Here is a 139,113-nt window from a genome sequence, read left to right as displayed (position 1 = left end):
CCATAAAGGAAGATTGGGTTTCTGAGGTAGGGCCTCAGTATAGTTTTTCTGGTCTAGAATTTGCTGTGTAGATGGTGTTAGCTCCATGATCTGCCTACCTAAGTTTCCCAAGTGCTGGCATTAAAGGTCTTTACTACTGTGCCTCAACTGACCTAATTCTTCTGTAGGCAAATTCACTATTTCTATGAAGGCCTTCTTGACCCAACCAAGCCCAACCCTATTTATGTCTCACTAACTGACCTATGGCTTCCTGCAAGCAGGCACCATGACATTAAGGTCTTGCTCATGGTCATATATGCAGAAGCAAAAGAGCTCTGGTTCATAATATGTGCTTAATAAATTATCATTGAATGAGTGAGCAAATAAACAGAGAATAAACTCAGCTTTATGTTGGACAACTAGCTGCTCCAGAATTGAATTGGTCCCATAGGGGACAGAAAGAATATATAGATATGTAGATATATAGATATGTAGATAAATAGATATATATAGATACAGATTGAAGTGTTTAGAAGCCAATTGTGATGATGGCACATGCCTATAATCTTAGCACTCAGGAGGATGAGGCAAGAGGATTGCAGCAAGTTTGAGGCCAAAACTGGGCCATACGGTGAGATCTTGTGAAATTAAAAAGAAAAGAACGGGAGGCAGAGCCAGGCGGATCTCTCTGAGTTCAAGGCCAGCCTGGGCTACAGAGTGAGTTCTAGGCACAAAGCTACACAAAGAAACCCTGTCTCAAAAAAAAAAAAGAAAGAAAAAACTGGAGAGATGGGTCAGTGGTTAAGGGCAACGTCTGCTCTCCCAGAGGACCTGGGTTTGTTTGATTTCCAGAACCACATAGAAGCTCACAATAGGATGTAACTCTAGTCTCAGGAAATCTAATATCTCTCTGGCTTCCATGGACACCAGGCACTCAGGTGGTGCACAGACACACATGGAGGCAGAACACCCATACACATAAAAAAGTTAAAAATGAAATGCAAAATGCTTCATAAGTCAACTAACATTTTTTGGCATTTTAAAGTACTTAACCTCATGTGTGTGTGTGTGTGTGTGTGTGTGTGTGTGTGTGTGTGTGTGTGTGTGTGTGTGTGTGTGTGTGTGTGTGTGTTACATTCTAAGCAAATAGATTACAACTGAGCTACATCCTGACACCTTTTTGCATTTATTTCAAAACAGTCTCATGAAGCTGCCCAGGGTGACCTGGAACTCGCTCTGTATTCATAGCAGGCCTTGAACTTGTAACCCTCCCGCCTTAGCCTCCTTGGTAGCTGTGATTACAGGACTATACCACAAGACCCAACTAAATTATGTAACATTAAAATTGAATCTCCTTTTCCTAATGGTAGCCCAGTAGTAGAAGGTGTGCTTAGCATATAGGCAGAACTGTGTTCAATCCTCAGCACCAAAAGTAAATAAATAAGTACAAATTTAAAGTAAAGTCTATTTCCACCAAGAGAAAATTGTTTTACTACTTCTAAGTGTCCTCTGTCCATCAGCTCAGTGGTAGAGCATTTGTGTAGCATGTGTAAGGCCCCAGGTTCTATCCTTGGCACCACAGAATTGAGAATGCAGTTATGAATATTTCCGTAAGTGGAAAATTGCTGCTTGCCTGATTTTTAAAAAACTAAAAATTAAAGGAAGTTTTCAATTGGTTTCCCTTCTGAATACCAGAATAGTCCATGTTTTGACTATAAGAATTGTGTGCATTAGGACAGATTCTTATTATGTGGAAACAGGTTTACTGAACCATGATCCCATGCATGACATACCCAACTTGTATGTAGAAACTTCTTTGGTATCCTCTGAAATAGGAATCATTATGCAGTAATAACTGCTGCTTACATAGATGGGGGGTAGGCCACTTCAAGTCATTTTAAAGCATCACATTTTCGCAGGACAGTGGTGGTACACGCCTTTAATCCCAGCACTTGGGAAGCAGAGCCAGACGGATTTCTGTGAGTTCAAGGCCAGCCTGGTCTACAGAGTGAGATCCAGGACAGGCACCAAAACTACACAGAGAACCCTGTCTCAAAAAACAACAAAAAAAAATCACATTTTCTCAGGAGGCAGAGGCAAGCAGATCTCAGTGGGTTAGAGGCCAGCTTGGTCTACATAGCAAGATGCATGACAGCCAGGGCTACGTAGTGAGACCTGTCTCAAAAAAAAAATCACATTTTGATTGGCTTTTCTATTTACAGTTCAGTTTAATTCTCTGGAAGCTGTTGTCTGCATCACTGTAGTGCAGAGAACCAAAAACTATGACCTATTCCATCTAATCAACGTCCATTGCCTTCTGTGAGCGAAGTAGAGGCCATAATGGGAAAATGCATTAACAAATGACTATGGCTGAGCACAGTGGCACATGGTTTTAATCCCAGTACTCCAAGGCAGTTTTGAGGCCAGTTTGATCTACATAGCAAATTCTACATCAGCCTGTCAAAAAATATACAGTAGGGCTAGGGTGATATTCAGTTATTCAAGTGCTTGACACACAAGCAGCAAGCCCGAGGACCGGGACCCCCAGAACCCATGTAAACATTAAGTAGCTATAGCAATAATTCCAGTGCTCTGGAGGTGGTGGCAGAATTTCTGGAGTGAATTAGCTAATTGATTAGCTGTGTCAGCGAGCTCTGAGTTCAACTGAGACCCTGCCCCAGTGAATATGATAGAGATAGATTGAGGAAGATTCCTGACTTTAGCCCTTAGCCTCCACATGCATGCTCATACACAGGCACACCCCCCCACTTGTGTATACTCACATATGCAGATATGAATACATGCAAATAGCAAATACACTTGAAAAAATAAAGGAGCTGTGCATAATGGTGCACACCTTTAATCCCAGCACTCAGGAGGCAGAAGCAGGCAGTTGAAAGCCAGCCTGGTCTAAGTACTGAAATCCAGGCCAGGGAAGGTGAGATGCTACACAGTGAGATTCTATCTCAAAATGAAAGAAAAAAACTGAAGTGCCTGTTTGTCATCAACACATCAGCTTCAAAGTATCCTAACAGTCCATGGTCTCAGCTCACCCTTCCAGTCTACATCCTATCGCATGACTTTTTTTTTTTGAGACAGACCCTAGCTGGCTAGGGACTCTTTGTAGACAAGGCTGAAGTCAAACTCTGAGATTTGCCTACCTCTGCCTCCCAAGTGCTGGGAGTTAAGTTACGTGCCACTATCCCTGGCCTTCTTCATAACTTTTAATATACACACACGTGCATACAAACACACATACACACATCTGATTTATTATATATTCTAAACTTGGCTTCACCCCTTTCACATAGGAATGCCATACCCCTTCCCTTTCACTCTCCAAAGCCTGTTCATCTTTCAACCCAAATTAAGCCCTGCTCGGACTACTTAGTGTCCATGTATGATTTCTCTTAGCTCTGAGTTCCAATTGTAATTATTACCTTAATCTTTATTGTTCCTTTACCTTTTCAATTTTTTTTGTGACAGGATTTCTCTGTGTAGCCCTGGCTGTCCTAGAACTAGCTCTGTAGACCAGGTTGGCCTCAAACTCACAGAGATCTACCTGCCTCTGCCTCCTAAGTGCTGGGATTAAAGGTGTGTGCACCACCCAGCTCAAAACTTCTTATTACACTTAGTTATTGTGCATATAACACGCCATGGCTTGTGTTTGAGGTCAGAAAACAACTTGCAGGACTCAGTTCTCCAGCACGTGAGCCCTCAAACTCAGATTGCCAGGTTGACAGCAAGTACCTTGACTTCTGAACTCTCAGCAGCTCTGTTCTTTGAATTTTTTTTTTTTTTTTTTTTTGGTTTTTCGAGACAGGGTTTCTCTGTGTAGCTTTGCGCCTTTCCTGGAACTCACTTGGTAGCTCAGGCTGGCCTCGAACTCACAGAGATCCGCCGGCCTCTGCCTCCCGAGTGCTGGGATTAAAGGCGTGCGCCACCACCGCCCGGCTGTTCTTTGAATTTTTATCAGTTCCTGGTTACCCTGTTTTATGCACGTTCAAATGGTTTAATGTGGCTTTTACATACATGCAATGGCATATACTGATCAAATCAAAACCCCTTTCTCCACTCCTACATTTCCCAGCTTTCAGTAATCATTATTCAACTTTCAGCCAGTTATTTCTAGCTTCCTTCCATCTATGATACAAAACATAGCCAGGCGGTGGTGGTGCACGCCTTTAATCCCAGCACTGGAGAGGCAGAGAGAAGCAGGCGGATCTCTATGAGTTCGAGGCCAGCCTGGTTTACAGAGTGAGTTCCAGGACAGTCAGGACTATGTAATAAGATTCTGTCTCAAACAACCAAAAGAGGAGCTCAGAGAAATGGCTGCTCTTCTACATCCAATGCCCAGCATCCACATGGCAGCTCACAACTGTCTGTAATTCCAGCTCCAGGGGATCTGAGAGCCTCACACAGACACACATATACAGGCAAAACACCAATGTACATGATTAAAAAAAACCTGAAAGGAAAAAAAAAGAGAAACAGAACAAAACTCTTAAATTTTCTTAAATTTAAATTAATTTTTATAGCTGATACATCATAAAAATTATGAGTTGTGATGTTTTGATTTTGGTTTATGTATATACATTGTAGTGGTATTTGCTCCACCCAGACCTTAGGCTATAAGGCCCAAAGAAGGCTGTGCTTCCTGCTATTATGACCTCTTTTTTTTTTGCTTTGTTTTGGTTTTTTTAATCTTATTATTTTTTTAATTTTATTATGTAATCAGTGTTCTTTCTGAAAGTTTTGCTGTACGCCAGAAGAGGGCATCAGATCTCATTATAGATGGTTGTGAGCCACCATATGGTTGCTGGGAATTGAACTCAGGACCTCTGGAAGAGCAGACAGGGCTCTTAACCTCTGAGCCATCTCTCCAGCCCAGCCGTTATGACCTCTTATAAGGAGTTGGAGAAGAGTCACATGTCCCTTCTCCCTGCTCCTGCCTGCGAGGTGGATTCGCTCCCGGTCACAGAGGATGACTTCTGCTGTCTACTCTGTTCTGTGTTCATGAGTGTATTTCCTCAATTTCTATCTTAATAAATTCTGTTACCCGTTTAATAGACTTACGTGGATTGATTGTAATAAGTGCCGCCCAACATACATATACAGGCAAAACACCAATGAACATATGATTTTTAAAAAAACCAAAAGGAAAAAAAAGAAACAGAACAAAACTCTTCTAAATTTTCTTAATTTTTACAGCTAATACATCATAAAAATTATGAGTTGTAATATTTTGATTTTGGTTTATCTATATACATTGAGTAATTTTCAAGTGAGGGTATAGATAGTCCTTTCCCCAGCCCCATGCTAGCTATGGAGCCAAGTCTTGGCTGCCATTGATCCATACCCTCAACCCATAGCTACTGGCCTATATGTTATTCTAAATGAATTGCAAGCTATCCCAGAGCACACACTGTCCCCCTCCACCAAAAGATGTTGACCACATGCCATAACCCTGAACACCCAGGCAGAGTGCTCAAGAGTCCTTCCTTGCCTGATTGAATGATATTAGGTAACAGGTTTGGCTGTAAAGTGAGTCTCTTACAGGCTCTGATCTCTGTAATTCAGATTGTTTATGAAAAGACGTTCAAACCCCCATCAATCACGTCACCCATGGCCATAAGTTGCCACTTACCCAGGATACATTTAATCAGCCTCGGCCTGGAAGATCAGAGTCGGATTTCTGACTTCACAGAAAAGCAGTGCCAGTTGAGGTTTAGCCTCAAGGAGCAGCTCTGTCATTAGCAGGGCCATACCACAGTGCAGGACAGGGCAAGACACGCCCTGGATGAACAGTCAGCTTTGCCAGAACACTGAGTAGCTGGAGCCCACCCTCTTGACTTCAACTCTGTTCCTTTTGCCATTTTCCAAATGCTGTCGGATGGTACCTTGGCACCTCTTAATGCTGATGCTGGCCTTTGCTTGGCTACTCCTAAGGCATGACACGAGATGTCCCAATATTTTAAGACTGGCAAGACGGAACTAAGAGGAGGTTCACTTGATTGGAAAGGGGTCAGATTAAGCCTCTGTGTGAAGGATGAGATCAACACATGGGGCTTATTTTTTTATTTTTTTGTTCTAATCAACAAGGCCTGTTTTGGAGACAGGAGACTTACAACAGAAAGGGTTGGGGGGTGGGAACACACAGTGACCTACTGCAGGCTGCTTCCTTGAAGGAAAACCAGCAGCTTCTCTAGAGACCCATTTATACAAAGGAACTCTCCCTTCTCTTCCACAGCTACCTCTTTCCTTTCCCGCTCCTCTCAAATTTGGCCGCTGCAATAGCCCTTCTCTCCCTTTTCATTGACTCCACCTAAAACGGAGGACCCTGCTGTCCCAGAGATTGCTGGGATTCCATCCCAGTACCTCCACTCTGGGCAGAAGCAAAGTCCTGCTGGAACCAGAGTAGAAGTAGGTCTACCTCTGGCTTCATTCCTATCAGGGAATTTCTGGTGGGCACAGACACATATACACAGTACCACACACAGATACACACAGCCCAAGCCAGAAATGACGTCTCCCTGCCTGGCTGGTTCTACATATGGGTGTGACTGGGTCATAGTACAGGGAGGGTCTAAATACTTAGATACTGGACTGCCAAACTCTGGTTGTAAACCAGAGATCATCTCAAAACAGACAGTTTAAGAAGGAAAAGTACCTCTGACACCCGGAAGCTGGCTTGGTACTGCAGGAAGGCCTTGTTATGGCTAGCAACTGACCTGGCATTCATAGATCCAAGTGTTCTTTTGAACATTAAGTCACAGGACATTGACATCACCCAAGGTTCTGTGTGACCATGATGAATCTAGACAAAGGAAAAAAAATGACCAAATAATTCGGGCAATGGTGGTACGCACCTTTAATCTTAGCACTCGGGAGGCAGACGCAGGCAGATCTCTGTGAGTTCTAGGCCAGCCTGGTCTACAGAGTGTTATTCTGAAGCTACACAGAGAAGCCCTGTCTTGTAAACAAAAGAGACAAAAAAATACCGACAAAATCCCCCCTAGCCTGGGTAATCCGAGAGATTGTTACTTTTGTTACCAATCTTAGCTTTAGCTCTCGTCTGTCCTATTGAATAATATTTGTTAAGCAAGCCAATCCAGGCTGGGCATGGTGTTGTACACCCTTAATCTCAGCACCTGGGAAGTAGAGGCACATGGATCTGAGTTTGAGGCCGGCCTGGTCTAGTGAGTTCCATGGCAAACCAGGGCTACTAATGAAGCTGTCTCAAAAAAAAAAAAAATCAGTCAATAAAACCAAACCTAATCATGGGATGACTCCTGACTCCTGACAGCAGCTAGTCCAGAGCAAAGCCCAGCTTCCTCAACCAACGTCCTTTCCGGCCCTTGGCACACCCTCTTAGGAGCCTCTCCATGGTGCCCATCATGTACCACCTTTCTTACTGCAATGAGTAGTAAACATAACCCATCCCACCATGAGGGTGTTCTCTTGGGCTTTGGCTAGAAAACACTGACAGTTTGGAGACAAAAAGCTAACTCCTCAGCAGGCCAGAGACCCAGGGGAGTTTTGCCTAGTCTTACCCCTTCTTAATCACCTGACATAGTCCCCCAGGAGCCTTCGAGGTCTGCATCTCAGCTAAGGAAAGCTCAGGAGTCACATCTCCAGGCAGATTCCCATCTAGAGTGTCTTGACACTGGCAGCACTACCCACAGAGAGTGCATGGGAGCAGTTAATATGCGTGTTGAATTTGGAAATAGCTGCCCGAGTGTATTCACTTGTGTAACATTTGTTCAACCTTTTCTGACAACTGCTGCATATCACGGTGCTATGTTAAGTCCTGGAGATAAGGACCTGAGTCATATATAGGCCCTGCCTTCAGTGGCTTTATAACCTGGTGGCAGACACAGACGAGGCAAAGGGACTATCAGTGCAGCCCAAGTGCTGGGAGGATGCTGTGTGAATGTCAAATGGAAGTTCATTGCCTCTCACATTGCTTTATTGTCCTGCTTCTACTTGACTGACTAAAGCACTTTTGTTTGCATCTGCTCTGTCATTCCTTATGACCCAAACATGGAGTAAGCTATGCTTAACAGAAGACAGAGGCTAAAGTCCTTTGGCTCAGTGTGCTTACACATCTCTCTTCCCTTTCCTCCAGACCTTCTATTCTCTTGCTTTCCTCTTGAAACTGGCCATTCTTCCTGCCACCCCCAACAGGTTTACCTTCTCACTGTGTCTCTTCCTCTGACTGCAGCAGCTACTCTCTGCCTGGATGTTTTCTGCTGAGGCAGGGAAGCACAGGGAAAACCGTGTGTGTGCATTCGAGTGTCTGGTCTATTAACCACCACTTGCACAGCCTTGGGTGACCACTCTCCTAGGCACTGGCCTTCCCATAAACAATGTGAACATAACAGGCTAGATCACCTCTCCCCTTTGCCGTGACATCCTACATAAAAAAAAAAAAGTCTCTTCACGTCTCATTTGTCCATGGTCTTCATCACTTGTCCTTCATGAAGCCTACAGCAGATGCTAAGAGAACCTGCCCTCCTCACCATGACTCTGCTTCCCCTTTGACTGAACTAGACTTACAGGTTTGTTGTTTTGTTTCAGAGACAGGGTCTCATTATGGCCTAGAACGTACTACTTAGATGAGGCTGGCCTGAAACTCATGGCGATCCTCCTGCCTCAGCATTCTGAGTAGCAAGTTACATCTGGACCTGGAAGCCCTGGAAATTGCATCCTGTCTGATTTTCCTTCCATGAAGATCCTGACAGCTTCAAACCTGGTCTCTGTGAAATATGACATCCTTTTAGCCCCTAAAGTAGTGTTTGCTTTCAAACCCAGAACCACCCCCCCCCCCAAGAAAGCTGAGTGTAGTTCTTCTCAGGCATGACATTGTGCATACATTCCCACCCAGCCATTTAAGAGCTCCAATCCCCAGCAAACACCTTACACAGATGGTCGGTAGAAAGCTCCCATAACCCAAGCTGGTTCTCAATTCAATGTGAATATACCATTTCAGAAAACCTCCCCCATGCCATATAAGCCCAAAGCCTTGCCCTTATACCACCCTCTTGCTGTTTGTCCATGGCCATTTCCACATTGACTATGGCCTTGGCAGTACCATGCCCTGAAGTACAACGTGATAAGTGAGCCAGGAAGCTTGTAAACTTCTGTACTGAGCTGTTAACCATACACATGCGCAGAAAGAAACTGGGTATAGGGGAGGGGGTGTGCAACCTAGTCCCATGATTTGCTAGTAAGCAATTATGTTTTAAGGATCATGCCCCTTGGGGGCTGGAGAGATGGCTCAGTGTTAAGAGCACTCGTTGCTCTTGTAGACCAGGATTCCATTCCCAGTACCCACATGGCTGTTATCAACCATGTGTAAAATAAATGAAATCTTTAAATTAAAAAAAAAAAAATCAGCCGGGTGGTGGTGGCGCACGGCTTTAATCCCAGCACTCGGGAGGCAGAGCCAGGCGGATCTCTGTGAGTTTGAGGCCAGCCTGGGATACACAGTGGAAACCCTGTCTCGAAAAACAAAACAAAAGAAGGAAAGGACAAGTTTTGTGTTTCAGCTATCAGAGGTCCAGCTTGAAGCCATTCCTCCTCCACGCACTCGCACCCTACCTGTGCCTGAGGCCTTCAACTACCTTGTTGAAAGATTATTCCAAAGCAACAGATGTGGGATTCTAGCTTCCACCCAGTCAGACAGGCCAGTTTCCTAGTCTTCCACTATCCTCGTATAGTGGTACAAAAGGATGTGGTGAAAACCACCTCCAAGTCTCCTCCACCACAACCTGAACCTGTCCAGTACCGGGTTCCAGAAGGAACAACCAAGGTGACACATCAGGCAATCATCTTGACTTGATTAGTGGGCCCAGGACAGTTCAAAGCTCAGAGCACTCCAAACTGGTTCCCTTGGTAACACAAGCCTTTTTGGGCCACCCCTACCCCAGCAAGCTACATTCAATGGTACAGGGGGTTCCAATAAGACCTCAGCTTTCAGGAGAATTTCCCAGGCAACCCTGAAACTCTTAAGAAGGAAGAGGTCTCTCCAGCAATCCTCTCAGCAGGCCCTTTCCGTAGGCGGTGGTTAACTGGAAAAGGATACCTAATGGGAGTGTTGCCCAACGTTGTAAACATGCTGCTGCTCTCGGGGCGGGGGGGGGGCACCCTGTGCGCCTCAGAAGAGTGCAGCTCGGTGGGGGTGGAACAGAGTGCGGGAGGTCTCCACGTGGACGTGCTAAACACTTTGCTCCCAGCCGCTCCACGGAATGAATCCTTTCCCAGGAGCTCAGCCGCCCCTGTTAGCCTGCGGGACGAAAGGAAGGAGATGGAGGGGCGGGAGCAAGAAAGAAAGAATCGAGGCGAAGTTTCAAGGGGTGTGCCCGGCAGGGCGGAGGATTCTAGTTCTCTTGAGTCAGCGGATCGGGGGCCCAGCGTGACTTCACTGCTTCCCAGGAAGAGGCGCCCCGGGGCAGGAGGCCGCTTAGAGTGCAGCAAGCAGCAGGAGTGGAAAGGTTAGAGCACCGGCTGCTTGAGCCGGGCAGGGCTCGATCTTGGGGCCAGGCTGGCCAGCACACTTGGGGTCAGGGGAGGCTAGGGAAGGCAATAAGCCGTCCACGAAAGCTGGAGAGTTTAGGGGCCAGAGGAGCGCTAGATCCAGCAGCTGCGGCGGCCAGAGTCAAGGCGCCATGCGCATTCTGCCTGTAGGCGGCGCTGCAGAGGCGTCTGCTCAAGAAGAGTGGGTGGGAGCGCTCAGCCCCCCAACGGGGTGATCTTGGGATGGGGAGGTCCTGACGCCTAGAAAAAGGATGGCGAGGGAAGGCGTGACGGGTGGCTAGAGCCCCACCGCTTCTTGTGACGTTCATTCCGACTCAAAAGAAGGCCTCCTTCTTCCCAAGTAGCAGGAGAGCTGCTCCTACTGTAGATGAAAAGTGAGAGTTTTTCGTAATCCCTCGGCCCACCTCTCAGGCCCCCGGCAGAGCTCGAGGCTCAGCTACCCTCTTCAGCCTAGGTACTGCAGTTTCAGAGCCTCTTTACAATCTGGGGATGGTGCTCTTGACCTGTGGGCAGTAGAATGGAAACTTTGAGTCATGTCTCGGGACGCTGGGGGTGGGTTTCCCTGAAAAGCCACTCTTTAGCCTGGCTCCAGTGAGACCACAGAGCTCCAGCACAGAGCTCCAGACTGTGGTCAGGACTGGGGTGCAGGCTGGGGACCAAGGCCTCAACCTCGATGAGGGTTCAGCCTGAGGACTGGATCTGGGGAGACACCTTTAGGGATTCCATGCTGATCGATTCAGGCTTCTGCAACTATATAGGAAGAAAAGGCTCATCCTGGGGCACAAACTCAGCAGCTTTTCTCTCTGCAGATAGTTGAATTTCTCAAAGATTTATTCTTACTTTTAATTAATGTCTACATGTGTGTCTGCTTGTGGCCTTGTGCGTGTGAGTGTAGCTGCCGGTACAGAGGAGGGTGTCAGATCCACTGGAGCTGGAGTTACAGTTGGTTGTGCGTGCCCACCCTCCACGTGGGGGCTGACACTTGAACTCTGATCCTCTGAAAGAACAGTAGGCGCACTTAACTGCTAAGCCCTTTCTCCAGCCCCATAGCTACAGCTTTATCCTAACTTCATGGGCCCTGAACTAGGAGCCATAATGCTGGTTAGACCTCCCATTGTAGTTTATGGCTATGTGGTGGCTGTTGAGACCATCAAGGCCTCAAAATTACCTGTAGCCAGACACCTTTGAGCTGGGGGGACTCCAACCTCATCCTTTCCAGAGGCTAGAGGGGTCAGTTTCCATGATAAAACTTGACAGATAAAATATATGAGCAGAGTAACTCCCTCTTTGCTGAACCACAAGTAAGTAAATAAATAAATAAATAGTAAAAGCAGATCCTGTCCGAGCATTCTGGGGGCCTCTTCTCCCCTGCCAGTCCTCCCAGCGCTGTGCTTTCAGGGTGTCCAGTCATCTGAGAAAGTTATCTACAGATTTTCCATAAAGAGGAGGAAAGAGGGAAAAAAACTGAAAAGGATCCTAAACGTTCCCAGGTTTCACTGTGTGCCAGGAGAAATACAGTCTGTCTCTTGCCCAGACCTCAGAACCCCGGCCTCTTTCCTAGGGCTGGTGCCCAGCTAAGCTATTCCTGTAAGTCCCTCCTTCCTACTAGCCCCCTCCCCAAGGTGTCTCTCCCAGAGCATGACTGAAAAGGGACACATGAGCAGAACTTGATGCTCCCTGCCTCCCTTTCTACCTCCAGAGCCTGCTCCAACCTGACTCCGAGCTGTCAGCCTAAGGCCCCCAATGTCACTATGTTGTCTTCTCTCTCCAACCTGGCCCCATGCCCTGCTAGGTGACTGGGAGACAATCTGATATACTAATTTGCGTGAATGTGCTAATGGATGCTTAATGGGGCCGTGTGCTAACCATGGACCAAACTCTAGCTCAGCTTCTTTGCCTCAATAGCAAGTCCAAGCGGCAGGGATGGGGAATCTGGGAATCTTGGGCTGACTAATCTCCACTCCCGGCTGGGGGAGTAGGGGAGTGGAGGAAGTCAAGGCCAGGGAAGATCCCTGGGTGCTAGTGCCTTAGCTGCCTTGGTTTCAGTTTCATCCTTGGCTGACACTTTCCTCTGTCCAGTGGAATTGCTTTGGTTTGCCTCCAGCCCCTCTCCCCTCCCCTGCTACCCCCCTTTTGGACTGCTTCCTTCCCTCCGTCAGCCCTTCACTCTGTAAAGAGAGAAATGGGAAGATAATTTGCCAGCAACGAGGGAAAAAATGTACACGTAGTCACCCTCAGATACACAGGCTCACATACCACATTGCCTTGCAGACACACACATGCACACGCCCTGCACAAACACACACACACACACACACACACACACACACACACACACACACACACACACACACTTATAGCCATGAGACCCATACAGAGGCACATTTAAGCAAGCAAGGCTCTAGCCGAGATCTATGCCACACGCGGACCCACAGGCACACTCCTTCTCTCACACACAAACCAGCAGCAGCCGAGTTGGATGGCTTCCTCAAAAGAGGGCTGGAAAGTTTGTTTTCTGCCAGCAAAGGGGCCTAGACATTCCATGAAATGACTCACAGTGCACCTTTATAGACATTAAATATTGCATTAAACAACAACAACACTCAAACTCTGCTGTGGTGTCAGGGTGGGGAAACTGAGGAGTGTCTGTCTTCTCAATGGGCTACGGCTTTGCCTCTGTGTAGCAAATGTCTCAGGCTTGTCCTTGATTTCCCGTGTGATGGGGATAGTCCAAAGAGAACAGAATCATTCACCTTGTGGTACTACCCCTAACCTGGACCCACCCCTCAGCTGGATATGCTGTGGGTGTGAATGGCTCCCCAGCCTCTTTCCCATCCTCATCCTCTCTGTCCTGGACCTCTGGGAACTGGGTCCACCCCTCAACCTGATATACTGTGGGTGTGAATGGCCCCCCAGCCTCTTTCTCATCCCCATCCCCGTCCTGGATCTCTGGGAACTGAGTCCACCCCTCAACTAGATATGCTGTGGGTGCTAATGGCCCCCCAGCCTCTTTCCCATCCCCATCCTCTGTCCTAGATCTCTGGGAACTGGGTCCACCCCTCAACTAGATATGCTGTGGGTGTGAATGGCCCCCCAGCCTCTTTCTCATCGCCATCCCCGTCCTGGATCTCTGGGAACTGGGCCCACTCCTCAGCAGGATATGCTGTGGGTGCTAGCCCCCCACACACACACCTCTTTCCCATCCCCATCCCCGTCCTGGATCTCTGGGAACTGGGTCCACCCCTCACTTTGCATCCAGGTAGTGCTCTTCATAATCACTGTTCCTATGCAGGCTCTCTCCCCAACTTCACTAGGTCTGTCTTTACTGTTGCACAACTGGGGGGGGGCATACATTCACCTCATAAAATATGTACAGTCTTATGTATGGCTGAAGCCCTTTTCTCTTCCTTGATACTCCTCTCCATCATGGGAGGGATACCAACTTCCTGGCTACTGTGTCTCTAAGCCCCAGAGCTCTCCTCTGGCAAGAACAACATAATAAAAACAACCTTTCCATGTTGTGATATTCTGGTCCACTCACACTGTGTTATGGGCAGGTGAGTCAGGCCCAAGTCTCTGCAGTTCCATTCTAAGGACACATCAGAAGTTAAAGGGATAACACAGTATGTACGCGCATACACGCGCGTGCGCATGCACGCGCGCGCGCGCGCGCGCACACACACACACACACACACACACACACACACACACACACACACCCATATACCATGCACACACACAAAAGAATTATAATTGTTATTAAAAGGATGACACGGACTAATGTTAGGCCAGACGCTGTTGAGGAGTGAAGAGTAAACTCTGGTTACATTCATCAGTGGCCCTGAACCCTTACTGCTCTATTACCTCTAGGAGATTCCCAGAGCAAGGACTGGAGACCTGCGGTATTTGAGACTCGAGGGGCTTTGCCCTAATTTGCTGAGCTCTGCCTGAGGCCACTTCTTTCTCTTTCAGGTGAATCATGGGCTTGTCTCTTCTCCCCCTTCCCACCTCCCAAACCTCCCTGCTCCCATCCCCGAGGTGCCATGGCAAACGAGTATGTTTCCTAAACACCAACCAGGATCCTGGATGTGGCTGGGACAGCACTTGCAATCAGCCACAACCTCTAGGCTTGACATGCTGGGTGCCAGCTCAAGGCTCATAGCATCAGCTATCAGGCTGCCAACTCCCTTCAGCAACCTCTGGAGCAGCTGTCCAGCCTACCAAGAAATGAGACACAGTGTTCCCCTCAAGTTTTTGTAGGGGCTTCAGTGTCCCGGGGACTGTCAGGAGAACACGCATGTACTCCTTTTTAAAAAGTTTTTAATCTTTTAAAATACATGTGTATGTGTGGCCATGATGCAGACGTGAAAATTAGAGGACAACGTTGGGGAGTCCGGTTCTGCCTTCTACCTGTTTTGAAGCAGGGTCTGTCCCGTTGTTCTGCTATTGCGAATCCAGGCAGCCCTGGAGCTTTTCCTGAGTCCGAGTTTCCCATCTCCACCTCCTGTATCAGCATGGGATTACAGATGTGCACCACCCATTTCTGACTTTTTGTGTGGGTTCTAGAGATTGAACCCCATTGGTCAGGCTTGTGTGGGAAGAGCCTTTTTTAAAAAACAAAGGTATCACTCGGTAGCCAAGGCTGTCTGTCCCTGTACCTATAGCAACTCTCCTGCCTCAGCCTCTTGAATGCTAGGATTACAGCAGTAAGCTACTGCAACTTGCTTGGAATCTCCATTTTAAGAATGGAAAACTGATTGTGTGTGTGTGTGTGTGTGTGTGTGAGAATGTATGTGTATGGGTGTGAACATGATCTATGGTATGTGAGTGGAATCAGGACATCTTTGGGGAATCAGTTCTCTCTCCCCTTCTTCCACCATGTGGATCCTGGGGATCAAGCACAGGTCTTCGGGGTTAACAGCAGGTGCCTTTACCCATTGAGCCGTCTTGCCAAGTCCTCAACAAGCTTTATAGAATGAACACTGCCTATGCTGATTAGCCATAATCTGAAGCATCAAGATTTCTGCCTGTCATTTGGATACCTAGGCCTTTCTGGAAACCCTATGACTACAAATGTGTGGTTACTAAATGCAACTGAAAAATGACGGCTTGCTTTACAGAGGGCTAATAGGGCTTCTCAGCTTCAGAGTGGGAGGAAGAGTCCTCTGAAACTAACTTCTCTTCCTGATTCGGAATATGCTTTTCCTTCCAAAAGTCTGATTGATACATAGCTTTTCTAGCATGTTTCTGTGGTAGAAAGCAAGGGCCACTTAAACTAGCTTTGCGGTATTTTGTCCTGGCTGCAGGTTTGAACAGAATTTGTTGAGGCCAGTGATTTAAGTGAGGAAGAGAAATAAGAAATCATTGTGCCTTTAAACAACCTGGTGTGGTTTGCAGCAGAAAACAGACTATGGGGCACTGCTTGAGAGAGGAGGCAATGGAGACCATCAAGGAAGAAGGGCAAAATGAGAGAACAAGGATAGAAGGGGTCCTGGAGGGGTGGGGTGGGGTGGAGTGGGGGTGAGGTCCTTCAGCTCCTGGAAAGAATCAGGTTCTGAGGCCTGAGAGCCAGTCAGGGAACAGGGAACAAAGAGGGACCGAGAGGGCGCTGCGGATGGCTCTTCCTGGGCATCGACAGGCAATACGAGAAGGGGAATTCCTGCCAAGTCAGGGAATGAGCCATTGCCAGAGACAGTGGCTGTCCCCTGGAGAATGCTGAAATCAGTCTGGCTGGCCCCACCTGGTGGGGGCTTACCCAATGGGACCGTGGAACACGGGGAGGCAAGCAGAGAAGGGCTGGCAGGCTGAGGAGCAACAGGGTTATGGGGAAAGGCAGCCAGAAATGTCATTCAGGTGGCTCATGGCTTCCCAAGGTGAGATCAGCCCAAGATTTTCATCAAGTTGGGGTGGGGTGGGGTTTGCTTTGACTTCAACTAGAAGGGTGTGGGGCTGTGGTTAGTTCTGAGTGGCTGGCGAAGGTGGTAACTTACGGGATTCCCACAAGCGTGGGCTACAGGTCACCAGCAGGCAATATAGCCAGACACTTTGAGTGGTCCACAGTGTTGACCTCTTTCTCTGACCAAGAGGAAGAGCTTGCCTCATATTCTGCTTTGAGGCTTCAACCTTGGTTGAAACTACATATATTTTCAGAAGGAATGCACCGTAAGTCCTCAGCAGCGTCTGCCTTGGTCCTGCTACATTTTCTTGCAAGAACTGGTTTGAGAAAGCAAATGGAGTTTGAAGATAGCTAACATTTATGGAGACTATGTTATCTTACTCGGTCCTCACCGCAGCTTTATTGGGGTTGTTCTTATCATTCTCAATTAAATTTCTTTTAAGATTTATTATTTTATTTTTATGGGTATGAATGTTTTGCCTGCATGTATTCTGTGTACCATGTGAGTGACTGCTGCCCTCAGAGGTCAGAAGAGGGCATAAGATCCCTTGGAAAGTGGAATTACAGATGGTTGTGAGCCACCCTGTGGGTGTTGGGAATCGAACCTGCATACTCTGGAAGAGCAAGTGCCAGCCATCTCTCCAGCCCCACCCTCCTAAAGACAGGCTCTCACTGTACAGCTCTGGATGGCCTGGAACTTGCTATATAGATCAGGCTATTCTTGAACTCAGAGATCTTTCTGTTTCTGCCTCCCAAATGTTAGAATTGAAAGCCTGCATCACGCCCAACTCATCCTCCTTTTTTTAAACTTTTATTATTTTATGTATTGAAATGTCTTGCCTGCGTGTACATCTATGTACCAAATGCGAGCCTGGTGCCGTCAGAGGTCATAAGAGAGAATCAGATCCACTGGGACTGTTGTGAGCCACCATTGTGGGTGCTAGGAACCCGACCTGGGTCCTCTACTAGAGTAGCAAGTGCTTTTAACTACTGAGCCATCTCTCCAGCCAGTTTGGTTAGCGGTTTTGTTTTGTTTTTGAGACAAAGTCTCACTATGTAGCCCTGACTGGCCTGGAATTTACTATGTAAGCTAGGCAGGTCTTACTCAGAGGCATCCACCTGCCTCTGCCTCCACGGTTCTAGGATTAAAGGCCTGCAGCATCTCGTGGGGCTCACTGTTTTAATTTTTGTACCCACTTTGGCCTTAGTGCATTTTGAAGCTGTCCAGAACCTACCCTAAACTAGAAAGGAGAGCCTCACAGGCAAAAGTCCAGCAGAAAGCTGTGTTTTTCCAGGATCTAGAATCCCCTAAAGAGAATGTGTTCACTTGTAAAAGAAAAAGAAGTGAAAAATTTGCTCTTGGTCCTTGTCTGTCTGGGTAACCAGGAGGTTTCAGGAGCCTGTACCTCAGCGCAACCGTTAGATTTTTTTCACTGTTAGCTTGTGATCCACAACCATCTTTGATGATGTCACCCACCACCACTCCTGTCCCCTAGCCCTGTGCCAGGGACCATCTTTCCCAAAGCTGATGAAGCAGGCTTTTGGAGGGGGTGAGTAGGTCCTGAACTGAAGAGCCTTTGGCCACCTCTCAGAGGGCCCTCCTCCCCTGGAGCCCCTTCAGCAGCTTTTCTGCCAAGGTCAAGTCTTGCCGCTCCCCCACCATTCCGTCCCTCTCCGCATGCGCCTCTCCCGCACCCTCACCCCACCCTCGATTCAGTCTGCATAGAGCTGTGAGAAGTGACAATTTCCACTAGACACCTTCCCAGGACTTCCTAGTTGTAGTACCAGATGGGGACTGAGGTGGATACGGAGGCAGAAAAGAGGCAAAAGGGTAACAAAACAGAAAACGGGTTGAAGTCGGCAGCTCAAGTACCGCTATTGCTTGGCTTTATATTGAAGACCTGTGGGGCGTGGGCTCTCTCCCTGAACCCCAATTCTGGCTGTCTGGACACCTGCTGTGTTGGCCTCCAAAGTGCCCTAGGTCGGACTTCCCTAGAAGTCCCTGCAACTGTCCAGTCACACCAATCCAGGAAATATCTCGCCTGAGACTCTATGGGGTGGGGGTGGGGGTGGGGGTGGGAGTTAACATTGTTTCCAAAATGTACCCTCTCTGTTTTTAAGTAGCACCTACTGCTAGGCCGCCTGATTGGCACACAGCAGATGCTTGATAATGTAGCGTGCTGGGGTGGGGGGGGGCGAGCAGCGGAGGTATCAAGTGATTGTACAGGGAGAGTGAGTGGCTGGATATGGCCTTTCCAGAATCCCCAGGATATCTCCACGGGATATTGTGTGGGACTTCCCGCCAAGAAGCGCCCAGTCAGAGCTGAGGGCCCCGGGGCCCGCCAATTATGAGCGGAGTGGGGGGTGCTAGCTAGAGAAGCCGTTCGTTCGTTCGTGCGACGTGAGCTCGGGAGGGGCTCCGTCTTCTCGGAGGTAGGGTGGGCAGCGAGCCTCGCGGGGAAGGAGAGCCCGCGCGGGCCCCTGGCACGGCTTCCCCTGCCGTGTTGGCGACCGTGGCGGGGTTAGGGTGGAGGGGCGCTGTTTCCACTGCGGTGCCTAGCCCCTCCCAACCCCCCTCCTCCACCCCGCCCGCTTGCCCCTGGTCCCTCCCGTCGGTCCCTCCCTCTGGCTCCGCAGTCCCTCCTCGCCCTGCCTCCTTCGCGCCGGGCCCAGCCTCCGCCCGCGGGGACGTGTGTCTCCAGTGCGATTTCCCCTTTCTCTTGCTCGCCTCGGCGCAGGTCTCCGCCGGCTCGCGCGGCCCCTCCGCGGGCGCCCCCCGCCGCCGCTCCCTCGGCGCGGCCCGGCCTCCCCGGCGCCCCCATACTCCCGTCGCACAGCTGGCACCCCGGCTCCCTTTCAGCCCCGGCGCCGCCGTCTCACCTGGTGTTTGCATCTCGCCCTCCAACTTTGCCATTGGCGGCGGCGCGACGTGTGGGAGAGCCCTGCGCCTCGCCCGCCCGGACCAGCCTGCCCCGGCGCCGAGGTGAGTCACGGGCGCGGGGCGGTGGGGGCAGGCGGGCCCCGAGGAGAGAAGGAGGGAGGGAGGGAGGGCGGGCGGGCGGGCGGGCGGCGGCGGCCCCCGGCGGCCGCGAGGACCGACCCGGCGCCGCGCTCAACTTCCACTTCTCCTTTCCGCGGCGCCGAGCTCCAGGCGCCACTTGCCGGAGCCCCGCTTTCGAGGGGGAGAAGTCGGCCTGGCGGGGGTGGGAACTCGGGTCTCTACCCCTGGAACGGGGAGGGGACCGCTCGGTGACCCACCCGAGGAGCCCTGTGACCGAATCCGACCGGCAAAGCGCCGGACCTCAGGTACGTCGATGACTCCTCTTCTTGGAACACGGGGAGAGAGACCTGGAAAAGTTTGCCCGAGTGGACTGAAGGGCGCCGGGGCCGAGGAGTAGGGTTGGGGGGGACCGAGAAGGGTGCGTCAGCCTCGGCTGGTGGTGGAGTGTGTACTGTGTAGAGCCCGGGCTCCTGATCCGACAAGAAATAGAACTGATTGGCAGAAGCCGGGCGGGAAAGGCACTTTTCTCCAGCCCGGGGCAGCTTAGGTTCCGTGGAAGGGCTGTTGGTGACTGCGGCGCTCACCAACCCCCCCAATCTCAGCGCCCGAGGGCAGGAGGGCAGGAGGTTGAGCAGACTGGAGCGACTGGGCTAGGCTGAACCGGTGGTGGCCCCTAGGGCTTTCACAGCCAGGCACTTTAGACACGCACACACACACATAATCGTGCGCGCGCGCGCGAACACACACACACACGCTCGCACACACGCTCGCACGTAAACCTATGACTTGGAGACCTGAACTGCCAAAATAGAGACCTCTTGGCAGGGGCTGGAGTTTCCGTGTAAGCCAGCCGCCAGGCTTCCCGCTCCCGCGTTCCCGCTCTCCAAGGTTCTCCCGCCTCTTGGCTTCCTCTCCTGATACATCCGAGGGGACTCAGCAACCGCACAGCGCAAAGGTCTCCCCAATGCCAGAGTCTGGCTTTGGCGGTTCAGAGACTGCTGAGCTGGCAACCACTTTATGAATTCCTGTCCCCTCCACGGTACCCCTAAACTTGCTGCCCCTTCGTCGGGATTGGGCCTGGGATTTAGACTTCCTGATGAGTTAGCTCCTGACTCTTTGGCATCTGGGCCCGGCAGGGTTCTCTTGGGTACCCCCAACCACCACCGCACCCCAGCTGAGGAGCCCAGGGATTTGATGACCCTTTGATTCCTTCCCCTCATCCCTCTGCCTGAGATAGAGGCCTGTCTGGTCCTGCAGCTTCTTCTAGTTAATGTTTGACAGTTCATTGTACCTAATCATTTTAATTAGCTCTTAAAGTGGGGAGTAACAGTTAACCTTGGACTTCTCGATTTTGGCCTGGTGGGGCCTCAAATGGGAGGAGTTCTGAGGAGGTAAGAGCGGAAGTGAGGTCACCACCCCTGGCCTGAGCCACCACAGCTGGCTCCAACAGCTGGTGGGCACACCCATTAGGGACTCAACTCCTGTGAGCTGACCCTTGCTTGGCCTGAATGCCAGGATGGAGGGAGGTGAAGGGAACCTATCTATCTGTCTTCTCTTTGGGGAGACAGGGTACTTTGGCATCGAAAATGCCCAGGAAATTTGTAAGCCAAGTAAGATTTCCCAGTTATAATGTGCTTCCTTGAGCCAGTGCAGAAAAAAGCTAGGCTCACAGGAGCTCTCTCTAGGTGTTCGAAGATTATCAGTGACAACCTGGAGCTGCCCTAAGAAGCTGCCTTGCATATGGATGTCTGTGGCGCTGGGTTCAAAGCCCATGATCTCTTGTGGTGTGTATGTGTGTGTGTGTGTGTAGGGGGTGTCTATGAAGCAGGCTCCACCATTACCACTCTCACCCAGCCTCTCTTTGTGAGCCGAAGGAGTGGCTTGTTTGCAACTATGCCTGGCATTCCTCCCTCCACTCTACTGTTTTGCTGGCTACTCAGAAACTAGTGCCCACCCCTGGCCAATCTGGGGGCCCCAAATCCAGTCTTCTTCACATAGTGCTAAGTGATGGCACAATAGCTTAAGCTTCCTCTGCTATATATTGGGACCTAAAAATGAGGGCCCTGTAACCTGTCCTGGGCCTAATAACATAGTGAAAATGACTCCAGTGCTTCAAAAACTTAGCGCTTTGGACCCAAAAAGGCCCAGTCAGCCACTGGCTGAGAGTATGGCTTTCCCAAGGAACCCTTTACTCCTGGGCTTCCCCAACTTTCTCATTCTGCCCCGAGTCACTAGAGCTAGCCTGTCTGGGTTAAAACTCCAGTTTTGTCATTTACTAGTTATGTGCCCCCCCCCAATCCCCGTCAGTTGTATGCCTTAATTTCCTAGAGAAACTTACCTTACAAAGTTGGAGAGGAACAAATACATTCATACATATAGGCTGCTCGTCAGAACACTGTGTGGTACACAACACACAGGAATTGGCACTCTGATACTGGCTAATACACTGCCCAAGATTCAACTCGGCAAACATTTGCTGGGAGCTGGTCCTAGTACTGAGCTGGCCCCAGCTGAAGTGTCAGTGGAGAAAATAGGACTATGAAGACGACACCACTTGCCTTCCAGGGTAGGATATAGGCTGAAATGGTGGTAGGATGTAGGAGGAGTCCGGAGAGATTGGATGAGTTGTCTGTATAAATAATGTAGTTTAAGGCCAGACTTTAGGGATTGGAGCAGTGTACTAGCACTGGCTGCTTTTGCAGAGGACTGGGGTTTGGTCCAACATGGTGGCTCACAACCATCTGTAACTCCAGTCCCAGGGATTCTGACCTCCTTGAGCACCAGGCACACATGTGATGCACAGATACACATGCAGTCAAAACACCCATACACAAAATAAATGTACAAAATAAAAAGAAAGTAAAGCCAAACTCAAATTCCTGGACCAGGATGGGGAGCCAGGCCTCTTCTTTCTTGGGGACCATGGTTCGCTTCTGGTCTGGATGTTGTCTGTCCCTCAAGCCTGCCCTAAGGTTTTGGTGAAGGAGAAGGAAGAGAAAGTGGGCTCATGTACAAGCTGCAAGTGGCCCGCACTTGGACTGTGATTTACTGGGTGTCAGGACAGGATGGCATTACTTAGGGCCCCTCCCAAACACCCCTAAAGCTCTGGCTCACACCTGGCATGCCTCTTTCCCATCCCATAGTCCCCTGATGAATTAGGAAGAGCCTTGGGCAACCCTGGCTCCTCTGTTCTGGGCCTGACCCCAGCCTGGCCTTGGTTATCACTCCTGGTTTTCTAAGCTGCAAAAGGGTTTCTGGCTTCACCGCCAATTTATTCCCTCTGTGGTTCTCAGACTGAAAACTAGTTCTGCAGGGGAGAAAAGAAACTCAGGAAAGGTACCCAGAATCCCACGGGCGCTTTCCTAGGGGTCAGGGGCTTTTCTCATCAACACCAACCTGCCTGCAAATCTCTGGCTGCTGAGCGTCGTGTGTCTTGTAATAGCGGCTGTGTTGCTAATGCCCTGTAGCGCGGGGGCCCCAGCGCTGGTTGCCAAGAAACTGCTGGTCGGGGTGCTTATGAGGGTTCTGACCTCATAGGGGCTGCTGAGTTTCAAATCAGCAGACATTTATTAACACCTACTGTGTGCCCAACCTGTGCTCTGAGCTGTGGGGGAGCTGAGGGAAGGAGGTGGTGGGGCAGAGATGACTAAGACATTGAAACAATCAGAGGCGAGGACAAGCAGCCAGGCCAGGGGCTGGTCAGGTGCTAATTGTACTTCTTGGAGCAGAGGCCAGCACGGCCAGGACTCTGAGGTCAGCAGCAGCTAGAAGAGGGAGGAAAGGCTTTGTGAGGGATTCGGGTGAGAGCTAGACCTTGAAAGGGGCGGGGGGCATCGAGGGGGAGATGTGGCTGGGCGGAAAAGGGAGAAAAGACGCCTTTCTCTCTCTTCCCTGGCCACGGACTGACCTTCGAAGCCTGGATGATTGTGTGGCAAATGCATGTCACATAAAAGAGCAGGGTCAGTGAGAGTGGGTGGCTTCGTGCAGACCTCGATCCCCACGTCAGGACATACAAAATGGTTGGCCTAGACAGTGAGCCGGCCTGTATTGATAATGCACAAAGGATGGCCAGGCTTCCCTGCCACCCAGGCTGAGAGGCTCTCATCATTAACTGCACCCTCCAACACAGGCAGGCTGGGAGACGAGGGAGGGAAGGAAGTACGGGAAGTGAGAGGTAGACAACATCAAAGCTGACATGCCACAGTTGTTCCCAGGAGAAATGGGCTGCCTAGGTCCCACCTCTCCCCAGGTTTTGAGACTTCTCTGGAACCCTGGAGGTAGAGAGCAAAGGTTTTCATCACCGTCCCCCATCCAGTCAGCTGGGAGTTGAAGTCTAGAGAGTCTCACATTTGTGCCTGGCCACCAAAAATTCACCATGTGTTTGTTCTACTTTTGTGTCTTCCGTGGCTGGATGGGAGGAGGGCTTTGGCTCTTGTTAGGTTTAATTGGATAAAAACACCTGGATTACCTCTACTCCGCATTGGTTTGTTCTCTTCTTGCTCCTTTCTGGCCTTCCTGTCCTCGGTACATTTAAACACATAAAGGGACCTACTAGAATGCCTTGACTTGGACTGGGAAACTGTCATATGGTGAATTTCTTGATAGAGAGACCCAGCCTGGCCGGGCTAATCCCAGCACTCTGACAGAGCCAGGCAGATCTCTGTGAGTTCAAGGCCAGCCTGGTCTACAGAGTGAGTTCCAGGACAGGCACCAAAACTACACAGAAAAACCCTGTCTCGAAAAACCGAGAGAGAGAGACACACACACACACCTACCCAGCCTGCTCCCAGAGGAAAGGGGAGGCTCAGCCAGCCGAGAAGGGTGTTTAATGCAGCAGGGTCTTCAAGGAAAGTTCTGGAACATTTCTCAAAGAGGCTAACAAGAAACAAGAGTGTGGTGGCACACACCTTTACTCTCAGCACCTGAGAGGCAGAGAGGCAGGTGGGTCTCTGAGTTTGAGGCCAGCCTGGTCTACATATCGAGTTCCAGGACAGCCAGGGCTACGATAGTAGAGAGACCCTGCCGCAACAAAACACAACAAAAAACTGAGAGGTTCAGTGGGTGATCCAAGTTGAACAAGCTTAAGTTCTTACCTCTAGATAGGCCATTTCTTGTCCAGTGCAGATACTTCCTGCCTCTTAGTCTACCTGCCCTTCTGGAAGCTTCCTGTCTTCTTCTAGTATGACACAATATCCTCCTCAAGGAGCATTTCTGTCTCGAGGAGGGGAGGGCAGTCTATATGCATTCTTATCCTAGACCTGCCAGGTTCTAGCTGTGTGACAGACAATGGGCTCGTTGACTTAACCTGTCTGGGTCTCACTGTCATGTCACAGGAAGGAGTGACAAAAGAGATAATGTATGTAAAACACTGAGCATATTGCCTTGTACATTGTACCCACCCAATAAGTATTCCCTGGTATTATTATCAGTCCTGGCCTGAGATTGTTGTTGCCAGTCACACAATCTTTTCCCTGCTCACAAAGTCACAAAGGGGGACTTTGCCAAGATCCCTAGATTAATTAACTACTTTGCCAGAAGCGCCGACAGAGCATGCCACCCCATTCTTGGAAACACCAGGATGATTTTACAGATTTTTCTGCTAACGTTTTGTTAACTCTGCCATCGTGAAGGATAAAGAGGGACTACGGAAGAAGCAGCGTGTGCAAACGTGTGTGCGCGTGCCTCTGTGTGTGTGTGTGTGTGTGTGTGTGTGTGTGTGTGTGTGTGTGTGTGATCTATGAAGCCATTTGGAGTGGTAGGCAGTTCTGCAGTTAATAGTGGCGCTTGAGCGGCTGGAGAGATGGCTCCATGGATAAGAGCCTGCTTGCCGAAGCTCCGGTCCCCAGAACTCATGTCAGGCAGCTCACACCTGCCTGGAACTTCAGCTTAAGGGGACCTGACACCTTCTGCTGGCTCGGCAGGCAGCCCTCCCTCCCACCACACACACGTTCACATAAGCACGCACACGGCACACGGCACACGTTAATGACTAAGAAATCTGATTTTCAGAGTGGCTTGAGCCATCGAGGTAGCACAGTGGGGGAAGGTGCTCCTGCCAAGCCTGAGGACCTCAGCTCAGTCCCTGGAGCCCACGTGGTGGAAGGAGAGACACCCCTGCAAGCTGCCCTCTGACCTCCACATATGAGCCATGGCACCCTCCTCCACACATGTGTGATCACGCGCACACAAATAAAAATGTAACAACATTTTAAAGAGTGGGACTTGTTTTGAATATTTGTATTGATATTGCCGTTCCCCCCCCCCCCCCCCCCCCCCCGTCTTCATTGTTTTCATCTTGAAGAAATCAGAAGTGAGCTAGGTGTGATGATGCACAGCTGTTGTCTCACCACTTTCGGGGCTGAGGCTGGAAGGTGGAGAGTTCAAGGCTTGCCTGGCCTACATGGCAAGTTCCAGGCCAGCCTCAGCTACAAAGTGAAACCTTGTCTTTAACCAAAGAAGAAGAAGAAATCAGAGGAAGTTTGTTCCTTCGAGAGAAGGCATAACAGTCAACCCCTGGGGACGATTTAGCAATCATCAGGTGGTTGTTTGCCTCCTGAGGGCAGAACCCTGGAAGCCAGTTGGCCAACTCTGTGCTCACCACTGCTTGACTTGTTTCCCCCCACCTTTCAGTTGACAGAGATGCTGGGTGCCTGCTGGGAAAATGCCCAAAGACCTTTGTTTGAGCCTGGGACACTGCCTTTGGCGTGGAGATCTCAGGGTCCAGGAACCTTTTCCAAAGGCAGAGGATTACTTGGAGGTCCCATCTGCTGTATCTGGATACAGTGGACTAGCCGTGGACCACCCCTAAGTGGGGCGGGCATGCTACTGGATCCCTTGGTCCCCACCCATCAAGTTAAGAAAGCTAGGCCTTGAGCAATGGGAGAGTCAACAATTAGTCTTAACCTCCTTAAATACCTGATAACCTGATAACACTGGTACTCAGGTGCAAACTGAGGTGATAATCTGTGGTTTTCCAATGTTTTCTAGGATAATAGTGATAGTCCAACTCTTCTGAGTTTGTGAAAGTCCGTGTGCAGAAAGCAGATGCCTTTACAAGCTCACAAGGTGACCAGTTCCTTAACACCACAGTGATCTAAAAAAAAGAAAAGAAAGAAAGAAAAAAGAAGGGGAAAAAGACCCAGATCCCTTTTTAGAGACTCCAAAGCCCATTCTAGAGTGTCAGGGACATGTGTGTACTTACTGTGAGCAGGTGGGAGCATTTCATAGTTCTAAATTGCATAATGTGGGACTAATGACTTGCCTCGAGGAAGATCATTTTTCTTCTTTAGCTTCCTTGGGGAAGGCTTCCTGCAGGTGAGAGGACAGATGGCCTTTCCAAAGAGGGAAGACAGACCATTGGCTGTGTTCTAGGGGCATTCCAGGCTGGGTAGTAAAGTAACATTGGCATGAGAAAGCCGGAGATACAGCATCATAAGCCCACCACAATCAGCATGTGTGCTAAGTCCCAGGTTCAGAATGTGACTCCGCTGGTAGCATCAGAGACTATATATTCTACGGAGGCATCGCCTTTTTTGTCTTCACTACTGTGGCAAAGCAACACGACCCAGTAAAGTCATATAGAAATGACACATAATGACAAAACCACAGTCAGCGTTGGCTTTTACAGTTACTTCTATTTTTGTTTTTGTTTTTTGAGACAAAGTTTCTGCGTGTGGCCCGGGCTGTCCTGGACCAGGCTGGCCTTAAACTCAGAGATTCGCTTGCCTCTGCCTCTTGAGTGCTGGGATGAAAGGTGTGTGCCACCGCCAGCCCGCAGTGTTACTTCTGTATTCTCCTGCTGGTTGTTACTTTGTACAAACCGGGGTACCTTTACTTTCATTTTACTGAACAGCTTTACATCAGTGTACAATAAATGGCAGCTACTTCCAAGGGTACGATTTGATACTATGTGACATATGTACAGACCCGTGAGGAGCTTCTGGGAAGTTCCCTTGGCGATCCCACCTCCCATCCTAAGGCAACTACTGCTCTGGTTTCTGTCACTATAGATCAGTTTGCCTTTTCTAAAGTTTCATGTAATTGGAATCATGCAGTCTTTTCTGGTCTGGCTTCTCTCTGCATATTTATGTTAAAACTCTTCCTTGTTTTTGTATATATCAGTGTTTCTTCTCCCTCACTTTCTGTCCCTCTCTCTCTCCCATCCTCCTTTGAGACAGGGTCTCACTTTGTAGCCCTGGTTGGCCCTGCAACTCAACCATGTAGACCAGACGGCTCTCACTCACTGAGATCTGCCTACCTCTGCCTCCAGAGTTCTGAGAATAAAGAATTACGCCATCATGCCTAATGGATGTTTCATTCTTTTTTATTGCAAAGTAGCATTCCATTGTATGGATAAAGCACACACTGTTTATCTGTTCATCAGCCTGTGGACATTTGATGCTTTTTCCCCAGTTTTTAAAAACTATTGCAAACAAAGCTGCTCTGAACATAGGTGTGCAAATCTTTTTGTGGCTGTGTTTCCTTTTCTTTTGGTTAAATACCTGGAAGAGAAGTAACTAGATTGTAACAGTAGTGACGGGTCTACTTTTAAGGAAACTATTCCACTGTTTTCAAAATGGCTTTACCATTTTACACCCCCCCCCCCCCCCCCCCCCCCCCGCAAAGAATGAGAAGCCCGAGTTGTTCATCTTCACTGACACTGCTATGCAAGGGTGGGTGCCCTTCCTACTTTTGGCCATTTTCGCAGATGTGCCCTTGTGTTTCGTTGTGATTTCAATTGACGTTTCCCTAATTATTTACTATTTTGACCATTTTCCGTGTGCTTATTCACTGTCTATGTATCTTCTTTGGTGAAGTGTCTGCTCAAGTCTATTGCCCAGAAAGTCCGTTGTAGACTCTAGATACAAGAGCCCTCTCAGATCCCTGCTTTACTGATCTCTTTTCTGATCCTTCTGCCTCCACCTCCCAAGTGCTGGGATTACAGTTGTACGCCACTGTCTAGTTCTAGAAGGCTTTAGTTTTGCACTCAGTCCTAGCCAAAATGCAACTGATCACTAGTTTTCTTTCCCTATTGAGCTGGGAATTGAACCTCGGGTCTTTTTACACTAAGCAAATGCCTTACCATTGAACTATGTCCTAAGCCTTCATTTTTCCTTTTATAGATCATGCTTTCAGTACTACATCTAAGGACTCTTTGCCTAGGCTTAAATCACAACTATTTCATCATATGTTTTCTTTTATAATTTTAGGCTTCGAATTTTGGTCTGTGATACATTTTGAGTTAATTTTTCAGTACAGAGATCCAGAGCTTTGTGTGGGCTAGGCAAGAACTATCCCAGCCTTATTTTGATTATTTTTGAAGTCATTTAAAATTTTTAGTGTGTTATGTGCATGTGTGAATGTGTATGTGTATGTGTGAGTTCTGTATGTATGTGTGTGTGATACATACGTGAGCGTGGGCACGGACTCACACCACCAAGTATATGTGAAGGTCAGAGGCCAATCTTTGGGAGTCAGTTCTCTCCTTCCGTGGTAGGTTCCAGGGAATGAACTGAGGCCATCACCTACCATCTTGCCAGCCCAGATTTTGGTTACTTTAAGTCCTTTGCAATACCATATGAAGTTTAAAAATGTCTGTATAATTTTCTTTTAATACTTGAATACACCCTATTTGTATTAATTATTAAAACAGTTTCCCCTGGCTTTGCTTTTGAATCTTATAATCAGGTGTGTGCTTGATATTACTGTTGTTTTACATGATGCTTTTTAGTGATGTTCTGTGGCTAAAGGATACCTTAACTTTTTTTTTTTTTTGGTTTTTCTAGACAGGGTTTCTCTGTGTAGCTTTGGAGCCTGTCCTGGAACTCAATCTGTAGCCCAGGTTGGCCTCGAACTCACAGAGATCCGCCTGGCTCTGCCTCCCGAGTGCTGGGATTAAAGGCGTGCGCCACCACCGCCCCCGGCCGGTACCTTAACTTTACTGTGCATTTGTAGAACAGGACGTTGTTTTTGCCTGTTTTTAGTGAATAAATCTAAGATTTCTTTCATACGTCATTGTATACATGCCTTGCCTATCCCCTTTCAATCATGTCTGCTGAGATAGCAGATCTTCTATAACCAAAGTTTAGCTGGGCATAGTGGCACATGCCTGTAGCCCTAACTATTTAGATGCTGAGGCAGAGAATGATGTTTGAGGTTAGCTTGAGCTATAGAGCAAGACCTTGTTACCCCTCCCCCCCCCCCACAAAAATGTTTGACCTCATAGAGTTTTTCTCATATCCCATTCTCTCAAATCATTTTGGATCTTAGACCTGGTACAGAATCATGACACCGTTCCCAAGTCACAGTGATGTGACTTGAACTCAATATTCCCAGGGTGGGACTGTGGTTTGTACAAAAAAGCTAATGCTTTTGATGATAACCTGATTATCAACTGCCTTCTCAATGGTGCTTGGATAAATAGTTCATTCTGGCATTTGTTGCTCTAACGGGATTGCAGCAGCAAGAAAGGAAAAGTGGTATCTGAGTTCCTAGCCCTCTGTCTCCCAACTGCTGGCCAACCACACTTCTAGACTGTGATCCTAAAATCAGTTAGAACCTGGACCTTGACAGTTTACATGGGTTTAATTCATGGATACTCAGATGTAGGTTGGAAACAAAAGAAAATCAAGTACAGCTTGATTTCATGGATTTTTACTGCCTGCTGGAGAAAGAAAAGATATACAAGAAATAATTAGCAATCCAAGACCACGTGGGCTAAAAAATCTTGTGACAGAACTTAAAGGCCCTGGGGAGTTAAAAGTGTGTTGGGGGCCTCTGGGGTGTGGACTGTAATTACTAGAACACAAACAGCTCTGTGAGGTTAGGGAACATGTTCGGGACCTTGCTAGATGGGTACTGTTTGATTTGACAAAAAGGATCACTAAGGGATGGCAAGCCTGAGAAATTCCATGAATGAGGCTGGAATGTTCCCTCAGGGGACCATGAGGAGACCACTGGGCTAGAAGCCCAGCTTGAGTTGGGAAATCATGGGAACGAGGCTGAGTAGGTAGGGTGGGGTCAGACTGCTAAGGACCTTTGGAAACCAAGTTAGATGAGTTTGGACTCTAGGGCTCTGTTGAGTCGGAGTCCAGCTGGTTGTGGCCATAGCCACAGATCTCAATGTGTGTCCTGAAGAAATTGGCACCATCTCAGCGGCTGAGGGAGGAGTTAGGTGGAGGCAGGACCAAGACTGGAACTTGATCTTTCTTACTCCCAGTAAAGAGGAGAAGTTTTTAGCTGTTTCCAGCCTTTTCACACTTCCTCCCCTTACAGTTCATGGCAGAGATGACTGGCAAGGGATGATGGGACAAGAGACAGCACCACCAACAAGCACTTTCTAGCTCGCCTACTGACTGACCCACCCCTCTACTTACCCAGACACCTTAGGCGAAAGCCTAGGAGTTCTAGGTGGTGTCTGAAAAGGAAAATGCAAGCTGAGTGCCTTGGGGCATGCCTATATTTCCAGCTGTGTCGGAGGCTGAGAAGGGAGGATGGTTTGAGCCTCAGTTCAGAATATTAAGGCCAACCTGGACAACATAACTAGATGCCATCTCAACATAGACATAACAAAGAAAGAAAGCAACAGAGAGAAAATCAAGTACGGCAATATAAACCTGTAATCTCTTCCCTTGGGAAGCTGAGATAGGAAGATTGCAAGTTCAAAGCCAACATGGACTCCATAGTAAGACCGGTGTCAAGAAAAGAAAAATGTGTTCAGGAGAGAAATGACCCGTTGACCCAGTATCAGCTGCCAACATATCAACACCAATTGGTTTATGAGTTTTCTCTTTAAGTTTTCTTTATTTAGTTTTTATGTGTCACTTTATTATTATTTTTTTTATTCTTCTATCATATAACATACCCTAACCAAAGCTTCTCCTCCTTCTACTTCTAACTGGTAGGAAAGGCTGTTTCTGTAGAGATGGGATTTCAGCCAAAAAATTTTTTATTTAAAATTTTTTTCATTTTACATACCAGCCACAGTTCCTCCTCCCTCCTCTTTTCCTGCTCCCCCCACCTCCCCCCAACCCCACCCTCCATCCACTCCTCATAGGGAGTAAGGCCTCCCTTGGGGAGTCCACACAAGGCTTGCACACCAAGTTGAGGCAGGACCAGGCCCCTCCTCCTTGCATCAAGGCTGAGCAAGGCATCCCACCATAGGGAATGGGCTCCAAAAAGCCAGTTCATACACCCGAGATAAATCCTGGTCCCCCTGCCAGGGGCCCCACAAACACATCAAGCTACACAGCTGTCACCCACATTCAGAGGGCCTAGTTTGGTCCCATGCAGGTTCCTCAGCTGTCATTCCAGAGTCCTTGAGCTCCCACTAGCTCGGATCAGCTCTCTGTGTGGTTTCCCCGTCATGATCTTGACCCCCACTTGCTCCTATGATTCCCTCCTCCCTCTCTTCAACTGAACTCCAGGAGCTTGTCGGACAATTTTTTTTTTTTTTTGAGACAGGGTTTATCCATGTAGTTTTGGAGCCTGTCCTGGATCTCGCTCTGGAGACCAGGCTGGCCTCGAACTCAGAGAGATCTGCCTGGCTCTGCCTCCCGAGTGCTGGGATTAAAGGCGTGTGCCGCCGCCGCACCACCACCACCTTGCTGGACAAAAATTTTGATGGAAGAAATGTGGAGCAGGCAATGAGCCTGTAAGGAGTCCCGAGAGCCGTGAAATCTCTTAGAGAATGGGAACCTGAGATTTCAGGAACCAAGTGCCACTAATGGCGAACAGTTTTAGCAGAGTTTTTCTGTTAGCACCCAAGTACACCAAACTATTAAAGTGTGTGTGTGTGTGTGTGTGTGTGTGTGTGTGTGTGTGTGTGTGTGTGTGTGTGTGTGTGTGTGTGTGTATTTTTTGAGACAGAGTCTCACCATGTAGTCCTATCTGATCTTGAACTCAACAGGGATCCACCTGCCTCTGTCTCCCAAATGCTGGGACTAAAAAGTTCAAGAGTGCCACAGCAAACAGCTTAAATTGGATTCTTGCACTAGAAGGCTTGTTCCTATAACATTTCTTTACAATGTAACATTTGCTCCCTTGCTCTTTTTGTTTTGTTTTGGTTTGGTTTTGTTTTGGTTTGGTTTTGTTTTTGGTTTTGTGTTTCCAGACAGGGTTTCTCTTTGTATCCCTGGCTGTCCTGGAACTCGCTCTGTAAACCAGGCTGGCCTCAAACTCAGAGATTTCCCCCGCCTCCGCCTCCTGAGTGCTGGGATTATAGGTGTGCGCCACCCCCTCGCCCCAGCACCCAGTTATTTTTTGTTTGTTTTTGAGACAGGGTCTCATGTCCAAATCGGCTTCAAATTCATTTTGTAACGGAATGAGCTTAAACTTCCGATGGCCCTGACTCTGACTCCTCAGGGCTGGGGTTACAGGTGTGCATCACAACACTTAGTTTCTGTGATGCTTGGAATGGAACTAAGGCTCCATGCATGCTAGGCAAGCAGTCTACCACTTGAACAGCAATCCACAACAAGCCCTGAAATACAACATTCCCTCTTTTTGAGACAGGATCTCTCTGTGCAGCCTTGGCTGGCCTGGAACTCAAAGAGATCCACCTGCCTCTGCCTCCCAGGCCCTACGTGTGTCACCATACCTGTCTGGTATTCACTTGAATGTTTCAATCTACTGCCCCAAATATATATTTTTAGTCATTTGTCAATGAAAAAGGAACAACAACAAACGAGGAGCCTGTGAAGACGAGTGGGGCGTGAACCGTAGCTTTGACTCCTAGACTGACGCTTGTTCAGATTTAGAGACAGGGCCCTATCTTTGGGGGCCCTGTCTACCGGTAGGTCTGAACCTCACTTTTGAGACCTTGGAGGAGGGGAGCTATCACCTGCAGCATCTTTCTTTGACAGCCACCCCCACCTCTCTGTCCTCGGTGTAGAACAGAGTTGAGAACAAATCGCTGGGCCCTTGTGTTCTGGGGAGAGACGCTTTGACTTGCTCTGACTCACTTTGGCATTTGGGGCATGACTAGATCTTGGACTGGTATGGAGGGACTTTGGGACCTACCTAGGGGGCTCTGAAGCCTGGGTGGGGACCAAGACTGTTTGAAAGGATTACTGAGCCTCACCCCTGCTACGGAACCCAGCCTGCAGCCTCTCCTTGAGGTGCGTCTTTAGTTTCGATTATTCGTGGCAGAGTGTTCGTATCATTCAAGTTTGGAAGCAGAGCCTGGACTTCTCAGCGCCTTCCTGTAGAGCGCTGCCCTGGCTTATCTCTTGGTGGCTGAGACACCGAAGGCTAGGGCGAATCTCCTCAGCACTCCAGGCATTTTATTATTGTCCCCACAGTCTGCAGATAGAGATGCCAACTGGAAGAAGAATGCCTGCCCTCCCCAGCCTGGGCAAGCTGGATAAAGCGCTATGAATAGTCGGGTTTTAACCCACCAGGCAGGGCCCCAGGCACTAAGGGCCGGTGCCAGGCAGCAAGCCTTCCTCCACACCCCTTGCCTGCCAGGGGGCTTGGGGCAGACGAAAGAGCAGGTAGGGCTCTGGGCAGGCTGTCTGGGCTGGGTGGGGACCTGGTTGGGTGAGGCCCAGATTCCCCAGGCTGATAAGGAGGCCTGTAAACACCCAGCAAGTGGGGGGTGGGGGGGGCAGAGGGCAGGCTACCAGATGGCAAGAGAAGGGGGGAAACTGGAGCCTAGGCCTAGCTACAGGAAGTGGGGCTTGATGTGGAAACATCCTGTCCAGTACAGGCTAGAGAGGTGGCCACCAGTGACTGCTCCCGCCACTGCGACAGGGAGGCGAACTCAGTACAAGGAGGGGCTGCTTGCCTGGGCACTAAGCCAGGATCTTGGTTCCTGACATCTCAAAGGGACATACTCAATCGGTCTCTATTCTGGGTTGCTCACGGGTCTCTATTCTGGGCTGCTGTACCATCTAGCACTGCTGAGAAGGGGTGTGTGTGGGCCGGAGAAACGATGAAAGCCAAACTACCCCCATGGAGAAACTGTCCAGAACAGTTGTCTCCGAGAATTTGTTTCTTACGGGAAAAATCATCGCCTTCACTTTCTGTGAGGAACATTGATTGGAACATGGGATTGTGTCAATTGTGTCAAAGGCCTCCTGCGGCCCTCTGCGAAGAAGAGGCGAACGGCTGATGCTCGCTTTGCTCTGTCTTGCGGTGTCTTTTAATTAGAACCTCAGAGGGTCTGATCTGGTGCAACCTTTAGCAGAGATCAGCAAACCTGTGCATTTCCCTTTACAGATGGGGAAACTGGGGTTCAGAGGCACAGGGGCTTGGTCACCTGAACGGCAGACCTGAAATTCAAGCCCTTGCCCTGAAAAGCTCCCCACCATCTTCCCTAGTAAGGGACGTTCAGGCCCCAGCCTTCCCACATAGGCCTGGATGTTCTCTGCCTACTCACTGGACCTGTACTTAACCTTGCTGAAGGCTACAGGATGCCTGGAAGGAGGAAAGAGCCGCAGAGTCATAAATCAAAAGGCATCTGTCTGTATGTGGCCTTGAGTAGACAGACCCTTCTCTGGGCCACAGAGATTTCTGAAAATTTTAGAAAGATAATAGTTTTCACCAGGCATGGTCATGTGTGCCTGTAATCTCAGCACTTGGGAAGTGGAAGCAGGAGGATCGGGAGTTCAAGGCCAGCCTTAGCTACACAGTGAGTTTGAGGCTAACCTGGACTACATGAGACACTCTTTCAAAACAGACAGACAAGCAAACAAAGTCTCTAAGAGTGTAACTAGCCCCTGCTAATGGATCACACATCCAAGAATATTTGGGCAGCACACATTTATCTTGATGGGTTAAAAAAAATGACAAAGTTGGGTAGCTAGGAAAGAAGAGGTGAATCTTGAAAGAGGGGTCAACATGATCAAAATACATTATATGAAATTCTCAAAGAACTAGTAAAATTTAGAAAAACAATTAAAAATAGATCTTGGCTCTGTGAGGTGGCGCAACACAAAAAACCTTTGCTGTGCAAGTCTGGAAAGCCAGGTTAAATCCCTGGAATCCAAGTAAAGATGGAAGCGGAGAACAAACTTTACAGAGCGGTCCTCTGCCCTCCACACCCACACCACAATAATAAGTAAAAACGTTTTTAAAACAATAAAGCTCACCCACTAGAAACGTCTACTTCGGTGGTTTTTAGAATTCACAGAATTGCACGTCCATCAGTAGGATCCACATTAGAGTATTCTCATCATCTCCCCCCCACCCCCCCCACCCCCCGCAAAGAAATATCACATCCGTTGGAGTCATTCCCAATTTGCCTCCAGCCCCAGGGCCTTAGTCCTGAAGGGATACTTACCAGAGATGCTATTACGTGTTTTTAGGTGAAAGTCCAGCTACGTTGATCAAGATGTACTAACTCAGCTTACTGGAACCTTGTATCCAGAGACCCTACCAGAAAAAAAACAAACAAGCAAAAAAAACAGAGCAGGTGATCAGGCCCCTGGCTGTGGATCTGGCATATAGGAGAGCTGATTTTCCATAAATATTTGAATAAACACATGAACCAACACCCTAAGATAAGAAGCTAGACTTAATATTATGTGTAAGCTGATTGTAACTGTATGTTTATGGGGCAGGGACCATTTCATGACTGCTTTAGGTCTAGAGACCTAATTTTCTGGGTCACTGAGATACAGAAATTGAGCAGAGCTTGAAGAAAGCTATTGAAGTTCGTGTTACCGCCATTTTGACAGAGACTTTGGGAAGTTAAGGATTGGCTTATTAGAATGACCTCCAGTGGAAATTGAGGCTTTAAGAGGTATGGGTCCTGGGCCTGAGCAGCTCCTGTAGAAGGGTCCCAACAGATGGCAAGCAATATGTGTAGAGGAAATAGTACAGACTTTGAGATGAAGGTCACATAAGTCTGGATTTGAGTTCTGTCTCCATTTTTGACAACTAATATGACCTTGGCCATGTTACCTAATCTCCTATGAGCTTTTGTGCAGTTTGTAAAGTGGATCTCTTAGCCAGGTTGTTGGTATAGGCCTGTAATCCCAGCACTCAGGAAGCAGAGGCCAGAGGATCACCACAAGTTTGAGACTAGTCTGGATAATGAAGTGAGTTCGAGACCCAGCCAGGTATGGTCAGACCCTGCATACAAATTTAATAGAATTGTTGAAGTAGGATTATCACCAAAACAGATTTCACTAACAAAGTTTCAAACAGGATAGCAAATGTAAATAAACCTGAATCCCAGCTCTAGCCCTTCTACTGATGAGCTACTTTGCAAGAATGAAGGAGGGAAAAAAAAGGAAAGGAAACCTGGGCTTGGTGACCTATACCTCTAATTCAAGCACCGGTGGGACCAAGGCTGGAAGATGCTGAGTTTCAGAGCAGCCCGAGCTACATGTTGAGAGCCCTCTCCTGAAATCAATTACAGCCAGGTGTGGTGGGGCGTACCTTTAGTCTGAGCCCTTGGGAGGCAGAGGCAGGCAGATCTCTGTAAGTTCGAGGCTGGCCTGGTTTACATAGCAAGTTTCAGGCCAGCCAGGACTATATAGTGAGACCCTGTCTGGGGGAGGCAGGGAGAGAGAGGGACACCAAGTGCTGGAGTGCCGGGGCCGTGAGTGGTAGAACATTTACTTGCTTAGCATGTCAAAGGCCCTGGGTCCAGTCTGAAGTACTGCAGAGGGAGACAGCAGGATGAAAGGGGGTAATGGTCATGGACTGCTCCTTGGAACAGCAGCCCCACAGTCCAGAGCCCAGAACTGTAAATCCCTGCCACGGTCCTTGTACTCCACCCTGTCATTTGGTAATTTTTACTCTTTGGCCCCTCTCCCCAGAAGCAGGGGAAATGACTTCAGGTGCTATCAGAGAGTGCCGAAGAAAGTCTTGCCCACATTTAAACAAGCACCCACACCCCTCCGCTCCTCCTCCAGCAGGCCGTGACTGAGGCCACAGTGGCCACACCCGCCACCCAGGCCCCAGTACTTGCTCTGGTGCCAACTCCACAAGTGCTTGCCTTGAGCTGGCATCGACCTCAAGTGCTTCCAGCACCCTCCATCCAGGCTTGGTGTGCTTTCCAAACACGTGCCTCCAGCTTGGAGTCAGCTTGGAACCAAACCCTGGCCCTGGGTTTGCACTGCAGATGTAGGGAGGGACTGGCAGGAGCGCAGGTGCACATCCAGATGTTGCCTCTGAGGCTTTCTTGGCATCCCTGGGCCAGCTGTGAAGTAGCATTCACTGCAAAACACAGGAGTGAGGAAACAGTTAGCCCCCCTCAAGGACAGTGGGGTAGTGTCTTGGGGGAACTGGTTGTGCTTGGTCCTGGAGAGTATGTAGAGAAGAAAAATCAGGGTCCTGCTCTTCCCTTATTAATTTTTAGAAATCACATTTATTTGTTTATATTTTAATTTTAAAAATATTTATTTAATGAGTGTTTTGCATGTATGACTGTGTACTACTTGTGGAACTTGTGTCTGAAGAGGCCAGAAGAGGGCATTGGCTCTCCTGAAACTGGAGTTACAGATGGTTGTGAAACGCCACGTGGGTGCTGGGAACCAAAGCCATGTCCTCTGCAGCCGGTACTTTTAACTGCTAAGTCATCTTTCCCGTCCCTAGATTTTAATTTTTAATTCTGTGTATATGTAAGGGTTTGTGTTAGTTGTGAGCTGCCTGCCCAACATGGGTGTTGGGACTCAAACTCTGGTCCTCTGCAAGAGCAGTACCTGCTCTTAACCACTGAACCATCTGTTCCGCCCATTTACTTTTTTTTTTTTCAAGACAGAGTTTCTCTATGTCGCTTTGCACCTTTCCTGGGACTCTCTCTGTAGCCCAGGCTGGCCTTGAACTCACAGAGATCTGCCTGGCTCTGCCTCCCGAGTGCTGGGATTAAAGGCGTGCGCCACCACCGCCTGGCCCATTTACTTTTTATGCCGTATGCGTAAGAACGTGTGTGGGCATGTGTGTGCCACGGGGCACATGTGGAGATCAGATGACAACTTCCAAGAGTCAGTTCTCTCCTTCCACCATGTGGATTCCAGGGACTGAACTCAAGTCATCAGTGTTGGCAACAGGGCTCTTTACCTGCTGAGCTGTCTCATGGGTCTGAAGGGTCCTGCTCTTTTGACAAGAGGCCTGGCCTGGGCAGGTTGACCAAGAGTGCAGGAAGCTGGCCTGTCAGAGCTGAGTAGGGTTTCAGGATTTGCATGTGTTCTGCTGGTCAGTGATGAACATCACCTGTAGAAGTCTCCAGAGCTTTCGTCACAGCTCCTTTAGCCTCATTGAGCAATATTATCCTGGGGAGATTCAAGTAGTGGTGTCCATCTGCTGCTAGGCTGTCACATCAGGCACCAGTGCTTCTGGAACCATCCTGCAGTAGTGGCCTGGGGCCTGAAGGTCTGGCAGCTGTGCGGACAGCAGGACCTTGGGCTGCTAATGTTTTGCTGACCCACAGCCTTGGGGATATCTCTGAGTGGGTCATATGCCTGAAAGATTGGCTCCAGGTACCCAACCCTGCTAATAGGAGCACCACCTTGCATGGACTCTGGGAGGTACTTCCGTGTAAGTTACCAGTAAAACAGCAGCCATCATGGATTCTTGAGTTTACTGTTCTTTTCCTTTTCCCAGGAATGGCTGCTGCCCTTTGACCCAACGACAGTATAATATTTCTTCATTGTTACCTCTGTCCACTGGCACTAAGGATAAGCCCTGACACATTATGATGTCACATTGATTTCAGTGTCACCTGCTCTTCTAAATTAACCCAACCCCTGGTCCTTGGTCTGGTTTCCCCAGATCCTCTTGTTTCAAACTGTCCCTCCATCTGTAGCCACCCTCACTAGTCTCTACCAGGCACTGGCCTTGGCCCTCATAGTCCAAGTTTTAGCCCAAGTCCTCAAAGACCAGATGTCCCCTGCTGACCTCTGAAGAGCACAGCTGGGTGAAGTGATGAGAGCGGTTGTAGAAACAGCTGTCCCTTCACCAGGTAATAGTTCCCTGTCCGGCCCCCTCCCACCACGAGGCAGGCTGCTGGAATTGCTGCTGGGCGTCCCCTTGTGTAGACAGCTGTCTCCTCTGCCTTCCTGTGAGGGATCCTCCCCTCTGTGCACTTTCTGACCTGTGCAGAGCAGGGGCGGGGCTGCAAGGGCCACCAGGCCCCGAAGGGGAAACTGCTGAAACCCCCGGGACAGGAAGTGGTAGAGAGGGGCTGCTTCCTCTCACAGAGCAGGGGTGCGGTGAGAGCTGCCTGTGTCCTGGCCCTTGCCTGACTACTCTCAGCCCTGGGAGACGAGGAAGAAGTGCCAGTCCTTTTCCCTGCCTCCCTTCTCTCCAAAAGAGGAGGCTTTCCACGCAGCCCACTGGAGGTGGAGGGCGGGGGAAAGGAGACAGCTTCTTCACTTAGCAGGGAAGGGAATTAGAGACCAGGGCCGACCGATGAGCAGAAAGGAAAGGCCGACTGGGCAGGTGAGTATGGGGTGAGGCACCCCACCCCATGCGCCAGGACAGCAGAAAACCACAGCTGGGCAGAGGAACCCTTTGTGAGTCCTTGTTGTGAGAGCAAATGATTAGGCCCATGCCTGCTTAGCAGCAGCAAGTCAGAAACTATGGGTCCCTAACTTCTAGTGCATAGGGCTAGTCATGGCCCCAGCTCCGCCGGCACCAACCCCTCAGTATGCGGCTGAGGAAACCAAGGCACACAAGCAGAAGTGTCTTGTTTGAGGTCACATATGGGCAGAGCCGAGGCCAGCACTCTGGGCTCTAACCCAGCGACTCTCATTTTGATGAAAATCTGCTGAGTTTGTGTTGAGCATCCTACACCTCCCCCAGGCACCTCCCCCCTCCAGGGTTCTGTGACATTCTTCTCAGAAATGAGCTTGACGAATTTATTCACACCGAAGTGGGGTGGAGTGTTTAGCCCTGGGATCAACAAAGGTTTCTGTAAAAGACCAGATAGCAAATATTTCAGGCTTTTCGGCCCATGTAATGACCAAACTAATAAGCATCGCTGTGTCCCACTAAAACTCTGTTGATGGGCGCTGAAATTTGAAGTTTATATTCTTTTCATGTGTCATGAAATTCCATTCTTGTGGCCTTTCTTTGATAAGTTTTTCAACAGCTGCTCGGATCTGAGAAGTGAAGCTAGGCTGTCAAGAGCACAGTTTACCAGGTGGGAAGACTTCAGAAAGACTGTGACATTTGACTTAAATCTTGAAGGACATGAGGGAATTAAACACGCAGAGGTTGAGGCGGGGCGGGGCTGGCCTAAGGGACAGTGTGAACAAAGGCATGCAAGTAGGGAGCCACTGTGAAAGTTAAATGTGTTCTGCACATGTGTGATTTCATTGTTATTTACCAGCCACTGTTGCTCTTTTTCTACTTTTGAGACAGGGTCTCACTCTGCAGACCAGGCTGGCCTCGAACTCACAGAGATCTGCCCGCCTCTGTCTCCCGAGTGTAGGATTAAACACTCGGCCAATGATGCCACTGCTGTTCTTACCAGAGGAAAGGGTTGGCTTTGTTGAGGATGCAGAGAGGATGAGGAGAGGAAGAAGGTTAAGTCAGTGTGAACTTGGGCAAGCACTCCCCCACCCCTCAGGAATGAGACAGGAGTGATCTTTCAACTTTCTGGTTTCAGCAGATGCTTCAATAGTCGGGGGGGGGGGGGGCGGGGGGGGGAGGTGAAAAGGCAAACCCAGGGTAGGTATTGTCCATGACTTTTGGAGCCAAGCTGCCTGTCTCTGGTCTGGTCAGGTACCCCTGGGCTGCTTCCTCCCTCAGCTTTTGAGGCACCATCTCTACTGTGTAGGGAGTCTAATGCCCTGGCCTTGTGCCTGGATCCCTGCACTCTGCCCTTTGTTTTGGATGGTCAATAGAGGAAGAGGTCATCCGGGAAGGATACCCACCGCAGCCCCTCCTAGTCAGGGGCCCACAGCTAAGCAAAGAGCCTCCATATCAGTTTCTAGGGCGCACTCTGCCAGGGACCTTGACAAAGAACACTGATCCTTCAATGAGAAGTTATCTGACTTAATATCCTGTCGGTGCCGAGTCGCAGATTACCCCAGCTTCTAAAAAATCCACTAATGAATTGAATTAGTCTTTGCTCCATGCTTCTGTTCCTCCCTCCCCTCCCCCTCCCCAACAGTGGAAACAAGCAGGACTTCCTAGGGACTGGGCATGGTGTACTAAACTAGGATCCATTCAGTATGCGCAACCCTCTGCCACCTTGCGGTTTATCCTCTGCACCAGGTCACGTGACTCCTATAGCCAGTGAGTGCCTTCAATGGGTTCCTTCTGCCCCGTGGCCGAGCCTAGACAAGATAGATGCTCAGAGTGATGTGAAACCCTAGGACAAGTGGAAGCCGGGGCAGGAGGATGGCAGAGTTTGCAGCCTTGACTCCACAGCAAAGCTCTGAGTCAAAAAAAAAAAAAAAAACAAGCAAAAAGACAGTAGCTTTGAAAATGTCCATCTGCATCTTTTCTCCCATTAACTTAGATGTTTTTCAGAATGATCCCTGCTTCAAAGGGTCCAGGCTGAATTCCTTGCCCGGCCTTATTTCTTCCCTGATCACTCCATATCTTTTAACATCGTTATTATCATTGTTGTTATTATTACTGTGTGTACGTGTATGTACAGGCATGCACATGCCATGGCACACATGTAGAGGTCAGAGGACAACTCTTGGAAATCGGTTCTCTCCTCCCATGAGTTCCATGGGTGGACCCCAGATCTACAGACTTTCATGGCAAGTCTTTTTATCCCACTGTGCCATCTCCCTGGCCCTGTATCTTTTAACATTGTTCCATGGACAACAGACTACACATCTCGGGGTTTCTCTAGCTATGTATTGGCCCTCAATCTGCAACTCCTTTCCCCTGAGGTGGCTGTGGGATCCATCTCCTGGGCTCAGCTGCCCTGCCTGGCCAGTTCCATCTCCCCCATCCGGGGACTCTTTTATAACCAGACCAAACTACTCTTCCTAAGGAATTGCTTTCCCATGCCCTGCCTTTCCTCAAGGTTCAGCAGTACCTCCCAGTTGCTCTCCATATTAAGTTCGGATTCCACTGTCTGCATCTAGATCTTGTTGACTTACCCAACTCCCAACCAATCCTCCCTCTTGTCCCAGGTCAAACTACTTACCTTTCTCAATCATATTTTTTTCTTTTTCTTTTTGTTTGTTTTTTTGAGATATGGTTTCTCTGTGCAGCCCTGGCTGTCCTGGAACTCAGAGATCTGCCTGCTTCTGGTTCACAAGTTAAGGGATTGAAGGCATGCACCACCACCGCCCGGCTTGACCATAAATTTTATTTATTGCTTTTTTTATTTGGAGGTAGACAAAGTCTTGCTAATGTTTTCTGAACTCCTTGACTCAGGTCTTCCTGCCTCAGCTTCCCAAGTAGCAGGAACCACAGGTAGGTGTGCCGCTGTGCCTGGCTTCTCCATGAATTTAGTAATTGTTGCTTGGGGTCCCTCGGCCTTCATTTCACCCCACTGTGTCCATTTCCTTTTCTTCCTCTCCACCTGGGTAAACGTTCTGAATACTTACCAAGTAGAATGACCGAGCCCCACAAAGAGCAAATCAGACCAGGAAATCGAAAAATATGTTTAGACACAGGTATGGTAGCTCATGCCTATAATCCAAGTACTCAGGAACTGAAGCAGGAGGATTTATTTGAGTAAGATGCCAGCCTGGATTACACGTTGATCTTTTGTCTCAAAAATTCAAAAGAGCCGGGCGGTGGTGGCGCACACCTTTAATTCCAGCACTAGGGAGGCAGAGACAGGTGGATCTCATGATTTTGAGGCCAGCCTGGTCTTCAGAGTGAGTTCCAGGACAGCCAGGGCTGTTACATAGAGAAACCCTGTCTCAAGAAAACAAAACAAAACAAAAAACAAACAAACAAACCAAAAAACACCTCAAAAGAAAGGGACAGAAAAAAGAGAAAGAAGGGAAAAAAATAAATGACATGTGCTGTTTGGGACATACCCGGGTGCATTTGCCTACATTAACTCATTTAGAACCCTTGGCAACAGCCCCTACTTAGGCCTAGTTAGGTGGGCCCATTTTACATAGGGTAGTGACTTGCCTAAGTTTCAAGGCAGATAGAGCTAGGTTTTCTCCCTGAAAGGTACATGCTCTTAGGATGTGCAGGGACCTCTGTTGCCCCTTCTAGGCTGTAGGGTCCGCAGGACCTCCACTGCACTAGAGGCTGTAACTGGCAACACATCGATCCTCAGGAGTTCTCTAGCTACCCCCACTCAGCCTGGCTCCCTTCCTGCAGTCTCTTTTCCCACCATTGCCTCTTTCCCTAAGGCACTAGAGACAAGGATGTGGTGGCCCCAGGCCCCTCCAGAGGGTGCTCAGTGAGCTTTCTCAGAGTGACTGAGGAAATTGGTTCCTTTTGTCAGCCCCCCTTCCCCTGCCTCTCCCCTTCCTCTCCTATATTAGGGCTTCTGTAGTGCTTTTCTTGCTACATAACCACAACCCAAAGGGCTGGGCGGGGTGACGCTGTTGGGGGACAGAGCACTCTACCCCGAAGGGCCCCTAACCCAGGAGAGGAGTTTCTTCTCAGCCAACAACTGGAACCCTCCAGCTCCCACAACCCTGGGGTGGGGGAGTGGGGGACATAATGGTGGGGGCGCATAATGGTGGGGGCGACACCCTTGTCCTCTGGAGGTCACCTGAAGCTTATGCTTTGTGTGTGACTGCTTTCTGGTTTTCATACTTATTTCCTCCTTGGGTTTTCTTGCTTTGTTTTTAATATGTCTCTCCTTTATTTATTTATTTTTTTTACTGATTTGTTGTTTTGTTTGGGGAAGGTTTTTGTTTTGTTTATTGAGACAGGGTCTAACACAGGGTGGCATCAATATGCTATGTAACCTAGGCCTTGAACTTCTGATGTTCCTATCTCAACCTCCCCTGGGCAGGGATAGCAAGTGCCAACATGTCTGTTTTTTATGCAGTGCTGGGAATTATAACCCCAGCTTTTCTTTTTTTACCCTGGCCTGGAAATCACTGTGTAGACTTGGCTGGTCTGGAGATCCACCTACCTCTGCCTCCCAAGTGCTGAGATTAAAGGTGTGTCTCACCATGCCCAGTTTTACCCAGCTTGCACGCTAGGCAAACACTCTACCAACTGAGCTACATCTCCAGTCCTTGATTTTTTTTTTTAAGGCAAAGGTCTCGCTGTGTAGCCCAGGCTGGCTTAGTACTCAGGGTCCTCAAGTCTCCACCTCCTAAGTATGGGGATTAAAGGCCTGCCCCCACCACACCCAGTTTAGGAACCTGGATTTTTTTGCAAATAAGCGTAGAGAAACCCCAACCTTGCAAAACCTTTCTTCCCCCCCCTCCCCCTTCCTGATTTCATCTCCAGTGGAGGAGGCAGTGGACAGGACGGGACAAAGGAGAAGGAGCTGACAACAGAGCTGTGGCTGGAGCCACTTTACTGGGCACTTGCTCAAGAAAGCAGATTCAGTTGGCTGACTGGAGGGAGTGCAGCCCTCACTGGGACAAGGTGGCGGGTTTGAGTTCTGCAGATGGCTTAGCTCTGCTCTGTCCGGGACTGCACACTTGATTCAGGACTCTGGCCCTCTGGCTCTTAAATACAGGCCACTGGTCACATAGTGCAGCAGGCGCCATCTCCTCCGAGCTTAGCCGGAGGAAAGGCTGCCTTTACGTAGAGGGGACAGCTGTTCTGTTCCTGAGGCAGCTTCCATTTTGTTTGTGGCTGTTGGGGGAGGGACGGTGAAGGAAATTGTCATTTCCTTTCCAAAGAATTCCAGAAAGGTTTCATGGAGAATGAGGTATTTCAGGGGTGACAGTTGGCTCTGAGAGGATGAGGAACTGGAGGAGAATTATGCTGCGTGGCCCAGCTGACCATCTGGCCCCCATGTTTCTTGGCATGTGTGAAAATGCCATGGGTGTTACCAGCAATTCTGAGAGCCATTGACTCAGCTGATCAAGCCTAGATTTTAAACTCACTTGGTAGAGATTGTGGACATGGCTTTCACATCAGAGCTGCCTCCTGTAGGGGAGGCCTAGATGGAGGGGCGCTGGGAGCCGCTTGATGTGTTCCAGTGACAGTCCCAGGAAGGAAGGGTCTGCATGTTGTGGTGATGCAGAATCAGCCTAAACCACTTCTGTGCCCCTTTGGGTTTGAAGTGCAGCCGGAACCTGGGAGCCAGAGGTGTGTGTTTACAGGCGCCCGGGCCTTTGTGCTCCCTCTTCTGGTACGCGCACAAAGCAATGCACATCAGCTTTCAGTGCAGCACCCAGGCATCATTTCCCACTCCAGGAAGACAGATTTGAAAATGGACTCTGCCTGGAGCCATCCGTGTCTTCCGATCTCCACTCACCAGTGAGGCAGTGTCCAGGGGGATTATAGGCCACTGAAGCTGTGGCCAGCCAAAGGGCTTTGAGAGGACCCTGGACAGAAGAACCTTCGTGTGTTTCTCCAATAGGGTGTGCCTTCTGTGGTGGTGGCATCTTTGGTTTCAAGTTCCTGGGAGAGGGAGGTTATTTTGAGGGACTGGGGGAGAGTGAGTGAACATGCAAATGAGCTTTCTCCACCTCTCACTTTCAAATCCTCAAACTTTTGAAGGGGGAGGGGGAAATTTCTGGACTAAAAAGTTCCATGGTAGGTTTCTTAGCCTTGCTCCCCTGACCTGCCACTCGTCTGCCTTAGCTTCAGGAAGAACCAGATCACCGGAGATGGTTTTCTAAGATCTTCCAGCCCTAGATAGGCGTTTAGATACTTGAGCATGCATGCGGGTCCGCAGCAGAATGCTACTGGAATTGCCACTCATTTCAAACTCGTTTCCACTTTCTCCGGTGATGGTTAAAGCCTTATAAGCCAACACAGTGCTCTGGGGACCTTTCTTCCCTCTCCTTCCTTAGCAGAGTGGACCTAGGGTTGAGGGTCACTCACCTGAGGGCCCGTAGGCCCCACACCTATGCTGGGGTTGGCTTTTTCTTCTCTGGGAAGCACACAGTCAAACCTCCTTGTTGACCAGCAGAAGCCTGGCCTGCCCAGTGACCCCCCCCATCCTCTCCACAGCATTTGCTTGAGCTCGTCATTCTCACCCGGGCAGCTCAGGCTACCTGCCCTGAAGGAGCAGGAGGAGGAACCTATGATTGAGCTTGTGGCTTTGCAAGCCGGCCGGACCAGAGCAGCCCTTTGACACACATGTCCCCACACTTGGCACACATGCACACACCCTGAATGCGCATATACCTGTGGTCTGCTTGTACGCTCACAGCAGACAAATAGTGCACCTCCGTAATTAGAAATGCAAAAATAATATCAATGTAACCTCTGAGCTTGCACATTTCTCAACTGCAGTTAGTGTACATTTAGCTATATACAGCTCCAATAATATACAGTAGATGTTCCTAGGCCAGTACCATTCATTCACTCATTTATTTTTTCTTTTGTTCCTTCTTTTTATTTATTTATTTTGCTTGGCTTGGTTTCATGTGTATGTGGGGGGGGCAGTGTGTTCATGTGGGTGCACACATGTACTGATGCAAACCCACATGTGTGTATATCATGCCTGTGGAAGCCCAGAGGTCAACCTCTCAGGAATTGTCCTCCTTGGTGCTGGTAATGAGGGGGGTCTCTCATTACCCTAGGGCTCACAGAATAGGCTAGCTTGCTAGCAGGTCCCAGAAATCCACCTGTCACACTACCCAAGTCCTGGGATTATAAGCATGCTCCATTGGACCTGGCTTTTTTTCATTGAACTCGGGTGCTCATGCTTTCATGGAAAGTACTTTAAAGATTGGGCTATCTCCCCAAACCCGGTTTTTATAGTTCAAGCTAGCCTCGAACCACCGTGATCTAGCCACCCCAGCCTCTCAGATATTGGGATTACGGGCATGGGGTACCACGCCCACTACTACTCCTTTTTTCTTGTGTTCATTCCATAAACCAAGCACAAGCCAGTGTCTAATAGGGGAGGTAAGGAAAATGCATCGAGGTTTCCTAAGCAAATAGCGCCAGCAGAACTTTTGAAAATGAAACGCTGGTGTCTGAAGAGAAAACAAGAAGACAAACAAACCCGAAAAGAAGGGCCCCAGTGAATGACCTGGGGCAGGAGCAGAGGCAGAAGTTTCATGCTGAGACAAAGTGGGTTTAGATGAAAGTGATCGCCTTTCATTGGATTACTATGAGAATGTTTCCTAAGGGCAGACAGACTGGCCTGTGGGAGGGCAGGAGCATCGGAATGCTGGCCTTGAGGGCACTCAGGCTAGGGGAGCCAGGCACAAATGGTACTGCTAGGTCTTGCGGGCCACTGAGGGATAGGGTCCCACGCAGGTTTGGGTGGGGCAAGGTGGAATCATGGAACCAGAACAAGGCTATTCCCACCACCACCACCCTCCCACCCTTAGGGTCCAACTGAGGATGGACCTAGCAGATTTCTTTCTTCCATCCAAAGGGAAATTCAACTCTGATGGGTAAAGCTGAGCTGAGCAACTTCTCTAGGCTGTTTGATGGAGTGGGTGGAAAGGTGTGGGGGCGGAGACTGGGCGGGGCTAGCCCTGTGGGCTAACGGAAAGGAAGTGGGAGAGGCTTGGGTGTCTCCTGTGGAGGAGAGTGGTCATCACAGAGGTCACTTGTGCCACCCCTCGTTGCCCCCCCATCTGTTCCTCATTTATTTCCCAGCCAGGATAAGGATTTGCCACCCTGACTCTACTAACAGAGTGGCAAGGAGTTGGGATGGTGCTCTTGTGGGTAGCCTGTGTTCTCCTGGCTCCGGTGGTGGTTGAATCGGCCTGCTTGGAGTTATCCACACATTGCAAACACATCACACACTGAAAGGAACCCAAAGGGCGAAAGACCTGGTACCTGGATAAGTGCAAAGCCAGTGTGTTCCCGGCAGGAGAGCAGAGCAGAGCAGGCTGTCGGGCCGACGGACGGAGAGTCTGTGGAGGTCAGGTCTCTGGGAGTTGGCCATGGGTGTGACCATGCAAGAAGCACCCTGGGGCTCTGGCAGTGAAGGAGTAGAGGCAGTGGAAGCAACAGACAGCTGCGAGGCCTTGCTAGCTTACGAGGCACTGGGGAGAGACTTCAGCAGACTGAGAGGGTTCCTGGAATATGGGGGCTGGGCCAGCCCTAGAGGATGAGGAAGGTTCTGCTGGCCCCTCCCCCCAGCCGGGGTTCTCCTCACAAGTTCCCAGGCAGGGTGACAGTTCAGTCTTGAAACTGAAAGCAAAGCTAAGCCACGAGCACAAAGCCACATGCAGCACCGGAGGGAGGCCACCCTGTGGTGGACAGTGGGGGTGGGGTTGCTAATAAGCATGCAAGGCATATGACCCGCCATGACACCCCTCCCCTCCCCCCCAAGGGAGACATTGCTTCCTCTACAGACTGCTCCTCTGAGCCAGCTGGGCCTCACTTCTAAGGTAAACTGAGCCCATGAGCACTCTGGCTCTCCTCACACCCACACCTACACGAGTCTTTCTCAAGCCAGGGTAGTTAGGGAGGTTTTTCCTGCTACTGCCTTGTGCCAGGCCAGGTCCCTTTCGGCTGTCGCTCTGCTGGAAGTCTGTCTAGGCACAGCAGATCCTCTCCAGTTCACCAGCTGATCCGGCCACAGAGCTCAGGCAAGTTGACTTACTCACTGCCTCCATGTCTCCCTTCTCCTTAGGCTGTTCTCGTGGTTGGCTTGGCCCAGCATGCAGTCTTGAACCTGGCCTAGGCCACACCCACTCCAACTCTGAATATCCTCCACGGAGGCTCAAAGAAGGCACTAGATTGATCCGAAGGTACCTGAATAACATCTCTTCGTCGAGAAAGCACCGCAGCTCCAGGGAGCCGGGGGACAGTCACTGTCAGCTCTGGCACAAGCCAGTATGGCTATTGCCCTGCAGCCCAGTGATTTGGTGTTTGAGTTCGCAAGCAACGGCATGGATGACATCCACCAGGTATGGCCTCTGGGAATAAAACACAGTCAGCCAATATGAGCAGCCAGGGGGACATAGACACACAAACAGCCAGCCTGTGTGTCCAGGGGGACTGACAGTGAACTAGTCAGCAAATACCAATCGGGCACCTGCTATGTTAAGAGCACTGGACCTGCTTGCCAGCCAGCTTGTGCACCAGCTACTCCTAGGTGTCTTTGGATGGTCACTCAGGGAGCTGGTTGGCTCCGTACCATTACAGCACATGCAGTCACCCTGCTGGCCAAGTAATTATTAGGCCAACCGGCTGAGCTGTGAGTCCATTGGCAAATGGGACTAAGCAGACACTTACATCCTACTGAACATCATGTAGGGTGTCTGCTACTTCCCTTCAGCCCCAGGGTCACAGGGAGAAAACTGCTGGGACAACTTCATAGCAAACAGGGCACTGCCAGCTGGACTTACAACGTGGAATCAGAGTCTTAGCATCTTCAGATTCATGGCTCTAGAGAGTTGGTAGGCTCACCCATAAATGTCTTCTCAGCCTGAGGATTCAGGCTACGGCAGAAGTGGGAATAGGATCCAGGTACTCTAGTGCCCACTGCTCTACCCCTTGTGTTGCCCTGAAGCTAGGAGGGTGCATTTTCTGTGCTGCTAGATGGTCTGCAGCCTTCCACTCAGCTCTTTCACAAGGAGAAAGATGAGGCAGCCAGGCGTGGAACAAGGATAGGGAGAGTCGAAATCAACAATGCTGGGTTTTAATCTCAGTTGGGACACAGTGTCACCTACCCAAGTCTTTCCCCTGCCCTATTTGGCTGCTACATCCTAAATCTTGTCCAAGAGAAGATCCAGCTGAATATTTCCAGAGCTCTGAGGGCGTCGGATGCTCTATCTATGGGCGGGTAGAAAACGCTCTTACTGGTTTTACGAAAGGCTGCCCTCTAGTGGGCCTTGAGCACATTGCACTTTCTGGCCTGTTGGTTCTTGAACAAAATAACTCAGCTTGGTTGTCTGTCTGTTCTGGGGTATGCCTTCTCGTGGAAGGCATCAGATAAGAAGGGGAGAAAAGTTTAACCTTACCTGGATTCCCAGTGCTATTTATAATCGTCACTTGTTTCCAATCCTCTCAAAAGCTATTCTTGTTCTTTATACTCCAAGCATCCCTCTACCCTCAGCGATGGACAGCCTACCCTCAGCATTGGATAGCCTCTGGTCCAGTCAAGACACACTCCAAGCCGAGGCTGCCCTCAATTGCCCTAACTTCTCCCATTTGTCTCTAACATCCTCTGTTACTCTTTCTGTCCCATTGGCCTAGGAAAAAGAAGCATCCCTCTTCCTTGCCTGGGTAACTCCTACCCTTTCATATTATCTGTTCTCACCTACCTCAAAAGAATTAATCACCTCTCTCTCTTTCTTCCTCGCTTTCTGCTTCCTTCTATTCCTCCTGCCTCCTTCTTTCCCTCTATCATCTTTCCCCTGTCCTTCATTTTTCACACCTCTTCGATATAACCCCTAAGCAAATCTTCCCTTTAGAATGTCAGCTTCTTAGCTTCCCCACGGAACAGTCTCCACCCCATACCTTTCCATTTTCATCTGCCTTTCACTCCACAGAAAAAGATCTTTGCTGTTAAATGTCAGAAATATAAGAGAACTCATAAGTCATAGATAGATAGACGATAGATAGATGGACAGACAGACTGACTGACAGACTAGAAAGGAACATGAATGTACTTAGGTTAAGAAACAAAACATGCCGGGCGGTGGTGGCGCACGCCTTTAATCCCAGCACTCGGGAGGCAGAGCCAGGCGGATCTCTGTGAGTTCGAGGCCAGCCTGGGCTACCAAGCGAGTTCCAGGAAAGGCACAAAGCTACACAGGGAAACCCTGTCTCGAAAAAAAACCAAAAAAAAAAAAAAAAAAAAAAAAAAGAAACAAAACATGGGGCTGGAGAGGTGGTTCAGCAGTTAAGAGCACTTGTTGCTCTTGCAGAAGACCCAGGTGAGGTTCCCAGCACCCACATCTGTCAGGTCACAACTGCTGTAACCCCAGTTCCAAGCAGCCCTCTTCTGACTCTTGTGAGTACCAGACACTCACATGGTGCACATAGATACATGTAGGTAAAACACTGACATTTTTCAAAGAACCAAAACATTTGTTTCCTAGAGGCTCCAGCTACCTAATGATAACTTATTCTATGCCAGGACCTGTTGTGAATGCATTATGTTTACTGATCTGGCTAAACAATCTATGGGATCAATAATACAGGTAACCCAGTTTTATGAATAAGGCAACTGACACACAGAAAGGTTGGGGAACTTTCCTAGGGTCATAGTACTAGGAAATAACAGACAGTTTAAAATCCAGGCAATCTGGCTCAAGATCAGTGCAATCCAATCCAATTTTATGGGATGCTAGAAATGTTCTATATTTGTGTAGTGCAATATAGAACCACTAGTCACATGCAGCTTCAGAGTACTTGCCATCAATCAATCCCTCACCACTAGTGACTCTTCTCATAGACTCAGCTCTAACCTCAGACCATGGTCTAACCCAACAAATCAAAAAATGTTTGCCCGGGATCACTGGTAAAGTACATCTTTAGCATGTACAAGGCCTTGAGTTCCATCCCCAGTACTGCACATACACAAAATACTTGGCTGAGTGCATGTCCCGCAGAGTTAAGCCATCTCTATTCATCAAGATCCCACTTAGAGCATCACCTAGGGGGCTGGCAATATGGCTTAGAAATTAAAGGTGCCTGCAGCAAAGCCTAATGACCCATATGATGGAAGAAGAGAACCAACTCCAGCATGTTGTCCTCTGACCACCACCACACACATGCTGTGGTATGCCCCACCTCTAAAAAGAATAAAATAAAGATGTAATTTAAAAAAACACCTAATGAGGTTGGCCTTGGCATCTGATAGGGTAGGCTTCTTGGAAGAAGTGGGTGAGCCTTGACCTGGATCTCTTTCTTCTCCATAGCTGGAAGACCCTTCAGTGTTCCCAGCTGTGATCGTGGAGCAGGTCCCCTATCCTGAATTACTGCATCTGTACTCGGGACTGGATCTGGATGACGTCCACAATGGCATCATAAGGGACAGGACCTTGTGCATGACACAAGATCAGATCCTAGAAGGCGGTATTTTGCTGGCAGGTCTGTTCCTTTCTGGTCGGGGAAGGTGTATGGTGGATAAAGGAATTCTGCCTTCAGGGAATAGCAGCCCACTGTGGCTGCTAGTAACCCCACATAACGGGCAAGACTTCCCACAAAAGAGGGGGGAACCATCTCAATCCATCCATAAATTCATCAGGTGTGGTGGCACAAAGAATGGAACCCAGGTTGGGGAGGGGAATTGGGTGGGAGGGAATCTGGTGTCTGTCCAGCTGTTCCATAGAGTCCCCCCTCGGTTTGGCCCTCATTATAACTGTTCTGAAGCCTAACAGAACTCTCCTTTCTACCCTCACCCCTTGGAACCCGGAACCAGATGACAATGTGTCCACCTCACAAAATGTGTCATCTACTGAAGTCCTGTTCAATGTGGAATCTCCCAACGACGTCCTGGATGAGAAGCAGATCTGTAAGTGTGAAGTCAAAGTACCTGACTTCAAGGTGACCAACAGTCCTCTTTGCATCTTCACAGTCGATTTTCAGGCACATGCGCATCAGGTCTAGGGATTCCCATCCATCAGTATGCATGGGAAGAAACTCAGGCCCGGGCTGACAGGAGAGGGTCAGGAAGGCACCGGAGACAAGGGCAAGATGGCCAGGAAAATGTTGGTGTTATTTCACCAGTTTTTTGACAAATATACATACAACAAAATGTTATCACCTTAGTCATTTTGAAGGGTCCACCTCAGCAATGGTAAGTGGTTTCACATTGTTGAGCAGCTGTCTTTGCCATCTCTAAAGTCCTCTACATCTGAGAAAACAGAATGAATAATCCTTTGAAATATTTTTATTATTTTTTTTCTTTTTTCTTTTTTTTTTTGGAGCTGAGGACCGAACCCAGGGCCTGGCGCTTGCTAGGCAAGCACTCTCCCACTGAGCTAAATCCCCAACCTCATTTATTAAATTTTAAATTATATTTTGTGTAGGGGCGTATGCATATGCCATGACGTGAGTGTGGAGGTCAGAGGACAAATTCTCTCCTCCCATCGTGCGGGTCCTGGGGATCAAATTCAGATCATAAGACTTGGCAGCAAGTGCCTTACCCATAGAACTGCCTCTCAGCCCCTGCTGCCTGTTCTTGAAGGCCAGATTCTAAGAGGGTGCAGATGCCTGTTGATCCTCTATGGCCTCTAGCTCCTTAGAAGACCGCCCCCCCCCCCCCCCAGGCAGCGCGCCTCTTAATTCCTTGTCTAAAAGGTACTCAGATGCTTCCAAAGAGTCCCCCCACTCAATTGCCCTTGCCCAAGGGGGTACTATGACATAATTGAGGACAAAAATAATCTCTGAGGCTAAAGAAAATTTCTCCCCTTGCCTCTCACTAATATTCAGCCAGGACTCAACAGATACTGACTGAGTGCCAACATGTACCCCTGGTGCTGTGTGACCATGGCACATGACTTGCCGTTTCTCAGTTTCCTAATCAGGAAAGCAGAGGAATTGGGCTTAATGCTTTCTGAAGTTCTTTTGGGTTGTCAGATGAGTGGATGACTAAATCCTTCAAGTCCTTTCTCCGAATGCAGCCTGGACCTTCCCTTCCCCACTACTGGTAGTGAGCGATAAATATAGCCGTGGTGATTGGGGCAGATCGATGTGTACAGCTCCGCAGATGTTCCCTCCCTTCTTGGGGTGAGACCCCCCGAGGCAGCTTTAGGTGCGTCCTATGGCTGGGGCTGTGGAGAATGGCACCCCCATCATCCCCCATGCCGAGCATATTCCTCTGGAGCCACAGCACTAGAGAAGAAAGATGAAGGCCCTCTTTGCCCTTGGCTCTGCCCACCACGGCCCTTTCTTCTTGCAGTCAGCACACCTGAAATACTTCAAGACTCAGACTCTGCACAGGCCATCAGTCTGCCCAACCTCCTGTTTTCTGCCTCGGAACCTGAAGAGCCGAAGAAGACAAGCGATGCTGGGGACCAGAAGGAACAGTCTCGGGAGGAGAGGGTCTCCAGAGAGGAAAGTCCTAAGAAGACGGGGAAGTCAAGGAAGAGAAGTAAGGCCGTGGGAGAGTCTATACTCGTCTTTGGTAGGGAAAGCCTTGGAGGACTTGGAGGCCCAAGGACTGAGTGGCTTGAGGCTCACAGGGGCATTAAGTGGATGATATATCTCTTTGGTCCAGCAAGGATGATCTAAAGGTCACTGTTCTGTAAGTCTTGGCTTCGTTAGGGGTCCATCCCAAAGCCTGGCCTTTCTCATGCTTCTCCTGTCTGTTCAGCACATTCATAAACTCCTCTAGCAATGCCAATAGTCTTGGTTGGTTGGCTCCTAGGTTGGGTGTTGGGACACCAGGCCTAGACTCCTGGCTAGTTCCTGGACTTTGGGGGCCTTCACATAAAAATGAGTCATGCTGTATGCTTATCTAGATTCTATTGCACTTATGAAACAGGCCATCTATGCAAGGACTTTGGGCTTTCCCAAGCTCCTGTGTTATTGATTTACTTAGGGGAGGGCTGCTTGATACTGCATCAGAATGCCTACTCCTGTCTCTGTACTACACTGACCTGCACCACACAGACACCTTAAGGCTGTCTCCCATCCCAAAAGTTAGGTCAGGAATTTCTGGCCTAGCTGTTCTTCTAAAGGCACCCATTGTGCAGACCTTGCATCTCCCTTGTGGTAGCCTTGATGTGGAGTTAACTTTAGGGACTGAAATGGATGGGGCAGATACCTGGTGGCTGTGGATCTGGAGGATTGGATGGACCTCCTGCCTTAGTGACCTAGCTCGCCCATGGTGGTTGGTCCTGTCATATGCAGCTTGCCCAGCTAACTTGGACCTCAGCTTTCTGCTTACCCACTTTCTCCTCACAGGCCGGAAGACAAAGAACAGCCGAAGTACCTCACCTGTCACTGATCCCAGCATGCCCATACGGAAGAAATCCAAGGATGGCAAAGGTAGAGCTGGAGCTCAGATGAGATGGGCAGGGTGCCCCTTAATTTCAGACCTGAGCTGCCCCTCACTGTCTACCCCTCTGCAGGCAGCACCATTTACCTGTGGGAGTTCCTCCTGGCTCTTCTGCAAGACAGAAACACCTGCCCCAAGTACATCAAGTGGACCCAGCGAGAGAAAGGCATCTTCAAGTTGGTGGATTCCAAGGCTGTGTCCAAGCTGTGGGGCAAGCAGAAAAACAAGCCTGACATGAACTATGAGACCATGGGCCGGGCTCTAAGGTAGGAGTTGTGGAGACATAAGATTCCTGCCCCGAGGGATTACTAAGATTTCCTGTGCCCAAGGAGGCTCTCCCACTTGAAGGAAGGCCTGACCAGTCCCCTCTAGGATGTGGATCAACACTCCCTTTTTCTTCTTCAAGACTCCTCTTGCATGTCTGTGTTGAAAGGGTGCTTTAGCTCCACACACACCCAATCCCCTCACATTGCGGAAGCCAGAGATGGCCTTGAGTTGTCCCAGATGGGTTCTCAGGCCATTGTTGAATTGTTGAATCTCCACGGTCCATCCTTTGCTCATTTCCATTCACTCAGCCACTGTCCTCAGCCGCAAAGCAGTGTGGGGGTTGGCACTGAAGATCCCTTTTTGTACATCTGCTAGACTGTAAAAACTTCAAGTGTCCTACAAAGCTCTTTGTGTCTAAGAGTTGGCCATTCCTCCCACCCCACCCCTGGACTGCTGCTCCCCAGCCTGCCTCAGTCCCATGCTTGCCCTGCCATAGAGACTAGCGTGTGGGGCAGATGGAGAGACAGGGCCTCCTTCTTCAACTCTGCTGAAGCCAGCAATCCCCTTTCTGTCCTTCCAGATATTACTACCAAAGAGGAATCCTGGCCAAAGTGGAAGGGCAGAGGCTGGTCTACCAGTTTAAGGAGATGCCTAAGGACTTGGTGGTGATCGAGGATGAGGAGGAGAGCGCTGAAACACCGGAAGCCCCTCCCCAGGCCTCTACTTCGTCCACTTCGTCCACACCCTCCACCAGCACCATCCGGAGAGCCAGCTCCAGGGTTGGAACCAGAACCTCCTCCCAGGACAAGGATAGCCCTTCCTGGGAGAAGCCAAAGGTTCACCACACTGGTCTCCAGCCGTCCGCAAACCTGGAGTTAGGGCTGTCTGTGGACGAGGAGGTTCCCACGACCTCCACCATGCTTATCTCTCCACTACAGAGCCAGGCCAAGCTCACCAAAACTGTGAGGTAAGGGCACCAAAGTAATCGGAGTCTTCTTTAGTACCTCATGCTGTGTGGAGGGGGCCAGTTGTCACCTTCCTGTGAAGCTCGGCTGTGTTTCCAGTTTTGTGAGATCTTAACAGAACCCACTGAGAAGCAAGCAGAGCACGTCCTGTTCAAGAGAGGAGTGATGGGGCTGGAGAGATGACTCAGTGGTTAAGAGTTCGAACTGCTCTTGCAGAGGGCCCAGGTTTGGTTCCCAGCATGTAGATTGGGTAGCTCACAACCACCTGTAACTCCAGCTCCAGACGACCTGGCACCCTCTTTTGGTCTCACTGGGCATGGCATACACACACACACACACACACACACACACACACACACACACACACACACACACACACACACAAAATAAATAAAATAAAATAAAAAATAAAAAAATGAAAGTAAAAATTAACGAAGTAATTTTTTTTGTTTTGTTTTGTTTTTGTTTTTCGAGACAAGGTTTCTCTGTGTAGCTTTGCGCCTTTCCTGGATCTTGCTCTGTAGTCCAGGCTGGCCTCGAACTCATAGAGATCTGCCTGGCTCTGCCCCCCGAGTGCTGGGATTAAAGGCGTGCGCCACCACCGCCCGGCAATTTTTTAACCATAAAAATGCAATTAAAAAATAAATCTTTAGCGAGCAAGAGAGAGAAACCTGACTTGCCTGAGATCTCATGCCAGGGTAATCCAACGTCAGCACTTCACTTGGGGAAGATATATATGGCTGTTCTTGTGACACTGGAGTGTGTCCTCAGAAGCCATCTAGGGCTTCTCCATCTGGACCCATGCCACTAAGTCTCACACTTCACAAATGATTACGTGTGTTGCAGACGTAACACTGCCTTCCATGCCTCTTGGCAAGCACTCACTCTCTTTGATGCTAAGGGACCTACAGTTCTCTCTGGAGAGATTGGATTTGGGGCCGTGTCTGCACCTCCTGCTACATTGGTTTGGGTCATGGGGACAGTCTTTAGAGGAGGGGAAGCAGTCGAGTAGTATGTGGAGGAACGTGAGCTCTAGGTTTCACAAGGCTTGCTTGCCAAGTCCTTGCTCCAGTCTTTACTAGCTCTGGGCTGTGAACTGTGTACCTCCGTTTCCTCAGACTGTACAGTTAGGTGATGCTTATTCAGTTCATGGGTGGTTTTGAAGTTTAAACAGTGTCAGTCTTCTAGAACAATCTCTGACCTATACACATTAATAAATATTAGCTAGGGTAATAAAGGCACAGCATATGCATAGCTCCATTCCTCCGGTGCCCTCATTCCTAGCCAGTTAGGGTGCTTCCGGCCTTACCCAGCTCTGTTTTCTGTTTCTTCTCAGTACTTCTTCAGTGCCCAGTAACATCCACCTGGGAGTGGCCCCTGTGGGACCGGGCTCCACCGTCACCCTGCAGACCATCCCGCTGACTACGGTGCTGACCAATGGGCCTCCCGCCAGTACTACTGCTCCTACTCAACTGGTTCTCCAGAGTGTTCCACAGGTGTCAACGTTCAAGGACACCTTCACTTTGCAGGCCTCCTTCCCCCTGAACACCAGTTTCCAGGAGAACCAGGTGGCAACCCAAGGGGCCCCATTGATCCTCAGTGGCCTCCCTCAACTTTTGGCTGGGGCTAACCATCCGAGCAACCCAGTACCCTCCCAGGTCATAGGTGCTGGGTCAGCAGGGCCTAGCTCTCAGCCCCCTGGGACTGTCATTGCTGCCTTTATTAGGACTTCTGGTGGCACATCAGTGCCTGGGGTAAAGGAGGGGCCCTTGAGGTCCCCCTCATATGTGCAGGGTGTGGTGACTGGGCCCCCTGTGGAGGGGCTGTTGGTTCCTGAGGAGACCCTGAGAGAGCTCCTGAGAGATCAGGCCCATCTTCAGCCACTTCAGGGTCAGGTGCTTTCAAGGGCTTCCCACAACCTGAGCCTTGTGGGGAACCAGACGTTCTCTCCCCCCAGCCGCCCCACTGTTGGGCTAACCCCCGTGGCTGAACTGGAGCTCTCATCAGGCTCGGGGTCCCTGCTTGTAGCTGAGCCTAGTGTGAGCACATCTGGGAGCCTGCTGACCAGATCTCCAACCCCAGCCCCTTTCTCCCCATTCAACCCCACTTCCCTCATTAAGATGGAGCCTCATGACATATAAACAAAGGGATCAAAAGTATGACCTACAAGGCAAAATTGTGAAGCATTTTCATGTGGACTTAAATAAATACCTGCCCTTACGTCTAATGGGGTGGAATACATTTGATACCAAGTCCCCAGGCCTGTTTTGACATCGCCATGATCAAACTATGCCCAGCTCAAGCATCCCTGGCATCAGACCATGGCCTTCAAGAGCACTAGGGAATAGATATACTCTTGGAAGGATAATGGGCTAACTTGGTGATGGAGGGAAAGCCCCAAGCCAGGAAACAGCGTGTGGCCAGAGCTGGTCAGAGGCCGCATGGGAAGAGTTAAGCCTGGTCATACTTCGTTATCTCTATTCCCTACGCAGGGAACTTACCATCCCATATGTGAATATCTTCGTACGCATTTGTGTGCACTTGTGGATCTGTGTCTTCATTTCTTTGAGGAGGATGGGATGTCGATGTCAGGTCTTTTCTTCAAGTAAGTGTGTGTGCGTGTGCTTGTATGTGTGCATGTGTCCGTCCATTCCTAGGTCAGCCACAGACATGAGGCAGTTTTAAGAGAAAGCTCTCTCTCTCTCTCTCTCTCTCTCTCTCTCTCTCTCTCTCTCTCTCTCTCTCTCTCTCTCTCTCTCCCACACACACACCCCTGCTAGCCACAATGCCATTCTGAGACTAGAAAGTGGCAGTTGGATGCCCCCAGTCTAGAGAGATGTCACAGAGATGGAACAGGTCTAGGTAGGAGAGCTTCACTGGGTGCACATGCCAGAGGACATTGCTAAGGACAAGAGGTCACGTGTGTTAACAGCATAGCGGAGGGAAAGGAGCACACCTAGCCGTGGGAGCAATTGCTTGCCATAGTCACATTGCCATCAGGCTGGAACCTGGAGTACTTCCCTGAAGGTTGTGGAGCAAAGTACTTCCCTATAGTTAGCCCCAATGATAAACCCCCAGCCAGGCCTGAATGGACTGAATGCTTGTGGCCAGGGCTCTTGGCTGCTTGTGGAAGGTCGGCCTTGTGCTTGACAATAGCTTTGCTTGGCACAGTGCTCTTCATTCCCTATCTCAGGTTCCCTCCTCATTCCGTTTGCCCTGAGATGTTCCACCTGGCACGAGTTGCTGAGGCTAGTGGGGTGGCACTCCATCTCCAGCCACACAGTTCTGCTCTCTACCCCACCCTCTCCCTCTCACAGTGGCTGTGAAAGACTTCAGGTGGACCGTTGCTTTTCATCCCCGGCTGTCCCACCTAACCCAGTTCTTCCTTCACCAAGAAGACAGAGCTAGCACACCTAAGTTCCCATAGCTCCCATCCGCACTACTCGACTCTTTGCTTCTATTCTGTATCTGCAAAGGGTTCTCCTAATCTCTCTTAAGTCAGCCTCTCAGCTGAGGGCCTCCGTCTCCCTTCCTTGAATCTGCTTGCCTCTCTCCTACCAGGTTTAGGGGCAATGCTTAGAGATGTCGGGCCCAGAAGCAACTCTAGCCTCTGGTGAATTTGGTTAATGTGAACCAGTGCTCCAGGACCTTTGCTATGTCCTCTGTGCCAAAGCACCCACTTGACCTAACTACCTCCCTGGCTGGTCATCATTCTCCTCTACTGTTCTGTCTCCTTCCCTGGGGGAAGGAACCATCTGTGGTTATGCAGGTGCATTTGCTACATTCCCAGCAATTGGCACTGAAGTGTCTGTGCTAATAAAGTCAGCTTATGATGGCAATCTCTTGATTGTTGGAAATAAGCATCTTGAGAAAAGTTCAGCATTGTTGTTGCTGTTATTGTTGCTGTCGTTGTATTTGGGTTTTAGTTTTTTGAGACAGTATCTCATATAGTCGTTGTTGGCTTCGAACTTGCTATGTAGGTGAAGATGACCTTGAAATTCTGGTTCTCTTGCTTCCACCTTGTGATGCTAGAATTGCAGGTGTGTAGCACCATGCCCAGTTTTTGTGCTTCTGTAGATCAAACCCAGGGCTTTGTGCAGGCTAGACAAGCATGCTTATCAATTGTGCTACACCCCCAGCTCAGCCAGTTTTAATGAGCACAAAGGCACAGTGTGAGTTGGGGTGGTCCTGCAGCAACCTGGAATGTAATATCTGTATATACTTCCTAACTTTAAGGAAATTATCTTAGGGCCATCAAAACTTTTTATAGTACAATCATCTTCTCCATGGTTCTCAGTCCTTGTTAGCCCACACTTGCCGTGCGTCCACCTATTGTACTTTGTTTCTGTGTGGGCTCCTCATCATCTCTTTATATGTGGGTGTTCTCCAAGGATCCCACCATTGTCATGGGCCAGGCCTTTGAAATGAGTTTGCAATCCAGAGCCTACTTTTCTAAGTCCGTGGCTCACAGCTCTAGTGAGCTGCTTCCTGACCTAGACTTGAGATCTCTGAGATGTCTGGTGGCTACCTGCACGTGACCCTGTCCCTCTCCTTATCTCCTGACATCCAGCCTGCCTTCATTCCCAGAGCATGCAGCCTAGCTCATGCTGCTCAGCACCCTGTCCAGTGTGACTTCTCAGTACTTCTCATCTCGCAGGCCACTTATTCTGTCCTTTTCTGCTAAAAGGCCTTCAGTGAGTCCTGGCCCGCAGGTAGGGCCAAGATTTCAAATACCCTCCAGGCTTTTCTAGAGGCCTAGCATTAACCCTTTAGTTTCTTAGTCATGACATGGCCCAAGGGGTCCTGCAGGAATTGGGGAGCATTTGGAGAGCTATGGGCAGTAATTCTAGAAAGATCTGAAATTTGGTGTCAGCCTCACCAGGAAACAAAGCTCAAAGCTGGTGGTCCTGTGTAATATTCCCCACCCCACTCCAAGGTACTGCTCCAAAAGGATTCCCTAGTCTTTGAATTTATTACTGCCATAAATTCCCACCTATCGTTTTCTTTCCTGGGTTCTGTTCAACCAAAATGTCTTCTCTCCTCACTGACAACTAAAAATTGTGTCTCAAGACTGAATTCGGTAGAAGCAGCCAGTTCTTAAGTTTAATTCTTTTTTTTTTTTTTTTTTGGTTTTTTCGAGACAGGGTTTTTCTCTGTGTAGCTTTGCGCCTTTCCTGGAACTCACTTGGTAGTCCAGGCTGGCCTTGAACTCACAGAGATCCGCCTGGCTCTGCCTCCCGAGTGCTGGGATTAAAGGCGTGCGCCACCACCGCCCGGCTAAGTTTAATTCTTAAACTTGTAACTGCCACTTGATGGGCAGGCGATTATAAACAGCCTGTGACATCTCTATCATAATCACAAACTGTTACATAGACCTTAAGTTTAGATCCGGACCTATTTAGTCGTGTGTGTGTGTGTGTGTGTGTGTGTGTGTGTGTGTGTGTGTGTGTGATCTCATGAGGGATAGGCATCACTGTGTCACCACAAAATGGGGCAGACTACATAGCAGATGAGCATCAATGACTAGTTACTGATTGATCTGATGAGAGATGGGGACCTAGAGGTAGGTGACTCCTGTCCTCCCCTCTCCTCAGACAGTTACCCCGGGTGCTTCACTGCCCTGGGCCTGCTATTCCTGGCTCAGTGCCCGCCACGGTACACCCCGTCCCCTATCTTAACACCCAAGATTTATATTACTTTGAACATCCTCTGATCCTAAAGACACCTCCCTGTCTGGTTTCTTTTCTACACAAAGTGTTAAACTAGCTACCCAGGTAACTAGCCCTTGCTGACAAGAGTTCTGGAAGAGACTAGAGGAGAACCTCAGGAGAAAGATTTACTTTAAGCAGAGTCAGGTGGCAGAAATAGCCCGGCTTTTGTGATGGCCTAATGGAGTCAGGAGTCAAGTGAAGATCTGCACCTCCCAGCGGCTGTGTTTCCCTCCCCCTGGCTCCCACAGCACTTTGTATATACCTCTTATTGTAGCACATTGTATGTAGTTCCTTAATTGTGTTTATGTACGTTTCCCCTCCAATAGACTGTGAGCTCCTCCAGGACAGGGGCTGTGTGCTAGTCAATGATGTATCCCCAGCACCTAGCCACAGTGCCTGACACACAGTAGGTGCTCAATAAATGTTTATTGAAAAGATGAATGAGTCCAGATTCCAATTGTGCAACCTTCTGCATGACAGCAGGAAGAGGACAGGTAGGCCAATCCTACCACAATGTTTTGTTTTGATGTCATTGGGGGAAGGGGGGGGGGTCTCATGGAGCCCACCCTGACTATGTGACCCCGTTCTGAGATTACATACATTCGTTGCCAAAACCGTTTATTTGGTGCTGAAGATGGAACCCAGAGCTTCCTGTATGCTGGACAAACACTCTACCAACTGAGCTACATCCGCGGCCCCTACTACAGGATTTTGACCCATCACACAACATTTCAGGCAGCTACTCCCTTTACCCACATGTTTATTTACCGTTGGGTTCACCAGGAGCTCAGAGTTGCTTTCGAATATGCTTTGCTGACAGGTGACTCCCAAACAACTGCCACTGTCTCCCTTCCAGCGACTGCATCAGCACTATTTCCTCATCCCTGGGTGGAACTGAGGTAGAAATGTCACTCCCCCACCCCCTCCTCGGGCGGGGACAAACAAGTTTTTCTGATGGTCACAAGCTTGCTGACTGTACTCGGAAAGGCAGTTGCCTAGGGCTTTGGAGTCTCTGGTCCCAGGGTGAGCCAACTTTGGGCTCCCAGCCTCAGCTGCCTCCTCTCGCCTGTGCCTCGTGCGCCGGATATAGAAGCCAATATCCAGCAGGTGGCGCTGTGGAGCCGGCGGTGGTGGGCCAGCCAGGCGGAGCCCGGGGAGGGAGGGGCGGCCAGGGCGTGGCCCACCGCTCCCAGAGGATCGGGCTAAGCGGGCGTCTTCCTGTCCCTTGACCATGTTTCTCTGACTCCCTGGGAGGTTTTGGTTCCCGCCGACAACCACCCTAGCTCTGGAGCTTCGAACTTTACCCTCGGTCCTCTTTCCTTCCCAGGAGAGTTCAGCTGTCCACGAAATGTCTCCTCCTCATTGGCCAACCGCTCCCTGGCCCCGCCCCCAGCCTCACGTTCTCGCAGGTGAGCAAGAGTCTGCTGGCCTCCTTGGCTCCCTGCACTCTCCCTAGAACAGCAAAAGCAAGCTCCGGGCCATCACCAATCCCTCGACAGGCCCTAGATCTAATGCTCCTCTCTCCTTGGCCTGTCTAGCGACACTTTCATGAACCACCACTTTCTCTCTTGAAATGGGAGAATGATCGAGGCATGTGTCTGCAGCTTGAACCCAAGCTCCGGGAGGAGGGGCCCTGAGCCTGGGAGGATCATGTATCCAGTGGTCGGGGGCCCCCCTAATAGTGGAAACTATCCCTCTAAGGGGGAAACATAGAACCAGGCCTGCCCTCCTGAATCCAGCATGCCTGAACATTTGGTGACTCCCTTATAGTGGTCCAGGATGCCTTGGGCATACCTGACTCTTTGAAAACACGTCAAGACCCGACACAATAAAATGCCTAACAGACTTCCTTATTAGACCAGATTATGAAAGCGGCAACGTACTGCCCAGTTCACCTCTCTCCATCACCTCTATCATCTAGGGACCAGGCATGAAAATCCAGAAGCTGATAGGGATGCTTTCAACACCAGAAGAGGACCATCCTGGCAAGATCAATACTAACTGACATTGGCACAGGGGGAACTGACTTCAGCAAAACTCTTATTTTGTTCTTTATAAAGTCTCATCTATCCAGAGTTTGGTAAACTGAGCGCCCACTGGAAAGATTAGGCTCTCAAGCAAGGTGCACAGTAGTGAGCGGTATTAGCTCTTCCCTATTCCACACAGGAAAGCACTCAAAGAACTTTTAATTAAGAGGCCACCAGCTGGGGCTGGAGAGATGGCCCAACAGTTAAGAGCACTGGCTGCTCTTCCAGAGGACACCGGTTTAATTCCCAGTACCCACATGGCAGCTCACAACTGTCTAACCCCAGATTTAAGAGGCCACTAGCTTTAGTATCAGTCCATGCTTCCAGCCTTGATTCTCATAACCTGACAATGGTCTCCAGTTAATGTGTGGGTAAAAAAAACCCCTAAGCATGAAAATATGAAACTGCTGTTGACTCTTTTAAAAATTCTCCTCTCCAAGCCTTTGCTCAGATTGTGCCCTCAATCCAAACATCACCCCCTGACAACTATTTATACTAAGTATACACCACTCGTCATCTCTCCCAGGCCATGTGTTCCAATCATCCAGGTGCCCTTGTCCAGCCCTTTGAGCTCCCACAGCATTTTGGGCCTATCTGAATACTGTCAAACCACAACATACATGGCTTCTGTAACCTCCTGACATGCCTGACTTCTGAACTGCAAGTTCCTTTTTGTTGAGACAAGGTCTCATCTGTGTAGCCCAAGCTGACCTCAAATCCTCCTGCCTCTGTCTTTCAGAGAAGTGGGATTACAGGCATGCATTACCACACCTTGCTTGTTGTTTTGGGACAGGGTCTTGCCATATCTCCCTGGCTTGACCTAGAATTCACAGCAATCCATCTGCCTCAATGCCCCACTCCCTCAAGCTGGGATTATGGGCATGTGCCACCATGTATGCTTGCCTTTTTATTGCAAGTTTCAAATAGAGGATGGACCTGAAATTGGAAACACTATGGGGTGTTTGGGATGACCTGTGATCAGAAAGTGGGGAGGGGAACAGCAGTGAGGCAGATTAGTGTTGTGCTCCTGTATGTGGGCAGACTCAAGCAGAAGCAAGTTTCTGAGGTGTGGGTAAGGAGAGCACTTAAGTTTACTCCTGGACAATGACTGGACTCCAAGAAGCCAGACACATCATTCCTATGGCCTGCCCACTCAAGCTACAGTGAGAGGCCCCAAAGACACAGAGCTTAAAAGTTTGTAGGATCCAGACCTTCAGAAAATCTCTCACTCAAAGACACATTCTGGGGCCTGCAGACAGTTTTAACTTCTGTTTATCGAAAAGTGGGAGTAATTGTAAAACCAGGGACAGGTGTCTTGCATTTATAGCTAGGTCATTGGAAACTAGAATCATGGAGAGCCAGCACTGCTCATGTGGGCAGGTAAGGCACTGGTACAGCAGTGAAGGCTAGCAAGGGTAAGGGCAGGCTGGGGAATTACAGTGTAGCCAGGTGGATAGTCCCAGCATGAAGAGGAATCAGCGGGCAGATAATTTCCGACTGGATTAGGGAGGACCGCACCACCACCCAGCACCCATAGGGGGCCTCTCCCCTATTCCTGTTACTCCAGTTGCAAACAAGGAATGCTCTTCCCACATCATCAGGTGAAGGCAACCCCAAGTTGACCATTTTACACTCAGGTGGGCAGGGGCCCTGGGACATGCCCATCCTTCCTTTCCAGATTCCCACCCCGACCTAATGACCCAACGCTCTGTCTTGCCTTGCCTTCACCCACTGTATCCGTAGGGACCACGTATCTCCCCAAAAACCACCAAGAGGAGGAGTGTGAAGACAGGAGACAAAGGCCCTGACACAGGTTTTTCAGTATGCAAGTGTTTTTGACTCCTCAGCCAGTGGCTGAAAACGAAACATAAAGGGCAGCCAGAGTACACACCCAAATGCAAAACAAAGTAAAGGCCAACAGAAAACAAAATAAACCACACAGTATCGTAAATCCCAACACAACAAAGAAACTTGAAGTCCAAACCCCCTCAACTTTATATATATATATATGTGTGTGTGTGTGTGTACGTATATATATATATACACACACACACACACACACATATATATATATATATAAAACTTTGTTGTTGTTAAAAAGGGAAAACAATTGTTCAAAACCAATTGGGCAGGATGGTGGAGCTGTCCTACAGAAGGGGGCCCAGAAAATCCCCATGGGAACAAAATCACACACAGTTAAAAGAAACAATGCTCCTAAATGGGTCAGGAGCCTCCAGAGAACAGATTGTCCCATCCCCAAACTGGCTTTTTTTTTTCTTTTTTGTCTTTTTTTTCCATTTTCTTCTTTTGTTGTTGTTTAGCACCTGTACAATAAAACTGTACCATCTCCATCCAGAGCCAACCACAGCAAGGCCCTCCTGCCTTTCGATGGTACATACTCTCTACAAGGATTGTTCGGAAAAATAGCAATCGGTAGAAAAATAAGAAGAGTGGGAAAGACGATGGTATGGAGGGGTGGGGCCATGGAAACAACCCAAGCTCCTCCTCCCCCCACTCTCCTATAACAGATCTAACACTTAGGCTTCTGAGGCCCATGAGCCACTCACTCAGCTCCAAGTCCCCAAGTGGGTGTGGAGCCGGACTAGAGACTAGCCTCTGCCCTTGCCTAGTCAGTCCCAGGGCCCTTTGCGGACTCCAAAGGAGGAGAGTCGGAGAGCCGGGGAAAGGGGGCCGGACTTCTGTGGTAGGGATGGCAGGGCAAAGGCTGGGAGGTGAAAAGGCTCAGTATCTCAAGATGGGGAGGGAGCCCAGGGTAGGTAGGGTGAGGCAAGGAGGGGATGGGTACAGGGCAAAAGATGCCAGGATAACTTCACCCTGTGCACTCTGAGCAGAGCAGTGTGAGGGAAGCACCCTCACCCCTGGGGCCCATTCTCAACCTGCCTTTATTAGAGTAACTCAGGAACCCTCTCCTCAGTACACACTAATCTCAAGATGGCAGAGCTGCTACAAAGGGCAGGGTAGGGCAAAACTGGCAGGGGGTGGGGGAGCACCAAAGGCCAGGGATTTGCCCCCAGCCCCCCAGCTCTGGGCCAGCAGCAGCCAGGATGTTTAGTCATATGATGATGTCCCCCTAGCCTTCCTCACCCTGCTCCCTCCCCAACTGGGGAAAGACTACCTGGGAATAATTTTCTTAGAGGGAGGGAGCATCCCCAAAGCTTATCCAGAAAGAAAAAGGAAAGGAGGTAAAGAAAGTCCCTCAATACAACAAGTTGTCTCAAATCGTCACAGTGATACAGACTTATCAGAAACCAATGAAACAATACAAATTAAATACTAATAAAATAAATACTATGGAAGACAGAAGAGAACAGGGAGATAGGGAGGGGCACTCGAGAGATTTGGGCTCTTCTCATTTCTCCTTAGGACAGGCCACAGCCACCCAGGTCCATGTTTGGTCTTGGTCATAAGCATAGAAGCCAGTCCAAGGGACCCTGGTGCCACCTTCCACCATCTCCAGACCTCTTGTCTTCAGAAGTGGAGTTCAACTTTCCACCCCCATCACCAACCACAACAACAGGGAGATGAGAACTAACTGTAACCCAAAAAACAAAACGAAACAAAAATCCAGTCACTAATGCTGGCATTGATAAGGCGGCTTCTTGTTGGTCCGTATTATTGCCTCATTCTGCAGTCTGGTGCTTGGTGGGGGAGACATAGGCGGTGGGGGAAGGGTGAACTCGGAGGAGAAGAAAGAAGAACGGGGGAGGGGCTGTTTCCGTCAACTGCTCCAAGACTGATATTCCACCTCAGACCCTAGGAGCCGCAGCAGCTCTGGCTCATACTGCACCAGCTCCACAGTCTCAGAAGAACCTGGGGGAGATCTGTCCTCCAAGCTCCCAGGCCTCTCAGCAGGGGTCAGCAGCTGACTTGAGGCCACCTGCCGGTAGAACTCGGCCTTGGGCAGGGTGGTGATTTCAAGGTGCGGGAACCGGGCCTGAAAGATTCTTGAGGAAAGCTTCAGCCTCTTCAGGACATCGGTGAAGAGGAACCAGTTGCAGGGTCTGGAGAGATAAAGGTGGAGTTTAGGGAAGCAGGCTCAGGAGGAAGGGTGGGGGCCCCAGAAGCACCACAGAACGCCAGGGGACCAAGTGACCCCCACTCCCATACTTCTGAGACTCGCTGCTACCTCCCAGGAAAGCACAGGTTTCTGGGATGAGGCTGGGACAACACAATACCTGCCCCAGCTTCTAGCTGAACATCCTTGAGTACTCACTCACCCCATGGGCTAGCTCTTCCATAAAGGGCAAGCCTGGGGAAACAGCTCTCTCAGGGCTTGCTTTCCCTGGGGCCTTAGCCTGTTCCCCCATGGCCTGGCCTTTCCTATCTGCTGGGACCACTTGTTCCTGACCCCGACTCCAGGCAACCCTGCCTAGCTTCTCTCTCCTGACATCACTCTTCCTCACTTGTCCTCCTAGACCTTCCCTCGTGGAGGTGGAGCTGTGGAGAAAGGCCTCAACTGCGGGTAATCCAAAAGGCATTTCTCCTTGGCTCTGGAATGCATTAGACAACTTTTTTCCTCCAGTGCAGCAGCAGCAGCACCAGTGTTTCTGCAGGCCCAGGGCTCCCATTACAGCCAGTCTGCCCTTGTGGAGCACATCTGACTGGGCGGCAGCCTCAGCACAGCTGGGAGGGTGCTGTGGAGGCCGGTCACCAGCCAAGCACTTCCATGGACTTCCATTCTCCTCGAGTTAGTGGTCCCAGGTTACAGTTCTTCCTCATAGCCACTCTACTCTCTCAGCCCCAGCCTTTGCCACTTGCGGGCTGTGCTACACTGCACCAGCCTTACACTTGCTCCCTCGGTCCCTGTTGAATCCTTTCTCTTGAAGGGGGAGGGGACTACTAAAGCTATTTTAATACAGGCTTAAGTACGAAGGTTAAAAAAAAAAAAAAAAGGTGCTGAGCAGAAAGTAAGACATACCCAAGAACATAGGTAAAGGCTTCTCAGAGGCCCTCGGATCCTGTTTTCAAAAATGAAAATCTGTCCTCCATTCTCTCCCTGAATAGCCTTCAATGGCTCTTCCGTGCTTCCAGCAAAAAAATACCAACTTGGGTCTCAGTGGTTGAGAGTATACCTGAATATCTTCTAGAGGACTCAAATTCAATTGCCAGCACCCACATCGGGTGGTTCATAACTGCAACTCCAGGAGATCTGACATCTCTGGCCTTCTTGGGTACCTACGCTCATGTGCACATACCCACATGCAACTTCACACATAACACACATAATTAAAAATAAAATAATAGTCAGATAGGTGGCACATGCCTTTAATCTCAGCCTTTGGGAAGCAGAGGCAGGAAAATCTGTGTGAATCTGAGTCCAGCTTGGTCTACAAAGTTAGTTCCAGGTCATCCAGCAAGTTCTTATTCTTTAGCATGATATTAAGACAGACTGTCCAAAGATGACCCCAGTTCAACCTCTTCAACTCAATCTCCAACTCCCCCATGTACACTCACCACGTTGCACCCCTGTCCTACCAGGTAATTTTTAAAAATGTTGTTTATAGATGTTTTGTCTGATATATGTCTGTGCTTTATGTACACACCTGGTGCCTGCAGAAGAGGGTTTGAGATCTCCTGTAACTGGAGTTACATACAGACAACCGTGAGCTACCATGTAGGTGCCAGGAGTTGAACACAGGTCCTAGAGGCCAGAGCTCTTAACCTCTTCTGAGCCATCTCTCCAGCTCCCCTTTTCTGAGAGATAGAGGACTTCGTTATATAACCTTAGCTCACCTGTGAATTGCTCTGTAGCCCAGGCTGGCCTCAAACTCATAGAGATCGGCCTGCCTCTACCTCCTGAGCACTGGAATTAAAGGCGTGCGCTGGCATCATGTCGGGCTTGCGCTTTCTGTTGCAATGCCTTTGCCCATGCCGTCCCTATACCTGTCCTTCTTTAGCCCAGCTCAGATGCCATTTCAAACCTACAAAACCTCAAAGAAACTTCGTGTTCAGTCCATCTTCTTTCTATGGCCTCATGACACTTGGTTCTCAGCCCTAGTATGGTATTTCCAACAGGCTACAAAATCAACATAAACTGTCCTCTTCTCTGGTGCCTAGGAATAGAGATCAAGATGGACTGGACTTTTTATTTTTCACTCGACATTCTTTTTACAATAATAAGCCTGCTTAGAACATTTAGTCTTTTATTAAAGTTAATTGCATACTTATCTGTCTACTACACTCGGCTGAGTTTTTCAAAGGCTAGAATTGTCTGTGCTGTGGATCTCAAGGTTTGATCCAGTGCATAAAACATGGTTATGAAATCAATCACTCTATACAGTATTTAAAACACCTATCTAGCTGGGCATGGTGGCTCAAGTCTTTAATTCTAGCACTTGGGAGACAGAGGCAGGTAGATTGAGGTCAGCCTGGGCTACCTAGTGAATTCTAGGCTAGCCAGGGCTACATAGAGACCCTGTATCAAAAACAAAGCAAAACAAAACAAAAAAAACCCACCCTCACCTATTTAGACTCATACTCCTCTCCCCTAAAATTCAGCATTTCTTCCACATGATAGCAAAGTCTGTCTGTCACATTATAAAATTAGGGAATGGAGTGTTCTAGGCTAAGAAGAGAAAGTGACAATCAATACCATATACTTGAACAATCTTTTTCAAAGAATGAAGATAAAAGGGCCAGAGAGATGGTTCAATGGTTAAGAACACTATTTGCTCTTCCAGGGGACCTGGGTTCAATTCCCAGCACACATGTGACTCAGTTCACAACTGTCTCTAACTCCAATTCTAGGAAATCCAATGCCCTCTTCTGGCCTCTGCAGGCAAATCACCCATACCCCCTGGCTTATGGGGTGGCATGTGGCCCTTGGTTGTCCATGTTCGGTCTGTACCTAAAGCAAACTACTCTGGTCCTTTTACTGCCTGTGGCCTAAGATCCTGTTTCAGAGAAGGAGGTGCTGAATACTTTGAAGGAATTAATTAACTGTGCAACACTATATCCCAGAGGCCCAGCCCCTACCCTGGGATCAGCTGCTGCCCAGAAGAACAAGGAGGCTAAGAATAAGGGCAACTGATCCTGCATTTTAAAAATGTATTTACTTTATATCATGAGGGTTTTCCTGCATGCATGCATGTGCACCACATATGTGACTGGTCTGTGGAGGCCAGAAGTGGGCATTGGATCCCTTGGAAGTGGAGTTATAGATCGTTGTGAGCTGTCATGTGGGCGCTGGGATTCAAATCTGGGCCCTAAGTTCTCCGAACGGCTGAGCCATCTCTCCAGTGTCCTGAGCCAGTATTCTTGTTCACCTACCTAGCATTTCCACATGCTGATGCACTGGAGAACGTATCAAAAGCCATAGTCCTGAAGGCTGACAAACTCCTTGAGTCAGAATTCAGTCAATTCTGAATCAACAAAGACTCAGCTGGGCTCAGTCTAATACCAGGTGTCAGGTTATACTCTAGTCTCCAAAGGATGGGGCTCCTCTATACTAGGCACAAGTCACCTGAACCAGCAGTGCTGATCACCTTGCTGGTTTTAAGGCTATGAGAGCCTGTGCTGTGGATTGCTTAAGGATCCTAGTGGATCCAGAGCTATGGCAACCATATGCCTTGGCTTTTCCAAGAATCTCAGTTGCAAATATTCTGTCTAGCTATCCCCAGAAACCACAAAAAATGTTCCAGAGATTCTAATAGTTCATCATTCCAAATATTTCCCAGATTATCGCCTACACATAGTAACAGTGCAAAAAATTATTCAGATTTGGGGGCCTGGAAATGCGAGTTAATAACCAAGGTGTAGCAGCTCTAGAGATCTGTGAACCCTGAGTTTGGATGTAAATTTCACTCCATCTGGTCTGGAGGAGCAGGGCATCTTTCCTCTGCTCCAGCACTCATTCCCCAGGCTGCATTTGCCTCCTTCATAGAGCTCCTCCTTCCCTGGGAGGTGGGCCAGGGGTTGCCAGGACACCGTGACACAATCCCTGTAGACGTCTCAGACACTTACCCACGGGACACTGACACTTGGAGGTTGTAACAAGGGAGAAGAGGCTTGTCTGAGAGTTCAAACATGAAGTCATCCTGTTCTGAATCGTCTCCTTGCTCGGCACTCCCAGGAGGATTATGGAGGAGGTCACAGGCAAACCCGTCCTTTTTCTCTGTAAAGTGAGTAGCCAGGGGATCAGCTATAAGCATAAAACTGAAGGGAGGAAAAAGCTCCAGCCAGAAAAAGGGATACAAAGAGGCTGCTTAGGAGATAAATGCAAGGCCACAAGTCCTGGCTGGATGGACTCTGGGCCCACATCCTTGAGAGGGTACATGAAAGTTCTGCTCTTGGAAGGAAATGTGTTGTGGCCAGAAGTCCATTATCCTTCTCCACCCTCTGATTAGAAAAAGCAAAGTACTCTGAAAAGATGACAGCTCAGCTCTTCCAGATGGAAGACAGAAGATACTAGTCAAGGACTACAGTAAAGCAAAGCACCTATCCTCTGGCTATAGCCTCCCTAAGCCATCTCACTGCCTGATCCTCAAGAACTGGGACTCAGAAGGTTCCTTTGCCCAACCAATCATTTGGGTGTGGCACACAGCATTTCAGCCCAACCTGCTCTTAATCTTCAGCCCCTGGCTCATATTAGACAAATGCTGGATGATCACAGACAAAGGTGTGCTGATCTTCCTGCTTCGTGGTGTTTGGGCCAGAGGGTTAAGGGCTCAGGACACCAGCAATCTCAAAAACAAGGGCTGAGCCCTGTGTGGTGGCCCACACCTTTAATCTCTGCTCTCCTCGTTCATCCCTGTTCTTGGAAGGCAGAGGCAGAAGGATCTCTGAGTTCCAGGTCAGCCAGAGTTACATGGTAACACCCTATCTCAAAAACAGAGCAAAAGAAAACAAAACCAAACCCAGAGAAGAAAATAAAACAAAAACAAGGGCTGCCATCACAGGGGCATAGTGAGAGGGAATAAAAGTCGCCACATGAGGGCTCGACACTTTCTACAGTGTGAGCACGATCCAAAGAGGTTAACACCAGGATTTACACAGCACCCAGGGTGGGGAGTGGTAGAAGGCAAGGGAGGATGATTTTATGCAAATCCTTGTGGCATCTCAGGCTTCATATTAGTGACTGGAGTCTGAGGGGGAAGGGCTAAAAGGGCCTATAAGCTACTACCAGGGGAGGAAGAGTTGCCTCCACAGTGGGACTCCTACTCAAGAAGTACTGGTGACCCATACCCAGTCCCCCGTGATTCTTCCCACTTAGAGCTTACCCAACACAGAACTGCTGTAAAAATCCCAGGATGCTCGAGGATCGCCCTCTGCCCTGCCCTGAAGATCCGAGAGGTGATCTGAGGAAGGAAGAGAAGGTGTGAGACAAGGAGGAAATCTGGAGGATTATCCCTGTGGGATTGGGGAGAGGGGAAGGGGGGGGGAAGGCCACAAGAGGGACCAGGGGTGACAGGAAAGAAGTCCACTTCCTTCCACTTCCTGCTCACAACAGATTGCAAACAGGCAGGCAGAAGCCCCATGTAGCCCACCTATGATATATGGCCTAGTTTTTAAGAAAAAAAAAAAACAGCCTCCAGTATTTTAAAACTGGGAGATTTCACTTAAAAATTAGATTTCCAACTTTTTACTTTCTTTTTTTTAATTTATTTATTTATTATGTACACAATGTTCCGCCTACATGCCAGAAGAGGGCACCAGATCTCACTACAGGTGGTTGCTGGGAATCAAACTCAGGACCTCTGAAAGAGCAGCCAGTGCTCCTAACCTCTGAGCCATCTCCAGCCTCCAGCTGGGCTTCCCAACTTTTTACTTAAGAAAATAGATAAAAATCCAAAGCTCTGGCAATATTGCCTCTGCATTCCTGTATGTCAACAGGTGGCTGGAAGAAGCTGTGACATGTCCAGTCTCCAGTCCCCACTGGGCCTCTTCTCTTTTTTACACATTAGCCCGAAGGCATGTAGCTTGGGGACCTCAGCTTCAAAAGGCACAGGACATTCCTCTACAAGCAGAATCCTACACCTATTAATGTGCTCAATCGTGATCTATCTTCTTTAAAGTAAGGTAAGCAGCTATGGGTGGAGCTCAGTGGTAGAATGTATGCTTAGCATGTGAAAGATTCTAAGTTTAATTTACAGCTCAAAAAAAAACACACATAAAAGTAAAGCTAGGCATGGCAGCACACACATATGTAATCCCTACTACTCAGAAGGCTGAGGCAAGAGAATCAAGCTTGAGGTTAGCCTGGGCCACCTACAAGAAACCCTGTCTCAACAAAACCAAAGCAAACCCCTTTTGCTTCTACCCCAAAGAGCTCAAGACAAGGTGCTAGAGAATGGCCCCGCAGGTAATAGTGCCTGCTGCACCAGCCTGGTGACATGAGTTTGCTCACTGGAAGGCATGGAAAAAACTGGCTGTGGCAGGAAGCATTTATAGTCCCAGAACTCCAATGACAAGGCCCAAAGTGGAGACAGGAGAATCAACCGAACGCTCACAGATGAGCCAGGCTGGAGTAGAGAGCAACAAAACCAGATTCTGCTTTCCGAGGTGCAAGGAGAGCACCAACACCCCATAATTTGTCCACTGACTTCTACATACGTGATGTGGCCCACATAGGGTGACACAAATACTTACACATGAAAAAAAAAACTGAAGACAGGTGTACAAACACAATTTTTATGCTCATGAATGGACATGGCTCTATTCACGATGGTCAAAAGCTGGAAACAGCCCAAATGCCCAATGAATGGATAAATAAGAATATTACTAAACCATAAAAAGGAACATAGATGGTAACTAAAAGAAGCCAGACACAAAAGGCCACATAGGTAACTAAAAGAAGCCAGACACAAAAGGCCACATAAAAGGACAGAGTACCAATGCCACATGGACAAATCTTGAAAACATGATGCTAAGTGTAAGAATTAGTTACAAAGACCACATATTATATAATTCCATCTCAAGAAAATGTCCAGACTAGGCAAGGCTAGTAAGACAGAAAGCAGAAAAAAAATTTAAAAACAGACAAACAAAAAACCATGGTAAACCTTCCCATTTTTAATGTCAAGAAGTGGTGGCACATGCCTTTCTTTAATCCTAGTGCTTGAGAGGCAGAGGCAGGGAGATCTCTGAGTTCAAGGCCAGCCTGGTCTACAGAGTAAGTTCCAAGGCAACCAGACCTGTTATACAGAGAAACCCTGTTTTGAACAACAAAACAAAACAAAAAAAGGACAGAAGGCAGATTGAGTATGTCAGTGTTGGGGGAGGGCAGTACTGAGAATAGAGCTGGGGTTTCCCTGTGATGATAAAAAAATGTTCTGAAACCAGATATGGTGATAGTAACACGATACTGTGAATTGACAACATCCCATCACTCGATTGTCTAAAGTGGTTAAAGTCGAAGATCTTCTATGTATGTACTACCACAATTAAAACTTAAAAACCGCGGGGGTGGCAGTGGTACACGCCATTAATCCCAGTACTTGGAGGCAGAGCCAGGCAGATCTCTGTGAGTTCAAGGCCAGCCTGATCTACAGAGCAAGATCCAGGACAGGAACCAAAGCTACACAGAGAAACCCTATCTCAGGAAAAAAACCCAAACTTAAAAACCTACCTTTTGTTTCCTTGCTCTCAAGATGGACCCTAGGTCACCCTCAGCCTCCTTGTTTCCTAGCTAGGCATCAGTTAGTGAACGGGTTCACCTCGTATTCCCACGCAGATACAAAGCAGCCCTACTGGCTTTCCTGACAAAATTATGTGTGCTGTCTGAGAGTGCACAGTTCAGAAGTTGCCCGTGTGCCAAATAGTACAATTAGCAGGCTGTCTAAGCTGTGGGTGACTGCTACCAGCTCTCAAGTAGCACCTAGGCAACAGGAAAGAAGAGAGTCCAAAGAACACAAGGAGGTAAGGGTGACCGCCTGCAAAGCCAATCCCAGGAGGAAGTTGGCAATTATTTCCCCAAGGAGTGCAGCTTGTTTCCTCCACTGAAAAGTACCACTACCATACACCGCCTCCGTTCTGGGCCAAGAACTATCTGTTCATACAAGTTACCAAAGGCAAGCCTTTCTTAGCCATCTTCTGGGACATGAAGAGCTGCTCCCATTGGAAAGGCACCAGGGAAGGTAGCAGAGTGGGGGAACTAAGTTGTGTAGATTAGACCTCTGCACACGACATATCAAACCTGAAGCCCTGCGGACAGCCCCCACTCTTCTATACACTGTAGTACCCGAGACAGGACTTCCTTCCAGAAGCATCTGCTGGGTCCATGTCTATCTAGAATGAGTCTAGTCCTGTGCTTTGTCTCATGGGAAATAAAGGAAAGGAGGCCCTTGTTTTTAAAAAGGGAGGAACTGCCGGGCGGTGGTGGCACACGCCTTTAATCCCAGCACTCGGGAGGCAGAGCCAGGCGGATCTCTGTGAGTTCGAGGCCAGCCTGGGCTACAGAGTGAGTTCCAGGAAAGGCGCAAAGCTACACAGAGAAACCCTGTCTCGAAAAACCTAAAAAAAAAAAAAAAAAAAAAAAAAAAGGGAGGAACCAGGTCTATTTTGTTCACTATTGTATCTCCTGTGCTGGAAGTCCAGGGCTTGGTACCTGGGAAACACTATGGACTAGGGAAGGAGGGAGAGGAGGAAGAAGGAAAAGGAGAGAATTACTATAAAGTGAGACACCAAAGTGCTTGCTTAAGCAGCATGCCAAAACATAAGCACTCTGCTGTCCCTGTTCCCCCTACCCCCAAGTCACACAAGGATTCCATGAGAACAGGCCAAGTTCACATTCCTGGGGCTCCTCACTAGGAACTGCCTTCAGAGCCCACGGCACATTCCTCTAATTCTCTCCACTGCCTGCAAAGCTTTGTCTTGGACAGGTGAACTTGCCTTTTTGAGAGAGCCCAAAGTCAACCGGCATGAGCAAAGATGCTAAAGTTGGAACAGGCCTGTGAGTGGCAAACACATGGGAGGAGTCACTTGATGGTGTAGCTTTGATGCACACTCCTCAGATGTGACTACCATCAAAATGAGTGGTCTTCCTTTTTTTTCATTCTTCTTCCACCCCCACCAAACTTTCAAGATCTTATCTTTTGTGTGAGAAAGTGCCCTGGGCCTACCATTTCTCTTCTAGGTACACATGCAACATAACTGACAAAGAGTAATGAAAACAAGTATTTGTGCATGTATGATCAAAGCTGCACCACTGACAAGCTACAAGATGGACACTGTACAAATGGCTATGCGTGAATAAGCAGATAATATAAATGGCATATATACACACACAATGGCATGTTATTAGTCAGGAATAAAAAAGAATATAGGGTTTGAGAGATGGCTCAGGGGATAAGAGCACTGACTGCTCTTCCAGAGGACCTGGGTTCAATTCCCAGCACCTACATGGCAGCTCACAACTCTCTGTAATCCCAGTTCCAGGGGACCCAACACCAATGCACATAAAATAGATAATTAAAAAAAAAATTGGGCCAGATAGATGGTTCAATGGGTGAAAGGTACCTCAAGCCTAATGATCTGAGTTCAAACCCAGGGCCCCACATGGTGAAAGGACAGACTCAATTCCCACAACTTATCCTCTGACCCCCCCCCCCCCCGCCCACACACACAGGGGGGAATGAATTTTAAAAAGGAATGTAGTACTGAAATATGCTAGCATATGGATGGACCACGAAACCACTACACTACATGATTATGCCAGACACAGAAGCCTCAGATTGTAGGGTTCCATGTATATGAAGTCTGGAATAGGTAAATCCAGAGAGACAAGACTGCAGAGTGCTAAGTGTTAGGAGCAGAGAAGAAGAGGTGATGGAAAACAAATACTTAGCTGGTCCAAAGTTCTATTCAAGATGATGATAACGTTTCAGAACTAGACAGAAGGAGTGGCTGGAGAATGCTATAAATGATCTAAAAGCCACTGAACTGATCACTTTGTGATCATTACTTTTATGTGACATGAATCTTACCTCAATGCCTTTTGATTGAAAGCACCCTCAGTCCCTCACTGTTAGGTACACAGTCCCTTGTTCCCATGTATGGAGTGGCAGCCAGTAGTTTCTCTAGAGCCTAGCATCCCTTCACACCCCTCCCGGGCAGCTAAGTCACCAGCTGAGGACATGAAAGGAGAAAGACTAAGAAATGAGATGTCTTCGATATGGGGTCATACCATAGAGGTCTCTGGCAGGAAAAACAAAAATCTGTGCTTCAGTGACCTTGAACGGTCAAAGGCTAACCCTTTCATCAGTGAAAGGCAAAGAAGTCCCATACCTTTTCAATGCCTCAACCCAAACTGCACAGTTCCCGCCAACCTGTGTTCTTCCCCACAGAGGAGGAAAAATGGGGTCTGTTTTCCTTCTCAGCCAGATTGGATGCTGTTCATTTTTCTAAAGGGTCAAAGGTAAATGAGTAACAGGCCTATAATTTGGTGCAAGGGGGAACCCTTTCAAAGATCTCCTAGGGGTTTGGACAGCTCCATGCTCCAAGTCCTACAAGGAAGAAAGGGTTTACTATGTGGCCTTTAGCATCCAGAAGCTAACAGAAGCTCAGTAAATGGATGGACGGAAGAAGAAATGAAGTAGTGCTACACTACCCTTCATGAGCTCAGGAGAAATGGGCCTTGGCTGGAGTCAACCCAACTTAAGGAAGTCCACATTTATAACCCAAGTCAGTCCCCTCTCCTTTACTTAAAGGAACACTGTAAATAGTGATGTTCCTTTAGGGACTTAGAAGAGTTCAGTCCCAGGAAACCATTCAGAACTGGAGGAGCCTTGCAGAGTGAGAAAAGCTATGCATGAAGTACAAGTCAGATGACCACAGAAAATGGAGCCCTTAGCATCCTACATGGGTTTGCTTCATTTTCTGCTTCTGCTAGCGGAGGATGAAACAATTCATCTCTGGAGCACCTGGCCAAGCAAGTGCTCGAAGATGAAAAGGAGAGCACTTTTAAATGTCGCAGCCAGACAGGTGAGTGGAAATTGAAAACAAAAAACCAAAACAACCTCCATCTCAAAAGGCCCAAATAAATAAACATGTCCAAATTCCATTCATATGCACCTAGATATAAGGTCTAACATCGGACGAGTGCTTCCCTACTCTGCCACCTTATGAATATCACTCTACCTTGTGGTTCCTGGGGAACCAGTGAGGCATTATCCAGGGATGAAAGAGAAGAGAGGGACTGCTCAGTTTGAGGCATCCAGAGTCCCCAGTGATTACTCATCATGAATGCGCTCAATGTCACTGAATTAGTCACTTGAACTTTGTTATATTAGATGAATTCCATTGCCTTTTTAAAGACAGGGTCTTGTTGCTCACGTAAGTAGTATGTGCTGGCCTGGAACTCAGTGTGTAACCCAGGACAGCTTCACGACCCCAGCAATCTTCCTACCTTAGCCTCCTGCCTCTGGTCAGTGCTCAACTTCAGGTGCGTGACACCACACACAGCTATCTCACCTTCATTTTAAAAAAAGTGCTATTTATCACCTGTTCAGTCACTCCTCATCAAAAGAGCTTTGGGGTCTAAGTCCTCTCTGCCTGGGGGGCCTGCTGGCTCCTACAAATGCCTGCCTCCACTGGAGGATCATGTCAAGGTCTGAGTCTAGGTTGCTAGAACTTTCCCTAATTAAAGAGCTCTGCCCTTACATGGAGAAGTGTTGCTCCAGTCTATTAACACTCCCTTGGAGCATGACCTCCCTACCCATGAATTGAGAAACATGTGACGAGACCTGAATGAAGATGCCCAGATAGGCAAGAGTACTGGAGTTTAGGAAAGTCTCCTCTGGATTCTACAACAAGAACAAGTACTTTAGTTAGGAAAGGGGGTGTCAAAAGGCTAGCTATATGTCAGTGAGATGTCACAGTGGCTAGAAGTGCTTGCTGCATGAGCCTGGTGACCTAACTTTGAGCTCCTGAAAGTTGTCCACCCACCTCCACATGTAGGCTGTGGCATTCATTCATGCATGTACCCCCCGCCCCTCCCCACGTTTTAAAAATCTTTTTTTTTTTTTTAAAAATCTTTTTAGCTGAGTGTGGTGGCACACACCTTTAATGCCAGCATTCAGGAGGCAAAGGCAGGTAGATGTTATTTAAGAGAAAGCTTCATACCTCTTGAGTTTGAGGCTTGCCTGGTGTACATAGCAAGTTCTAAGCCAATCAGAGCTGCATATGAGACCCTGGCTCGAAAAGTCTTTTAAAAAGAATATCTAGGAGATTGGTATGAGTTTATAGAAATATAGGGGAAGAAGTGCTTATTTCTCATTTTAGCCAATAAAAATCGTGTCAATCAGGTGTAGAGGTGCATGCCTTTAATCCTAGCACTCAGGAGGCAGAGGCAGGTGGATTTCTGCCAGTCTGGTCTACATAGCAAGTTCCAAGACAGCCATGACTGCATAGACCCTGTCTCCAAAAAAAGGTGTCAACATTTAAACTCCTTTGGAGTTTTAGAGAAGAGGTCAGGAACGAAAGAGAGTTCATTTACTCAACAAAGTAGCCAGAGGTATTAATTTACTTGACTTCTACTTTGCAGAGGACACTTTCTAGCCAGAGAGTTCCCCTCCCATTAGACAAGTTATGAAATACAAAGCTTCATGAAATGTCTTCATTATACTGGCATACTCTAGATGTTAGTCTGTACATGATTCTGGGAATCCAAAGTGCATCTAAGACAGAGTGAGCATGTGGGAGGATGCTACAGACGCTGTACCCTTGGGGTGGCTCTGCTAAAGTGAGTACCAGTCATCATTGGTCCAAGTTAAGTGATTAATGAAAAGAAATCCCTAAGTGGCTGTGTCTCATGAGGAACAGATGCTCAAGGACCTAGAGCCAGGGGGAAAGAACTGGAAAAGGAAGCCTCCAGTCCCCCACCCAAGGTCAGTCAGGCTGGAAGCCCTGAGGCCTATACTTCAAGGGTTAGTTAAGTTCAATGGGACCTGTCTGGAGGTTGGCTGAGCTCAAGTCAAAACCTCCCTAGGTAACCTGTCATCTATCCCCTTGCCTCCTTGCAGCCTCTACAATATAAAGTAGTATTCCCCATCTCTTTCCCCTTCCGTGGGAACCTTTAGTACAGGTTCTCTTAGTTCCTTCATTTATAGCTACTCAGTGAACCTTTCTTAAGTAAGCATGACTTCCTACCTGGGAACCGAATACTGCATCCTTTGCAGGGACAGTTGGTGACTAATGGGGCCAAAGCTTAGGTGAGAGGATGGAACAGACTGTTCTAGCACAGCTGAAGCCTGTGAGGAGGGTCATAGCTGCAGCACCCATCACTTAGGCAACCTCAAGGACTAAGTCATGTCGTCACAAAAAGTTTAAGGTTCCTGCGATAAAGTCCGAAGGGACTGACGCCGAGCATACTCAAACTAGATAGATCCCTCTTTCATTCCTGCATCCCACCTGACTGACTCAGTCAGAGCAACCTGCCTACCTGCAGACACACAGTGCTACCACGAGAGAAAAGTATCAATGTGGTGGCGGCTTCTGCCCCCGATTATGGGCCTGAACATGGCACTTCCCTAGAAGATGGAGGGTAGGGAAGAGAGAGAGAATGGAGAGAAGGGGAATATTGGAATGCACAGGAAAGATCAAAGTTACCATGGGAAAAGGGCCATGAGGAATAAAGCTTCAGAAAGGGTCTCAGATGTACCACTTTAATCACAATCAAGGAGAGACTGCAGAAACAGCAAAATGGGGATTATCTGTTCTCCACCAATGACATTCCATTCATAGCACAGGTCAACGTATCTTGCTCCCAGCTAAGAGTATATAGCCAATCTCCCATCAGGAGGCCTGCTCCAGACACCGAGTGGTGAAATGAGTCCCTGTAGGAGGTTAGGGCCTAACAGAGGTAGTTATGTGGACACTCACGGCAAGGGGCTTTTAAAAGTAACTAGAGATTCCTAAGACACTGAAGGAATATGTGAGGAGGGTGGACACCCCTCATGGGGGCTGTCTAGGACAGAGTTATTGAAGAGCCCCACCACTACCACCACCACCACAGGTTGAGGAGTCCAAGGCCAACCCTGATGATTCTGGCTGTAATTCTGGTCCATCCTTACCACTGAGAAAGCGCTTCATGTTATCACTGCTGGCCAGCTTCATGGCTGTCTGACCCGAGTAGGTAGCCAGTGTGGGATCAGCTCCATAGGATAGCAAGAGCCAGATGGTCTCCAGGTTGTCATTGACCACAGCATCATGAACTGGCCTGTGGAGGTCATACAGAGTCAGTGACACAGTACTCAAGGGGGGAGTTTTTAGGCTTCAGCCTACCAAATTAGGGGGAGGGGAGGGGAGATGATACTGTGGTGACCTCAGGATATCCTCAACGCAACGTGGGTAAGATTCAGGGAAGAGAAATCACCCCTGGCCTGCAACTCTTATCCTATCTAGCCATGTCTTTATCTTCTCTGTACCTCTTTTTCTTCTCTCCCATATCTATCTCTCCTTTATGTTCCCCTGCATCTTTAGACAGTATCTAGAGCACAGTGTAGATCTACTACTACTTCAGCAGAGAACAAGGTGGAAGTTAAAACTAAAGCAGATGTGGGTGGTTGTTTAAGAAGGACCCAGATGACTGCTCAAGGGCAGGGATGTGTAGGGAGGCTCCATACCAGGTAGTAGCCAAGCAGAGCCTATATATTTTGATCTGGGTCCTTCTACTTGGAATGCAGCATCCTTTGGAACCTTTCTGAAGTAGGTCCTCTGAGGAGAGTGGATGTAACTTCTCCAAAACACAGCGAGTGTTTCTATTAGACTGTGTATGTGTATGCATTAATATGCCATTGCACTTACTTGTTTATTTATTGTGTGTGCGTATGCGTGAATATATGTAATATATGTGTGTGGAAGTCAGAAGACAACTTGCAGGCATCAGCTGTCTCCTTCCATCATGGGGAAGCCAAGACTGTCAGGCTTGGTGGCAAGTGCCTTTACATAGCAGGCTAACCTCACAGACCCAGGTAGCTCATTGTTTTAAGTGCACAGAGACCAAATTACAAAAACCAAATCGGGAATGTCACTACAAGATTAGCTTCCTGCTTTGATCCCAAGGCATCAATTCCACATGAGACAAGTGGCCCACCAGGACGATATTCAGGAAGGTTGAATGGACCTGGCATGGGACAGGATGAAGCCTGGACAAGTTCAGCCTTCCCTTAGTCCACTATGGACTGACCACCGAGGAACTCATCAGCTCCTGCTCTAAGATGGCTCCCTTCAGCCCACAGAAATCCTTTCAAAGGCTTCCTGGAAAGGCCTTTTTGACACCAGCAGCTAGCTATGCTGCAAGTATCCCAGCTGGAGTAAGACCTCCGCAGTGAAGGACTGAACTGCGTTTTGAGACTTGGCAGAGGAGCAGCTTTCTTGCCTTGTGCCGTCCTGCGAGCTGCAGTTCACATTAGCCCCATGTTGCAACAGGATGTTCAGGATATCAGTCCAGCCCCGGGAACAGGCCTCGTGCAGGGCTGTGTAGCCCGCATTGTCACGGTGATTCACGTCCTCACTGTGCTTCTGGAGGCAGTAGAGAACAACGTCCTGTGGGGATGGGGACAGCTCTGTGAGCAAAGAGAAGTCTAATTTTTGGAATCCTCCCTGTTAGACTTACCACTCCACAAGTGTCTGACAAGTCCCAGAGCCTGTCCTTTATATGTGAGAACAAAAGACACATCGCAAAATCTTCTGTGAACAAAGTCAGTCCTCAGCCTCCATGGCCAGGGCCCCAGCTCTGAGCTGATCCCTTGGCACGAGGAAGACATTTCTTATGGCCAAGAGCACTCATCTAGGTGGTGATCACTGGAGTAAGGTCCTCAGAGCGGCCTCGCTGATGCCCAGAACTCACCTTTTGAGCTTTAAAAGACACAGATGGGGAGGTCTATTCTTTTTTTTCTTTTTTTCTTTTTTTTTGAGACAGGGTTTCTCTGTGTAGCTTTGGAGCCTTTCCTGAAACTCACTCTGTAGCCCAGGCTGGCCTCGAACTCATAGACATCCGCCTGGCTCTGCCTCCCATGTGCTGGGATTAAAGGCCTAGCGAGGTCTGTTCTTGATAGGGTCATTCCAGTCACTGCACCAAGCACAACTCCCGTTTTGTTTTCTTGTTTTGAGACAGAGTCTCATTGTATTCCAGGCTGGCCTTAAACTCCCTATGTAGCCAAGGATGACCTTGAATTTCAGCTCTTCCTGTCTCTGCCTCCTGGATACTTGGGTTCTAGGCATGGAGCACTCCACTCAGTGTATGCAGTGCTGAGAATTGAGTCCAGGGCTTTGTGCTTGCTAGGCAAAGCATCTGAACTACATCTCTAGCCCCACAATACACTTCTGTCCCTCAGCCTCAGATCATGCCTACCTTCCTGGGGCTGAAGCGACAAGGTGACAGGACCAGAGGTGGAACTCCAGTGACTTGAAGCACTTCTGCTAGGCTAGGACAAGGCTCTGAATAAACTGGGGCGGGGGTTGGCAGTGCCCTTGGACGACTGGCTTCCAGACCATGGTACCTACTATTGTTCTGCTGTCAACACTTTCAGGTGGAGAAAGCTACTGTGAGCCTGAGCTGTGCCTGTTGCTTCCTGCTGCCTTTACGTGGACCTCCTACACTCTCACTAACAGAGATGCCCACTCTTCTCCAGACCAGGTTCCAGCTCTGGTCTTGGCTTCTCCAATGTTCGCCTATTTGTTGATTCCGCAGAGACTGGTTATCAGTGCATATTCAGGTCTCCCTGATAGCCATGCAGACATCCACACTAAATATTCAAGAAAGGTAAACTGGCTGCTTGATGGGGCACCATGAAAGCTGCACAGCCGTCTGTACACTTATAGGTACAGAAAGAAAGCCTAATACAGAAGGCAAACTCTGGAATGTAGTTAAACCCACATCCACAAATAAATCCAGAAGAAATCATCATGGAGAAAGGCGAAGATACATATTAAAGGGTATCTGTGTGTCAACAAAAAGTGGAAAGGGATGTAAATGTATACCAACATTCAGCCTCAGGTAAATTCATCAAGGTAAATGGGGGAGTCCTTCCACTCCTCAGCACTTGGGAATCAAAAGACTTGTTTGAACTCAGACAAAAATACTGTCATAAAGGATACTGAACACAATTTTTCTTGTTTTTTTTTTTTTGTTGAGATAGTCAGAGGTAGCCCAGGCTAGCTTTGAATTCACTATGTAGCTGAGGCTAGCTTTCAACTGCTGATTTGCCTACCTCTACCTCCCAGGAGTTGGGGTTACCACCTGGGTAATCCACTGTACACATCTTGCCATCTCATTTAATATTGCTAACTCTAGGTTTTTCTTTGCAATAAGACATACCTGAATAGGCTTACATCAAAGTCCTTAATATGACTACTGCTTTGTTTGCCCTCCTTCCCACGTATAAGGAAGTGGGGTTAGCTCTGGCTTTGTTTAGTGAACATGCTCTTGCCCCTTCTACATGAAAGTCAAAATGAGGAGAAACCACAGGAGTTAAAGTGTGAACAGTAATCGCCCTATGTTCCTCTTGGTTGGAGGAGCCACTACATAGGTAAGGTAAAACAAATCCCCTTCCTAGCCTAGGGATGTAGCGGATGCTATTGTGTACTATTTCAATTGCATTTATCCTGAGTTGACTTTTCAATGAGCTTACCTTCCCACATACTGAGATAAGACAAGGGGCAGAGCAGTCTCAGAGACCATATTGACAGCAGAGGGAGACCAGCCAGAATTAGGCCCCAAAGGAGCCAACGGCATAGCTGCTCCCTGAGGTCCAGGCCAATGTCATCCTGCCACTGCCTGACTGCTCAGGGAGAGCTTACTCACCTTATAGCCCAGGCGAGCTGCTCGCTGCAGGAGGGTCTCACCAGCGTTTTTGTTCACGATGAGTCTCCGTGCCTCTGGGGGGATCTGTCGGGCAGTGGGTGACTCTGAGGCCTCTTCTGGGCCAGCACTTCGGTACTTGGAGGGTGTACATGGTTCTGTGGGCTTCACTGGAGTAGGAGATTTAGAAGAGCGTGTCTTCTGCTGGCTCCAACGACCTTTGCTCTGGAAAGAAGAAATGAAGTCCTAGGTCAGGCTAGGCAACATATCCAATTCATCATGGCCATGCCATCTGGCTGCCAAAGCCACCTCACTACATCTGCCCTCATGCTGTGCTTTACTGACAGTACACCAAGTGGCCCAGTCTAGTGTCAGCTTGGAGACTGAAGGCTAGGCTAGTCACTAGCCATGTGAGGTTATTGGCCAAATGAGCAAAGCTTCTACGTTTCCTTGGGTGGATGTTCAGAGTATAAGATCCTCAGCCCCATAAGCCATGGCATGGCAGGAGGACTGAAAAATGGGTAGAGACAGCCCAGCTTCTCTAAAGCACTTGGCATGCCTCCTCTACTTGTCACTGAGGTTTTGGATAAGCCGTGTCTGTAAGTAATAAGAACAAAGAAACACAAGAGACAGCAGTCTGACTCGTCATACTGTTCAATACCTTCACTCTTATTGTATAAACCTGCCCCCATATCCAACCTCACAGGCTTTCCCCGTCTTTCATCATACCATGGCCTAAGAGTATATTCAGGCCCATCTACAACAGTGAACTGTGAGGCTCTGGAACCAGACAGGGCTGGGTTTGAAGTTTGCTTCTGCCATCCACTAGTTACAACACCTGAAGCAGAACCTAACTCCTCTGAGCATTACTTTCTCCCTTGGAGGGCCTTTGAGATAACCAACTACTACAAAGGCTATGGACTACCAATGTTCTAAGAGTTCTGTCCTCAGAGGTGACCCATGGGTGCTTCCCTTTGCCCCATTTTGAACTGAAGGTACATAGAAGGTTCCCATGTTTGTTTCCCTGTACCCTCCTTGGTCTGTGGGGGTACAGGTCACTTGTATATCAAACTCGGGTTCTAGATGAGGAATAACTGTGTTGAAGTAACTGCACTGAAAGAACCACTGTATTCAAAGATGGGAGCAGCCTCGGCTGAACGTGGCTGAGAGTCTAAGATATGAAACTGAATGATACTCAAGGGGCGTTAGCAGAGTTTAAGTATACCCTGCAGACAAGAGAGACATGAATCCACTCGAAGCCAGAAAGAAGACTAAGGGTGGGTCCACCATGATGGACTCTGAGAACGCTACCCCTGACAGTCAAGCTCTTATGTAGCTCCCTTCCCACATGGGATAAGGCTCACCTAGGTAATTAACAGGAAGTTGCAAAAGTGTGTGTGTGTGGGGGGGGGTGACTTCCAAGGCCAGGTCCCCAAAGACACTGTGGCTCCTGTATGATTCTCTCTCAAATCATGTTCTGTGGTGAAAGCCAGCAGCTTTTTGGGGAGATCCATGAGGAAAGGAAAAGAGGCCTCCTGCCAATAGCCAGCATCATCACACCAGCCACATGTATGAACTATACTGGAAGCACATCTTCCCAGTCTTCAAATAGATGTAGCCCTAACACCTTGACTGCAACCTCATGCAAAACCCCACACTAGGCTCAGCTAAGCTGGCCCGAATTCCTGAGCTCCAGAAACTATGAAATAATACTTGCTTACTGTTGTGTAAAGCCACTAGGTTTTAGAGTGATCTTTTATGCCACAATGGGGCTAACACGTATATTTACTCAAAGCCCACAGAGCATCAAATTTTCATTTAACCTATGTCTTCTACACTATTTTACAACACTGTAGCCCCACTGCCCTCTTTCTGCATATCCAGAGCCTACTTAGAATCTAGTCTGACACCTCACTTCCTTATATTCTTGCTGTTTTCTAGGGGATGTCTGCATCCCCTAGTGAGGTTGTTTTTCTTTTCTTTTCTTTTCAAATGTCCTTTAGGACTGTGTCTCACTACATTGCTTAAGCTGACATCCAACTCAGGGATCAAGCAATCTTTCTTTACCCCCTACACCTAGCTCTCCGACTAGTTCTTTAGCTCCTTAGGGACACAGTTCATACTGTCACCTTCTCTTTTGTTGCTTCCAGCACTGAAGTCAGAGCTGGGTACATTATCCATCACAATTATGTGTTGACTTGATTCAAGTTATCCATGTAAAAAGCCCCGGGGAGTCAGAAAAGTTACCAAGAAAGTTACATAAAGTCAAGAAAGGAACACTAGCAGATAAACTATGCAGGTCCAGGGAATCTGCCCTCTGGTAAATCTGAAGATCACAAGTGGTCATGATCAGTTTCTATAGCACAAGGGTGGAAGTATAAGCGCTAGCAAGAAAGCACCAACCATGAGGATATGGTACTGTTTTTATCACCAGGAAGATGGAGACTACAATGACAGGACTGGAAGACACAGGGTAATGTACCCAGGTTTTTGCTAAGCTAAGCCAGGCTCCAAAGGGCACATTTCTTTCTGGAGGCCAGGCTGCTAGAGCAGGCAAGCAGGCTGCCTGGGAGGGGGAGGAGTGAGAACAAGTAGGGGACCCCTCCCCCTCTCCTCGTCCCCCTGGCTCCGAGCCCCTGTGGGAAGAAGCCCTTGGCCAATGCCCCGCTTTAGTGTTGCAGGAGCGTCCCCCAATCCTCCCCCTGCGTTGCTTCCAACTACAAAGCCCCGTGCCATGGGGGCAACTGGAGCAGGTGGTGATGACTGGGAGAGAAAGAAAGGCGAGAGGGAGGAAGGGAGGCCCTGGGGAGAGACAAAACCTTCTCCAGGAGAACGTTTTAGCAGACACATCGCCAGACAGAACAACCAGACTGAAGCATAAGACTGTGCTGCTCAGGGTCCAGCGGCGGGCTACCTTTGTGTGGGATGGGGCATCTGAGTGTCCAGGAAAGATGGTGAGGAGGGGCAGGACCCTGGGACCTCTACCTCTCTCAGAACTACTTCAAGGTGGCAGTGTTTTCTGCCTACTCACCCACTTCCCAGGGATATCCCAGAAATAGGCAGAAAGCACCTAGTCAGAGACTGTAAGGCATACTGACAACCAGGGCTCCTCCCGAGGCAGACAGATTTCTTTCACGTCCTGATTCTGGCAAGCAGGACCACTGCGTCGCTTCACACAAGTCCTTTTAATGACTGGAATACAAGCGCCTGCCTCCAAGAAGCACTCAGGAATTAAGAGTGAGAACAGGAGGGCTGGGGCTATGGCTCAGTGGGTAAAAGCAATTACCATACAAGCATGAGACCTGAGTTTGAATCCCAAGAACCCATACAAAAGCTGGAGTTGTGGCACAAGTGCCTATAAACCCAGCACTCTGTGGGAAGATGGGAGGTGGATACAGAAGAATCCACCGAAAATTTCACGCCAGCTCGCCCAGTGTATGTAGCAGGAAAACAACAAAGAGACTGTCTCAAACAAGGTGGAAGGTAAAGCCCTACAGTCAAGGTTGTCCTCTGACCCCACACTTGTGCTATGGCATGAATCTGCATTTATACACATGAATGTGTATACACACAACACAAACACATACATTAAATAAGAAGAGTGACAGCAGGAACTAAGAGGCACTTAGTTCAAAGCAGGTTTCTGTACTCCTCAGTGAGCCCTTATCTTTCTCATAATCTAAGGGCTGCAGGGAACGGCTATCCTGCCACGCCAGGCCACAGTCTGTCATGCTGTACCTCCGCCTCTCTCATTCCTGTCTCTGCCTGAACTGCAAGGATGCACACCAACCCTCAGAGAACACTTTACGGTTATCAAAGCCTGTCACAGGCACTGCCTCCTTTGTTCCCCGCAAGCACCCTTGTGAGACAAGAAAGGGCAAGGAGCATCAGCTCCATTTTAAAAGATGAGCAAAACAGACCTGAGTGCCTTGTCTAAGCTGCAACAAGGATTCATGAGGGAGGATGGAGGAAGGGGTGGGGGAAGACAAACATCCATCCTTTCTTTGCTAGTACCATTTGGGAATTCCTACTTGAAAGCTAGACAGAAGGGTAAAAATCATAACTAACCAAACCAGCCCAACGTGGCCTTTTGATTTGGGGTTGTCAATGACAGATACCTATCATAGGTACACACTGGACCTTCACTTCCTTCAAATGTAAAACTCACCCAGCATGAGGACTGTCTTATTTTTTTCTTTAGTGGTACCTGGAAGAATCTGACACCAACACCAACTGTTATGAACATCAGAACCAAATGAACTGGTGATTTTGAAAAAGAGTCAAAGAATGCTTGCCTAACTAACTGGTGAGTACCCAACCTAGGCTTCCTCCAGAGGCAAAGGAACAGGGGACAGATTGGAAAAAGCAGCTAACCTAGACCCTCAAGAAACCTTGATCTAGAGAACCAAATCCTGGCTTCTACAAGTTGGCTTCTACCTTGATTGTCTCAAGGAGCTCCGTGACTGGTGTCTAGTGAGTTAAGCTCAGACGAAAGCTTTTTGATTAGATGTTAACAACCTACTCAGGCTAGCACACCGCCACATCCTTTAACTGTATCTTAACTCAAAGGAGATACAAAGATTGTTGGGGAAAAGAAATCAGGGGTCAAACCATCGAGTTAACTATAACTTTAGTTTCCACTCTTTCAATCTGTCCCAACCCTTCTGGAACTTGTTTCAAATACTTGCATACACCTTGGCTGACGTCCTCTATCTACTTGTTTCCTTCACCCTCCCTGAGGAAATTACTGCCGGAGGGACCTGGTAGAAAGTCTGCCTCTCGAGCCCATACCCGCCACGCTCATCCCTTTGGTGGCCACACACCCTTGCCTCTTCTGAGACGTTTGCCATGTGCTTGGTCTTGCACTTTCGTTTTCCTGATGGCTTTTCTGAATTTTCAAGGCAGGCTGGCTCCTCCAGGTTATTTGGGAGGAAACCGTTTGGTGAGTCCGAGATCCCCTGGGCTTTGCTGGACAGGAGAAGGTTCCTGTTCCTGAGGCAGTGCTCTGAATTTTGGGAGGAAGTCTTCTGCTTACGGGCCTTTGAATCTGAACAAGAAACGGGAAAGAATGACTGTAAGAGAAATGGAACACCATCCTTTATTGCTTCGCCATACAAATCCCTCTTCTATCCACAGGAGGCAGTTTTCAGCCCTGCCAGCAGAGGGCAGCCCATCTGGCTGGCCCCCAAAATGTGGGTCATTTAAAAAGGATCTCCCCATAGCCCAGAGCCAACCAGAATCTCTTTTCAGCCTTTTCTCCATCCTCTTTCTTTCTTGAATGAAAATGAAAACCAGCCGGGCGGTGGTGGCGCACGCCTTTAATCCCAGCACTTGGGAGGCAGAGGCAGGCAAATCTCTGTGAGTTCGAGGCCAGCCTGGTCTCCAAAGCGAGTTCCAGGAAAGGCGCAAAGCTACACAGAGAAACCCTGTCTCGAAAAAAACCAAAAAAAAAAAAAAAAAAAAAAAAAGAAAATGAAAACCAATTTAGCAGTTTTGCTAAAGTATCGAGTACAGTGGGATGTAAGATCAAAGTAGAAGGCTGACTTTATGATCTCAGTTCTCCCCACCCAATTGTCCTGTTTGTTACTGTCTGAAGACACCAAGATCAATGCAACAGAAATTCCCCAATCCAGAAGGTATTATGAGCCTACTTGACTTATGTGTAATGGCAGAAAGCCACTGCCTTCCTTGTTTGGAAATCAAGTCATTGGTATTACTGGTACATGGCACCATGTGTCTAGAATTGTAATTTCAAAAAGCTCTGCTACAAACTCCACTAGCATGAGCCTCACACCATATGGTCTGCCCTAAACCTCTTGTATAGGTGACATAAACCATTCAGTTGTATTCACTTGTATTAACAATAGAGTTGTATGGCTTGTATGTGTGGGTGTATATGTATGCAGTTGTGTGAGTGTGGGCACAAGTGTGCTACAGTGAGCATATGAAAGTCAGAGGCCAACATCAGGTATCAGTTCTCTCCTTCCACCTTGTATTGAGGCAGGGTCTCTCTTGTTTGTTGCTGCACTATGTAACAAGTCAGCCTTGAACTCAACATGGGCCAATGGCTCTGACTTTTTGATTCTCTTGCCTCCACCTCCCAAGTGCTGGGATTACATGCATATTCCACCCCAGCCAGTTTATGTAGTACTGGGAATCAAACCCAAGCCTTTGTGCATTGTAAGCAAGCATCCTAACCAACTAAAAACTACTACATTCTTATCCCTGGCTTACCATTAACTATGCAATAGAATAGAAGCAATCCATAATCTCTTTGAACCTCAGTTTCCCTATCTATAAATGGGGAGAATATAATTCAAGTCCCAGAAATGGTAGCAGGATCGAGTTGATCCAAGCAAAATTTTCTTCTATAAAGTGTTATAAAGATTAAGGCATTAATATTGTATGACTTCAGTGCAAGATTGAACACTGAGCCTAGCACACAACAGATCAATAAGGCTATGAACTAACTGTAACCTCAGGTTCCTACCACCTGTGAAATGAAGGGATTGAAATCACAGAGTTCTCAACTCACCCCCACCCCAAACTTGACATGGACTCTCATATGTGAAATTGCCAAGGGCAGATGCAGATGTAGGAGTCCTCATTCAAGACTGGAAAATTGGGTGGGTGTGGTGGTGCACACCTTTGATTCCAGTGCTCAGGAGGAAGAGGCAGATGGAGGTCTGTGAGTTCGAGGCCAGCCTGGTCTATGTATTGAGTTCCAGGACAGCCAGGGCTGTGTAGAGAGACCCTGTCTCAAAGACAACAATAACAACAACAATAACAGAAAGGAATGGAATTGGCTATAGCTTATGCATGTAACAAAGAAGTCCTAGCTTTATTCCACTTAGTGTATTAGTGGTCTTCACAATGTGTCCAAGAAATGTCGTGCTACATGGTCTCTAATGACCACTCCAGCAGGAACACTAACTTAGGTTTTTTTTTTCTTGATTTTTTTTAATTAAAAACTTTTTTCAGACAATATATTTTGAACATGTTTTCCCCCTCTCGCAACTCTTCCCAGATCCTCCCCACCCCTACCTACTCAACTTCATCATGTTTTTTCTCTCTAAAAAAATAAAAACCAATGAAAAAACCAGCAAGACAAAAAATACCAAACCAAAACAAAGCCCACAAAGAAACCATGGAATCCATTTTGTGTTGCCCAACTAAGAAAGAAGCACAGGGCCTGCCCTGGAGTGTGGATGATATACCCAGAGTCTCTCCAATGAAGAAAATGGATTTTCACTTTCCCAGCAGCTATCTTTTTGTTTTTGTTTGGTTTGGTTTTTTTTGAGACAGGGTTTCTCTGTGTAGCCCTGGCTGTCCTGGGTCTCGCTCCATAGACCAGGCTGGCCTCGAACTCACAGAGATCTGCCTGCCCCTGCCTCCGGAGTGCTGGGATTGAAGGTGTGCGCCACCACCACCAGGCCTCTTGGTTTTAAGACAGGGTCTCAGTATATAGTCCTGGATGGCCTGAAATTCACTATGTAGACCAGGTTAGTCTAGAACTCATGAAGATTCGCCTACCTCTGCTTCTTGGGTGCTGCAAATAAAGATATACACCATCATGCCCAGCCTTAACCCAGGGCTTCTGACCCAACAAGTATGGGTTAAAGCAAGAGGAAGGAACAGAACTTTGCCTTGTGAAAACTGCAGGAAGCATGGGGAAACCACATTACAGAATTCAATAAAGAGGAAAATAAATAGCCATCTATTTCATGTACCAATGGTAGGGCAAGCTCTGGAGTATATTCAATTGCAGAACCAGAGCTTTATGTTAGCCTACAAAGGCACAGAGTGAAGGTGACAGGCAGGTGCATGGAAATGGGTCTTTCTACCTCTTTCACAGAATAAAAAGGCAGACAGCCAAGCACAGGATGAAAGGAGAGGTTATAAGAGTTAGATAGAAGTAGGGTGATCTGCCTAGTTTGTCCATTTCCAACTTCTCTGACACTTACCTGAAAGCCAGATAGTAAGTAGATAAGGGAGACTAGAGCTTTCTAGGAGAGAAATGTTTGCTATGAAACTCCCACATGGGTTGGAGAGATGGTTCAGTGGTTAAGAGCACTAGATGCTCTTCCAGAGGACACAGGTTTGATTCCTAGCATCCACATGAGTTCACAACTATCTATAATTCCAGTTACAGAGGATCCAATGCCCCAGTCTGGCCTCCTCAGGTACTACATGAATGTGGTACACAGACATGCATACAAGGAAAGCACTCATAAACAAACGAAAGTCTCCAAAAAATTAATAAAAATATATTTAAAAAAGAAATTTCTGCATGAAGAGATATGCCAACACCAGTGGCCTCAATGCAAAGCTCCCTGGCATACCCTAGAAGGAGAATGATCTACTTTTCAACAGTCTGGGCTGCCTCCAAACAAGATACCTTCATCACTGGTGTTCTCCATGGTTACTGTAGATGTCCTAGCAAAGGCTAGCTAAGTCCCTATGACAATGCTGTGGCAACTTCTCTATGTGTGTACTGTGTAGCAAATGGGACCAGGAAACTCTAAAGAGGTCCTTCTGATTGAAAGACCTGATAACTGGGAGTGGTAGCACATGCTGTTAATCCTAGCACTTGGGAGGCAGAAGCAAGCAGATCTCTGTGAGTTTGAGGCTAGCCTGGTCTACATAGTGATTTTCAGGACAGCCAGGTCAACATAATAGAAACCCCTCCCTCCACAAAAAAAGAAGAAAAAATAAAAAGAAAGAGCTGGTAGATCTATGAGACACTTCCAAGCTAGGAAAGCAGCCTTCATTAGAGAGGATGGGTAATACAAAAGCTTCTCATCATCCTAACAAGAGGCAGAGGCCAATGGTTTGACAACTCATTCATGACCAATCCATTTCGGTTCTGGCAAAAGAAGGGGAAAATTGCCCCACTTGTTCAGATAGTCGATGAAAATGAGCTCAATTACCCTCAAGTGTAGGGATAGGTATCATATATATCTCCACTTAAATGAGTCAGAAATGAGGTTAAGCCTTCTTTGCATTATAGTATACCAAGGATCTACTGCCTACTCAACGTGAGCTGCTTTTGTTTAGCTAATAAGGGGACTATACATATTTATCAGCAGCTCAGAGTGAATATATTGTAAGAGACAATTGATTGTTGCTTCAAGAGAAGCGGTCAGAGAATAAGCAAAGACAAACGTGTTCCTATGGAATCCAGAGATGGGCTTTTTGTTCAATTAGAAACCCACTATGGGAATAGGCCTGAATTGTACTTAATGAAGGATACTGGGGTGAACCTCTTGTCTATCCCTCTATGATCATATTTAAAGCATTTGACATGGCCACAGAAGGTTTTCTTTCTGAACTGCCTGCTTTCACAGCTCAGGACCAACAAATACCTATGTCACCTCAAAACTTGACTATGACTCTAAAAAACTCCTCATGGCTTTACCTAAGATACCAGGTTTTACATATTTCAAGGTTTTCTGTTGCCTTTAGAGAACTACTACATTTCATTTTAGTTTATGAGCAGAGGCATCCTAAGTATGGCAGCCAATGCCCTCCTTATTTGTTTTGAGACAGGATCTCACTATGCAGCCCAGGGTGGCTCCAAACTCGCTGTCCTCTTACCTCAACCTCCTGAGCACTCGGACGACAGGCACCACACCTGGTTCCTCTTTCTTTTTAAACCCAAGATCCCAAAAGGGAGAACCTCCAAGACTTGACTTTTTCAAGCTAACCAGAACTCCCTAGTATGACACTGGCCCATGCCAAGAATATCACCATGGCATGGACCACAGGTTCAGATGTCTATAAGAAACCAGAAGGTAAGGGTGCCCACGTCCTCAGCTTACCTGTAGGCTAGTTTGAATTCCTTCCTTCCAGATTCAAAGCCACATACTCAAGGTGGATCTGAGTGAGCTCCCGTGACAGGTGAAGACCACAGTACCAAGTTCCTGTCAGTCCTAAGGCCTTCAACTGGTGAGGAGGGCTTATGAATGCCACTGGGCCTAAGATTCCCAGCTGACTTCAAAACAGGACTAGCAGCCCCACGGCCAACCTTACCTGCTCTCCCTTTCCGCCGCTGCTCTTCTTCTTGTTCTGTCAAGTACTCCCCAGTCTGGTATTTTCGGCTCTTCTGTCGTCTCCGTTTCTTTCTCTTCACCAGGCCCTCCTCCTCCTCCTCTTCTTCTTCTTCTTCCTCCTCTTCATTGGTGTCCCACATTTGCCGGGCAGCCTCTGTCCTCCAGGGCATCTCTCGGGCTCGCCACAGATGTCTGCGGCCTTGGCTCAGCAGGGTCTTGTCCTGGGCATGATGGCTGCGGTACTGGGTGTCCCTTTGGGTCTTTCTCACCTTTCTCCTCTTAGTTGGGGTGGGAGCCACCTCCTCCTCCTCCTCTGTAGGGAAGACCTCCTGGCTTCCCATGTCACTGTCTGCCATACCAGCAAAAGAGCTGCAGATGCTTCCTATGGATGAGAAATATAGAAGACTTTCAGGTGCTTCTTCAAGGGATTAAGTATGGTATTGACACAACTGTCCTGGGAGAGGAATTCGTAGTACAGAGTTCAAGTTCATGCTCTGTCACTTATTACTGGTACATTTACCTCACAGGACTGAAGTCTTTCAGTCTTAAGTACTTACTTTATAGAGTCTAAAATACCACACAATTATGAAGTACTAAAAATCATCCCTTACTCATCCATGGCACAGTGTTACTTGAATTCATTTCACAAACTCTTTTTTTTTTTAAATTCATTTATTTATTATGTATACAGCATATGTGACTGCAGGCCAGAAGAGGGCACCAGATCTCATTCAAGGTGGTTGTGAGCCACCATGTGGTTGCTGGGGATTGAACTCAGGACCTCTGGAAGAGCAGTCAGTGCTCTTAACCTCTGAGCCATCTCTCCAGCCCCATTTCACAAACTCTTGCTCAGTGTTTACCAGGAGCTAAACATAGCATAAAGGGAAGAAGAGAGCCTCAGTTCTCTGCTGTTCAGTAAAAACATCTGAGCTGAAGGCAAGGAGGTAAGGAAGTCTGGTATTACAACTTAGGCCCCATAACTCTGTGGTTCCACAAGTATGGCCAACAGAGCTACCCTGGCCAAGCAGAATCATCACAAAAGAGTGTCTCTAACATAGAAGCAAGGAGTCCCTTTCCTATGACATAGCTTGACTCAGGCATGTCCCAGTAGAACACAGCAGGCCACTTCCATTAAACTGATCCCACCTCCTACAGAGTAGCCAGAAGTTCAAGGGTCGGGTTTTCTTTCTAGTCCATCTGCCCATCCACTGCAGCTGTTCCTTGCTGCTGGGAAAGCACACCCCCTCTACTCCTGATCGCCCTGGGACAAACAGCATCTTTCCGACTCTCCTGGGCCACCTTGCCCAGAGGCTATTTTCTCTCTCCTCACTTACCCTTAACGCTGCTAACAATAAAAGCACAATTCTAAATTGGCCTGGTTTTACACTACAGGAGATCTAACAGCTTTTTTAGAAGCAACACTACCATGTTAACTCAACAATCCCTAGACCCCAGTGAGGTCAGCAGAAGAAAGAAATGGTTGGAAGGAAAAAGCAGCCCTTGACCAAAGCTTCAAGTTGGTCAGACTGCTTAAAGACAGCAACTAGCCCACTAAACTTTGCATTATATGGACCAGGCAGGGAACAGAGTGTTCTAGTTAATCTAATATTACAGTTAATACAGAATCACCATAGAGATCACACAGAAATCACCAATTTCCAAAGAATCAAATACAGCACAATGTGTTTAACACAAAAATGGGACTGGCCATAATGTAATCACTCTTTGATGATTCAGAGGACACTTCAGGACTTTGTGAGGCCTCCAGGCCATCATTATAAGCCCCAATTACCATAGAGCTCACCATGTGCTGAGGTGGCACTTAACAGGACGTAAGATCATTGACTTTTCATTGGGCCATGCTTCTCTATTCTTCCAATTTGCATGGAAATCTGAGTGAGTGCAGGCAACCATCTCTGTCCTGTGTACCAACAGAGAGCCAGCAGAAAAGAGCACAAGCTGGAAACGACTATCTTCTTTAGACCCTAGACAAGTTCAATGGACCAAAGGCGATTGTGCCTGCCCAGAACACTCAATGGCACCTTTCTTCTCTTAGTTGGGGTGGCACCTCCTATTCCTCTGTAGGGAAGACCTCCTAGCTTCTCTGCCATATCAGCAAAGGAGCTGCAGATGCATCTCATGATCATTGGGGCCCATCTCAAGTGCAGACATTCAACCTTTAGGCTTTAATCCCATCATCCTATGTGACAGGCATTATCAAAATTTCCAGGAGTTAATGTCAAATCCCTAATCTAACATAGCTAAGCAAACCACCTAAAAGTGTAGGTGATCCCTCTGCCCCTACCCAGGACTCTCTTGTCCCTGCAAGGAGCCTGTTATTTTAGCACAGGGAAGCAAAATGCCAACTGTCTACTTGTACCAATGGCAAAATCAAGCCCATTGTCTACCTTTTCAAAGAAGCCAAGGCAAGCTTTTACCCTTGGTCTTACTCACCAGACTGACTGCGTGTCCGAGTGCTCAGAACCACAGGGATGAAGTCACGGAAACTGCTCTTCGCTTTCTTTTCCAAGGAACCTGGAGTGATGTGTGGTTTGGGGGCAGAAGGCAGGAATATCACAATTAGAAATCTATAAACCAGAAAGCCCACATGTGATGTTCCAATGAGAAAACCAAAAGGTTTGGGTTGACCCTGCAGTTACCCTGGCTTACCCCAGCTGACTCTCCTTATGCTACCACCACTACCCATCTCTTTGGGAATGGTGGTTTTGAAAGTTGGGGGATGGGCCATTTTTACTGGCATCAATAAAGCAATGCACCCAATCAATTCAACAGCATGTCCCAAAGTAGAATATCTGCCTACATAACTCGAAGGTTGTTGTATGTTCGTTACATTCGAACTGAGCTGTAGCCTATCCCATACAAGAGCAACCTCAATGGACCTTAGAAAGGTAAGGCAAGAGGAGGTGGACAAATGGAAACAGGTATACAAGAGCAAAGTAGAGGAGTTAGGTCATGTCCAATGAGCGAGGTCATGAACATGGACTACTGTAGCCAGGAATGCCTGGGTCATCTATAACAGAGTATATAGGTCAAATATACCCCATACCCAACCCAAACATTCTTTTTTGTTTGTTTTTTCAAGATAGGGTTTCTCTGTGTAGCTTTGCGCCTTTCCTGGAACTCACTCTATAGACTAGGCTGGCCTCGAACTTACAGAGATCTGCCTGGCTCTGCCTCCAGAGTGCTGGGATTAAAGGCGTACGCCACCACCACCTGGCTCCAAACATTCTTAACTGATAAAAAGGTTTTGGGACATCTGTAAACCTTTCTAGCAAGCTAGCTAGTCAGCTATTGGTTTTGAACTTTTTACAATGGGAGTTTTCCAATATAACAAAAGGTAGAGAAAACAGTGTAATGAATCCCAATTCTGCTGTTTTTGTCTAAGTATTCTTTCTTTCTTTCTTTCTTTTCTTTTCTTTTCTTTGCTTTTTTCAAGACAGGGTTTCTCTGTGTAGTTTTGGTGCCTGTCCTGGATCTCGCTCTGTAGACCAGGCTGGCCTCAAACTCACTGAGATCTGCCTGCCTCTGCCTCCCCAGCACTGGGATTAAAGGCGTGCGCTACCACCACCTGGCTGTCTAAGTATTCTTACAGCTGCTGCTTCTTTGAGCCTTAATCCCATCTCGTGGAAATGGGTTAATGACTCTATTGTAGGACTGCCATCTATCTGTTAGCAAGCTACCTTATTCAATGCCAAGACTTCAGAATATGTGGTACTCTAACACATTAGGTCAGAATACATCCATCCTCCCTGGCTGTTGACTTCAGAGGTTCCAATTCTAGCTCTACTCCACAGCATGGAAGGATCCATTTTCTACTCAATCTCTCAGCTACTCTCTCCCCACCAAAATTCCACTGGATCCCTCTGGCGCTCAGGCTACAAGGTCACGCATAGCCTTTGGGGCCTACCTTCCTCATGGCCATCAGCTCGTTTTCCTGGAGGCTGGGACTCTGGCTTTGCTGGCTTCCGAAGCTTGTGCTTTCCCCTGACTCCATTGTGCTCTTTTCCTGAATCTGAAGCCACTCTAGGGCTTTTCTTGGTGGGTTCCTGGGGTTCTCCAGGCAGCTTCCGGCACTGTGAAAAGGGAGAAGGAGTCAGATCTGAGGTCAGTTTTGCTTCTTAAGAATCCTCTTCCAAGGTCAAGTTATGTGCCTGTTGCTCACACATGGATATGAACTTCCCAGAGTTAGGACTGGCAGTGTGTGTGTCATGGTATTATAGGACACAGTGGGCTATAAAGGCTCTCTTGGACTGAGTCAAATGCCCTTGCTGGTCCCCTCAGGCATCCACATAACTTTAAAGATATCTACAGAATCTGTATTCGTGGCCCCTGAACATACATCCAAAGTTGTTTTATAAGGTCCAAAGTCAGGCCCCATACTGTGCATACCCATACATAAGTTAAGAGATAAGCATTAAACAAAAATGTCTCTTCTGTAAGTTGGATGGTTTACACTGTGTTACTATCAATTGAAAATAATTCTGAGAATAGTCAAGAAAAACTTTTCTCATGTGTCAGTTAATGCCAGAAAATGGATTCAAGTACAGCAAGGAGAGGAACAATACCCAGGAGGTGTGATTCCCATCTCCCTATGAACACAATGGACAGGGCCAGGCCTGCTATACCATTCACATTTGTATTTCAAATTTTATCCAACTTATTTACCTGAAATATGTGTTTACATAGAGGACAAACAGATACAGGATTTCAAGTAACTTACGGGACAGTCATTATCTGTTAAAAATAGTCTTCTTTCTTCCACACACACAACCTTTCCTTTTTACAGTATAAAAGCTAGATGCAGACTTTGGATGTAAACTTATCTCACTGTTAACTGCTGATGAAGATGGGAGACACACTGTTCACAGTTCAGTCAAATGACAGATACAGAAAGCTGCTCCCTCTGACACAAAGATGCCCAGGTCTCTCACAGCAGGACTGCGTGCTTCACCTTCACACCACATCATTTCTTCTTCTTTCCTTTCCCTTTTTTACTCCCCTCTCCTTGCTGAAGACTTGGGTCAGCACCATCTTTTTTTGTTGTTGTTGTTCTTGTTTTTAGCTTGGGTATCATTTCTGCTACATACAGTATCACTGACTTCCGTGATGGGAACTGTACAAGACAGAGGCTGCCACCTTAATGTTTGAGCTGTACCGGGACTCTGCCTCTGTACTGAACATCATGGTTCCATTCTCTGGAGTACATTTTGTTTTTCTCCAGAAATGCATTCAGTCCAACTGCTGAGCATACGTCCTGAATCTCAGTAGCGGTAGGGTTTTCTACAGCCTTACTTATGGGAATCCGCCTCCCCTCCGCTATGGTCTTATTATTTAAGTAAGCACGGTAGATACAAATAAACCTGTCCTGGTCGGACAAGGACCGCGCAGCTGCGCAAGCCATCTCCACGGGAGTCCCCACTGCCCCGCCAGTGCTCCAGGCTGAACACCAGCTGGAGTTGCCTTCGAAGCTGAGTATATATTAAAGGCTGCTTTACACTCTGTATCACTTGGAATGCTACCATTTGCTTTATCGTAACAACTACCTCAATGAACAGATGAAGAAACTGAGACTCTAAGACAAGAGGTCAATTGACTTTTCCTGGGCCACACAGTCTAGCATCCACATTGACTCAAGGGGTGCCACTTACCAGGCCACCCTGCAAGGTAGCTCATTTACACCTGCAGTAAGAAAGATAGAGCTGGGACTCCTGGCCCTCATAGCTGGGCCTCTTCTCATCAGCTTTCAAGAGTCTCCTTCCCTATTTGCTGCCTTTTCATCAACTGTTTCTGCTCAGTCCCATTCTCACCTACTGTTGGGTTATCAGCTTACTACTAGATAGAATAGAACTCCATCCCAAAGCCATAGATTTCCACAAGCTTTGAGGCCCCTCCATGACACTAAACAAGAAATGGGATAAGATAGATGTTTCTAGTAATGTAGATCTAGGGAATGTGAAATTAAGTTTTAAGACGACAGGAAGAGATAAACATACTCAAAGTCAGCTGGGCATGGTGGTGTACACCTTTAATCCCAGTACTCAGGAGGCAGTGGCAGGTGGATCTCTGAGTTCGAAGCCAGCCTAGTCTACAGAGTCAGTTCAGGACAGCCAGGCTGTTACACAGAGAAACCCCGTCTCAAAAAAACAAACAAACAAAAAAACCAAACAACAACAGTAAAATCAAATAACAACAAAAACCCTACTTGAAGTTATATGGTAGTAAATCTTGATTACTCAACTTGGCTGGATTGACAAACTGCTATATAACTCTGGGTGTATCTGTGGTTTTTTTCCAGAGAGAATTAACTAAGGATGGAAGAGACCTGCCTTAAAGGTAGGGGGCATCATATCATAGGTTAAGGACCCAGATAGAAAAGGGAAAAGTGATGGGCTGGGAAGGCAGTTCTAGAAGGTCAAGTACTTGCTACAAGAGCACAAGGACCTGAGTTTCATCACCAGAAAAATAGTTAAGTGTGGTAGTACGTGCTTTTAATCCCAGCACTAGGGAGGCAGAGGTAGGTGGATCCCTCAATGAGTCTAGTATAATTGGTGAGCTCCTGGTTCCAGAGAAATACGCTGTCTCAAAACACAAAGTGGACAGCTAGTGAGGAATCACACCCAAGGCTGACCTTGGGCCTGCACAGGTACCTGCATACATGTATACATACCCACAATGAGCACCCAAACACAAAATAAGAAAATGGGAGCCCAGTACTACAGACATACATTCATTCGTATCCTCATTCTCTCCCTCTCTCCCTCCCTCCCTCCCTCCTTTCTTCTCCTTTGGTTGCCATGGGCTGCTGTTCTTCTACTCCACTACGCTCTTCCTACTACGAGGGACTGAAATCTCTGAATCCGTGAGCCAAAACAAACTATTCTTCTCTCATTATTTTCTCAGATACTTAGTCACTGGGATGAAGACTAACACGTTTTCCCATAATCACATCTATATCACCTTCCAGTACGGTTATCAAACTCTAGTTCCAGCAAACAGGATGGTAGCTATCTTACTGATGGGATATTTGAAGGGAAAGAACCTTCAATTCTCCAGGCACAGGCCCATTACTCAGTAGAGGACTAAGCTGAATGAAACTCAAGTTACTGCCATTCCTATGAACCAAAGTGTTAAGAATCAAAGAACTAGGGAGAAAAGAGAAAGATAAGGATGATTACTTAAAGTGTGACCTTCAGGTACATCCAAAGAACAACTATTTTAAGCCAAGAGAAATAAAGTTAAATGCACATAAAATTTTGAACATGTCCTATTTACTTCTAAATATTGTTTTTAGCTGCCTCTTTTGAGTAGAGATCATTAACTTTTACTTCCTAAGGTAGACATAACAGAACATCTAAAAGAGATTTCTTTTTGTATCTTCTGCCAGGGCAGCAGTGAAAAGTAAAAATATATGATGCACTCCAACTACACGAGAAGTTGGGAGGATGGAGAAATCAAGATCAGTGTTCAGGTTAATGGAGTTTTGAAATACATTTCAAAAGACAAGAATAAAGTTCGGGCAGCATCAAATGAAACATAATTCTTTGGCAGGCAAGATGCATTAGCAGGTAAAGGTGCTTGCTGCTACATACAATGATCTGAGTTCGATCCTTGGTGCCCACACAGTAGAAAGAGAACTGCTGAAATTGTCCACTGACCTCCACACAGATGCTGTAGCATGCATGTACCACACATATATGCACATGAGCACAGAAAATAAATATAAATGTAATAAAAATGTTGAACAAAACATAATTCACGCACGTAACAGGAGCCTAGTCTGCCTCCTGGCCACCTCCAACAGTGGGCTGTTTTGAATTAATGCCCCAGCTTAGCTTAGTTATTAATCACATGTTTCTCAACAAAATGGGACCTAACAAAACACCTGGATTATTTAGTTTCCAAAGGAAAAAACTGGAAGTGCTGGTTGCCTTCTCCTTATCCTGTAACTTTATTCTCTGCTCCCCTCATTTCTCAATTGGCCTACCGAACCAGTCATCTCCTAGAGGAAGGGCTATGCCTACCTGTCATTAAGTCAACATGGCAAGACATAAGCTCCATGAGGGCAGGAGCCATTCTATTTGTGATACTAAAAACAAAAGCAGCCACTGACATCAACTGAGTGCTTAACTATGTGCCAAGTACTATTCTAAGCACTCATACACCATCTCATTAATTGTAACAGCTTTACTGAGCTATGCTGTACAATTCACTTACACGTACAATGCAATTGTTTTTGGTATAAACACAGAATTGTGTAACTATCACCATTGGCCTCTTACAGGAACTTTCTCATCACCCTGAATGGACACTCTACTCCCATTAATTGGTTACTCAACAAATCTCCTAGCCCTAGGCAACTATCAGGCTACTTTCCCTCTTATCAATTTGCCTGTTCTGGATATTTCCTATCAACATCTCATTTGATCTTTCCAACAACCCTCTGAATAAGTACTATTATTTGTCTCATTGCAGAGATGAAGAAACTAAGTGTAAAAGATTAAGTAGCAAGCTTAATCAATGTCACAGAACTAGGAAGAAGTGGGGCCAAAATGATCCTATCAAAAAGTTCCTTCCTTCCCTGGGCCCCAAACTGCCAAGGCCGGTGGTCCATCATCTTTAAAGGACCAGGAAGAATTGTTCCTCAGGGAAAAGCCCGTGATTAAGTGATTTCCTTCACCAATACCTTCTTCTGCTTTCCTACTTTATCTAGGACAATGGCTTCCCTGTCCCCAAGGATGAAATCATTTCCTACATCCCAAGGAATGAGCTAGGCCCTTTCCAGGTAAAAATATATACAGAGCCCGTGAGTTAAAAGGGGAAAGTCTTCCATTCATCAGCTCTGTTCACACAGCTAAGCTGCTCAAGAACATTGTCTAGGAGTGGGGAGGGAGGGGTCAAACGCAGCAGAGACCCACAAGTGAAGCAGACCATCAGAAGTTCTCAACCATACACTGGCACCCACCTTGGATCCCAGGGAATTCCGGACCATAGGTTTATCATGTGGCTGTGGCAGCAGCGGAGGCGGCGGCAGCAGTGGCTGCTGCTGCTGCTGCTGCTGGTGCTGTGGCTGTTGCAGCGGCTGCTGCAGCTGCTGTAGCTGCTGTTGCTGTTGTTGCTGCTGATGCTGTTGCTGCTGCTGTGGTTCTTCCTCAATTTCCTTGTCTTTGTTACACTTCAACTTTTTGGGTGGCAGAGATTCTGTCTCTTCATCTGGTTGCCAACTGTTCTTGCAAGTAAAGACCCCAACGCTTTCCCGTTTCACTCGAGCTTGCCCAGCTTTCGCGCGAGCTTCAGCCAGGCCCTTCTGGGGAACTGCCGGGAGACCATCAGCCCGGAAGCAGTTGGATAAATTGAAGACCACATCACCGTCCACTTTTTCCATTTTCACCCGCCCCAGATCCACCTGACTTCCAAGCTGCGAAAGGTCTGTGCTGGGGCCCCTCTTGCTGCTTGGAACCACATCTAAAATGAGTTCCTTAGAGTGGCTGTCATGAGGTAGCAAAGGCAGCTCAGGCATCTTGCACAAGTTCTGGGGGGTGGCCAAGACCAGCTCATGGGACATATAGGCAGCCAGCACTTGGTTTTTAGGCTTTGTGTCTCCTGCCAGCTTTAGGCCACAGGCTGCCTGGGGGCCTTCCATCTTAGGAGTACTATCAGAGCAGAGGTGGCTCTCAGATTCTTCAGGTCCTTGATTCACTCCAATGTCCCCACTGCTAGGCTGAACAGACAGCGCCAGGGTCCCTGTCTGAGGGCTGAGAGTCAAGAGGACAGGATTGACTTGTTCTTCATAAGGCTTGGCAGCAATTCGGCAAGTTTTGTTCTTTGTGACAGCATCCTGTTCTGGAGCAAAGGGGCCCCCAGGCCGTGGCTGCCCCTCAGGAAGTCCATGAACAGCTTCATTGGAGCCAAGAGATGACACACCAGAAAACTCAGAAACAATGCTGGTGGGCCTGATAGGCACCCCCTGACTGGGGGTTAGTTGCCCGGCACTGGAAATGCCAATAGAAAGCAGAGATGCTTGGTGGTATGGTGACCAGCCAACAGGCAGGACCTGGGTGCTAGTGGCTTTCCCATTGATGGAACACCGTGGGTACATATTTGTCAGCCCTGTAGGTTTCCATAAAGACAGTTCCTTGGTTTGGCACCCTGGCAGCCCAGGGGCAATGCGGGCTGGGGTATAACGGGATTTGACTGTGCTTTGCTGTCCCTCGGCACCAGCCTGGCTGCCTTTCTTGCCACAAGTGGCACCAGTGCTCTTAGGCTCTCCTTGATCAATGATGGAGATAGGCTCCTGCTTGGGGAGATGGCGAGGATCTCGGTTAAGGCCCAGGTTAGGGTCCTTGTTCAACAGCAGGGATGCAGGCACTGGGTTGGCCACTCCCACATATGTGCCAGGGATGGTGCTGATCAGAGCGGTGGAGTTTTTTACCCAGGTGCTTGGGTCTCCATTCCTCACCATCTCAGGGAAGATAACGAAAGGCGAAGAAGTGGAGCCCAGGCAGGAAGTGACGTTGCTGCCGGCAGCCTGAGTTGTGCGCTGAGACCTAGACAGGACTGTGGACAGGAGGGCCTTGCTGCTCGTGTGCACAGGGGTCAACACAGGCATGGGAGGTGTTTTACGCTGGTTCGGCAATGGAAGCTTCTGGCGGTTGGACTTGGAAGAGAGGTCAAGAGGCATCTCGCTGCACTCGGGTGGAGAGGCCATCTCTCTCTCGAGCTGGGGAGGTGACTTGAGAGGAGAGAAGGTAACGGAAGTCCCTTCTGTTTGCTGCTCGGTGCTACCTGGCATCTTGGAGGGGTGTGGTGGGACTGAGCTCCCACTGGGGGCTGGCAGCAAAGGCTGTGAAGTTGGAAGCACCTTGGCAGAAGCAGTGGTGAGGGAAGTATCTGCCAAAGGTCCAGGGATCCCATCAGGAGGAGGCTGGGTGTTAGTGCTGCTGGATGGGGAAGTACAAGAGAGCCTGTTCACCTCTAAAGAGACCAACTTCGAATCTGAAGCCAAAGGCCGGGCCACGGAAAATGCATATGGGTAAGAGCGGAGCTCTGGGGAGGCCAACACACCTGGGAGACACCTATCCTGTAGGTAAGATGGCAGGACTGGGAGCGTGAGTGTGGAAGAGACTCCCAGAGTGGTTGGCAGTGTAGCCACACTGAGTGGCTGCCCACAACTCGGAGGTGGGATGTATACCAGCGGCTGGTTAGGGGTCAGCACTGTCCCTGGCTGAAAAGACAGGGGGACTTTTTGCATAGCTGGTGCCTGAGCTGCAGGAAAGCACACTCGACTCAAACTGAAGGAGGCTGGAATGGGTGCTGAGGTGGGGATGGCAGCTGGTGTGGCAGCCGGCATGGGCGTGGGGGCTGGAGTAAAGATTGGGGCCGGGGTGGGTGCAGGCACCGGTGCAGGAGCAAAAGCAGGGATAAGGGTGGGGGTAGACGGCGGGCCAGAGGATGGGGTTGGAGTGGGCATCGGCACAGATGGAGGGGCAGGAGCTGCTGGAGGCGTGGACGCTGGCATGGGAGCTAGGACCGGAGTTGGGACAGAAGCAAGGACCAAAGTGGGAGCTGAAGGAGGCACAGGAGCCTGGATCAGGGCCAAGGGAGGTGCAGAAACAGAGACTGTGAGAGGAGTAGGAGCAGGAGCCGACAGTGGCACTGGGACCGAGTGGGGAGCAGACGCTGGTACAGGCACCAAGACAGAGGCTGACACCGAGAGAGGGTTGGAATCAGAGATGAGAGCAGGCACCGAGGGCGGTGCTGGAGCTAGAGCGGGCACTGGTGCTAGGGGAGGCGAAGGAGCTGAAGCTGATGTGGCAACTTGGACTGGAACTAGTCCTGAGTGGGGCACTGGGGCCGGGACAGAAAGGGGAACCTGGAATGGATCGGGAACCGACGGGGTCACAGAGGTCGACCCAGGGGCAGGAGGGCAGACAGGTGCCGGCAGCTGACTGAAGTTAGTGGTAACTAGAGGCAGGGTTCCCTCCACAGGGACTCCAGTTCCCAGAGTTGCCAAAATGAAAGTGTTCTTCTCCCCAACACTGTGCCGAGAGTCCAAAGCCTTTACCCCGGCTGGCGAGCAGTCAACCTGTTTGCTCATTTGGGTGCTTAGGGGAGTCCAAGAGCAATTGGCCCTGCTATGGCTGGCCTCAGTACTATCAGGAGTGGGCAGCTTAAGCCCGTCTCCTGGGCTGTTCAGTGGCACCAGGAGGCCCTCAGCCTCTCCTGCATTCCCAGCATAGTCCATTTTTGGCTGGGGATCATCAGGCTGATCTTCTGACCTGTGCCCAAGTTTTTCTGTTGTACTGCCATCTGGGTTTGCCCCCCGGGCATTGCTGCCACTTCCAACTGCTGTGAGCTCCACCTGCAATGAAAGAACAGCATGCCCATCTTAGCAAGCTCCCCACAGTGGATCCAAGTATCCTGCGGCCCCTGAGAAGTAACTGCTGCTCCTTTCTGCAACTCAACTAACTGCAAAGGACAGGGCACATACATACCAATTTCTGTCTCATCTAGAGCAGCTTGTCTTCTTGCTCCCATTCTCAGAAGGGCCAAGCCAGCCACACAACCCCAGAAAGCTCATCCTTTGATGGGCAGCATGTGACAACACACAGCTCCTTACCTTGGAAAAACTGCTGCTGACACAAAACTCCTGAGATCCAAAGTGCTGGCAGTCACCTGTCGTGGACTCCTCATCAGAAAGAGGTGCTCTTCTGGAAGGAAGGACACAACCAGAAAAGGGACATAAGGCTCAGACTTAGGCCACTGACACTTTCTCCAGAAGGTCCTGCCTACCTGGCTTCCCACCAAACCCTCCTGTCTCACTTCCCATGGTAGCTTCAGGGGATAGATAGCAGGGTACTAGGGGACTCAAGGAAACAAAGCAGAGTCTCTGCACGTGGCTTTGCAAGTTCTTGAATAGGAGCCTTGTCTGACCAGAATTTGGGGGCTACTTATTCTGCTTTCTAGTGTTCTCACAAAAGTGTGCACGAACCCTATCTTAGCGCCTTCTTTTCCCTGGAGCTTACCCACCAAGGTGACCATTCAATCTAGGATATACAGGGCATCACTCAAACCCAGATAGATGTGACCTGTAAGCCTCAAAAGGCATGCAAATTCATTTTATTTTAAATCCCATCTTCTTTCAAGTCTATATGGAAAGTGCCATGTTAGGGTAAATCTCTTCCAAAGCAAACCATCATTCCCATTGTGTTTAAGTCTAGTCCAAATCTGAATCACCTGTTCATCCGATGGGCTGGGCATGCCTGTAGCCCATACACATTCACCTTTACCAGCACATACAACACTGATTTGAGGCTATCTGGTCACTGACAATAAGAGGCTCTTTAAAAATACTACATTAGCCAAGCATGTGTCATGTGTTTATAATTTGAATACTTAGGAAGTGGAGACTGGAAAGTAAGGAATTCAAAGCTAGTTGGGCTACAGGAGACCCTGTCTTAAACAACAACAGCAACAACAACAAAAATGGAGTGGATGTGATGATGCACATCTTTTTAAATCCTGGCACTCAGGAGGTAGAGGCAGGTAGAGCTCTTTGAGTACAAGGCCAGCCTAGACTCTGGTCTACAAAAGGAATTACAAGACAGCAAAGCTACATACTAAGACCCTGACTTAATTAAAAAATGGCAAAACAAAACAATACAACAACAACAACAACAAAGAGACACTTCTTTCTCTCCAAAGGAACAGTTCTAGAACGCTACCTGGCTCCAGCCAGAATCTTCTCTTCACAGAATACACAGGGAGCACCTTCCCTTCTCAGAATACACAGGGTGCATCTTCCCTTAACAGAATACACAGGGAGCACCTTCCCTTCTCAGAATACACAGGGAGCACCTTCCCTTCTCAGAATACACAGGGAGCACCTTCCCTTCACAGAATACACAGGGAGCACCTTCCCTTCACAGAATACACAGGGAGCATCTTCCCTTCACAGAATACACAGGGAGCACCTTCCCTTCTCAGAATATTCAAGGAGCACCTTCCCTTCACAGAATACACAGGGAGCACCTTCCCTTCTCAGAATACACAGGGAGCACCTTCCCTTCTCAGAATACACAGGGAGCACCTTCCCTTCACAGAATACACAGGGAGCACCTTCCCTTCTTCAGAATACACAGGGAGCACCTTCCCTTCACAGAATACACAGGGAGCACCTTTCCTTCACAGAATATACAGGGAGCATCTTCCCTTCACAGAATACACAGGGAGCACCTTCCCTTCTCAGAATATTCAAGGAGCACCTTCCCTTCACAGAATACACAGGGAGCACCTCCCCTTCTCAGAATACACAGGGAGCACCTTCCCTTCTCAGAATACACAGGGAGCACCCTCCCTTCTTCAGAATACACAGGGAGCACCTTCCCTTCAGCCTCTCTGTACCACCACATTCTCTCCCTTCCCAAAAGGGAGCCTCTGAAAGCCACAGACTCCACATTCACATTGGTATGTGCCATAAGTAAAGGCTTAAGGCCAGAAAACTGGGTCTCAAAGGAGAAAAACCCAAATGTATCCCCCGACCTGCTCAAAAATAATTCCTCTAAATTCAGGTAAGAATCTTCAAACATGTTACATTTGACAAAACAAACAAATAAACAAAAGGACCAGACTGCTAAAGTTGGAGGACAAACACCCACTCCAAGTTTGGCGCTTTAAGTGCAGCAGGAACACACTGCCCCTGTACTAGGGAGCATTTCAATAGGGCAGCTGCCTGGGTGGGAGTGGCTGCAGAGGAGGTGGGGGGTCAAAGAACAAAGCTGCAGCAAGTTTTCTGGGTGGGCAAAGCACAGGACTGCTCTCTCTGCCTGCTCTTTGTTTGGGTTTGCCTGCCATCTTTGGAGCCCTGCCAGAGATCCAATATAGCCCGTGAAGAAAAGTCAGCCCCTGCCTTACCAACCACTCTAGGCTAAAGGGTATTTGGGGTGCCTGTAGCCAACTCCAGCAAGGAGGAATACCCTGAAAATAACTCCCTCCCTCTGACTGAAACAGGGACTCCCAAATTGTACCTGGGGCAAGAGAAGCAAAAATGGCAATGGGGATGAAAGCAGGCCTCTCCCCATCTTTTCGGTGCTCCAGAAGGGGCTAATCAAGGGGGAAAGGCTTGTCCCCTTTAAAAAGCAGCTAGAGTTGCAGAAGTGGGAGGGTTCCACTGCTGGAAACAACTGTTGGTACAAACAGAATGACTGTGAGGCAAAGGCTTGGGAGGCAGTTGGGGGTCTTGAGGAAGGGGAGGGCCCCAAGGAAAAGGAAAACACACTTTTCACATCAACTCCTGAGAGACCAGAAAAGCAGGACCTCTATGTACCCAGCCTTGGGCTGAAGAAGCGTGTTCCAACTAGAATCACCAGGGATGGTTTAGGGGGAGGGCTGTGGTGGTGAGGGGAAACAGCAGTCCCTCCCTCCAAAACCCGACATGGGAAGGCACTATTTGTTTACATTCTTCCCCCTCCTGACCAAGCTCCCTCCCCGGTTGGTGGGCTCCTCCTTGGGCAGAAATCCTGCTTTGAAGCAGAAGCTATGTTCTTGCAAGCCAGTAGTTACCAGGGAAGCCTAGAGCCAGGCAGAGAAACTGGTAGTGGCAGCAGCAGAAGCAGCCCTTCTGGCTACTCCAGCCATGCCTAAGCCTCAGCACCAGCCTCCAAACTCTGGGAAAACGTGTGCGATGATGTTTCAAATCCTCTGAGGGGGATGCAAAGCTGAGCAAATATTTAAAAAACGCTCCACTGAGAGAGGAGCCTGGAATCGAAAAGGCAGGGGGCGGGGAGAGGAGGCTGGGTCAACTGAGCAAGGTTATGAGGATATAGGTGAGGAGGAAACACAGAGACTCTAATCAGGACTGAAAATCAGTTCTTCCCACTAGAAGACAGCTGGTATGCTCAAGGATTTGCTGAACTTAACCAAAATGAGCCACTATGTCTCAAGGCTATTTTCCTAATTATTAAAGGCTAACACCTGGACCTGTCACACTGGACCTTTTCAGTTCCTGTTGGGCCTGGGACAATGTCTAAGAGAAATATCCAACCTAGAATGCATGAGGCCAGCCCCTTACCTAGCAGCCCAAGACTTTTCCTGTTTGAAGTCCCACTGCTCCTTCAGGACCCCCTTCACTCCAGCTAAGGCCTTTCCCAAACACTCAAGGAAATATGGACACTGGCCTTCACCCCAAATTCCTAATCATCTCTCCAGCCTGGGCTCAGATGGCAGTGTCCTCTGAGATTTCCATGAAAATGCATCATTCTTGCAACTAGACTCCATAGGACCTATTCACACCACTCTATAGCACTCACCAGCAATGTACTAAGCTGTACTACCAGTTTGCTCTTGTATTGAATAAATAATTAAATGCTAGAAGCAAGCAAGCTGATTTAGCTGGAGGTTTGACTAAAGCTGACCAACCACCTGGAACAGTCAAAAAGGCAACACCTTCTGTTCCTCAACCATATTTGATGAAGCTGAGCAGACTTCTACAATGTGATTTTAAGTTGATCCCCAAATACAGCTTTATACCTCAAATTTGTAAGGTCTACAAGTTGGAAAGGATGGGGAAAGGTGGTTTTTTATATAGAGTAAAGCTGGGCTTGGCGGCACATGCTTGTAATCACAGTACTTTGAGAGGCCAAGACAGAGACTTTCGTCCTGTGCTACACAGCAAGACCCTGTTTCCAAAAAGGGGGAGGGGGTGGGGGTTGGAGAGATGGCTCAGCAGTTAGGAGAACTTGCTACTCTTCAAAGGACCTGGGTTGGATTCCCAACACTCACATGGCAGCTCACCACCATTTGCAAATCCATTTCCAGGGGATCTGATGCCCTCTTTTGATCTCTATGGGTACCAGGCATACACATGGTGCACAGACATACATGCAGGCAAAACACCCATACACATAGAATATATATATATATATATATATATATATATATATATATATATATTCTTAATTCATTGGCACCTGATAGTTTAATGGTCCCTGTGCTGAGGAATGTGTTATAGATGGACTTTAAAAAAGAATTTAATTTTAGAATACAAAAATCAAAACCAATGAAAATAAGACAAAATTCTTCTGGGAGACAGGAGAAGGAAAATATATATATATACCACATTATATATGTTATATATTTTACCAAGCATGGTAACTCACACATGACATCCTAGCAGTTGGGCTGAAGCAGTAGGGCTACTACAAGTTAGAGGTCTACCTAGGCTATAATAGTAAGCTCCAGGTCAGCCTAGGCAACAGAGAGAAAGAGACACTGTTTCAAAAAAAAAAAAAAAAAAGCAAGCACACAGGGTGAGATTACATTTTAGAAATCAGCTGTAACATAGCCTAGACTGTGGTAAGAAGGTGACAAAGGGTGGATCCTGGACATATTTGCTAATTTAGCATCCCAAGAAAGGTCTGGAAAAAGAGAAAATCATATTTCACATCTACTTCTGGCTCCTTTCTTGGAAGGAATATAGCATAGACAGTGAACCAAGGTAATTTGTCCACTGTTTTTTAATTTCTCAGGTTAGTATACAAAATGCCCTGTCTTAAACAGTCTCACTTATATAGCCAAGGCTAGCCTAATACTTAATAGTAGTCTAGGCTGGTCTCAAATCCCCAGTCCTCCTGCCTTGGTCTCCTGAGTACTGGGATTATAGATGTGAGTAACCACACCTAGCTTGCCCACTAGCTTCTTGAAGGCTCAGGCCCACAGCTCTAAACCAGCCTCAACTACTTATAACTAGAACAACACGGTCTACCAATGCATACTCACAAATCATGACCACAACCTTGCCTTGCCAAAGATCATCTCTTAGAATCATCTGAGAACAGACCTCATCCATAAAGGGAAAACCTTTTTCCTTCTCCTGTCTCCCAGAAGAATTTCGTCTTATTTTCATTGGTTTTGATTTTTGTATTCTAAAATTAAATTCTTTTTTAAAGTCCATCTCTAACACATTCCTCAGCACAGGGACCATTAAACTATCAGGTGCCAATGGATTAAGAAAATAAAAAGATCTATTCTCCTAACCTTAGTCTCAGACAAGTACACAATTCTCTAGCTAGGAAATAAAGAAAAAAATCATTAAAAACAAAGCATGCCTTTAATCCCAGCACTCAAGAGGCAGAGGCAGGTGGATCTCTGAGTTTGAGGCCAGCCTGGTCTACAGAGCGAGTTCCAGGACAGCCAGAGCTATACAGAGAAACCCTGTCATGAAAAAAAACCCCACAAACCAAACATGAAGTTGAGGGAGTAGCTCAGTGGTAGAAACATGCTTATCATTCATGAGTCCCAGGGTTCCATCCCTAGAGCCACAAAAACATAGTATATAAAAGCAAAGATAATCATTCTTTTTCCCTTATCAACATTACCTCTCCCAACACATGAATGCTTTTTAGATTTACCTGGGGAACTACAGATCTATTTTTTTACATTCATTTATATATTTTGGGTGTAATGTAGCACTGGTGTGTACATGTGGAGATCAGAGAACAACTTGTGAGACTCATTTTCTCCTTACATCTAATGGGTTCTGGGAATCAAACTCAGTTTATCAGGCTTGGCCACGAGCATCTTTGCTCAGTGAACCACCTCAACAGACCTAAACCAGGCTCTTTATATATTTTTTTTCTTTTTGAAGACCCCAGATCTTAAATGGGAGGGAAAGTCCTATTGTAATTCCTCTGGCATATGTGAATTTAAATAGTCATAGATTAAAACACCAGCAAACATGGCCGGACAATGTCTTGAAGTTGGAAGAGGTCCCATAACCACCATACAGAGCAACTTGACCAGGGGTTATAAAAGGAAAATATAAACTCTGAGGGACAATTGGGTACCCTTGATATGATGTATAATTTTAAGAAGGCCTGTCTTGGTCAACCAAATATCTGAAAACTGAAAGTAGACACAGAAACCAGGCAGGCCTCACAAACTCTGGATTTTATATTAAAACTATGATCAGCAACCTCAATTTCCTTTGATACTTCTTCATAAGGTCTTCCTGACAAATGTTTTGCTAGCTTTTTGAGGTAGGAAATACTGGCCCCCCAAATTCTGACAACCAGTTCCCACCTTAAAGCTACATGATGAGGGGCTGGAGAGATGGCTCAGCAGTTAAGAGCACTGGCTTTTCCTCCAGAGGACCTGGGTTCAATTCTCAGCACCCACATGGTAGCGCATAACTGCCTGTAACTCCAGTTTTAGGAAATCTGACATCTTCACATAGAATACACGCAGGCAAAACACAACTGTACATGAAATAAAATAAATAAATTTTATACACACACACACACACACACACACACACACACACACACACACGATCAAACCAACTTTCTTCCAAGCCCTAGACAAGAGATGAAAGTATCTTACATGGAGTTTTGAGCACCCAACTTTGATATAAGACATAGAAATGGCAAGCACCTGAGCTTTGCTTTACTCCACAATCTGGCAGTTCTTAATCACTAGACAGATAATACTAGGTGGCAAAGGTCATCTGATGGCTCCCTCATTTTTACTGGTACAGGGACAGTATGGCAGAGCAGGTGACCCCCATGATTGAGGAAAATTAGAAACAAACAAGAATTTTGTCCCCAGGTCCTACCCCCAACCTGGGACTAGGTACAGCTTACTGGATGCCACCTTTGAAAACTTACCTCTCCTCGTTGATGCCACACATGCGAATCCGGTCAGAACTGGTCCAGTTGTGCACGCCGCTGTAGAGCGGTGCTGTAGAGATCATGACAGCCACTCACTGCCAGATAGGATCTGTTGTGGCCACTCCCCCTGGGGAAAAAGAATACCGAAAAATTACAAGTGAGAACAAGCACAGCTACTTTAACCACCTTTTACACTGAAACACTGAAATCAAGGTAATCATAGCATCAAAATGCTAAAGTGATCACTGTCACAAGGCAGCCTGCTAAAGAAAATGAAGGTCCAAATAAGGAAAAGATCACACCAGCTTTCCAGTAATCCACATTTCAGGATGCAGATGAGGACACTGTCAATCACCCTGAGTGATTTTTAAATTATCTTCAAAGACACATATGCTTGAATGTTTGAGGAAATTCAATCTACTGCATACAGTTGAGGGACAATATATTTTCGACATACATTTAGCCTAAGCAACCCCAGTCAGAGTGCTGCATCCATACCTGAGCAGCAAGTGCAGTGAAAGACTGGGGGTCTTTTTCACAGCTGCTCTCTAATCCATGGATAGGGAAGGATCTGAGTGACACAGCCAATTTAAGCTCTCCAGAGGAAGCATACACTTTCTTTATAAGCCTTTCAAAAGTACTCTGCTTTGCTTCCAAGTTGGTCACAATGCATCTGTGTAAGGTGTAGAAAGCTCCCTCCAAATTAGGTGCAATACTCCTTGTACTCTGGCCACAATCAAATGAACAAAAACAAGCCTCCATCAAGAACTACGCACTTCTGTCCTTGTCCTTTCCTATTAGTCTGTCTGCCCTGCCGTGGCTTACTAACCCTTTCACGAGCCAATGGCTACTTCTTTCTATTGACAACCACTGCATAGTCCTTTCCTCTTTGACAGAAAAAGGGGTATCAAGGAAAATAGCCTTATCCAGTGAGCCTGTTTTGTTAACCTATGAGCTAAAATCATCATTCACCAAAGTTCAACTGAACAGAGCCCTATGGTGATCAGCATTTTCTGCTGTTGTCTGTGTTCCAAAGAAGTCATAGCAATGTACAGTCACATCACAGATTTGCTCCACTTATCCTCTTCAATTTTCACAAACTGTTTGTATTCAACATAATTAACTTACTCACTCAACAAACATTTGTCCTAGGTACTAGAGATTCAACAACTCACAAACCTGACAAAACTCATACCTGTAGAGTGCTTACATTCTACAAGGGTGGTAACCAGAAAGATGATAAGCTTATTAAATTGTTCTGTCATAGTACATCCCAAGCTACACAACACAGACTAAGGAGCATGGGTATAATGTCAGAGGGAATAAGTGGAGGGGCTGTGATTCACAGTAGGATGATCAACATAGGCTTAACCAAGAGGAAAACATTTCAACAACCTAAAGGGTATAAAGGAGTGAGCAATGTAGATACCTAGAGGGAATAACATTCCAGATAGAGGAAAGCAAAGTTCTCAAAGCAAGAGGAGGCTGCCTGCTCAGAGCAACCAAGAGCCAGATCATCATGATGGCTGGATTCAAGGAAGGTGGTAAGGAAAGAACAGTAGAGATGTATGTACCCATTGTTCTCTTTGACTTCATCTTATCCCATCTCTGTGCAAGCCAAGGGGTGCTGGTGTCCTCCCCCCTTTTCTTTATACCCCCTCCCATCCTTTCCTGGCTCAGTGCTAGCTGGTTTCTCTGTGTGTGGTCCTTCTGTTCTCCACCCCAGAAACCTGGCTGTTCAGTGAAGATGAGCCTTCACATGACTCCTTCCTTCTCTTACACTCTCTTCCTCCTTTCTTTCTTCTCCTTCCCGCTCTCTCCTCACTCTCATTTTTCCTTCCTATCTTCTCAGATGTCTTGTGGCCCCTCCTCTGCCCTGCCAACTCTCGGAGCACAGCCTCTTCCATTTCCCTTCCTGCCTGCCTTCTCAGATTCTCCCTTACTTTATCTCATCCTCAGCATCTCCCTGTTTCCTCTTCACTCTGATGCTCCTTCCCTTCTTCCCTCCCTTGCTCCCCCTTCCATCCTTTCCCACCCCACTTCTCCACCAAGCCTCTGCTTGTCTCCCTCTCATCTTTCTGCCTAGCTCCCCTTCTTCATTCTGGGTCTCTTTCTGGGTCTCTCCTTGCTGTGCACGCCAGTCTTGCCCTCTATTTCTCTCAGCAGTCACAATGTCAATTCAGCCCTGGAATCACCGGTGACTCCTACATCTCTTGCTCTAATCCTGACCTCTCCCCACAGGCCTACAGCAGAATTCCAGATGCCAGCAACTTGCTGTTAACTGGATGTCCACTAAGCCTCTCAATCCAACATATCTCAAACCAGACTCATTATCTGTCCCCATAAATGACTCCTCACTCCATTCGCCAGGCCGTCACAGCATGCTTCCTTAGTCACTAGCACTACTGTCCTCACACTTGAATCTCTTCAACTCATCTCCCCATCACCCCAATGAAATGAGGTGTCAAGTCTTGATAAAGTCATCTCCCTTCCTCTTTCTACCCCTCTTGCCACTGCCCTGGTAGTCCTTCATCATCTCACCCCAGGAATATTACACTGGCCTCTTAACTGCTCTCTCAGCCTCCCATCGCTTGATTCCACAATCAATTCATCTTCTGAAATGCTGCTTCGATCAGACCTCCCTACTCTCGTCAAAAGCCATCAGAATCAAGCTAGCTCTCAAGGCAGAATTCTTAGGACAGCCTTCAGGGCCCTCAGGACCTGGCCTCCAAACTCCTCTGCAAGCTCCTCTGCCCTTTGCCTGCAATCCTTGCCACCCCCAGCTCCTGCCCATCCAGTTTCAGGACTCTGCTGCTTCTGCACTCTGAAACGGCCTCCCCCGTACCCCTTCTTCCCCTCACTATCATCCCTCAATGCCTAGCTTAAATGTCATTGTGTCATCCCCCTAGCCTCAGCACAAGAACGGTTAACCCCTCCCTTTCTGGTTCTCCTCAAACATTTCCTTCTTTCCTCGGTCCTACCACATGTCCTCCTCTGCTGGGGACATGGCATGTCTGTCTCTCCACCACAGGATCAGTTACTAGAGTTAAGGAATAACAGCGGTTTTTGTCTTTAGTTTCTCTGTAGTACTTTACACATTGTAAGGACTCGGTAAATGCATGTTATATGGGACTGAATTCTAGATTAGACCTGAGGGAATGACTCTGAGAAATCACAAGAAGCAAAATAAACCAAAATGAAAAAGTGGCTACCATGCTGGCTTACTACAAAAAAAAAAATCCATACATTATCTATAGTACACCTTTCAAGGCTGCCTGATTCTGCCTCTGTTCACTATGTATGTCCTGTTTTGTACCTCTACATGCCAAGTAGCTCAGGGGTATATAAACTCTGTCATGGTCCCATAAAGTTGGGATTGACCTCCTGCCCCCCCCACCACTGTGGAAAAACCAGTTTTACCTCCATTTGCAATCCCATTCCTTTACTCCACATGAATTTGTGATTTTTGACCTTTTCTTTACACTGGCTATAGCATGTCTAGCTTTCTCATTAATTAAAAAGAAAAAATCCTTACTATGTGTTCATTTTTCAATCTGTTGAGAGAGTCATAATGCTTTCCTTTTCTCTGAAGATTATCTTTTGGGTGGGGGAGCTCGGGACAGGTTTTCTCCACAGTCTTAGCTGTCCTAGAACTTGCTCTGTAGACCAGGCTGGTCTCGAACTCACCCGCCTCTGCCTCCCAAGTGCTAGGATTAAAGGAATGTGCCACCACCGGCAGGCTTGAAGGTTATCTTTTACCATTACTAATATTAGGGTAATTTTAGATACATCTTTAACTAAGACCCTATCTGCTAAGCTTAGTGGTGCATGTAATCCAAAGAGGACTGAGAGTTCAAGGCCAGCTTGGGCTACGTAGAAAGACCTTGTCTCAAAAAAAAAAAATAGTCCATTCCCTGAATATCCTTGCTAATGAAGTTTTAGTCATTTGTTAGAATATCCTGGAATGTTCCTAGGTTAAAAAAACAATGGTTTAGCCAGGCAATGGTGGTGCACACCTTTTATCCCAGCACACAGGAGGCAGTGGATTTCTGAGTTCGAGGCCAGTCTGGTCTACAGAGCGAGTTCCAGGACAGCCAGGGCTACAAAGAGAAACCCTGTCTTTAAAAAAAAAATTAAGAAACCTACAATGGTGTGTCGGGTGATGGTGGCACAAGCCTTTAATCCCAGCACTTGGGAGGCAGAGGTAGGTGGACCTCTAAGTTCAGGCCAGCCTGGTCCACAGAGTGAGTTCCAGAACAGCTAGAGATACACAGAGAAACTGTGTCTGGGGAAAAAAAAAGAGAAAGAGAAAAGAAACAATGATCCTGCTTGCTGGCTAATACACCAGATACTTTTTTATCTTCTCTAGGAAACATTATAGGAATCAGGCAAATGAAGGACCTATTCTTGCTGGAAGATGAATTTCAACACCATGTACACACTTTAGTAGCTATCTAAGTATCTGTAAGCAGCAGGTACTTCAGAGACCACATCATTTTCACTCAAAATTATTTCTGTATTTTCAAAAATTGTTTGCTGGTGTAGGACAGAAGTCAAAGTGGGATTCCCAATGTTTGGAAACAGAGCAACATACTAAACATCTCCTAGTTTTTAGGCCCAACAAAAACATAAGAGGAAAGGTAGAAGCAAAACAAAACAGAAGCTAAAAACCAACATGTTCATGGTGTAGTGTATGGCAACCTAGAGAGCAAAACTGACACTCGATGCCTCCACTTGGAAGAAGTCTTTTTTAAAATTTATTCTCTGTGTGCATGTACGTACACGTACACACACACACACACACACACACACACACACACACACACACACACACACACACACACACGCCAGAAGGTGTTGGATCCCAGGAGCTGGGGTTAGAGAGGTGGTTGTAGACCACCTGATTGGGTGCTGGGGACCAAATTTGGTTTTCTGTAAGAGCAGTACACACTCTTGACCACTGACCCATCCGTCTAGCCTTCATGAAATCTTGAAGATTGAACAACCTCTTAAATCTTGGCCTTGTAACATTCCTCATGATTTTACCAGAGGAGCACTCCTGGCCATCTGAAGTCCACTGTTGCTAATTAACAGTAGTCTTTGTGCTCAAGGGTTAGAAAACAGCAGACACACAGGCAGGATACTGAACTAAGTGGCCTACATAAGAAGGCAAGATTCATGTAGCAAGAGAGAAAGCCAATGGCAGCATCAAATGATTCACTAAAAAACAGGCTTCTGCTGGCAAAGGAGGAGCAGGACCAGAACAGTCAATGCAAACCAGTGTTCCCCAAGCCAAGATCACTGAGAAGCTGGTTTCAAACAGCATCTTAGGTCTCAGCTCCACATATTCTGATTCAGTAAGCCTAGGATGTTGTTTTGTTACATCCTGTCCAATCAAGTTAGTGATCACTCACTATAAAGCACACAGGGAGGTGAAGAGGGGAAAAAAACCTTACAAACACACACGGCACACACACTTTCACACCAACTTGTTTTCACTCGAAGCACCCACATTGATATCCTCATTCTCTCCACCTACTTCTCTCTCTTTCTCTGCCCCCCCCCCCCTAAGAACCATAATCTAGAAGGTGAAGTTCCAAAAAGGAACTTGGAAGAAACCTGGTAATCCCAAATGACCAAGGAATCACAGGCACAAAGGACTTTCCCGGGTGTCACAAATTGTTATAAACAGCTGCATGACCCATGATTCAAATGCTGGTCACTGCCTAGAAAGCAGTGAGTGGGACCACTGTAAACTATCCTCAAAAATCTTATCTAACTCATGATAAGGACAAAGAAGAGCACATGTTCACAAGCTCAAAGCAGCAAGTGTGCCTGAAAAAAAAAAAAAACAGAACTTTGCCATTTAGGAGGCCTATGTAGATAGAGGAGATAGACTGACTGAGATCCTAGGAAATGTGTCTAGCAAGTAGGCTGCACAGAGTGTGTAGTCAGCCATAATGGCCACACTAGAATAGGGGAAAACAAGATGAGAATGGACTAATGGGAGAGAAATAACTTTAAAATGGTGAAAATAGCAGCTAAGCTGAAAATGAATAGGGACTAGAAGGAATACCATGATATAGAGATCTGAAGGGGAAAAAAAAAGAAAGAAACAACTCCAAAAGGAAAGAAAATGTGCTGGCAGATAAGAGCAGGTATAGATGGCATAAAAGAGAAAGAAGCCCATGATATACAGCAATCAAACGGGAAAAGTGAAATAGGGGAACCTGAAATATTTCACCATCATGGGCCAAACTGAAATACTGTGGGGAAGCACTGTAGCTTTTAGAAAAGGTTAGAGAGAATATGTTGTCAAAACAGGGGATAAAAGGTGTATATAACAAGTTATAGCCCAATCCATGGTTTGGGGCACCATGGGCGGCTCTAAAATGTAAAGATTTTACAAAAGGGCACAATTTTGCTTTGAAACGAAGATGCCAGAACAAGATTTCACAACAATTAAAAGCAAACGCATGGTCATCACTGCATTTGAGGAAGAGAAGAACATTAAGGGAGGTGACAGAGCAAGAATATGACAATTATTTTACACTAGAGTAGATGGTGGGTTTGTGTTTGTTTATTGATTTAGAGTAGTTTTTGTTTTGTTTTGAGATGGAGGTTCATGATACTCAAGCTGGCCTCAAATTCACTATGTAGCTGACTCTGGCCTTGAATATTCATCTTGAAGCATGGCCTTAAATCTGTCCTTTAGACTACAGGTGTGGCCAGTAGACAATTTAAGGAGGAAGGTTAGGTCAGTGGTGACTAATGAAGAAAACTTTGGGTCCTACTGTTCCAATAGAAACACAGAGCTTTGGGTAGGGTAACACTCCCATAAGGAAGAAAAAGCCTTCAAAGAAGCAAGGGAAAGGCTACCCCTACTACTCCACTTTGGGAAAAGCAGCATCATTGCCCTACCTCCTGCCGTGTGTATTGAACAGGATACTAACACTTATGTTTTCCCATTAATTACATACCCCAAACTTTTAACACCAATGAGAATGTTTTCCCCATTTAAGCTGTTCTGTTTTAGTGGTTTTCAATAGAAGGGCATTCTTATATTCTGCTCCCTGTCCCTCATATCTATATCCCCTCACCTTTTCTAGCTATTTATCAGCTATCAGTACCTGAAACTCAAGTGGCATAGACATGTCTTAATTGCTTTACTGTGCTTCCCTTCATACAAAGCAGGTCCTTCTACCACCATATATGATAGCAGACACACAAAGATCAACTCAGTAATTTAAACAACAGGAACTTTTTGTGCTGTTCATTTTGTCTGACTAAATCTATCTGAACACTTTCTAGCTCCCTTGTTTTATTGTCATATCTGAATATTTCCACTGGTGTCTACCATCAGAGATCAGACATATTGCATCTCTTCCAAGGCATATTGAAAACTCTTCCAAGATATCTTAATTCTTGTATTTAACAAGAAAGCTAAGGAATTGCCTGCATATGATTTTAGCATGGCTAGCTTCACAGACTCCTTGGGTAGCACCATGTTTAAAAACTGTGCCTATAAACATTTATGAGACTGGATACAAAGGAATGTTAACTGTCTATTTTACAGATGAGAGCTTACTCATTCTGATGAATTTAGTTACTGCCAATGTAGTCACCTTGGGAGGCTGGATAGTCATCTCAGCAACTAGATGACCAAGGCTTACAATTTTCTACAGAGCTCCTGAGAGCACTAACATGGAATTTTAAGAGCGTTATATACACCCATGCTTTTAGGGGTGACTTGATATTTAGGAACATCCATAATCCATTCAAGACAATAGGTGTGAAGGTATAAACCTAGAACTTAGGAAAGTTAGACAGGAGTATCCCTAGTTTCAGGCTAGCTTGGGCTATATAGCTGGTTCAGACACAGCCTTTGACACATAGTGAGACCCTGTCTCAAATATGGAAAAAAAAACAATACAATCAGATAGCAGCAGTATTAAATAGAGTCATCTAATCACTGTTCCGTCACCTGCAACAGTGATGCATTACTGGACCCACAGCCTGAACTGTGGTAGAAACCTTACAGAACACTTCACTCCTCCAATTCTCGCCATCTCAAGACCATCCCACTATGCCCATTTATCACTACATCTGCCAAATAACATATAGTAGTCTCTTCCAAGAACTGAGCATAACATAGAAGCACTTACAAGGACCAGAGGTAATATATCTTGAGGATGATGTGAGTCAAAACAAAAGTTTTCCTGGTTTACTTACATTTTCATAACATAAGATTGTTTTAGCTTATCTACACTCTGCCTTGATTTTTCCCTATTATTCACAGCACTCATTTTCATTTCCTGCTGTAAAGAAACTGATTTACTCTATCTAAGGAAAATATATCACTGTATTAATAGCTTTATACTAAACTCCGCTCTAGCTGTAAGATTTTGTACAACTGGGGCTAGAAGATGGCTTAGCAGTTACAAATACTTCCCGCTCACCGGGCGGTGGGAGTGCATGCCTTTAATCTCAGCACTCAGGAGGCAGAGGCAGGCGGATCTCTGTGAGTTCGAGGCCAGCCTGGTCTACAGAGCGAGACCCAGGACAGCCACCAAAACTACACAGAGAAAACCTGTCTACAAAAACAAAAACAAAACAAAACAAAAAATACTTCCTACTGGAGTTCCTTTCTGAGTACCCATGTCAAATGGTTCACAACTGCCTGGTAACTGCATCTCAAGGGAGTCCAATGCCCTCTTCTGTCCTCTGTAGGCACTGCACTCATGTACACACACATATACACACAAACATACACATACATACACACACACACACACACAGAATTATCTTTAAAAAGATTTTGTACAACTTTTCCATGTCACAGATAATTAGAAAACTTAAATCAGCATTGTGAAATTAGTTACTTCTTTTAAAACTCAAAGCTACTTCAACAAGACATCTATGTAAATAGGGACATTTTGTGAGACTTGTCATTTCTGTTAATCCAAAAATAAGAGTTGATTTTTCTCCATCTTGATCTTCAGCAGTACCTTGAGAACATCTAGTGTATCTTTCACATATCCAACATGAAGATGTGAATCAATTTTGCCATGTTTCTATGTCCTTCCTGTTATAGACTATGGCAGTGGCCCTCTGGTGCCTCCGTTTTAGCACACTGTATTTATGATACAGACTTTTTCATGGAAAGGGGAGTCCTGATCGTCCAAGTTTTACTTTTGTAAAACAATCCTAGACCATGCACATACATACATATTTGGAGAGACCATTATCAGGTTATTTTTTTCTGTTCTCTTACGGGAGATAAGACTCTGACTACATATAGATCGTGTATATAATTCAAATGAAGCTATGTTTTATTTTCCCTTTTATTACACAGTATTTGCCCAAAGAATTTCAAATTCCATAATGACTCTCTCTACTACCCATCCATAGGTTTACTAGCCCCATTCCAGTAGGGTCTAGCATGATATAAGGCACACAAAATGGGCTCAATAAACAGCTTGCTAAACTATTGGAGAAAACCAAACCTTTTCTGTATCATACAGAGACCAGGAACCCCAGGTAGAAAATATTAGTTAAGTCTAGCACAATGGTATATGCACCTGCAGTCTCTGATAACTCAGGAGACTGAGGCAGGAAGATCACTTGAACTCATAAGACTAGCCTGGACAATACAATGAAACTTTGTTTCAAAAAATAAAAAACAAAACAGGGCCAGTAAGATGGCTCAATGGGTAAAGCACTTGCCACCAAGCCCGATGACCTGAATTTGATCCCTGGACCCACATGGTAGAAGGAGAGAGCCAACTACTGCAAGCTGTCATGCACATGCACACACATGTGCGTGCACGTGCACACACACACACACACACACACACACACACACACACACACACACACTAAACAAAACAAAACAGCACTGGATGAAAGTATTCCTTTTACTGCCTTGCTCTCACATCAACCTTCTTCCTGCTTTATCTCTGTAATAAAGATAATCACAAAACTAAAATAAAATTATGCCAAGCAAAATAATAAAATCAACTTCCAACTATCTCACTGTGATACATCCACAGCTAGTTTTTAAACTCAGGTGACTTATGGAATACCGGTAGATGTGTGTTCAGGGAACAACTATAATATTTGCCTAAACAGAATAAAAATAGGCAGGTAAATCTCAGGGGTATGGGGGCAGGTAGAGAATAACAATGCATTTTCTAAGTCAAACAAATTGTTAATTTGTCAGCCAATCTGCTGTTTTCAATTGGCCTGTCATCAGTCTCTCCTATACTGGCATAGCTAACAGAGACCCAATTGTTGACACAAAGTCCACTCCAGCTGCACAGAGGAGATCTCCTTTGAAGGCCACTGTTTTTCCTTTGCCCAAAAGTTTGTTTTGGGGGAACCCAGAGCTTTCTTCAGTATTATTCTCTCCCATACAATCATTGATGAGCATCTTTATCATAGAAGCACATCAGCTCCAGGTTCTATCAGCTTTCCTAGAATTTCCAGAGACAGCTAGACAGCCTAAGCAGTCATAATTTAAAAGCCCTTTATTGAAAGCAGTATTTTGGGCTGGAGACATGGCTAAGTGGTTAAGATTATATATTGCTCTTGTAGAGGACCCTAGTTAAGTTCCCAGCACTGATATCAGGCAGCTTCAGGGAATTTGATACCTCTGGCCTCCATGGGCACCTGCACTCACATACACATATCCAAACAACACACACACACACACACACACACACACACACACACACACACACACACACAACACACGCACACACAATTAAAAATAAAATAAAGGGGACTAGAGAGATGATTCAGTTGCTAAGAGCACTGGCTGCTCTTCTAAAGGAGTCAGGTTCAATACCCAGCACCCACATGGTAGCTCACGATAGTCTTTTAACTCTAATTCCAAGATACCAGTCATGCAAACAGCACACAGACATGTATGGAGGCAAAACACACATATATACAAAATAAAATTTCAAAATAAATAAAAGGTTAGAGATGGTTCAGCTGTTAAGAGCATTTTTTTGCTCTTGCAGAGGACCTGGGTCCAGTTTCTAGCACCCACATGGTATCTCACAACCATATGTACCTCCAATTCCAAGGATTCTGACACTCTCTACTGATACTATGGGCACCTGGCATGCACATGGTGCACACACATACATTCAGGCAAGCACTCATACACATAAAACAAAAATAAATGAATCTCTAAAACATAAATATTTTAAAGTGGTTATTTGGAAATATGTAAATCTAAAAATAAATAAATAAAAAGTGGGATCATGTGCACATGCATTCACCACACATGCATATGTGTTTAAAACCCAGAGGTCAATGCTCTCTACCTTATATTTTGAGACTGTCTTTCACTGAAGCTAGATGTCAGTGGTAGACCCAGAGATCTGTTTCTACCTCTCCAGCCCTAGGATTACAGGTTCATCACAATTCTCAGATTTTACATGGGCACTAAGCATTGAACTCAGGTTCTCATACTTGAGCAGCAAGTACTTTACCAACTGGACCATCTCCCAAGGCCTTTTTTTTTTTTTTTTAACGAAGTTTACCTGTAGTCCCAAAGTTCCCTTAAAATTTCAACTGCATATACAGTCTTCAGTTCCTCTCCTGAAATAGCAAGTAGTGTCACGGCACAGCTGTTAAAGCAACTACCACATCCACCTCAGAGGTAGATGCAGCAATGAGGTAAGGTATTACTTCCTACCATGCAGTAAATGCTGAATGTATACTAAACTAATTAAAGAGGATTGTAGAGAAAAAGGACAAAGGGCTAAGATGGGGGGGTAGCAGAATGAATTTTTATTTTCATTCTGCCACAGTATATAGTAAGTAACGTCAAAAGACAAGTAAGAAATTTTAGTTTTAAAAATAGATCCCATTGTTAAGTATATTAGCAGTTACTACATACATTTTATCTTATATAATTCTAACCATCCTATAATATTAGTATCATCTCTATTGTCTAGATGAGAACACCGGGGCTCAAGAAAGTTAGGAGGGACTTGCTTCCTGCCCTACTGCTAAGAAGTTGAAGAACAAGGACTTTAACACAGGTCTGTCTCTGAAGCAGTAGATTAATTAGGATGCAAGCTCACCTGGGCATGGTAGAACCAAGTTCAACTGAGCAAAGACTCTTCATGAGAAAATATATTCAATCGTCTCATAGATCCAAGTATTCAGTGCATCTTCTCCCTGGGATTATATTTGTGTATTATACATTTCACAGAACTTAGAAAAACAAAAGTCTTGTTATTCTCATACCCCTTCATTGAGAAAATTCTACTGTACCCTTAAATGGAACCAACACCAAGATTTCTAGACACACCTTAGTAATGAAGTAAGCAAATTTTGTTTCTTAGCAGACAGTCAGTAAAGAAGCCTCAAACACAAAGTTTCTCCTCCATAGAATTCAGTCCTTCTCAAATCTCTAGCCCAAGCTAAACTCTTCAACTCCAAATTAAGTCACATTTAACTCTATTGGGGAAATTTAAAAATTACTGTATTTTACAAATAATAAGCCACATCTTCAAATTCATCACAATTCATTTACCAGGGAAAATACAACCTTGACATCCAGCCTGCAATTTATTTTTTTAAAAAAAGAGGCTGGGCATAGTAGCACACACTTTTAATCCTAACACTTGGGAGGTAGGGGCACAAGCAGGCAGACCTTTGTGAGTTCAAGGAAAATCTGGTCTTCACAGATCCTGTCTCACAAAAAAAAAAAACAAACAAAAAACCCCCAAATCTTGGAGTCCCCCCCCCAACATACACACACTCAGGAGTTTTTTCTTCACTGTTCCTTAACAAATCTACACATACTCTGCTAAAAAATGATCCATTTTTACATGTTTTATGAGGAAAGAGTTGCGATCGCTTTACAAAAAAAAAAAAAAAAAAAAAAAGGAAAACTACAAGAGTTTATTGGGATTGTGGGGGAAGAAACAGAGTTAAGTTTTCCTCTTGACCAGAACACAACTTTAGTTCACTAAAGAACATTTTCAACATAAAAGACCATTTTAAAGTTATGAATAGCAAGAAAGGATATGATTTCGAAAGAAGATGGTTTCCTACATTTTACAGACTGGCATGAATAATGCCTGGCTCATATAAGTAATTATATAAAATACTGCCCTAGAATCCCCTAGTGACAGAAAGGTAGATTACTTATTTCTTCTCTCTTTAACTGTCCTGACACTAAACATTCAAGCAGACACAGACTCAAACTGATTTCCAGTGCTAACGTTAAGAAATTTCCTTTCTTCCTAAAAAAAAAACTTGGGTCTAAGTGCTCCCCTTTCCTTCACATCCTCATCAGTGTTTTCTCCCCCTTTTCAGTTTAATCAGGCAACAATTTTCACTTTCCCTACTCTCTCGGTTCCCCTCTAGTGTTCATTTTTCCCACCCAAACTCAACATGGAATTCCTGCCATGGATTCTCAGAGGCTAGCTGGCCCTGGGAAAGAGCTCTATGCATCTAACAGCCAACCCAATGAGTCCCAGACAGCTCCACCTAGAATTCACAAACCAGTGTAAATGTAGTCTAGTCCAACCCTGATTGGTCTCTTCTTGGTGCCCTTAACCCCACCCTCCAGTTCTGGCCCAAGGCTCTCAGATCCTTGTTCTTTATCCTTTATCTCAGATCCTTGTTTCACTCTGGAATCTCTATCACTCACCTCCTTATATCCAGGATTCCTCCCACTTACAGAGGGAAAAACAGGTGTATTCCCAGTTTCTCCTATTCTCCATTCTATTTCAGACCAAGACTCCCTTTCCCCATTCAGAATCCTTATTCTCATCAGGATTTCCTAAGAAATGTCTCACTTAATTCCAGCCCTGTTTCCTGGGTCCTCCCACAGTAGTGGCTATCGAAAGTTAATTTTTACACTTCTCAACACCAGCTCCACATAGCATCTGAATGCTTCTCTCCTATCGCTCTTTATGACTCTCTTCTTTCACACTGTGCATTTTTGTTTTCTGTTTCAACACTGAGGCTTGAACTCAGGCCATCACACATGCTAGGCAACCATTCTACATGCCCAGCCCATATTGTGAATTTTACATTTTTAACATGTATACTACCTTTACTTCTTTATGGGTAAATATATTTCTATTTCTATTTTACTCTAAATGCCAGTTTCTCCCTAGCCCTATTTTTATCCATGATCTTCCTTCTTGCTCTAGCAATTCTAGCACTAAAGTGTAAAGAGCCCTAAGGGTTCTTCAAACTTTCTTTGGAAAACATTACCCTGGAGATTTCAAGGTACTGCTTTCTCCTTAGTTAGACCTGACATGGGAACAGTGATGGTCACCTTCCTTCCCCCTTCACTGCCCTACCGACCTGCTTTCTGACTTCTTTTGCCTTCCTTCTGTTTAGTGGTAAAACTTTTTTCTCCTATGATTCTGTTTCTCTCAGCAAAGCTCTTCCCTAAAGCCCACAGTGCAGATTAATCATGCCTTGAGATCCTCTGCCACCTTTACCAAGCATTTACCTGCCTTTGTAGACTGCATCATGAACAAGGCAGATACACACCCCCAGAGAAGCCTCCTTTGCTTACCAAGAGCCTCTAAGGCAGTGAGAAGGAAAAGGATCTCCTCCTGCTGCCCCCCTCCACACACACACACCTTCCCTGGCAAATTAAAAAAAATATATCCAGATCCCTAAGAGTGCCCGTGGTACAGCCCCCTTATCTTCTAGAACTTCCCTTTACTTTGAACAGTACAGACTCCGACAGCAAAGCTGGCTACAACTCACTTAGCTTTCCTCTGCCCTATCCCAACAATTAACCAGCCCTTCCTTATTGCTGTTTCAGAGAACTAATCTATTTAACCCAGACTTCTGCATCCCTTCCCCTTCCTCTATCAACTAGGTATCTAGTTCTCTTCCTATCAGAGTCAAAACAAAAAGAAACTTACTATGCCTGCAAATCGGGTAAGAGAGTCAGACTTATTTTCCCCCCTGAAACAGTGTTTCTCTGCAGCCCTGGCCACCCTGGAACTTGTTCTGTAAACCAGGCTGGCCTCGAACTCAGATATTTGCCTGCTTCTGCCTCCTGAATGCTGGAGTAAAGGTGCTCACCACTACCACCCAGCAAGAGTCAAACTTTTCAAAGTAAGTTTTAGAGTGACTTTCCCTTGATTAGCCCATACCCACATGTGGTTATATCTTATTCCCCCCCCCAAGTGTCTCTCTTTTCATTACTGCCTGTGCTTAAGTGTGTGTGAAAATCCCTTTTAACAAAGTCAGTTTTAATAAGCCTCTGTGCCAAGACCTGTGGCTCTCATCTCCCAGATCCACCTCAAGACAGTTTCCTCCGGTGCAAAAAGTACCTGCTACCAATATCCTCATAAACTACTCAACATGGCCATGTCAGTCCTCAAATACATCATGGAACTTCAGATTCTTTTAACCTGATTCATCAAGTCCCCTGGTGCTCCCTCAGTCTTTCTTGCTACCTTTGTTTCTCTGTCAAAATTTTACAGGTTCCTTCTCAACCTTTCACTTCCTTTTGGAGCCTCTGGGTGATTCTTGGAATGGGATTATCTCATTTAATCCCCAGTGGAATCTTGTAAGTTTCTTTCCTACAGACTGTCATCTTCAGTACCACATGGTGACATCATGTTCAATTCGAGTACCCTAAAACTCTGCCCAAACATCCTTGGCTACGCCACCTACAGTGTCCCCAGTAATAAAGGGCCCTCAATCCCAACATTCAAGGACAGGACATACTAAACAGAATAACATAAGATGGCCACTAAAAAAAATAACTCCCTTCTATCCTTAGAATTTTATCATGAATCTTATCAACTCCCAACTCCAAATTCATGTCCCATTTCTTTCTCCACGAAATGTTTCTGCAGTGTGATTCTGAGAAACAGCCTTCTAAGTTGAAAGAAGCATGGGACTAATCCTTGAAGCCTTCAAGTGTACCCCAGAAGTCTGATCAAAGCTATCTGCAACTGTACTCTACCCCTGTGTCATGGGGACGACCTCCAAATCGCCTTGAAAGTATTCATCTGTGGCTTGCCTTACAGGCCCCCTTCCCACACTCATGCAAAGAGCCACAAAACGCTGGGCTAGAAGAATGCTCACCAAGTGAAGGCTGTCCTTACTGTCTACTCTAGAAAACAGCAAGAATGAGAAAGTATCACCACGTCGACAGTTTGATCAGGCAGCCTTGAAAATTTCAAAACAATGCAACAAAAACAGTGCTTCTAATACTGAGAGAAGAGGAGAGGCTCAGTGGAACAGAAGGGCACCTCCACTGGCCTGTGGTGTTGGGCCTCTTGGGTTTGCAGCGTGCTTCCCTCCCGCCTTTCCCCTCGACCACATCTTTCGATACAACAATCTCCTGCACCTCCATAACACGAAAACCCCAGCCTTGGTGCGGCCGGCTCCTCCCAGCCTTGCCCGGACGTCCCTCCGGCCCAGCCTTCCTCTCCACGGGACCCCGGCGAGGAGGGCCCCCCTCCACCGTCCAGTTCACCTCTCTATCCCTTTCCTGGCCTCTGGGTGCCCCCATAGGACTCTGTCCCAAAACCGAACCTCCGGGAGCCAAGCCCACGAGGCCCGTCGCGGGACCCACCCCCCCTTCCTTCTCCCAGCACCTCGTCCTCCACGCACCGGGCCCCCGGGGCTCCTCGTCGTCGTCGTCCTGGCTCGTACCGCCCCCCGTCGGGGACTCCACCCCCAGCCTGCCCCCGCCCGCGGAAAGGCCCCCTCCCCACCGCGCGCCGCCTGCGCCCTCTGCCCCGGCACGGGACTCTCTTTGGCCTCGGTTCCCCGCCCAGAAGCGGCGGCAACGGCGGCGGCGGCGGCAACGGCGGCGGCGGCCCCAGCAGGAGCAGCAGCAGCGGCGGCGGCAGCGGCGGCAGCAGCGCCGCCCCGGCCCCGCCCCGCCGCCCGCCGGAGCCCCACGCCCCGCCCGCCCGCCCCGCCGCCGGACTACTCCCCCCCAAGACCACCACTAAGCCCCCCCAATCCCTGGCCACGATCTGCTCGAATCCAGCTCCGCTGGGCCTGCTGTCCGTTCCTCACGCCCCTTAGGAACCAGGGTGGGGGAACCCTGGGGTTCGCGGCCATCCCTCTCCCTCCTTCTCCTAGGGCCAGGGGATTGCCCCTGATCCCGAAATCTGGCCCCGTAACCGGAGCCTCCCTCCTTCCCAGCCCTCTGCTTTCCTCTCAGACCCCTTGCCTCCAGGCCTGGCGCGAAGCGGGTTGAGGGCTTGCAAGCCGGGTCTCCCACCAGGCTTGCCGGGGCCAGTATGAATTGCCCCCATCTCATCCTCCTTCAATTTGAACACCCTCCCCGCCTCGCCTGGCCCGGTAGCCCCCGCCCCTAGAGCGAGGGCAGCGGAGCTTGGGCGCTCCGAAGTCATCCCCCGCCTTTTTTCCAGGGACTCGGATAATTGCCCCTGCCCCCATCACAGCACTCCCACTCCCGAACCCAGGCCCCGCCGCCACCTAGGGGTACCCCTTACCCTACGGTTCCTGCACCCCAGAACAGGGGAGAAAGCAACCCTGAGAAAGCACCCGTCGCACCTCCACCTCTAAGGTTGGAGGGCATTTTCTCCCGGTCTCTTCAAGACTTCATCACGGACACCCCCCCCCCCCAAAAAAAAATAACAAGCCCTTTCTCGCCCTGCCCTGTTGGCCAGGTTCCCTTCGGATCGTCGGATCCTTGGATCAGGGTTTGGGGCCAGGTAGTGCCAAGACCATAGCCTCCACCTCCCTTTCTGTGGAGTGGGGTAATTCCTATGGTTCCCCCCTCCAGTATCTACCGACCCCCGTTTCCATGGAGACCCCCGCCCAGCCGAGAGGAAGACTCTCTTGGATCGTGCTGAACAAGTCTCACCTGGCTAAAAGAGAAGGAGGTCGAGAAGGGGATAGGGCAGGGCAGGGATGGGGTACGAAGGTGGGAAGTGGAGGGGAGCTGTCCCGAAGGGAGGGGCGAGGACAGAGAGAGCTCTAGGGAGCTCTACGTCCGGGGACACGGAGAGGACGGCGCCCCCGGGGGGCAAGCTGAGAGGCTGAGGGGAGAAGAACGGACAGGGTTGGGGAAAGGCTTAGGATAGAAAGAAGCGGGTGGGGGAATACGAAAAAGCCGGGGAGTCAAAAGGGGTGGAGGGGTTGGGGGAGAGAGAAAAAAGACGCACCTGTTCCCGGGTCGGCTCCGCAGGGAGGCTCAGGCCGCCACCCGAGCTCCCTCTCACCCTCTTTGAACCACCACCCGCCTAACACTGCTGGGATCCGATGCCCCCCTCCGCCCCTTATCGCCACCGACCTCCTTCTCCTCTCACGGCGGCGGCGGTCGGACTCTAGGAACTGAGAGGAAGAAGGGAGGGCTCAGCAAAGCCGAGGAGAGACAGAGCCACACACTGGCAGCGCCGCGGCGAGCGAAAGAGTGAGGGGGAGAGCGGTGTGTGTGTGTCTGTGTGTGTGAGCGAAGCCTGGTGGAGTGGGTGCCGGTCGCAGAGCTCGACGGGAAGTGAAGTCCGGCCTTGTTCGCGGGCGGCGCCAGCCAGCGTTGCAAGATACTACAACTCCCAGAATGCTGTCTAGACGGGGGAGGGGGTGGGGAGGAGGAGGCGAAGGGAGGGAGCAAGCATGAGAGGGAGGGACTAAAGCTGGGAGCAAGCGGCGGCGAAGGGGGCAGAGCCAAGCAGCCCCGGTGACACTGGGAGGGGAGGGGAGAGGAGGAGGAGGAGGGGATCGCTGAGAGAACCGAGCGGATTCCGGAGAGGGAGGCAGTGGTAGCTTGTAGCAAGCTGGGCAAAAAGATAGACTCCCAAGAAAGGCGGAGGCACTCAATCCTCGGGGCTCCAAGAGCTCCACGCCCCCCACCCCGACGCCCCTCAAAAGGGAGGTTGAGGAAGGGAGATGATCAGGGCGCCGAGGCCAGAGGGTTGGTTGTCTGCCTTCCTTCCAACGTTCTCCACCTCATGCCCCGACCTGACTTTCTCAGGCCACTAGTGACAGAACCAGTGTGCAAATCACTCTTTGAACCATCCCCAGACCTCTCCTGCCCCGGTACCACAGAGCACACGTATTCAGTCCCCTTTTCCCAGGAGCCTGAGGGAGGCTCCCCTTGCAAGCAGGGTGTGACTCTTCCATTCTTCCCGCACCCCCCCTCCTTGTCGTCGCCACCCTCCATCTCCTTCCCTGGAACCCTCCCCGAAGCTGGGGCTCGCCTTTCTCTCCCCACCAGTGAAGAATCCCTCTGGGGGCGACTACTCACCCCTACTCTTATACTGGGCCCCAACCCACCAGCATCCCCTTAGCGTTGTCCCCCTCACCGAAGTAATAGTGGGGGCGAGCCGAGTTGAACTGGTGTCTACTTTTCCTCTGACACTAGCTGTCCTTCGCCACGCCGACCCTGTAGAAAGACAGAGAAGCACATTAACGCTCCCGTATCCCACCCTCCACGTTCGAGTCCCTATAGAAATGGTTCGTAGTAAAGAGGTTGGTAGTGGAAGTGAGCTTAGAGTAAACCCCAGTCCTCAAAATCCAGGGATCCGTCCTTTTCCTTAAAAGCCATCAAAGAGCTTGGAAGGGAGGGTTAAATTATCTAAACCCCAATGTCCACACGACGCCAAGCGACGTTACCTCACACGAATATGATACAAACTAGGCTGCCCCCAAGGGAGGGAAAGTGCAACCCCCGACGCCTTCCACCCCTCAAACGCATACCCCTAGGAGATTCAGATGGCCAAGGATGAGGGGGAGACGGAAGGGGTGCTGAAAGAGTGAAAGGATTGTGGTGGGGAGGGTCCATGGCCCCCAAAGAGCAGAATCCAGATGCTAAGAGGTGGGTGGGGGGTGCGGCAAATTGCAGACGGCGTCTTTCCTCAGTTTTCCGGGAATCGCCACGGAACACCGTCTAACACTGGGAGTTGCTTACCAACCAGTCAGTCCCCTAACCCCATTTGTGCGCATAAGGCGGCCGGAGCCCAGCCGGGAAGCCCGGGCACAAACTCCGCGGAAGCTGGCCTTCGCCGCCGCCGCCGCGCTGCCTCGGGCCTCCCTCCCTCCGCTCTCGGCCCCGCAGATCTACCTTCGCCCCCGGCCGAGGCCAGACCCCGCTCGCAACTCCACGCCCCTACTCCACCCCCTGCTCTCCCTCCCCTCGCCCTCTCCTCGCCGGTCGGGCCCAGCCCCTAGCGCCGCCCCGCCCTAGCGCTCGGTCCAGAGCCCAGCAAGTGCCCCGAACTCGCCCCCCGCCCCCACGCCCAGGCCAGTCAGGCCGGGCCTGGTTTCCCCCCTCCCGCTGCGCCCCGCCCCCCGAATCCACGTCCTACTTCGCCACCCAACTCGGCCCGGTCCGGGTTCGGCCCGCGCCCACGCCACCGGAGTCCGTGGTTCGGTCCGGTGTACGGTCACCCACCCCGCCCTTGCCTGGGTGCCGGCCTGCCTTGCCCTCGCTAGCCCGCCCAAGCGCGCGGTCCCGGTCTTGGTCCGGGTCGGGGTGCCGGCCTCGGTCCTGGCGGCGTTGCAGCGTCTCCACGAGGGCTCGGTTCACGCAAGATCCGAACCCGCTCAGGGTGGGGGCTGCGGAAAGCAAGTTTCTTTATCCTCCCCCCCCCGCCCCCGCCGCAGGGCCACGCCGTTCCCGCCCCCGTCACAGCGCCCCCTTCACCTGGGCAGAGCCCCCTGGCTGCTGTCGCAACTTTGCTCTTCTCCACACCGCCCGGGAAGCGGGCGAAGCGGGAGTAGGAGGGAGGTGGCGGCGAGGGGGGGGGTGCTGGGATCAGGCCGCTGGGCTCCGGGAGGACACGTGGGGGAGGAGGGGAAGGAGGAGGAAGAAGGGGGCGGGCCTGCAGTTCTCGGGGCTCCCCCCTACCAGCCCCGGGGAAGCCGGAACCTCGCCGGGCAGCCGCAGACCCCGCACTGGCCACGGGGGAAGAACTGAGCCACCTTCCCCGGCCAGCCCTCCGCTCCAGGAAGGGAGGGGGGGTGCCGCAACGCCGTTCGGGGTCGGAGAGCGATCGTTTTCGCTCTGGTTTTATATGTAACATGCTCTCCCCGTTTTTGACTCGGTCTCTGTAGGAGGGCGGGGGTCTTGCCTGAGGGGAACGCCCCCGCCAGACACCCCGCCCTTCCTCCGGTCCCCCACCCTTGGCGACCTCCGTGCGTGGTTCTGGCGCTCCAGAACTCAGGCCGCGCTCAGGCGAAGCCCCAGCCCGGGCGCCGAAGTGGGACAGGTGCTAGGGAAAGAAAAATGCCTACTCTCGTCGCCTCGTCTCGCGACTCCCGCTCGGCCCACTCTTAGTGGCAACCTCCCAGGCTGCAAAAACCTTGGGTCACCCTCACTGGACATCCCTTGCTTGGGTGTGGGAGCATCTGGGCTGGCGGGGAGACCTGAGTGGGGAAGAAGGGGGACGAAAGGTCTATAAAGAGGGAAGCTTGCGAGACTTGCAGAGGAAAACCTGCCTAGAAGAGTGCCAAGGGCTTGGTTTCTGCTTGCTTTTCCTCTGGGCTCTCAAGACACCAATCTGAGCCCCCTGACCCTTCCCCTTTACCCTAAGGACTGCCCGCCTGGCCAAGGGAATAAATCCTTCCTGTGTTTATATCGCAGGCCATCCCTGGGACTTGAAGGGCTTAGAAGCCTGTGGTCCATGTTCGAACTCTGATGGCTTTCCGTTAACTCCAGGGAGACAGGCTTTGCGAAGGAGATGAAGCTCCTGGCTGACTTGCTTTCAGTCTTAGGTTGTTTCTTAGCAGCTCCACCCCTGATCTGGTGGTGAGGACTTCGAAGGTATTGTCTCAACCCAGAGGGTATGGGGTGGGGGGGGGGACGTCCAGCAGTTCCTAGAGGATTCTAAACAGAATGTGAAATAAATAAGAATCTGGAAAAATAATCTTTATGTCCAGATATATTGATATTATTTACTGTATATTTATCTACGATAAGGAAGCCGGAGAGTCATTTGAACTAGAAGGAAGCCCTGCAAAATTAGTATTTTTCTCTTCTCCCTACCCACCACCCCCAACCCCTACTCCCACCCCTCTAGGCCTAGAGGTTCCAACCCTAAGCTGGAGGGTGCCTTTTCTGTCCTTTGTAAAGATTGCACAGATGGCAGTTGAGACTTGCCTGCTGTGCTTCCCTCACCTGGTCTAAAAGATGTGTATGAGTATAGGAGCAGCTAACTGAGGCTATGGTGGCTTTGCTGTTGTCTGAGATCTGGTGTTCTGTTAGCCCTATCGCCTGTCCTCACCAACCTCAACACTAGTTGCCAGCAATGTAGTAGGGCCATCATATTTTGCTTTGGGAATCGCTTCGCTAGTTATTTTACTTGGCCACACCTGTCCTCCAATACATATATATACACACACCTATTTAAAAAGTGTTTTGCACCAAGACAAAATGAAGATTCAGAAAATATATTTAAGTTAATCAACATATGAACTCAATATGCATTACTTAACTGGGAAATCACCTCCATGTGGCTTGATATTGCAGATCCTGCTTTAAGTTGATTATTTTCACTGATTTTAATTATTCTGGTAATTACTAAATCGCCACTAATCTTAAGGCCCTAGGACCTTAGTGTTACTCTGCTCCCCATTTTGAGGACAAAATGGATTTTGGACACATCAATTTTCACTAGTCTGCTTACCATTTGGCTGCATCATTTATCTGGCAAAATGAAGGTTGGGGGAAGATGGTTGTTTCCTGGGTGAAACTGTAGCTCTTTTGAGCCCTTTCCTCTTGGGGGCCAGACTTCCTGCCCTACAGGAGATGATGAGAAGCCAAGGATCAGTGTGGGGAGAGCTGTGGGAAACCTTTAAAGCATGTAGATATCAATGATTATTTTATCTGAGGCTAGCACTATAACATAATCATAATAAGAATATGCATCAAAATGTTTATAATGCCCTTTCCGTTATGCTATTCTATTTGTTTCTCACTACAACTCTTGGTTTTGTTATTGAGGAAACTGAGTCTCTTAAGCATCTATGCGTGGCTTGCTCAAGGTCATACAGCTAGTGAGTTTCTGAGCCAGGAACCTAGTAGTCCTGCCTCCACAGCCACAGCTCCTTTCAATATAATACAACACTTTCGTTAAATGCCAAAGCAGCCTTTTTCAGGAAGATCGTCTTTCTCGATCCTCCTATCCCTACCATCTACTGACCCAGACAGGGTACTCAGAAAGGTACCTTAGTGCAATAGGAAGAAGATTGTTTAGGAGAAATATAACAACCGGAGCCTTGTCCTGTCTTGATAACTAGCAGCAGGGACTAATATTTGATCATGCCAGCCTGATGCCATGTACTTTGTGGTGTGTCCCTTCCCCCAACTCTAAAATACAGAACCAATGTACATGCTATA

General features: G+C 48.0%; 3 protein-coding genes across 12 annotated transcripts; 1 reads left to right on the top strand and 2 right to left on the bottom strand.

Moving 5' to 3' along the window:
• The first annotated feature begins 19,184 nt into the window (after window positions 1-19,184).
• Elf4 (E74 like ETS transcription factor 4) lies at window positions 19,185-61,666 on the top strand. The gene is made up of 9 exons (XM_052739014.1): window positions 19,185-19,397; window positions 48,991-49,267; window positions 52,229-52,400; window positions 52,732-52,824; window positions 54,214-54,405; window positions 55,221-55,304; window positions 55,388-55,580; window positions 56,162-56,548; window positions 57,883-61,666. The coding sequence occupies exons 2-9, from the start codon at window positions 49,196-49,198 to the stop codon at window positions 58,685-58,687; spliced, it is 1,998 nt and encodes a 665-aa protein (XP_052594974.1). The 5' UTR covers window positions 19,185-19,397; window positions 48,991-49,195; the 3' UTR covers window positions 58,688-61,666.
• A 1,002-nt stretch (window positions 61,667-62,668) lies between these two features.
• Bcorl1 (BCL6 corepressor like 1) lies at window positions 62,669-136,507 on the bottom strand. Of its 10 annotated transcripts, none has more exons than XR_008218387.1 (16): window positions 134,068-134,236; window positions 127,880-127,976; window positions 115,776-115,905; window positions 108,734-108,824; window positions 105,080-108,475; window positions 100,025-100,190; window positions 98,551-98,631; window positions 96,077-96,478; window positions 90,868-91,091; window positions 86,048-86,269; window positions 83,621-83,787; window positions 82,314-82,459; window positions 73,524-73,601; window positions 72,268-72,418; window positions 66,347-68,306; window positions 62,669-66,276 (listed from the first exon to the last, which is right to left on the bottom strand). XR_008218387.1 is itself a non-coding variant. In XM_052738957.1 (16 exons), exons 4-16 carry the CDS (start codon window positions 115,859-115,861, stop codon window positions 68,024-68,026), a joined length of 5,493 nt encoding a protein of 1,830 aa, XP_052594917.1. In that variant the 5' UTR covers window positions 115,862-115,905; window positions 127,880-127,976; window positions 135,080-135,159; window positions 136,420-136,507; the 3' UTR covers window positions 62,669-68,023. The 10 variants fall into 10 exon arrangements, 9 of the variants coding, with proteins under 9 accessions (XP_052594917.1, XP_052594934.1, XP_052594909.1 ...); XM_052738957.1 differs by lacking the exon at window positions 134,068-134,236 and adding exons at window positions 135,080-135,159; window positions 136,420-136,507 and having other exon boundaries at window positions 62,669-68,306; XM_052738974.1 differs by lacking the exons at window positions 127,880-127,976; window positions 134,068-134,236 and adding exons at window positions 135,080-135,159; window positions 136,420-136,507 and having other exon boundaries at window positions 62,669-68,306.
• On the bottom strand, window positions 101,124-101,533 carry LOC128110954 (signal recognition particle 19 kDa protein-like). The gene has a single exon (XM_052739029.1). The coding sequence runs from the start codon at window positions 101,516-101,518 to the stop codon at window positions 101,255-101,257; it is 264 nt and encodes an 87-aa protein (XP_052594989.1). The 5' UTR covers window positions 101,519-101,533; the 3' UTR covers window positions 101,124-101,254.
• Window positions 136,508-139,113: the final 2,606 nt, after the last annotated feature.

The sequence above is a fragment of the Peromyscus californicus genome, unplaced genomic scaffold, assembly GCF_007827085.1.
Source record: "Peromyscus californicus insignis strain IS unplaced genomic scaffold, ASM782708v3 Scaffold_10__1_contigs__length_136768540, whole genome shotgun sequence".
NCBI lineage: Eukaryota > Metazoa > Chordata > Mammalia > Rodentia > Cricetidae > Peromyscus > Peromyscus californicus.
Note: the sequence above shows the minus strand (reverse complement) of the source record. Positions and strands in the feature narration are given on the sequence as shown.

What these genes read in the sequence shown, in the direction of transcription:
- Elf4 (XM_052739014.1), top strand. Translation starts at nt 49,196, where the DNA reads ATGGCTATTGCCCTGCAGCCCAGTGATTTGGTGTTTGAGTTCGCAAGC. An exon ending in CCTGGATGAGAAGCAGATCT is followed by an intron (nt 52,825 to 54,213) that starts GTAAGTGTGAAG and finishes TTCTTCTTGCAG; the next exon opens with TCAGCACACCTGAAATACTT. An exon ending in GAAATCCAAGGATGGCAAAG is followed by an intron (nt 55,305 to 55,387) that starts GTAGAGCTGGAG and finishes ACCCCTCTGCAG; the next exon opens with GCAGCACCATTTACCTGTGG.
- Bcorl1 (XM_052738957.1), bottom strand. Translation starts at nt 115,861, where the DNA reads ATGATCTCTACAGCACCGCTCTACAGCGGCGTGCACAACTGGACCAGT. An exon ending in AGCTGATGGCCATGAGGAAG is followed by an intron (nt 98,632 to 100,024) that starts GTAGGCCCCAAA and finishes ACATCACTCCAG; the next exon opens with GTTCCTTGGAAAAGAAAGCG. An exon ending in CAAGTGTCAGTGTCCCGTGG is followed by an intron (nt 68,307 to 72,267) that starts GTAAGTGTCTGA and finishes TTATCTCTCCAG; the next exon opens with ACCCTGCAACTGGTTCCTCT.
- LOC128110954 (XM_052739029.1), bottom strand. Translation starts at nt 101,518, where the DNA reads ATGGCTTGCGCAGCTGCGCGGTCCTTGTCCGACCAGGACAGGTTTATT.